The 144179-nt window shown below is 39.8% G+C and overlaps 4 protein-coding genes across 10 annotated transcripts; 1 reads left to right on the forward strand and 3 right to left on the reverse strand.

The window, feature by feature from the left end:
* Positions 1-3560: 3560 nt before the first annotated feature.
* LOC122557182 (amine oxidase [flavin-containing]-like) lies at positions 3561-83717 on the reverse strand. 2 transcript variants are annotated; one of them, XM_043704583.2, is made up of 15 exons: positions 79805-83717; positions 65646-65740; positions 64191-64328; positions 48618-48722; positions 47035-47126; positions 45153-45294; positions 38261-38410; positions 33911-34070; positions 28514-28610; positions 27829-27882; positions 18049-18106; positions 16555-16652; positions 11838-11949; positions 8967-9029; positions 3561-6878 (listed from the first exon to the last, which is right to left on the reverse strand). In XM_043704583.2, exons 1-15 carry the CDS (start codon positions 79851-79853, stop codon positions 6732-6734), a joined length of 1560 nt encoding a protein of 519 aa, XP_043560518.2. In that variant the 5' UTR covers positions 79854-83717; the 3' UTR covers positions 3561-6731. The 2 variants fall into 2 exon arrangements, with proteins under 2 accessions (XP_043560518.2, XP_087848222.1); XM_087992096.1 differs by lacking the exon at positions 48618-48722.
* A 629-nt stretch (positions 83718-84346) lies between these two features.
* On the reverse strand, positions 84347-100113 carry brcc3 (BRCA1/BRCA2-containing complex, subunit 3). The gene is made up of 8 exons (XM_087992097.1): positions 99865-100113; positions 96066-96186; positions 92692-92778; positions 91084-91172; positions 90171-90226; positions 89664-89795; positions 86830-86873; positions 84347-85484 (listed from the first exon to the last, which is right to left on the reverse strand). The coding sequence occupies exons 1-8, from the start codon at positions 99967-99969 to the stop codon at positions 85333-85335; spliced, it is 786 nt and encodes a 261-aa protein (XP_087848223.1). The 5' UTR covers positions 99970-100113; the 3' UTR covers positions 84347-85332.
* LOC122557181 (cx9C motif-containing protein 4) lies at positions 98898-103216 on the forward strand. Of its 4 annotated transcripts, none has more exons than XM_043704582.2 (3): positions 98898-98954; positions 101559-101626; positions 102850-103216. In XM_043704582.2, the coding sequence occupies exons 2-3, from the start codon at positions 101569-101571 to the stop codon at positions 102996-102998; spliced, it is 207 nt and encodes a 68-aa protein (XP_043560517.1). In that variant the 5' UTR covers positions 98898-98954; positions 101559-101568; the 3' UTR covers positions 102999-103216. The 4 variants fall into 4 exon arrangements, with proteins under 4 accessions (XP_043560517.1, XP_043560516.1, XP_043560515.1 ...); XM_043704581.2 differs by lacking the exon at positions 98898-98954 and adding an exon at positions 99871-99948; XM_043704580.2 differs by lacking the exon at positions 98898-98954 and adding an exon at positions 100199-100353.
* A 12798-nt stretch (positions 103217-116014) lies between these two features.
* On the reverse strand, positions 116015-132500 carry fundc2 (fun14 domain containing 2). 3 transcript variants are annotated; one of them, XM_043704578.2, is made up of 5 exons: positions 132425-132500; positions 123422-123578; positions 121048-121123; positions 117437-117565; positions 116015-117067 (listed from the first exon to the last, which is right to left on the reverse strand). In XM_043704578.2, exons 1-5 carry the CDS (start codon positions 132438-132440, stop codon positions 116990-116992), a joined length of 456 nt encoding a protein of 151 aa, XP_043560513.1. In that variant the 5' UTR covers positions 132441-132500; the 3' UTR covers positions 116015-116989. The 3 variants fall into 3 exon arrangements, with proteins under 3 accessions (XP_043560513.1, XP_087848225.1, XP_087848224.1); XM_087992099.1 differs by lacking the exon at positions 132425-132500 and adding an exon at positions 130112-130181; XM_087992098.1 differs by lacking the exon at positions 132425-132500 and adding an exon at positions 129611-129650.
* Between the last annotated feature and the right edge of the window lie 11679 nt (positions 132501-144179).

Here is a 144179-nt window from a genome sequence, read left to right on the forward strand (position 1 = left end):
CATTACCCAAGAGGGGGAAACCAGAAATGAGATAATTATGGTTTTGATGGCGAATAATTCCCACAAATCCTCCTACAGAAAAAAAAGCACTAAGAAATGCATGGAGGGACGTTCCCAGTAAGAAGCGGGCCCATCTTTGTGATTTCCTTGAACATATGGGTAAGAGATGTGGTTATTGTATCAGAATGGTTCCTTCCATCTCACAATTGGGAAGATGTGGGTACCATTCGGGGCCTCATAATGAAGGTGAGTGCTATTACCCATTCCACAAAGGGCCTGAATACCAGTGAGAACAGAGACACACTCCTCCTCGAGGCATACACATGAGATGCGAGGTCCTTAAGGGAAGCAGTGGCGACTGGTACATTTGATCATGGCACAGGGGATAGTCTTAGTCACATTTGCATAGGTGCATCCCCATCCCTTACCATTGTAGCAATACGGGTAGGCCAGCCCAGATTTATTGGAGAAGGCCTATAAGCAACTGACAGGTGGAGATAAGTAATAATCAAAAGAAATATTATGCCTAGTAAATGCTTTAGAAGTGTTCCATACTCCTTTGTTGGGATTCAAGAGGAGGAAAGGGGTCAAAGAGGCTTTTGCTGAAGTAAGGACGTAACAAGCCACTTCATCCCTACCAAATATTCTATTGTGACTTTGGAGAAACAAATTGCTAGTGAAAGATAACATTTCCTTATATTCTCTTTTGCACCATGACCTCTTTGAATGGGGGTAAGGCTTTCCAGGGTCGCCCATAGTACAACTGAAATCAAACTGGCACACAACACCTTGACAGGGTAAAGACCATTAGGGCTTGCTCAGTAAATGGATTATTTGATCTTGTTGATGTAGTTGACCACTGCGCCAGTCATCCTGGGTAACATTCCACACATCGACGGAGTCAGTCTCTTGTTGATGTAGTTGACCGCTGCGACAGCCATCTTGGGTAACGTTCCACGCATCGACAGAGTCAGTCTGTTGGTATACAAGGACATCTTCTTGCATAGATAGTACACAGTTCTCTGGTTGCTCAGGATCACACAGATAGACAGTCCCTTCTTGTGCACTAATGCTGACAATGGCAAGTTCATATAGCAGAGTGAGCTTGATCTCGATCCTCGTAATCATTTCTGAAGCAAAGGTTAGAATATCTTATTTGCGGCTGGTAATTCCCGGACTAGTTTGTACTGTTGGTCTGGATCATGTCAGTGACTCCAGGCGAAAAACATTACAAAAGCATAGGGTTAGACAAAGGTAATTGAGCTTCATGATTATTGTTCAATTGTATGTCACTTCCATCAGACAGATAGCAACATCTTTCAGTATTGTAACACAAGCCATTTGTATTCGGGTTACTCCCAGAATTTCACTGCATTTACGTTTGTATCACCCTTGAACATATTGAGCAAATTGGCCAGTTTGTTCTTGCGGTCAGGGGCATGCTTCATTAACATAACTCTATTTCCCGGGATGGGACCCAGTTTAGGATGGCACAGGCCACATATCTCCATGATATCGATCAGCTATGAAGACAGGATGCTTCATTTTCAAAAGAAGGAAAGGTCTGTAACAAGTGGGTGGTTCAAATTAAGGCTGGGGACAATCAGGAGATATTAGGGGCTCAGTGGGTATGAGGAACAAAATCCCAATCCTCAAAAAGGGTCGGTATGCCAGACATAGGCTCAGGATTCCTAGTAGAATCTAAAATCTTTATTTTATATTATTGTTGCTTTAACAGTTTATATTTTCCTCAACCTTAGTGATCTTACACTAAGGTCCCTTTTATTTTTCATTTACCCATTCACAGTCACTACCCAGCTTTTGGGAGGTGACTAGCTATATACCTATGCTATACATACAACTATCCTCCAATCACTTGCAGAATTTCTTCAACTGGCTAGAAAGGTAGCTTTCCATTCTTTAGTTAATAACGAATTAATGCAACCATGCTTCAAATTAATCCTATGGTGCCGTGACTCGTGGACTCGGCACGGACTGCTAGTGGACAGCAATGTAAGAGCCTTGAGTCTTTCACTGTTGAATGTTGAGGAATTAGCCAGCCAGCCATGAGCATTTTATATCCATTTGGTTTTCCTGCCATTCAAGTAGTTGCTGTTTACTGCCCTAGTCCAACCTGAAAAGGAGTGGTCTTGGCAAGGGGAGGGGGGTGAGAGATATATATAAACAAAGAGAGATTGTATACACAAAGAGAGATTATATCCACAAAAAAGAGAGATACATAAACAAAGAGATTATATATAAAAACAGAGTACAATTATATAGTGATTATATACACAAAGGGAGATTATATACACAAAACATGACAGAGATTATATAGCATATACACAAAAAAGAGAGAAATTATATACACAAAAGGAGAGAGATTATATACACAAAAAAGAGAGAAATTATATACACAAATAGAGATTATATACACAAAATAGAGAGAGAGAGAGATTATACACAAATAGAGAGAGAGAGATTATATACACAAATAGAGAAAGAGAGAGATTATACACGATAAAAGGGGGGAGAGTGACATCTGAGGACTGAGTTGAGAAATGCAGAGTTGAGAAACGGATCCGAAAACAAGGAGAGAGAGGGTCAGGAACCTCTCAGAGCTGAGAGGCCCCTCTTTTGGGGTCTAGATCTTCACCATCCAAGCAGAAGAATTCAGAATTTCAATGGAGCAAATCTCTAAATTCTACTCAACAGGATTGAAAACCGGAGGCCCAACGTCCAGGATGTGATCCTCTCTGTGCGCCAGGGATAGCATCCATGACACCTGAGGGCAGCTGATACTGGCAGCTGAGATGTCCTTACCAGCAATGCAAAATGTCCACTGGGGAGCTGATTTAAATCCCAGATATCCTTGGATGAAAATAACATGGGAAGTTGTGTATACAAACTGCTTTCTCTTCTGATTGAACGCTGAGTAGCTGGTATGCCTTTTTCACGTAATAAATATCATTTAATAGCTAGAGGGATAGCAGGGCAGGTCTGATTCCTAAAGGGCACATCCTATTTCATATAGGAATTCCAGGATATTTCCTGTCCCAAATAATTGTGTAAGCAGGAAGGTACATTCATCTGCAACAGCTTGAGCTTTGGGTTTCCGGCATCACTTCAGCACATCTGTGATGCAGAGAGCTATATGATAAAACATTTGTAAATGTGGTCATCCCGGGAGAGAGTGGGAATAGGTGACAAGGAGAAAGGAAAAAGGCAGGGGGTGCAAGAGTTCCTGAATGCATCTCCGTCTCCAACTGGTAATCGGTTCTGAATACTGATGAAAGTGATGGTTCATTTCGGGAGTATAGCTGTAACCAAGTTGGCATTAGATAATTATAAGAATCCACAAATTACAGCAGAATTAGGCCATTTGGCCCCTTGTGCCTGCTCCATCACTTAATAAAATCATGATTGTGTTCATGTTTGTCTTGAATTCCATATTGCCTTTGATAACCTTTGATTCCATTGTCTCACAAGAACACTATGAGTACAAGCTTGAGTTATAGTAAAGGTATGGTAAATGACTATAAGAAGATACCCAGTGGATTGCACAGATACATTTATTCTGAAGTCTCAACAGTAGTACAATACACACAGTATTTCACTGAACCCTTTTAAAATGTAAACAAGGACATGGCAGTGTTCAGCTAAGAAATGGATAGAGCTTTAGAAAAATGTAAGACAACAACATCTACTTAATTTCCAAAACAACAACCACCTACAGAAGGTTGAATGGGTAAACAAGGCCAGACACATTTACTATTAAAACAAGTACCAACTAATCCTGTTCTGAGAGTTGGTTGCAGGTTAAATCATCACTTTTATTTTCTTAAACTTGCCCCAAATTGCTATATGTGCTTGATTCAGCAGAGTGTTGGATTGACCACTATTGAAGACTCAGAGCACAGATCCAATCTCATTTTTACTACTTTTTATGGGATGGGTGTGTCACTGTCCTTAATGGTCCTTGAAATGAGTGGATTACTAAAGTGTCAACCACATACTATGGGTCTGGAGTCTTTTATTTGATGGAAATAACAAGATGGGGTTGATGAGAGTAGTGCAGTTGATGTTATTTACATGGATTTGAGTAAGGATTTGACAGGGTCCCACTTGGTCAGAAAAATAAAAGCCCACACAATACAGATTGTTTTGCAAATGGAAAGCAGTTTCCAATGATATTCCATGGGGCTCAGTTTTGGGACCCTTACACATTGTGGTACGTGTTCATGATTCAGATTTAAATGTGAGAGGGAGGCTTGATTGGGAAATTTTCAGACTATACAAAAATTAGCTGGATCATTGATAGGGAAGAGGTTGGCATTGACTGCAGAAGGTATAAACGGCTTGGCAATGGCATCAATAGCAAAATGAATTCAATCCAGATAAATGCGAGGTTATGCCCATGGGCAAGGAAAACAAGACAAGGCAATATACAATAGCTGGAAGAATACTGAGAGGTGCAGAATAAGTGAAAGATCTTGAAATAAACATAAAAACATAGATAATAGAAGCAGCAGTAGGCCATTCTGCCCTTTCAACTGGTACCAGCATTCAATACAATCATGGCTGATCATGAAATCTCAGTATCCCACTCCCACCTTCGCACCATACCCTGGATCCCTATAGCCACAAGGGCCATGTCCAGCTCCCTCTTGAATATATCTAATGAACTGGTCCCAACAGCATCCATAGGAGAGAATTCCACAGGTTCACAACTCTGAGTGAAGAAATTCTACCTCACCTCAGTCCTGAATGGCTTACCCACTTATTCTTATATTGTGACCCCCAGGTCTGGACTTCCCCAACATTAAGAACATTCTTCCCATATCTAGCCTGTCCAGTCCCATCAAGATTTTATACGTTTCTATGAGATCCCCCCTCAATCATCTAAATTCCAGTGAATGCATGTCACATGTACCTGAGATGGCAGGGCAGGTAGGTAAGATGATAAAGAAGACAGGGATATAATGCTGGAACTATATAAGACCCTGGTTAGGCCACTGCTGGAGTTTTTTATATAGTTTTGGACACCAGATTTCAGGAAGGGCATAATTGCTCTAGACAGAGTATGGAGGAGATTTACAAGAACGTTGCCAGGGCTCGAACATTACATGTATGAGGAAAATTGGATAAACCAGACTTAATTTAGTCAGATTAGAGGAGGCTATGTAACCAATGTGTGCAAAATGATGAAGGTCATGGACCAAATGAACAGGCAAAACCTGTTTCCCCAAGGAGAGTGGTTAGTTACCTGGGGCATTGATTTAAAATGATTTTTAAAACAATTAAAGGGGGCTTGAGGAAGAGATTTTTCATCCAGAGTATGGTAGATGTCTGGAGTTTTGGCAGAAATCTTTAACTCATTTAAAAGAAACTTGGATCTGTATGTGAAGTAACACAGTTGGTCAAGGTACAGAGTAGGTACAGCTATTAAACGTTGGATTAAAATAGTTGGTGAGTTTATTTAAACAGCACAGACAAGTGGGCTGAATGGCCTCTTTCTGTATTGGAAATTTTCTTTGGTTCTACGGTTCTAGTCATCCAGATGGGTTTTTACAAGTTTTCGTAACAGCTTTATAGATTACTGAGGTTTACTGTGCGCTCTCTATTGCAGATTTATTAACTGAACTGAAATTCCACCAGCTGCCACAAAGACATTCGAATCTGTATGTCCAGGCAATTTGCCTGGGGATCTGGATGGCTAGTTCATCTCTGCTAGTCAATCAGAGAAAATGCAGCCATTTCAAATCATAGCATTTTAATTACCTATTTTACAACTGGCTACTTTTTACTTGATTTTCAGAATATTTTTTCAGATTAGGTTGTTCCTGTTTTCTCCGATTCATTCCTGAAGACTCAGGGCTATAAATCTGAAGAAATCTGCATTCTACGTAAAGGAACTATGACAAGGACAAACCTGACTTTGCTCTCGTCTGATGCCCAAATTACTGTATATACTTTCCAATAGAGGTGAGGTTATGGATGGTGTGAATCCTTCTGAGGACCCTTTCCCTAAACCAAGGAAATGCAGACCTAAACTGCCCAATATAATAAATAACTCGATACTCCATACATTTAATTGAGCAGCTCAGATGGTGTCATTGACTAGGAAAGCAGCATGTCAGTGGTTTATAATCATGCATTGAATGTGAAATAGAGAACTTTATAATCTTCATAGATGATATCTTTTATATGGACAGTAGTTTGGAAAACAAAGAGTTGAGCCAGAAGCCACATTATTCAGCCCAATGACTCGAGAATTGAGTGAGTTATTATTATCGCTTTTTGTCAGTGATGGATGTTCACTGCATGGAGCTGAATTATAAAGAGTTCACTTTCAGAAAAGTAGCTCCTCAGTTCCGGAACCATACCGCTCGATGTATTTTCTTGTCTTCAAAATGATTAATCACATTAAAGATCACTGGGACGAAATTGAGAAGAAAACAAATCAAGGGATTTGGTAAACACTTTAAACTTCAATGTTCTTGCATGCGCAAGAACTTCATAAAATGCAATAAATCCCTCCTTAGTGAAAGATCTGATGTCTCTACAGTACTAGTTGTGATTTGTCCAGTATAGTCAGAAATAACCCAGCCCTCAGCTGCCCTGAATGGATCAAACTCTGACCTCAGTGCCAAAATGGCACCATTAATGAACTCAAAAAGTTACTGTTTGTGACAACAACTTTCTAACCACTGCCAAACAACTGTTCCTCTTCAAGCCCTAAGCAGACAGATTTTCCTGGACATGACTACTCCAGCAACTGCCAGACATGTGGAAATGCTAAGCGCCATCAAAAATCCTGGCACAGAAGGCAGATGTCGTTCCCAGAATGTTGTAATGATCGGTCGACTTGGGACCTCCTGAATAAAAATAAAGAATAAACTTTAGTTTGCCCTGTTGAGCGATACAATCTCCTCCTATGCCATTAAGTGCTTTTATTTTAAGCAATACATGTTTCTTCTTACAGCAACAGTTGTAACTGAGAGCTGGTATGACAAGAGTGGAGATAAAGTTTTTTTGATAAATACCAATGGCACCAAACACCTTGTAAAACACTCAATAAAACAGAATTTGAACTTAAATAGGGCTTTTACATTTACAGCATCTTGCAAGGCACACTATTGCCAAAAGATTAGTTTTTGATTAGATTCCCTACAGTATGGAAACAGGCCCTTCGGCCCAACCAGTCCACACTGACCCTTTGAAGAGTAACCCACCCAGTCCTCTACCCTATATTTACCCCTGACTAATGCACCTATCACTATGAGCAATTTAGCATGGCCAATTCACCTGTCCTGCACATCTTTGGATTGTGGGGGGAAACTGGAGCACCTGGAGGCAACCCATGCAGACACAGGGAAAATGTGCAAACTCCACACAGACAGTTGCCCAAGGCTGGAATTGAACCTGGGACCCTGGTGCTGTGAGGCAGCAGTGCTAACCACTGTGCCACCAGGCCACATGAACTGAATGCAACCATCTATTCTCAGTAAATTTGACAGCAAGGTCCCATAAGTGTAACCCTAGCGCCATCATGCACCAATACTTGCTTCTATCTCATTACTTTCCACTCCATGAACATGATCTTTTTGAATTTGATTTAAGTTTGTAAATTCCTTATTCACATTCCATTGTAATAAATGACAAATAATCTGTTGTTTGGAGCAATAGTTGTGTCGGAAATATTGATCAAGGAGTCTCTTTGTTTGTTGGATGATGCCTTGAGATTTTATCAAGCTGAGTCAGCAGAAGGGAATTAAGTTTAACCTCTCATCTAAAAGACTGATCTTTGTTAATGTAGAATTATCTTAGTGATCTGTCAAAGTTGCAGTGTAAATGGAAACTGAATTCCATAATTGGTCTTGAATCCACAATCTCCGAGAAGGGTAAGAAGGTGGTTAATTAAGTTAAATTGACACAGATTTGATTTTTATTTTAAAATAAAGGGGTAACGCATCCTCACAGTATTAAGTTACTAACTTGTGTATCTAAGTGATCAGCACTAAGCAGCAAATTCAGTGAGGCTTCAGTCCTGGACTGGAGTTGTATAAACTGGAGCCTGAGCCTACAATTTGGTCATTACATTATTGTCATGATTCATTGACTCACAATGAGGGACTTTTAGGAACACTCCACTCCAGGGGAAATAAACCTTGCTGAAGCCTCTGGACTGTTCCTCATTCAAGTTGCAGAGGGTGGGCTGTACTGATTCACTCTAATTCCACATTCAGACTTTCAATGTAATTTCCTTGAAGAAGCAAAAGGAGTCACCTATAGAAGCAATTGTTTATTAGAGCACCTTTCCAATGACATTGCAGGAAGAGTGAGGGTTAATTGAATAATGGTCAAAGTCAAACAGTGTAAATCTTACTTTAATAAGGCTGTGATAGGGCAAAAGTCTAATTAAATAGTGATGAGTGTTGACAAAGAACAGCAGGACCCAATAGTGTTCTAGTTGTCTGATGTGGCATGAACTCCAAACCAACACTAAATGATGAATGAATTGGGCACAGAATTCCCACACAATGATTTACGTCCCATCATTCATTTTACATAAAACTGTAATGGATTGGATCAAATCTCATTCTTCAAACGTCCTGATTTATGATATATGTACTGTTGTAATGGTCAAATAAATCTGGGTCCAGGACAGTATGGTAACTGCTAGCTTTTTAGATCGATACACCATCAATTTCAATTCACCCCTGTGGGAGTAATGATGCAGGCTGTGTTTTCAATAAAACAGGCTGATCTTTATACAAATTATCGACACTGCTGATCACAAAGTATATTAGCTGTTGTGAACATATCCTCCTGTGTCACTTTAGCTTTACGAATGCATTTCATAAGGTTTAACATTTACCACTAGAACAATCTTATAATTAATCATCAAGTTGACTTCGGAATGAGTAACTATAAGATCTTAATCCAGTTTGTTCACTATTTACCTGAACCTCAGGCTCATGGGTCCAGATTGCTGTCTCTGGAATAATTCCTATGGCACACATCACCTACACAAAGAATACACACAAAGTAAGGACAGTGTTGAGCAAATACGTACACAGCTAGATATGTCAGAAGGACCAAAATACAAATTTAGCTATTTCTTATTTCTACACAATTGATGAAAATTCAGCTCAATTTTATACATCACTCTTAATTTTCAATTTCATTGACTTCATTGCTCACATTGTAGCATTATCCAATGTCTAAATGCCCCAGCCTGTAAATAATTCCACATTCTGTGCATCTGTTAGTTTAGCAAAGGCAACAAATGCTGCCTTCTATCACAACACTTGGAAAGGAAGATTTTAAAGTTCCAATATACATTTTGTAACTTCAATGATACAGGGAGCCAAGAGTGTGGTGCTGGAAAAGCGCAGCAGGTCAGGCAGCATCCAAGGAGCAGGAGAATCGATGTTTTGGGCATAAGCCCTTCATCAAGAATGAGGCTTGTGGGTTGGGGCTGAGAGATAAATGGGAGAGGGGTGGGGTTGGGGGCAAGGTAGCTGTGAAAGCAATAGGTGGATGAAGGTGAGAGAGAAGATGATAGGTCAGAGGGGGGGAGTGATGGACAGGTCAGGAGGGCGGTACAGAGTTGAAGGCTTGGAACTGGAAGAATGTGGGTGGAGGGGAAATGAGGAAACTGTTAAAATCCACATCTATCCCATGTGATTGCAGAGGAATATGAGGTGTTCCTCCTCCAGGCATCGGGTGGTAACGGTTTGGTGGTGGAGGAAGCCCAGGACTTGCATGTCTTTGACGGAGTGGGAGGGGGAGTTGAAGTGTTCAGCCACTGGGTGGTGGGGTTGGTGGGTGCGGGTTTCCCAGAGATGTTCTCTGAAACAATCCATAAGAAGGCGTCCTGTCTCCCCGATGTAGAGGAGACCACACGGGCTGCAACGGATGCAGTTATTGACACTGGTAGGGGGACAGGTGAATTTCTGATGGATGTGGAAGGATCCCTCTGGGGCCTTGGACGGAGGTGAGGGGAGTGGTGTGGGCACAGGTTTTGCACTTCCTACGGTGGCAGGAAAGGATGCCAGGATTGGGGTATGGGCTGGTATGGCATGTAGATCTGATGAGGGAGTCGAGGAGGGAATGGTCTTCTTGGAATGTTGATTGTGGGGGAGGGAAGTATATCTCTTGTGGTGGGCTCCATTTAGAGGTGGCGGAAGTGGCAGACATTGGTGCGTTGTATGTGGAGTTTGGTGGGGTGGAAGGTGAGGACCAGCTGAGTTCTATCCTTGTTGCGTTTCGAGGGATTGGGTTCAAGGGCAGTGGTGCGTGAAGTGGAAGAGATGCGCAAGAGGGCATTGTCAAACACGTGGGAAGGAAAGTTGCAATCATGGAAGAAGGAAGCCATCTGGGTCTTTATGAGATGGAACTGGTCATCCTGGGAACCGATGCGGTGGAGGCGGAGGAATTAGGAATAAGTGATGGCGTTTTTACACAGGAGGTGGGATGGAAGGAAGTGTAGTCTAGGTAGTTGTGGAAGTCGGTGGGCTTGTAGTATATGTCTGTGGTATAAGTCTGGAGGACCAGTTCAGCCAGGTGGATGAGGGTGTCGGTGGAAGGGTCCTGGTTGGGACGGCGTAAGAGGAAGAAACGGAGGACTTGGATACCTTCGTCATGGCAGATGTGTACAGGGACTGGGTGTCCATGGTGAAGATGAGGTGTTGGGGCCGGGAAAACAAAAATCTTGGAGGAGGTGAAGGGCGTGGGTGGTGTCCTAAGCATTGGTGTGGAGTTCCTGGACTAAGGGAGACGGGATGGTACCGAGGTAGGAAGAGATGAGTTCAGTGGGACAGGCGCAGGCTGAGACAATGGGTCGGCTGGGGCAGTCAGGTTTGTGAATCTTAGGAAGGATGTAGAATCAGGCAGTGCGAGGTTCACAGAAAATGAGGTTGGAGACTGACTGGATTACCAACTTCAGTGGTACACCCCAGTATCAATTTTATTTTTTAAAAGAACATCAGTAATTATATATACTGGTCAACAAAAGAAAGTGGAAATATCCAGCAGATCAGCGTGAGAGACAGAATTGTTATTTCAGGTTTGCAAAATTTCACACAAAACTGTGGCATTAAATATTTTTTTTTGTTTCTACAATTGCTGCCTGACCAGCTGTGTGTTGTATATGGGTTTAAAAGGGTTAAAACTGAGGAGCAACCTAAGTACCACCACAAAGATAATGTCATATAGACTTGAGGGGAGAACAGCTTAGGAGTGAGTCTGAACATTGAGTTCACCTCAAAATCTCTATAACAATGTGTATCATATCAATACAACTTGTAACTAGTTGCCAATATTCAATAAACTATGTTTGTTAACATCAAGAGATTTCAGTGGTTAGACTACTAAGTAAATTTCCTCCACTGCACTAGGCTGAGTAGGCCTTGTAGTTTCCAACAGGAACCTTCATCATGAGCAGCATGTCAGACTGCTGGCACATTCATATAACATGGAGTATATCCATCACTCTCTCTTATATTTCAGATTTCCAGCATTTGCAATATTTTGTTTTTTATATTGATGATTATGTAGCAGTTCAAAACTAGTGCCCACAAGACAAACATTGTCTCCATACAAAACATTGTAGCAGCACTAATTAATCAGTCTGTCTTCACCAGCCCAATACACTGTGCTTGACTCCAACTTCTCTCACCGCACCCACTGCTTCCATTGAGGCAAGCAGAGTAACTAGGCTCTTCTGTTGGCACTCAGCACAAACAGAGAAATGTATGGAAGTTAAATGTAGTGAACCTCTGGATTGGGCTGGGGGGGGGGGTTAATTTAAAGTCACGATCCTGTGATACCTCTCTGGCAGCCCGTTCCCCAGCCTGTACTGCTCCGTCCATGTAACCGCTCCACTTGGTGGCTGTCTCAGTACCAGCAAAGTACACCCGCCCGAATGGTTCGCGCAGAACTCTGAACAAAAAAAATAAAATCAGCTTGTGTGAGTCAATCCCTTCAAACAGAATGACCTGAACCAAAATCAAATAAAAACAGAAAACACTATAAATACCCAGCAGACCAGGCTGGGTGTGAGGAAGAATGTTAATGATTTCGGAGGATGAACTTACTTCAAAACTGGAAGTCTTTAGAGATACAACATATTTCATGTCAGTTCAGAGGCAGGGAAAGAAAGAGCAAAGGAAAGGTCAAAAGTAAACATCTTTGACCGGGTGGAATGTAGGAGAGATTAAAAGGGAAAATTTATGATGGTATAAAGTTACAGGGAATAGCAATGGGAAACAAAACAAAACAAGTGTTAAGACTGGTGGTTGGAGTGACTGTGTGAGTTTTATTGCTGTATCAGTTTTGCAGGTGATTACGTATGTTTAGGCTTGACCATCTACTGTGAATTAAAATACGCTGCTGACCCAGTTAGCTGGCACCATTGATGGTGAACAGGAGAAAACAGAGGCAATACACAGGTCTCATCATTTCAATGTGAACAACCAGGAGTTCAGCAGCTAAACTCCTGATCAAGATGTTCAGGTCCTAAAGGACATAGCTGCTGGAATGGGTCTGTAGCAGGTGGTGAGGGAACCAACAAGAGGGAAAAACATACTTGACCTCATCCTTACCAAACTGATGGTTGCTGATGCATCTGTCCATGGTAGTATCAGTAAGAGAGACCACTGCACAGTCCTTGTGGAGACGAAGTCATACCTTCACATTGAGAATACATTGTTTTGTGTAGCGCTATCACTGTGCGAAATGGGACAGACTCTGAACAGATCTAGAAACTCAAGACTGGGCATCCATGAAGTGCTGTGGGCCATCAACAGAATTATACTCTAGCACAATCTGCAATTTTATTGTCTGGTATATCCTCCGCTCAACTACTTCTGTCAAACTAAGGGATCAACTCTGGTTCAATGGAGAGTGCAGCAGCTATGCCAGGGCCACCTAACTATGAAACAAAGAAATAAAAACAGAAGTTGCTGGAGAAACTCAGCAGGTCTGACAGCATCTGAAAGTTGAAAGCAGAGTTAATATTTTGAGTCCAGTATCTCGTCATCAGAACTGTTCTGATGAAGAGTCACTGGACTTGAAACATTAATCCATATCTAAAAATGAGATGTCATCCTGGTGAAGCTACCAAACAGGACTACTTGCACGACAAAAAGCATATGCAGCAAGTGAGAAACAGAGCTTAGTGTTCCCAAACCAACAAATCAGAACGATTTGTGCTGCCACTTCAATCATGAATGGTGATGGACAATTAAACAACTCACTGGAGGAAGAGGCTTCCCAAATATCCCCATCCTTAATAATGGAAGAGCCCAGCACATCATTGCAAAGGATAAGGCTGAAGCACTTGAACGATTTTCAGGCAGAGGTAGCGAGTGGATGATCCAGCTCAATCTCCTGCAGTGGTCCCAGCATCACAGATGCCAGTCTTGAGGCCAGTCTATTCACTCCACATGGCATCAAGAAACAGTTGAAAGTACTGGATAATACAAAGGCTATCGGGCCTGATAACATTCCGGCAATAGTATCTGATGAAGTGTCATACAGTCTCGAAACGTTAGCTTCCTCTCTCTTCATGGATGCCTACTGACCTGCTGTGATCTCCAGCACTTTTTGATGTCAGTACAGATTCCAGCATCCATAGTAATTTGCTCCTACAGCACTTAAAGCTTTTTCTCCAGAACTTGCTGCTCCCCTAGCCAAACTCTTCCAGTGCAGCTACAACACTGACATCTACCCAACAATACGGAAAATTGACAAGGTATGTCCTGTGCACAAAAAGTAGGACAAATCTAACCCAACAAATTACTGCCCCATCAGTCAATTCTCGATCATCAGTAAACTGATGGAGGGTGTCATCAACAGTGCTATCAAGCAGCTCCTGCTCAGCAGTAACCTGCTCAGTGACGCCCAGTTTGGGTTCCGCTGGGGCCACTCAGCTCCTGACGTTATTACTGTCTTGGTTCAAGCATGGACAAAAGAGCTGAAGACCACAGGGGAGCTGAGAATGACAGGCCTTGACATTAAGGTTACATTTGACTGAATGTGGCATCAAAGGAGCCTTTGCAGAACTGGAATCAATATATATCAGGAGGCTAGTTGGAGTTATTCCTGGCACATCGGGAGATATTTGTAGCTGGAGGTCTGTCATCTCAGCTCCAGGATATCTCAGCAGGAGTTTCTCAGGGTAGTGTCCTAGGCCCAAACATCTTCAGCTGCTTCTTCAATGACTTTCCCTCCATCATAAAGTCAGAAGTGGGGATGTTCAATGATGATTGTACATTGTTCAGCACCATTCGTGATTCCTCACATATTTAAGTGGTTCATGTTTAAATGCAACAAGATCTGGACAGTATTCAGACAGGAATTCACAAGTGGCAAGTAATATTCACCACATAAATGCCAGGAAATAACCAGTTCCAGTAAGAGACACTGTACACACTACCCCTTGACCTTCAATGGTGTTACCATCACTAAATATCAACATTATGGGGCTTAAAAATGACAACATTAAACCAGTCCATTAGGGATTAATCATTAAGCGTTAATTGGACATGACAATGAACAACTGAAGCAAAGTGGAAAAATCCATAAACACACAGGCTTGGTGTAAAAAACAGCCTGTTTTGGTTGGGAGGTAACTGCAGAAATTTGATTGTCTGTCGGAAGCATTTTGTAATGTAGCTAACGTGGAGCCATCTGGAGATGTGTTCAACTGATTTTCTGCACAATGGAATGTCTGGAAAAGTGTTGTGAGTACTAGGAAATGCTGATACAGCATATAACCAGAGTAGTAGCTGCGACCCTGTCCCACTCGCTGGACTTTCCCCATCGGACCGGGACCTTCCCCATTGCACCAGGTTTGTGAGGCCGGGGTCATGATCTTTCCTATTGGACTGGGGTTCAAGGACTGACACTGTGGGCTTTTTCCTATTGGACTGAGGTTTGTAAGACTAAGGCTGTCCATACTGAACCAGGTTCGTGACTCCGGGGCCTTGGATCTTCACCATCAGACTAGGGTTTGCGAACCTGTGCTGTGGAACCTGAGATTGAGATCCAAGTGCCAGCCATCACCCTGGAGCCCCTGATGGGCAGAAAACAGTAAGACACATTTGTTGAATATGTCTAAAGTAGTTTAAGCTAATAGATTCCCTCATTAGTTTGCATGTATCTAAATTATATTAAGCTAATAAATTTGCTCTCTTTATCAAGATGCATGTGTCTTCTTGTAATTTAATCAGACATAAACAATTTTATAGGTACTTTCAGACTAACAATACATTACCATTGACCAGAAACCAATATAAACCCAGTGGCTACAAAAGCAGGTGAGAGGCTAGGAATACTGCAGTGAGTAACCCACCTCCTGAGTCCCCAAAACCTTTCTACAATCTACAAGGCACAAGTTAAGAATGTGATGGAATACTCTACATGTGTCTGATGGGTGCAGCCCCAACAATTCTCAAGAAGCTTGACACCAGCCAGGACAAAGCAGCCCACTTGACTGGCACGACATCCACAAATATCCACTCCTTCCCACCAGCAACACTCAGCAGCATCTTCACGGTACACTGCAGAAATTCACCAAAATGCTCAGACAGCACATTTCAAATGTGCAACCACTTCCATTTAGAAGGACAAGGGCAACAGATACATGGGAAAATCACCATCTGCAAGTTTCCCTCTAAGCCAGTCACCATCCTGACTTGGAAATATACCGCTGTTCTTCACCGTCGCTGGGTCAAAATCATAAAGTTCCCTCCCTACGGGCATTGTGGATCTACCTAGAGCACATGTACTGCAGCAATTCAAGAAGGCTTCTCAAGGGCAACTAGAAACAGGAAATAAATGCTGACCAGCCCAGCAATGGTCCCATCCAACGGGTGACAAAAGACAAAATTCAGCAAGTAACATCATTTGCTATGTGTAATGATGTTCTTGTACTATCTACAGGTAACACGTATGAGGTACACAGATTCTGTTTACTTGAAGATCTCTAGTGAGTTTATTCAAAACTACACCAGCACAAACTTTACAGAGTCTTTTTCTTATATATCCAGAACTGTTGTTATACACAACTGAATGCTTTTCCCACCACCAAATCACCATGATGTTTTTTCCAACTACTAAATACCAACATGCAATTAATTAGATATTTACATGCAAACCCCCTTGTGAGCAATGTAAACCATCAAAAGCGAGGTGGGGGGAGAGGGGGTAAGGAAGTGGGAAGAGGCTAAATCAAAATGGCATTGGAGATGGGAAATAAAATACTGTATCCCACCTTTCTCTAAAGGCATCAGAGCATTGGTGAATACTGTAATACTGTATGCTCCCTCTCCAATGACACCCAGCCATGAACATGGATGTCATTCCTAGACATAGCCAGTATCTGGAGTGCTACAACGCAGAATGACAGTGGCCTATAGTCACATGATGACATCCAGGTACAGATTCACTGGCTTTTAGGGTTTCCTAAAGGGACATCACTCTTCAAACAAAAGTACAATATTATGTTGCAGGAATCTAGATTGATTATGCATAGGCACGTACTTGCCGAACTGAATGAACATCCCTGGTGGGAAGTATGCAGTGTAGCAGCCACCTGAGTACTGCTCCTCACACCAGTCTTTTTCTTCATAGTGAACAGCCTGGGAACAGGAAAGGTTGTGTTTCAATGATAATTAATAATGCAGTAAAATTTTATCACATGGTTTAATTGTTAAGCATTGCCAATTTTCTGAGGTTTCTGTACATAGAGGGATCAATGGACAGATCCCAAAATTGGGCATATGGTGTGGGAAGAAAAATTAACCTCTGCCTACTGCACAAGTTTCATGTTGGCGAATAATCAGGCTCAAATGTACAAAAACTAAGTCAGAGAGAAAGGACAGCAACTCCAGACGTTTGAGGTCATACATGCATTCTGCTGCAGCAGGTTCAAATGGAGGCTCACCTCACTGGGTTGGCAGAGACACTGAGGCAGATGGCATTACATGAAACCCCTGATACATTGGCAGTCCTGCCAGAAATCCTCATACCACTGTCCTTTAGCACAAACAGGTGGTCAATGCCACAAGGACATTTGAGGATGAGACTATGATGCATCATCTGATTTGACTTCTCAGTTTTCACTGCAGCACAATTAGAAGTCGCCAATATGAACAACAGAACAATACACTCAGAGCTCCTGAAGATCTCAGTTTTTATTGAGATTGAACTTGCTCATGAAATGGGTACATCTTTGGGTAGTTAAAATATATTGCTCATCCCTATTTACCCAGCAACTCTGCATTGTCATCACCACTGACAGACCAATTGATCTGTTCTGTCATGACACTTGTTGAGGGAGAGGAAAGTATTTCTTGCTCTTCTTCAAATAGTGACACGGATGTTTGTAAATTTCAGGATTGGCCAGAGAGAAGCTTACTAACCTAATATGCTGGGTCAACACTTACTGCGCTAGACTCAGTCAAGATGATTGGCTGCACAAATCAGTGTGTTTGGGAGAAAAGAAGGATTAAAGAGACCCTCTCACTTTCAGCATCTCAAAGCCTTTCCTTTCCTAACAGCATATTGCACATCACAAAGTGACATATTCCTTTCTCTCTTCCAGTTCGCAAGAGGCCAAATGACAGATGTACCCTGTAGGGTGACACTATGTCAAACAGAATATGCAATAGGCTCAGGTTTATCAGGCGCGAGCATAATCTAATTATCCACTATCACCAAAGTGGCCAGTATGTTTAAAAGCAATTTAAAAGGAATCAGGAGCAGGAGGCTGCTGCTCAGCTATGTGATACGCCTGAAAGGTGCTGCCAACTGCAATTCTCCACTTTTCCTCTACCATACTTCCTGGCACTTTCCTGACAACCAATAAATCCAATAGACATTTGTTCCAAGTATTCTGTGACAGGTTCTTAAAGCTTGCCCAAATTATTGAAAGTGTAGGCATTAGGTCAGATATATTTTATACTATTACTTCAATCCCACTACAATTGTAAGATTATTGATTTTTTAGGATGTCTTCTATCAAAAGGTACTTACATATAGAGCTTCTTCTGTTTCCAGGACTCGGGCATAAATCTGGCAGATTCGTTGCTTCCTGAAAAGACAAGATTTTATACAAGCTTCTTCAGAAATGTAGCCAATACGAACATAGCTAGCCTCTTGCACGGTAACACAATTAATGCTGCACATTATATTGGTGTCACATGCTGTACCACACAGAAGTAATATGCATTACCTGCAGGTTAAGTTCTATTCCTTTTACACAGACATTGAAAGGGATATAGAACTCTTTGCCACTTTGGTTAGCTGTACTAATTAAGGGAGAATTTAATGTATATATGAAGGAGAATGGAAGATGAATAGGAAAAGCAACAACACTGCACATAGATTCTACGTAATGCAATGTGGACCAATATCATTCACCAGAAAACTGTAAGGGCTAATTTGAATATTGAAAATATTAATTAATTTGCAAGTATAATTTTCAAAGATCTTACAGATTCTTTATGATTTATTTCTTCGAAAAGGTTCTCAGTGCATAAGATTCAGAATTTTCTTTCCTCTGTTGGTCATCACTGTGATGTTTGGAAAAGTATTTGTGTTTCAATGATCCTTCAGCTAGTGCTTCTGGAAGTATCTGCAGCTGAGAGGGACACCCAAGGCAGCAAGGTCAGGGGGTACTGCCAGACAAAGTGCAGTTCAAAAGTTTTGAATGGCTCAGGGTGAAGGATGAGCATGTGTTTCACCAGCTGAGAAGGTGGTCCCAGTTATTGAAATGTCACTGAAATCTGATCACCAACCTGAAAAGATCTTATGGACCATAACAGTGAACCACATTAAATGATGTTATGCACACACTTCCACTCAGTTCTGCCAAGTCTCATTGCAATGCCTCTGAACCTGGGAGTCTCTCGTCAAGAATCTGTACAATGGTGTCAGATTTATGATGGTCATGTGTTGGGACAGAGGTGCCTTCAGGTAGCAGTGGCTGTAACTGAGCAATCCTCTTCACGATACTCTCTGCTCACCCTAAATGGTTAAGGGACTAGGAAAGGTGTCCTAAAAATCAGCTGTCCCACTTTCTCTTGGTTGTTGAAGCACTACCTTCATAGTTGAAGAAAGAAAACTTCACTTCTACAATTTGGAACGTTAGAACATCCATTGGACAACCCCAAGGGGGACTGTCTGGAAAGAACAATCATTTCATGTGAACCATCAAGACTGCAAACTGACATTGCTACCTTCAGTGGGATGGTCTTCATGGGGAGGGGCAGCTGAAGGATCAAGCAGGGCATACACCTTCTAATGCAAAGGCAAGACTGACAGTGACCCTCCTGTTCACACGGTTGGTTTTTTTTCCAATTGGAATAACATCTTGAATATACTCCCCAATTACGAAACACTCATGACATTACATTTCAAGCTGAGCCACGGTCACATGAAGAATTAAAGGAAAAGTTCTATTTTGACTTTGCTTAACTGCCACCTCAAAAGAAGTAAAGAAATATCATCCTTCTTGGGTCATTAGTACTAGCATTAACCATGACTCTGATATACTTGAGAGAGATCATTGGGAAAAATGACTTAGGAAGGATGGATTGCACCTAAATTGGAAGGAGACTAATATACTGGCAGGTAGATTTGCTAGAGTTGCTTGGGAGGATTTAAATTAGTAAGGTGGGGGGGGGGGCAGGGAGATAGTGAGGAAAGAGATCAATCTGAGACTGGTACAGTTGAGAACAGAAGCAAGTCAAACGTCAGGGCAGACAGGGACAAAGCAGAGAACAAGGTAGGACTGATTAATTAAACTGCATTTATTTCAATGCAAGAGGCCTAACAGGGAAGGCAGATGAACTCAGGGCATGGTTAGCAACAAGGGACTGAAATATCATAGCAATTACAGAAACATGGCTCAGGGATGGACAGGACTGGCAGCTTAGTGTTCCAGGATACAATTGTTACAGGAAGGATAGAAAGGGAGGCAAGAGAGGAGGGGGAGTGGCGGTTTTGATCAGGGATAGCATTACAACTGTACTGAGGGAAGATATTCCTGGAAATACATCCTGGGAAGTTATTTGGGTGAAACTGAGAAATAAGAAAGGGATGATCACCTTATTGTGATTGTATTATAGACTCCCTAATAGTCAGAGAAAAATTGAGAAATCAATTTGTAAGATCTCAGTTATCTGTAAGAATAATAGGGTGGTTATGGTAGGGGATTTTACTTTCCAAACATATACTGGGATTGCCACAGTGTTAAGGGTTTAGATAGAGAGGAATTTCTTAAGTGTGTACAAGACTATTTTCTGATTCAGTATGTGGATGCACCTACTAGAGAAGGTGCCAAACTTGACCTACTCCTGGGAAATAAGGCAGGGCAGGTGACTGAGGTGTCAGTGGGAGAGCACTTTGGGGCCAGCGATCATAATTCTATTAGATTTAAAATAGTAATGGAAAAGAATAGACCAGATCTAAAAGATAAAGTTTGAAATTGGAGAAAGGCCAATTTTGATGGTATTAAGCAAGAACTTTCAAAAGCTGATTGGGGGCAGATGTTCACAGGTAAACGGATGGCTGAAAAATGGGAAGCCTTCAGAAATGAGATAACGAGAACCCAGAGAAAGTATATTCCTGTCAGGGTGAAAGGGAAGGCTGGTATGTATAGGGAATGCTGGATGACTAAAGAAATTGAGGGTTTGGTTAAGAAAACAAAGGAAGCATATTTCAGGTATAGACAGGACAGATTGAGTGAATCCTTAGAAGAGTATGAAGGCAGTAGCAGTATACTTAAGAGAGAAATCAAGGGGGCAAAAAGGGGACATGAGATAGCTTTGGCAAATAGAGTTAAAGAGAATCCAAAGGGCTTTTACAAATTCTTTAAGGTCAAAAGGGTAACTAGGGAGAGAATAGGGCCCCTCAAAGATCAGCAAGGCAGCCTTTGTGTGGAACCACAGGAGAGGGGGGAGATACTAAACAAGTATTTTGCATCAGTATTTACTGTGGAAAAGGACATGGAAGTTATAGAATGTAAGGAAATACATGGTGACATCTTGAAAAATGTCCATACTACAGAGGAGGAGGTGCTGGATGTCTTGAAAAGCATAAAAGTGGATAAATCCCCAGGACCTGGTCAGGTGTACCCTAGAACTCTGTGGGAAGCTGGACAAGTGATTACTGAGCCTCTTCCCGATATATTTGTATCATCAGTAGTCACAGGTGAGATGCCAAAAGACTGGAGGTTGGCTAATAGAGTTGAAGAAGGATTGTAAGGACAGGCCAGGGAACTATAGACCAATGAGCCTGATGTTGGTGCTGGGCATGTGATTGGAGAGAATCCTGAGGCACAGAATGTACATGCATTTGGAAAGGCAAGGACTGATTAGGGATAGTCAACATGGCTTTCTGTGTGGGAAATCATGTCTCACAAACTTGATTGAGTTTTTGGAAGTAACAAAGAGGAATAATGAGGGCAGAGTAGTAGATGTGATCTATATGGACTTCAGTAAGGCGTTCGACAAGTTTCCCTATGGGAGTCTGGTTAGCAAGATTAGATCTCATGGAATACAGGGAGAACTAGCCATTTGGATACAGAACTGGCTCAAAGGTAGAAGACAGAGGATGGTGGTGGAGGGTAGTTTTTCAGATGGGAAGCCTGTGACCAGTGGAGTGCCACAAGGATCAGTGCTGGATCCACTACTTTTCGTTAATGATTAAATGACTTGGATGTAAGCATGAGGTATAGTTAATAAATTTGCAGATGCTACCAAAATTGGAGGTGTAGTGGACAGCGAATAAGGTTACCTCAGATTACAACAGAATCTTGACCAGATGGGCCAATGGCTGAGAAGTGGCAGATGGAGTTTAGTTTAGATAAATGCAAGGTGCTGCATTTTGGGAAAGCAAATCTTAGCAGGACTTATACACTTAATGGTAAAGTCCTCTGTAGTGTTGCTGAACAAAGAGACCTTGGAGTGCAGGTTCATAGCTCCTTGAAAGTGGAGTCATAGGTAGATAGGATAGTGAAGGCAGCATTCGGTATGCTTTCCTTTATTGGTCAAAGTAATGAGTACAGGAGTTGGGAGGTCATGTTGCGGCTGTACAGGATATTGGTTAGGCCACTGTTGGAATATTGCGTACAATTCTGGTGTCCTTCCTATCTGAAAGATGTTGTGAAACTTGAAAGCATTCAGAAAAGATTTACAAGGATGTTGCCAGCGTTGGAGGATTTGAGCTATAGGGAGAGGTTGAATAGGCTGAGGCTGTTCTCCCTGGATTGTCGGAGGTTGAGGGGTGACCTTTTAAAAGTTTTAAAAAATCATGAGGGGCATGGATAGGATAAACAAAGTCTTTTCCCTGGGGTCAGGGAGTCCAGAACTAGAGGGCATAGGTTTAGGGTGAGAGGGGAAAGATATAAAAGAGACCTAAGGGGCAACGTTTTCTCGCAGAGGGTGGTACGTGTGTGGAATGAGCTGCCAGAGGAAGTGGTGGAGGCTGGTACAATTGCAACATTTAAAAGGCACCTGAATGGGTATAGGAAGGGTTTGGGGGGATATGCGCTGGGTGCTGGCAGGTGGAACTAGATTGGGTTGGGATATCTGGTTGGCATGGACGAGCTTGACCGAAGGGTCTGTTTCCGTGCTGTACATCTCTATGACTCTATGACTCTAAAAACCAATGCAAATTGTGTTCTCTTGCTGACAAAGTGAGGGCAACATGGTCTCATTATAACAAACACTGTCTTCCACCAGAAGGACAAATTCAAAACCACGTGAAGTGGCATGACAATGGATCAGAACCCCAAAGCAGCAGTAGCAGGAAAATCTTCAAACAGAGAGAGAGAGAGACATAACAGGAATATACAAAACAGGATTATAAAAACAACCACAGCCCTGTGTATCAGCCTGGATTGAGTGCTCATGTGCTGTGATGGTCACAGTCAAAGAACTAGGCACCAATTATCCCTGCATTGCAAGCAAAATCCTGTTAAGTAGGCACCTTTTGAAGCGTAAAATCATTTAGTGGGAAGAAGGGATCCACAAGGGAGGGATTCCTTTTTAAACTAGTTGCAACCAGCCAAGGATCTAATTGAATAAGTAATGGGAGTCATTTCTTCTGTCCTCACTGATAGCTTAACAATTTGGGGTATCCATTCAGAACCAGAATAACTTGGGGAACTTTGCCCTGAGCCTTCTCATGGTAGAAATCACCCTAGATCAAATTGCTGGCAACCCCTAAATTATGATCTTGACACATCATTGACTTGTTCAATCCGGAATGAACATCTATTTGTCACAAACACATCACAAGATGCAAGAAGTACAACAGGAAGTTTGATGTCTCAGTCCTACATCTGGATGAAAAATAACAAAGCCCGCAGGCCTGGTAGTATTTTATCTGAGATGGTCAAAGCTGGTGATCCTTACTCACAACAAGGCTCCATTGACCCATCCTGCAGATTTGAAAGAAAAAGGCACTTCCACTGATGTCAGGAACATGATAATTGTAACTATCACCAGAAAGGGAGATATAAAATATCGGGGGAAAAAATGGAGGTGTTCTGACCTGCATTCTTCTGAATTACCTACTTCCTATTGCTGAGAAAATCTTGCCAGAGACAGATTGTGGATCAAGACTTTCAAGAAGAACTTTTGACACGAATTTTCTTGCGAGACTGATCTGAGGAAAATATTGAAGAGAGCAGCAGGAACAATTCATTGCATTCATTGTTCTGACCAAAGACTTTAATTCAGTAAATCGTGAGGCTCTGTGAATTTTTCTCCAAGATTTGGAAATCCAAGAAGCTTCATTACAATCCTACAACTGCTTGCTGATGATAGGACTACAACCGTCTTCAGCATGAAATCTGAAACAAAGACCTTCAAAATCCAAACGGTATATAACAAGTCTGTATGATAGTCCCCCTATTATTCCGTGATTGTTAACCTCATTGAAGATAAAATGCTCTCTGTTTCCAGTATTAAGGACTGTTTAAATGGGAGTTGTTTAGATCAGTTGGCTGGCGGCCAGTTTGTGATACAGCATAAGTTAATAGGATGGGCTGAATTCTGGTGCTGGCTGAGGTTATCATGAAGGACTGTCCTTCTCAATCCATCCCCCACTGACCCCCTTTCTTGAGATATGGTGACTCTAAGGCTGAGCCACCACCTGGTCATCTCTCTCTGATACCCATGGTTCAGTAGGGCTATGATGATATTACCTTTACTGCTTAAATGGGAGAACGTGAGGACTGCAGATGCTGGAGATCAGAGTCAAAGAGTGTGGTGTTGGAAAAACACAGCCGGTCAGGCAGCATCCGAGGAGCAGGAGAGCTCTTCCTGATGAAGAGCTTATGCTCAAAACATTGACTCTCCCGCTCCTCTGATGCTGCCTAACCAGCTGTGCTTTTCCAGCACCACACTCTTCCACTCTGCTTAAATAGAAAACTCTCTTTTCACCTTAGTCCATCTCAAAACTATAGACGTTCATACCAAAGTACAAAAATTGACAAGATAATAAGATGCAGGAGCAGTAGTGGGCTATCCTGTCCATCGAATCAGCTCTGCCATTCAATGAAATCATGGCTAATCTGATAATCCCCACCTTAACTTTACTGCCGTATGTGTATAACCCTTGATTCCCTATTGATTAAAAATCTGTCGATCTCAGCCTTGGATATAATTAACAACCAAACCTCTAAAGAGCTCTGCTGTAAAGAATTTCACAGACTCACTACCCTTTAAATGAAAAAACAGTTCCACCTCAGTTTTGTGTTAAATGGGCGAACTTTGTTTTCTGAGATTATGCCCTCTGGCCATAGGCTGTCCCACAAAGAGAAAGAGCATTTCAGAGTCTACCCTGTCAAGGCCCTTAAGAATCTTGTATGATTCAATCTCTTTTTCTAAACTCTATTGTGAACAAACCCAACTCCTCACTCTCTCTTCATAAGAAAGACCCTCCATATGCAGAATCAAGCTAGCAAACCTTCCAATCCCAGTAGATCTTTCCTTAGATAAGGGGTCCAAAATTATCCACAGTATTCCTGCTGTCATCTAGTGCCATACACAGTTTTAACAAGATTTCCCTATTTTCATTCTCCATTCCCTTTGAAATAAAGGCCAACATTCTATCTACCTTCCCTATTACTTGCTGAACTCGATTGCTCAATGAAGTAAATAAATATCATCCAATAGCCATTAAGGAAACGTGGCTACAGGATGACAAAAATTGCATCCTTGTTATTCAGGGGGGATATGACTTCTAAGAAAAATATGAAACTAGGTAAAGATACAGCCATAGCACTGTTAATCAAGGATGGGGTTGATGCAATAATTAGAGATGACCTTGACTTGGAGATCAGAATGTAGAATCAGTTTGGCTGGAGTTGCAGAGTAACAGGAACAGCTGCAGAGTATCAGCTGTACAAGACACTGGTAAGGCTGCACCTGGAGTATTGCGTACAGTTCTGGTCACCGCATTTTACGCAGAATGTGGAAGCTTTGGAAAGGGCTCAGAAGAGATTTACTAGGATGTTGCCTGGTATGAAAGGGAGGTCTTACGAGGAAAGGCTGAGGAAACTGAGGCTGTTTTTGTTGGAGAGAAGAAGGTTGAGACGTGACTTAATTGAGACGTATAAAATAATCAGAGGGATAGATAGGGTGGACAGTGAGAGCCTTTTTCCTCAGATGATAAAGGCTAACACAAGGGGACATATTAACTCTGCGTGGAATTTACATGTTCTCCCAGTGTCTGTGTGGGTTTCCTCTGGGTGCTCCGGTTTCCTACTGTGATCCAAAGATATGCAGATTAGGTGAATTGGCCAAGTTAAATTGCCCATAGTGTTCAGGGATGTGTAGGTTAGGTGCGTTGGTCAGGGGGAAATGTAAGTAGTAGAGTAGGGGGAACGGGTCTGGGTGGTATACTCTAAGGAGGGTTGGGGTGGACCTGTTGGGCCAAGTGGCTTGTTTCCACACTGTAGGGATTCTAAAATTTTCATCTCACTTGATTCTTATTTCCATGAAGTTGGCTGAGTGGCCAAGAACAGACAGTACAGGTGAGCAGTTGTTGATCAGACCGGAAGAAAGTTTATTGTATGTTTCCAAGGCTTGTCTTAGGAATCTAGTTTGCCTTGATTTTTATTAATGACCTAAATGTAGGTGCACGGGGCACAAATTCAAAATTTTCAGATGACACAAAATGTTCAAACATCGTGAGCTCTGAGGGGATAGTGATAGTCTTCAAGATGATATGGTACAGATAGAATAGGAAGGCATGTGGCAAATGGAATTGAATGCAGAGAATTGTGATGTTACACTTTGGTGAGAAGAATGAGGGTAAATGATGTAAAATAAAGAGTGCAATTCTAAAGTGGGTACAGAGGGTCTTGGAGTCTAGGTGCACAAATCATTGTATGTGGCACACAGGTTGACTGAGAAAGCAGTTAATAAGATGTATCCTAAGATCTATTGATAGGGGTATGGAATACAAAAGCAAGGAAGTTATTGTAAACCGTTATAAAGCACTGGTTCAGCCTCAGTTGAGCTATTGTGTCCTATTTAAAGGACCACACTTTAAGAAGGCTGTGAAAGCATTTTGAGAGAACGCAGAAAAGACGTCTAAGACTGGTTCCAGTAAAGCAGGACTTCAGTTCACAGGTAGATGGAGGTGCTGAAGCTGTTTTCCCTCGAGAAGGTTGAGAGGAGATTTGACTAAGATATCCAAAATCATGACGGGTCTGAAGACAGTAATTTAAGAAAATTTAGAATACTGTGTACAGTTCTGGTCACCACATTACCAAAAAGATGTGGACGCTTTGGAGAGGGTGCAGAGAAGGTTTCCGAGGATGTTGCCTGGTATGGAAGGTGCTAGCTATGAAGAAAGGTTGAGTAGGTTAGGTTTATTTTCATTAGAAAAAAGGAGATTGAGGGGGAACCTGAATCCCTACAGTGGGGAAGCAGGCTATTCAACCCAACAAGTCCACACCGACCCTCTGAAGAGCATCTACCCAGACCCCCCCCTTACATATCCTTGTAACCCTGCATTTCCCATGGCTAAGCCATCTAGCCTGACATTATGGGCAATTTAACATGGTCAATCCACCTAACCTGCACATCTTTGGATTGTGGGAGGAAACCAGAACACCCAGAGGAAAGCCATACAAACACAAAGAGAGTGTGCAAACTTTACACTGACTGTCACTTGAGGATGGAATCAAAACCAGCCCCCTGGCGTTGTGAGGCAGCAGTGTTAACCACTGAACCACTGCGCTGCCCATTCAATTCACCACTTCTTCATTCACAGAAATAACTCGACCCAATGTGAAAATACAGGGCAACCCCGTATCCGCGGATCCGTTTTCCGTGGTTTCAGTTACCTGCGGTTTACCACGGCTTGACCATATTATAGAGAACTTTCCAGAAACAGGGACCAGGGGCTGCTGGGAAGGTAAATTTCCCATTTAAGTGAATGGGCTTGCTCCTATCCATGATTTTGGGCTTCCGCATTAGGTCTTAGAATGTATGCCCCGCGGGTACAAGGGGCACTACTATAATCAGTACAAGCTCGCAGCCATGTAGGGAAAGGATTTGAAGCAAAGATCATGCAGTAATCATGATGTTTACTGTTCTCATACCTGACTGTGAATGTGAGTTCTATTTAAATACAGAAACCTTGTTAAAGGTGTTAAGGGGTGCTGAGAGTATAGGTTTATAAGAGATTTCATAAAACATTGAGAACAAACCCTCACTTTGACATGTCAGGTAGTTTTAAAACTATCACAGGTAAGGTCAGCTACTATCAGCCAAACATCACAATACCGACCTCTCTGATTTGGTGAGATGAAGTAAAAGTCGCGCCTTCCTTGCCAATATGAACCTAGAAACAAATAACAGGACTCAGTCATACCTTGGATTATCTAATTACCAGTAACTAAATCATCAATAATCCATAGCACATGAACATTATTCTGTGTTTGTCACATTTCAAAATTTGGAAAAATGTTTTCATTGAAGTGTATACACATATGTATATTTCTTTTTAAAAAGGCAAAAAGGTGGCTGAAATGTTAATGAGGAAGGTTTCAAAGTTGCTTCACTAAAGAATGTAATTAATAAGCAAATCATTATCTTTCTCAGCTCTCGATGAACACCCCACACCATCATAGTAGGGAAGTGCATAATTCCATGAAGCTTACAAACTGAACAACACGTGCCCCTGGCCAGGAGTCCCAAATTTGGACTTTTTTCTATGTTTGCAAATGCAAAGAAATTATACAGAGTGAATAAGACTTATAAAAGGATGTTGCAGGTAAGCAATCAACAAATTCAGGAGGTTGGGATGCAGGTTGGTGGTTCAGTTGTTCTGTTTAAGAGAAGCAAAGTTGCCCACAAGTTTGTAGTGAGCCTAAGTTTCCTCCAGTTATTTTTCAAACATTTCCTGTGTTAATTTTGATCTTTTTAAAATAATACATTTGTGGTGTGCATTTCTTCAACTCTGTGAACTGTACCCCATAATTGCAGGGTGCGAACCATCAGGCTTGGTGTCATCCAGTGTCAGGGAGATAGGTGAGTCCTCATCTTCAATCATCATAGTACCACAATAACCTGCCAGCAGAAAGAGTTTATTACAGAGCGTCAGGAAATACTATGTGGACAGAAAACACTGTATACATGCAGCACACACTACGGGCTGAATCTTATATCTTTTTGATGAAATATCAGCTGCAGCAAGTTTCACTGAGGGTTTCGGTCGGATGGGACTAGAATCTGGTGAGAGGGCACTATGGGTATTGGATAGATAGTCAATGAGGTATGTTTGGTAAGATACAGGGAGAAAACTCCTTACCTTTTTTATTTCCCCATAACTAGGTCAGTGCTGCAGCCTGGGCTGCAGGATTCAGAAACATTCAGAATTCGGGATTCAGATGGTTTTCCCTAAGTGCAAGGTACCATAGACATAAACCTTTCCTGGTGATGAATTCCGCAGTGTTGTGACATGACCCTCTCAGTGCCATGCATGTACAGTCTATGGTACCTTGCACCTGATGGAATCCAGCCATATTCCTGAATCTTACTGCCCAGATTGTAGTGCTGACCTCTTCATGGGTAATGATGTTATACAGAGCTGTTTTGCCATATCTTACCAGACTCACCACATTAACGACCCATCGCAAACCTATGGTGCCCACTCACCTAATTCTAGTCTCCCCTATTACTCGCCATTCCAAAAAGAACTCACTACACCAGATATTTTGAAAGGCCAGTTTCGTTGGTACTCAGGCCACTTTTGGAATGCTGCTCTGTACCCACACAACTGTTGGCAATGACGCATTGCCCTTCACAAACAGTGCCATTGTACAGCAGCTACAAAGCCATACTGGCATGACTGATACTTCTTTGCAAATACAACCTCATTCTCTTACCTTGTTTGTGGAGGTGTGTCTAGCTACTTCCCTGAATCTTACTGCCCAGACTGCAACACTGACCCTGTCATGGCAGAACACAATGACCCAGTGTGACCTTGCACAAATAGCATCAGTCACTGTCCTGATGCACAGCTGAGAGATCCCAAACAGGTCACCCGTCATTCCCTGGAAGGAACCAATCACATAGAAATTCAAAGCAGCTGTCACCCTCCCAGCGACTGGGAGAGGATGGGCTCCCCCTCCTGTAGCCCTCAGGTCCCACTCCAGTATCCGACATTGTCCCATCACAGTGTGCTGGGACATGTGGAGCTGTGTTGACTGTACACCTCACTCACCTCCAGGAACTGGAGGCAGGGCCATAAAGCATTGGTCCCGCTGCAGCTCCGATACATCCTGAGGGGAGCTCTGGCTGCAACTTCTCAATGATTAGTTATTTCTTGTCCCTTACAGTGACCTGCTCTACTACAGGGCTTGCAGCTGGGCCTGGTCCTCCTGTATTTGCCTTCACCTTCTTAAGAAGATAGCCACAGTGTCCAACAAACTGCCAGCACCTGGACACAGAACTCTTGCTGGCAATGATCTACGTTGGAAAGTAAAGGAGCAAAATAGGTTCTCCTCCCTGAAAATATGCAGTGGTGGCATATTCAGCAGCTCAGGACTGTTAAAAATTCTTCAGACAGTGAGACCTACAGCATCTGATAATGACAGCCATTTCACTTTTGTTTATTCAACTGCAGCCTCAGAATGCTCACCAACTTGGTGAAGGTGCCACGCTGGCTGAGTGACTAACACATTACATCATAGAGGGAGTGTCTACTGTGCTCTGAACCTCTCCCCATCCCAGGCCGACAACAATCATTAAACTTATCATTGTATTTCTTACAGTCCATTATAATTCATCAAACATTTTATGAACTGGCACCAATGGGACCAGGAGTGTGCAGAGTGATCAAACATCATGGATAATCAAAAGCAACATCGCAGTAAACCCTGACAAAGTGAAGTTATGAGACATCAACTTCCCTCAAAACATCTATGTAAAAACATCAACACACTCCCCAAATTAATGTACAAACACATAGTAAGTAATAGAAACCTAATGTAGGGGGTAACGCATCACTTTTATATTTCATGTACAGCATAAATACTCAAACCTTGTGGTATTTGAGGTACAGTACTTACTCAAAAGACAATGACATGCTTGTCTGCATTTCCTACAGAATCCTTACAAGTTTCACACGTTATGGGTTGCTTTTGGCCAACTTTTGTCTCTTTTTACATCATTGCTGCTAACCTCTGCATTATTGAGATGCTGTTGTTAGATTTGCCAGCACTACTGGCATGGTGCAGATTGTTTTTAACCAGCATTTAAACCCTAAGCACATACCTTCTGTATGTATTGTCAATGAGTGATGAAACAATTACAAATGAAAGGTAGTTGGAATTTGCAAGCACATGCTTCATGTACTTGCCCCTTCAATGTCCTAGTTGTGTCGAGCAGCTGGGAATCCCACACTTTTTTTCCTCAAACTCCACCCAGGTATTTTCCGAGTTGCAGTTAGTGTCTAATAAACAGTAAGTGATTGTGGGGAATACAGCTCATGGTGGACATGGTCAGCACTGGGCCGGCCCAGATACGTCCCTGCAGACTTCACATCATGGTTTGTGTTACGCCACCCTGACAAGCCCATTTCCACCCATCCCCTTGCCCTGTGAAAGCCCACCATATTGAACTTTTCCCCACAACTTTCCCCCCCGCCCCCTGAGCACCCACATTATGCATTAATGATGCTCACTTTGCTTCTCTATGCTGTCCCTGCAGAGGCGACAGTGGGAGGGACTCCCATCTTCTGTAAGTTATCATGCCCTCCAATGCTGTTCTGAGTGCCCTCATGTAGCTGAGCTTCCTTCCATCATCACTGTTGTCCCCACCTCAATACACACCTCTACTCTTCCCTTCAATACCAGTCTTGACGGCTTCATTCTTTCAGCAACCTCACTCTAACACTAACTTCAGCTGCTGCCACTACCTTGCACCCTCCACACCAATCAGCTCTCGAAAACAGTACTTGGCCCAGACCTCTGACTGACTTTGATGAACTGTCCCTGGACATGACTGACCGGATTCATGACTGTTGGCCTTGCAGTTCCCTGACATGTCTATAAATGACTTCTATGACTGCCTGTGATGGCCGTATAGCATTGACCATTGCACACTCCCCGAACTGCAGTCGGACACTTTACCTGGCCATGAGTGGCCTGAGAGGATGAGTTTTCGTGGTCCGTGAATTGTGTGCAGACTGTGTTCATAACTATCAATACTAGGATCCCCAGTAAATGTTCCTCAGGTGACAGTATTGCGATCTTGCTTTTCCTAATGGATATCAATGATCTAGATCTTGATGGGGACAATTAGAAAGTTTACTGATGATAAGAAACTTGGAAACATTATAAACTGTGAGGAGAAAAATGTAGCACTGCAAAATTATATAGACAAGTTGGAGGAATGGGCAGATAGGTGGCAAATGAAATTCAATGCAGAGAAATGTGAGTGATGCATTTTGGTAGGAAGAGCATTGACAAACAATTCAAAATAGGGGTAAATTCTTAAGTGGTGCAGGAGCAGAAGGAATGGATGTATCTGCACATAGATCAGTGAAGGTGGCAGAACAGGTTGAGAAAGCAGTTACTAAAGCATACAGAATCCCAGACTTTATTAATGGAGCATAAATGTGAGGAGATGATGTTAGATTTACAGAAAGCAGCTATTAGACTTCAGCTGGAGAATTGTGTACAGTCATGGGCACTAATCTATAGGTGGCTTATGAACACGTTGGAGAGATTGCAGAAAATAGTTCTGTGAAAGATTCCAGGGATGACAAACTTCAATCCTACGAGGATGGATTGGAGAGGTCAGGATTGATCCCCCCGGAGAGCAGCATAGCGGTTAGCAGTTAGCCATACGCCTTCCAATTGTCTTCACATCTATTTCAACAGCTGGTAAAGGCAAGGGAGGCCCAACAAACATTCTAGATTACATAATTGCATTGGTAGTAGAGAACAAAATGTCTACAGACACCTAAAGTGACATGGGAGCTGCAGAGAGTTAGTGAAGGAGCCAGTTTTAATTGAAGTCCAAGAGGAGGTTCAATAGAGGTTTCCAAAATTATGAATTAGCTGCATAGACTAGATTGGGAGAAGCTATTCCTGCTCATAAAATGAATGTGAATGAAAAGGCACAGATTTAAGTGATTTACAAAAGTGAGACAAGAATAAATCTTTTCACACAATGTGTGGTTTGGCTCTGGAATGCACTGCCTGGAAGTGTGGTGAAGGCAGGTTTGACTGAGACATTCAAGAAGACATTAGATTATTATTTGATCCAAAACAATGTGAAAGGGTTGGAGGAAAAGGCAGAGGATGGCACAAAGTCATGATGCTCGTTTGGAGAGCCGATGTTGGCAGTTCGGGCTGGACAGCCTCCTTCTGCACCTTAACTGTTCTGCGGTTTTACCCTGCAGCCAGTGGATGGCGATAGTCACTCATTCCATACCAAGTGGCATCAGACTGCTGGCAGGAGAAGATGAAAGCCCCAGAATTTTTATTTATTAATCTGCAAGGAATGAGATGAAAATGGAATTTAATATTGTCTATGTCTATGTTTTTAAACATTTTCTTTCCAAAATGCCATTTTTGGCCCAAGAGCCCAGCTCAGTAGTAATTTCTTTTGCACATACTCAATAGCAATGCTGTGGATTGCTCAAAATAATTGCAATGTCAAGTGCCTGAAAAGCCACTCATTGAATATTATCCTGCCCATTTGTTTTGTTAAAAAATTTCTTCTTCAAAATAGTTGAAATGAATGGTTTGCTGGGGCTCTTGTCATCTGAGGTCATGTCAGTTATGTATAATGGGGTCTTCCGTTTCATAAAAAGGGCCAATGAGTAACATTTCTGTTGCTGGCTGTTCTCCTATTGTCTCCCTGCAGTGCTTTATACATCAGGTATTAAAAAGATGACGTAATTTTATGAAAAACATAAAGAATATTCAAGCAAATATTTAGCACTACTGATTAGCCAATGATTATTTTTGACAACTGTTTTTGTCTTAAGCAATGACTAAGTTTTGTCTGAAATGGATTTTATATTAAACCAGAAGTCTTTCTGCTGCTGCAGTGAGTGTAAAAGATTCTACTTTAGTATTCAAGGAAGAGTACACTTTTCCCAAGTATACTGATCAATATCCCTCTCTCAACCTCCAGCACTAAAATAAGTTTGCTTAATTATTTGATTGCTATTTTTAATACTTGTGATTATACTTCAAAGATAATCCACTATCTAGTAATCTATTGCCTATATATCTTGGGCCACTCGCAGATGTGAAGACACAAAGTAAATGCAAGTTCTTATTTAATCTCAGCACACGTTTTGGGTCTGGATTCTGCCTCTGACCACTGGGGTCCCATGAACAGATACTGACCTTTCTCCCTCCAGAAAGCCCGGCTGTAGTAAACCATACACTTAATGATGGATCCCATTGGCACACGCTGGATTAACTGGTTTCGCAATGGAGGCAGTGGAGGATTGTAGTGAATTTGCTGAATGAGGGTTGGTGGGATAGCACTAATGACATAATCAGCCTAGAAATAACACAAGAGAAATTAATCAGAACAGGTTAACAACCAACAGAGAAAGACTGGAGAATGCTCGAGAATAATTGACAAATTATTGCAGAAAGGGAAAGAAAAATTTTCCAATGATGAATAAGAAAGAAGTGTTGCAAGGTTGAGGAGATTGTGAGACTAAGCAATAGATAGAGGAAGTTTATTGACTAGTTTGATCTCATGGAAGCTCAAGGAATGACAGGTCGGGCAAGAAAATGTTAAACTCGACAAATGTGGAGATGATAAAACATGGAAAAGGTTTTCAGTAATGGAATGGTTTAGATAGGGTCGGAGTGGGCAATGTTGTGTGGGCAGATTGAAACAGTATTTGTGATGGAAAATATGGGATGTGAAACTCACCAAGTTATTGAGACCACAGAAATCTGGTTCAATTTGAGAATGATCAGGAAAGGGCTGAGAGCAGAACTTGTGATAATTGCTGAAGGCTATAACTTTGGTCTTGTAAGTATTGTAGTTATTATACAATTGCAGAACAGCAGTTGCTTCCAGTTACAGAACTTTCAAGTCTTAGACCCTTTCCATGGTTCAGTTGCTTTCAAGTCGTTCCTTAACTTCATTGACTTTGTTGAAGAAAAGCTCTCATGGTCAGGAATTTTAAAACATTGAAAACATTACTTTCACTTCTTCATCTTTATCTTTAATAATGCTGATTATTTTGCACAGCATTTTTAAAATTAAGGCAGCTGAGAGGCCTTGTAGCTGGTAAATTATCCTGCCACCTGAAGAATCTGAGGTGGCAATTAATTGTTGGGACATTTCGATGTGTAATAGCTGAAGGATAATCACATTTTATTAATAACTGAGTCTAAACACAAAGCTCAAAACTATTCTTCATTTGCCACCAAAGCCATCAAACCAAGAAAGGTCACAAAGGAGCTCATAATTAAAGTGATATTTCTCTGAACTGGGAGTAAGTCTGATAGTTGACTATAAAGTCAATGAAGGGTACAATGCTGACACTAGCTCACAAAAGTTGAGAAAAAGCTTCACTTAAGTTGCTGGATATATCCTCACCACAACTCATGGTCATGGTAATTTGCTGCCTTTATGGTCTTTCCTGGTTGGGAACAATATGATCTACTTCACCTAGTGTAGTAGAGGAAACCCATCTGCTCGTCCAATGAGAAGTGATCCTGAACAAAATGTAGTTTATTGTATAATAGCAACATTAATTTGTTGGACATTGTTACTAAGAGCATAGGGAAGACATTGATGTTAGATTTTCATCCTTCAAGTTCCTAAGTTGATTGTCCCTATCCACCGAATGCATCTGATATCATCTTAGTGGATGATGCATAGCACATCCTCAGTATTAAACCTTTTGGCCCTTTAATTTCCTATTCAAAATCTCCCCGCTCCCCTCCCCTGCCCCCGCAAGCATTTTTCCCATTATTTGCATTATACATCCATGGATATTTATCACTATGCCTTTCACCCCCCCCCCCCCCCCTCCACTGTCCCCACAGTTCACAAATTCAGACAGTCTGGGGTTACAGTATTTTTCCAGATTGTGTTCTCTTTGGACATGGAAATTAGGTATGTCTCTGAGTTGAAGACTGATGATTTTGATTCTGTTCTTGATAGTGTGAGATCTTTTAAATTGGGAAATCTTTAATTGCTTGGATTTCCTTCAAGGTGGATGTATTTTCTCTAGAAATGGACAATTGCTCCATTGCAGAATCTGGAGGAGAACTACTCTGTTGATCTGGCGCTTTTTGTTTTGCAGCATCCTGCAATTCTGAACCAGGTGATTGCTCCTTGATTGTGTGCTGAATTTGTGGACATTGGTCATCCCACCTCAGTGGTGGCTTTCACCAAGTTGAATGCATCACATCTTCAATCGTTGTGGGCAGATTTTTATTCTCAATCTGCTGGAAAATCTGTGTTGACAATGATTTTCCAGCATGTATTCTCTACATTGTTCACTATCTCTATCTGAGCTTGTTTATGTGGGCTCACCCAATAAGGATTCTGCTTTCTTCCACTGACTCTCCCACATTGACATCATGACTAACTAATGTGATATGTCCAGGTATATCTCTACAGATAACTTTCTGCTTCCTAAACAGACCCATACCATCCTCTCATTGTCCTTCCTCTAAATATGAAAACTCATTGTCTAACTGTCCCAGTTTTCCATATTGGGTAATCAAATTGGAGGAGGTTTGCTATGAAAACTGTTTATCTTTCCTTTCATATTGCTCTTACTATCACTGTCAGCTTCCACTACTCTTATCACTTGACACACTGGCTCCACTGCATCCTCTTTCCTGCAACTTTTCACACAGAGGGTAATGCATGTATGGAATGAGCTGCCAGAGGAGGTGGTGGAGGCTGGTACAATTATTACATTTAAAAGGCATCTGTATGGGTACCTGAATAGGAAAGATTTAGCGGGATATGGGCCAAATGCAGGCAAATGGAACTAGATTAATTTATGATGTCTGGTCAGCAGGGACGAGTTGAAGCAAATGGCCTGTTTCCATGCTGTATGAGTCTATGACTCTATGATTCAATGATAATGGTACAACATTTTATGAGACATAACTGTTCATTTTCCACAGTCAGGAGCATCTAACAGATAAGTCACCTTATTAACCTTCCAAACTGCTTTGTATGACCACTGAATTTTATTTTCAGAATTTCACCTTGCAAAGGCAACTATACCAACTGTTCATCTTCCGCTTTAAATGATCGAGTTGCTGAATATTTATTGGCCCATTTCTCATTAGTGCTCAATAAATCTTTGAAAGCTCTTACGCTACCTGACAAGCTCCTAAAGGCTTTCTAGAAACATGGACCATGTAATTGAATGTTGAGGATTCATCTCTTTGTCTAATATCCATTCTCTGAGCAATTTTAATGGACCCCTAATCTCACAGCCATAAATTAATTTAAATGAAGTTTACTTTTCCACTGCTATCTTAGCTGTAATGGTCCTCAAAGAATTAGCTTCTGGAAATCAGGTTGCTATATCCGTAATGGTAAGGATATAATGGTGTGCAGTAATGGTCCTACACAATCAAATGACACATAAGTAAATGGTTCTTTAAAATTGTGTATGAGCATAAAAGCATAAAAACTACATGTTGAGGTTTCCTACCACCTGACCTGTAGAACGCATTTTACTGAACTGCCCTATGTGTTTATGAACTTTGGTCATGTATGTTACTGGAGACAGGATATACAATCCATTCATCCTGTTTACCAACACTTTGGCTTTCATTGAACTGCCTGGAAGGAAAACTAAATCCTTCCCCATCAAAAGAGTTTAAGTAGTCCCCATATTTCTTTGTAAATTTTTGGGCTTGACTGCATCATTTCAAGAAAAAAGGATTATCTTCCCTTTAGGCAAAAATCTTTTGTATCTCTCACCTATCCTATGCATCTGACTTATACTCAGCAGTGTTTTCCTCTGGTCACTTTTTTTGTATTTATAGCTACAATTCGATCAATAGCATTTTTATTTTGAGTTCCCTTTTTGGACTCATTCTTGGCAACTTGAATAATCCCCAGGTTTCCCTTGCAACCTCCAGCATTCGGAACAAATTTGTCTCACTTTGTAATAAGGACAACACTTCAGCCTTTGATTTTCACCTCCACCCTCAGTACTTCCCTTTCTGATGTGAGGAAGAGATCTTGGGGCAATCCCAGTGATCCATTCTTTACCTTGGCTATGTGCCTTCCTTTCACCCATGATGATATGGTGAGCATGTTTCTTAAAGATAAACTGCATACTAGCTGTGAGACATAACACAACAGGAACAAGACCCGACAAAGTACTGCCATCAATAACCAATTAACATTATTTGTCAGTATGATTTGAGGGAAACGTTTGGTCAAGAAACTGGTAAAGCTTCCTGTTCTTTTCTGGGTTCTGCCAAGGGATTGGCACATCTTCCTTAACTACTAGAAGCAGTAATAGCTTAAGGGCTCAGTTGAAAAATGGGATGTCACTATTTAAGTGAATATTCTATATTAAAAGAATACTGATGGACAAATTCTGACTTTGATAAAACAATTAAAGCAAGCAATTTGAGTGTAGCATTAGTATTATTTGCAACATGAACAAAGAATGTTGGGCTTGATGGCCACAAGTGACATTATAGAGTATAGCACTGACATGTAGTCATATATTCACACACCTCATATTCCTCTCCATGTAATGTCACCACACGGATAGTTCCCTTAGTTTGTTCCACTCTCACTACTGGCCTGTTCAGCTTCACACGATCCTTCATTCGCTCAGCTAAGCGCTCACTGATTTGTCCCGAACCACCAATAAATTTCCTTTCCTGAAGAAATGAAAGATTGAGCTCAAGATGCTTCACCTTCAAAGTAAATTCAAAGTTAAAGAAGTAGCACAAAATATAAACAAAACAGCTTAAGACATTGTAAGACCCAACAGGTTTGTGGAGACGCTGACTTATCTACTTTAAACTACTGCACATTGACAAGATCTACAGCTCTTCTTTAAGTGACAATTTGAAAACAGTTCCTGACCTTCTTGACAAAAGGATCAAGAATTTAATTTTAGATGGTTCTTTTTTTTTATAGATATTTTTATTAGAAATTTAACATTTTTACAAGTTTACAAAAATAAACAAAACTCTCAGATATAAACATTGATATACAATTAGCTCAAATATACAATAGCCAAAATTTAACAAAAAAAAAACAAAACAAAAAAAAACTGATGAAAAGAAAACAAAAACAAACAAAACTCAACTATCTACTAATCTAACCTACAACTAACCAGAGTGAATATTTAAGTCTCTTACATGCTCGGGATGTGTTAGCATCAGATATAATAAAACCCGTATTCATGCGGGATTCCTCCCCCGAGGGGCCCCGGACCAGCCAGGTTTGTAATCTCAATTAAATAAAAGCCCTTGTTAGGATAGCCGAAATATCTGTATTTATGTAATTCAAAAAGGGCTGCCATATTTTATAAAATAATTTGGTCTTTCGGTGCACCATATTTGTAAGGAAGTCAAGGGGAATACATTCCATAATTAGTCTGTGCCAATTTGAAAGTCCAGGGGGGCCCTCAGCCGCCCAGTTCACCAAAATATTTTTCCTTGCACAGAAAGAAAGAATAGAAAATAGTCTCTTCCCGTACGTGTCCAGGGAGGGAAAGTTCGAAAAGCCCAAGAGGAGAGATACAGGGTCCACTTTAATTTCCGTTCCTAAAATTTCTGTCAGGGTACTTGCTACTTTAGTCCAATATCTACGGATCTTATGACAGGTCCATAAGCAATGTACAAGAGTGCCCACCTCTATTTTACATTTAGGACACATTGGAGATGCTCCTGCCTTAAATTTTGCCAATCGAACCGGTGCTATATGGGCCCTATGAAGTATCTTCAGCTAGATAGCCTGGGTTCTGTTACAAATAGTAATTCTTCTAGCATTTTCCCAAATATCATTCCACGTTTCTGTGGAGATTTCTAGTCCCAGATCCTGATCCCATGTTTTAAGCAGATTATCCATATCTCCCGATACTTCATCATGTAGTAAATGATAAATAGTACTGACGGAAGATATCCCCACTGGTCGTAGGACACTACATTCTCTATCGGATTTATAAAGACTATTTAATAACGTAGTCTTCTTCTGTATATAATCTCGAATTTGGAAGTATCGAAAGAGGTCTCCATTGGGTAATCCGAATTTCTGACACAGCTGTTCGAAAGACATCAGGACCCCATCTTTAAATAGATCCCCTAGACATGAGATACCCCTGGATCTCCAGAGTTTAAAAGTGGCATCTGTTAACCCTAGTTGGAATCCCCATGCTCCCACTATCGGTGCATAGGGGGATGTTTTATGTGAATTGCCCTCATTTTGCCGCATTATATTCCAAGCCTTGATTGTATTTAGCATTATAGGGTTTTTATAGTGATCTGTAATGATTTTCCTCTTGTCTGAGAATAAAAGGTTAATAAGTGGGTATTTTACTTGAGAAGCCTCGATGTCCAACCAGATTGATTGTGGATCAGACAAGACCCAATCAGCTATGTAACTTAATAGGGAACTTAACTGATATTTCCTAAAGTCTGGGAAGTCCAATCCACCCCTTGCCTGTGGAAGCTGTAGCTTCTTCAGCTTAATGAGGGGCCGCCTATGATTCCAGATAAAGGAACCCAGCCAGCCATATAATTTACATAAAGCCGTCCTCGGCAGCATCACCGGAAGCATTCTCATAGGATATAGAAGACGGGGCAGGACATTCATTTTGATTAGTGCTATTCTACCCAACCAAGAAATTGGTAGGTCTCCCCATCGCTGGAGGTCCTGCCTTATTCTTTCCAATAAATACACAAAATTAGCCTTATACAACTGACCAAATACTGGAGTAATAAAAATGCCTAAATATAAGAAGCCCTCCAGGGACCAGCGAAAGGGAAAAAGGGAACCGTCCGCTAAGCGGGGTATCATAGCAAGGCCACCCATTGGCATAGCCTCCGATTTTGAAAAATTAATTTTATAGCCTGAGAATGCACTAAATGTATTAATAACTTGGATTAAGCGAGGTATGGACATCAAGGGGTTACTGAGGAATAGAAGAACATCATCTGCATAAAGGGTAATTTTATGTTTACCTGTACCAATCCTTGGGGCCACTATATTAGGATCAGCTCGTATAGCTTCTGCTAGTGGTTCAATTATTAGCGTAAATAACAATGGCGAGAGGGGACATCCCTGACGGCAGCCCCTACCCACACTGAAGCTATCCGAACCTAATCCATTGGTAACCACAACTGCTTTGGGATCACTATACAATGTTGAGACCCATTTGGTAAACACCTATCCAACGCCAAACCTCTCCAATGTGTAAAGCAAATATGACCATTCGACCCTATCAAATGCCTTTTCCGCGTCTAATGAAACCACTACTCCTGGTATCTTTCCCTGATGACAAGCTTGAATCATATTCAGAGCCCTTCTAACATTATTGGATGATCTACGGCCCTTAATAAACCCCGTCTGATCCTCCTTTATAATATGTGGCAGTATCCTTTCTAGTCTCAGTGCTAACGTTTTAGAGAGGATTTTAAAATCTACATTTAGCAAGGATATTGGTCTGTATGATGTACAATCTTCTGGGTCCTTTCCTTTTTTAAGGATAAGAGAGATATTTGCCTCTTTCAGCGAAGGCGGGAGACAGCCCTGACTATATGCATAGTTATACATGTCCATAAGTGGACCAGCCAGTATTTCTGTAAATTCTTTGTAGAATTCAGCTTGAAAACCATCTGGGCCTGGCGCCTTACCATTTTGAAGTTGCCTAATTGCATCAAGTATTTCTTGGAGTGTAAGAGGAGCATTTAGGACCGATTCTTGTTCCAGAGTTAGGCCTGGAAAAGCCAAATTTTTTAAAAATGACTGCATCCTCTTCGTCCTATCTTCACAATCCTGTGATTTATATAACTCAGAATAAAATTCTCTAAAGATCGCATTAATCTTTTTGTGATCATGAGTCAAAATACCGTACTTTCCTTGATAAACGTAATAGTCTGAGGGGCCTTTTTTTTCTTTGCAAGAAATGTTAAGTATCTACCCGGTTTGTCGCCATATTCATATAACCTTTGCTTTGCAAATAATATTTCCCTCTTAGCCGTTTGAGTAAGCGTAGTGTTTAGAGCTGTCTTAAGAGCTGTAATCCTTTGCAATTTAATAATAGAAGGTCTATCAGTGTATGCTGTTTCAGCCGCTTTTAAGTGGGCTTCAAGCAGACGCTGTTGTTCTCCCTTTAATTTCTTCTGGGTCGCTGAGTAGGAGATGATCAAGCCTCGCGTGTAAGCTTTGATGGTCGCCCACATCATTGACGGGTTGCTAGCTGTACCTGAATTAATTTCTAAAAAAGTTTTTAATTCTTGAGAGAAGTACTTTACAAATTTACTATCTTTCATTAGGAAGAGGTCCATACGCCAATGCCGAGGGGATGTCCCATTGTTCCTCGCCTTAGTTTCCATATATACAGCAGCGTGGTCAGAAATTGCTATACTACCTATTTTACAGGATGATATGGAATTTAAAAAAATCGAGGGGGCAAAAAACATATCAATTCTGGTATGACATTTATGTGGATTAGAGTAGAAAGAAAAATCTCTACCCTGTGGATGAAGACATCTCCATACATCTACTAATCCTAATTCTTTGTTCAGATCCATCAATTGTCTAGATCTGGGAGATACTCCTGCAGTACTCTAGGGAATCCTATCTATTTCCGGATCCATAATACAATTAAAGTCTCCCCCTATAATTATATGACGGGCATCAAAAGCCATCAATTTTGAAAAGGCTTCCATTATAAGTTTAAAGGGGTGTGCCAGGGGGCAGTACAAATTTAAAATCCCATATTCCTCTCCATTTATGAGGGCTTTAATCAAGATATATCGTCCAGATTCGTCTTTTATCTGCTTTAGGATTTTGAAAGGGAAATTCTTCCGAACAAGAATAACAACTCCCCTGCTTTTTGAGCTAAAAGAAGAAAAAAAGGCCTGATCAAATCGCCCTGTTGTAATTTCAAGTGTTCTTTATCTGACAGGTGTGTCTCCTGTAGGAGAGCTATATCAACTCTTTCTTTCTTAAGATTTGATAATATTTTCTTCCTTTTGACTGGCGAATTACTCCCCTTGACATTCCAGGTGCACCACTTAACCGACTGATCAACCATAATCCTCTGGGCCAATCCGAGACCCCTCGGGAGGGGGAACCCTATCCAGAACATCCCGAGCGTAGAACATGTAAAATTTACAAAAATAAAACCTCTTTAATACACCCACAACAATACAGTAAAAAACTATTTCTAAATAAAAAATATATAAAACGTATCTAAGTGGAGACTTTCTCCCTTGTTCCCAGGGGGTGTCACTTCCTCTCCAAAAGTCCATCATATCCTCTCCCAACCCAATGCCCCACCCTTGACCTAGGCACTCCTCAATAAAATGAGGAGAATTCAAATATAATACAAAGCTAGAGTTAACAGTGAGCACCCTACCCCCACCCATACCAACACCTGGGTATATTTGGTAATGTTAATACCATATATAAACATATAACTATAAAATTACCACCTCAACGAATAATAATTAAATATAATAATACAAAATAACAAGGGGAAAACAACCCCGCTCCTAGAGACAGAGGTAAAATTGAATAAATTGAACCTCCCCCCACCAACATTAACCAAACCCCCCAGCTTTTTTATATATATACACACACACATATACATACATCCCTCATATATACATAAAATAATAACAGAAAACAACCCCAAGGGGGGGGAGAAAATCAAATCCCTCTCCCCACCCCCCATGATAATATTAAACAGTAAGGTAAGCGAAAAAAAAAGGGGGGATATAAACCAAAGCGGGGGGGGGAAAGGCAGACCAACATCCATTATGTCTTACAGTTTATCTAAGAGAGTCCAAGAATTCCTTAGCCTTTTCTGGTGATCCAAAGTTATATACGGATCCTTCATGGTTAAAGCGTAACGTCGCTGGGTAGCGTAAGGAGTACTGAATATTTAAGTCCCTTAAACGCTTCTTCGCCTCGTCGAATGCCTTCCTCTTTCAAACCAGAACCGGGGAAAAATCCTGAAATAGCATGATCTTGCATCCTTTGTAGATCATAGCTTGGGGGTCTTTTCCGAGATTTCTAGAGGCTTCTAGGAGTATCTGCCTCTCCTTGTAGCTCTGCAGCCGGAACAGGACCGGGCGTGGGCGCTGGTTCAAGCCGGGCCTGCGTATTGCGACCCGGTAGGCCCATTCTACCCTTACCTGGCCTGATCCAGCTTGCAGATTTAAAAGCTGTGGCAGCCACTGCTCCAGGAATGCTGTAAGCTGGCCTTCCTCTTCCCGTTCGGGAAGGCCCAGCAAACGAATATTTTTTCGACGACCTCGATTATCGAGGTCGTCAATATGATTTTCCAAAGTCCGGACTCACTGCTCGAGAGTCCGGACCTGATCCACGGCCGATTGAGCAGTAGTCTTGGAGGTCGCGGCCTTTAACTCCGCCCCTCCGACTCGGCGTTCAATTTCTTGGATTTCTCGGTCGTGCTTCTGCAGCGCGGCCGAGAGCGAGTCCCAACGATTTATGGATTCTGCAATAAAGGCATCGATCTTCGAGTCAAGCTTGGAAATCATTTCTGCAAGGCTTGTTACTGTTGGTAAGTCCCCCGGGGCGGCTGTGGACGCCTCTGCTGCAGCTGGAGAGGGTGGGGGAGGGGTTCCTGCTTGCTGAGAGCTGCGGGCTCCCTTCCCTTTAGTCATTTTAACTTAGGATTAAATTGTTTAAATGTAATATTACACAACTAATTAAATTACACAACTATTATAAATGATTTGGTGAGCGTGGTAGGGGGTGGGTGACCTACTGTACCCAAGTCTTGGGAGGAGCACTATAGACTCAGTCTTGCTGGGTTTCCGCCATCTTGGATCCCCTAGATGGTTCTTTTTATGTTATTTTGTTTTTACTCTCTAACTTCATGAAGAATCAATACTCTAGAAACTATTGTTGGAGGTACTGGTAATCAAACCCTTATTCTGTTTGTACAACATTCCTCTGACCGCTATTTAAGGGAGATGTGAATTAATTTATCTTAAACCACAGAGGTTTGTTTTAATTATTTCTATGAAGGTATCATCAATAGCAATTACAAAACTAATGTTTCACATTGATTTGAATTGATAATGTAGGGTGATTTCACATACCAGAAGGCTAGTGTCAGTGTAAAGTGAATATACTTTGCAATGATGCTGAAAGAGCACCTTAAATCAGGTATGAAAACTTAACTGCTAAAACAAAATGCAGTTGTCAAGTGAATCCATTTTTATTCAACAATGGAAGAAACTTATAATTTTAAGCTAAGCGCTTATTACAATTCAGTTTTAAAAATGGTGATCAAACACCTTAATTACCACCGCAGTATAAAATTATTGAATGCATCTGACCATTTATTTTTTCGACACTTTTAATTGTTTTAAATGACAGTCTAAACATTAAAGGCTAAATATCAGGCTCTCTAACCTGGCCTCCATTTGTGGTAGAAAATATCCGCCTTGTCCCTCCGCACTGTCTCACATACCACAGAAACCAAAGAGCAGAGACTTCATGAGGGTCTGAAGTTACATTCACATTGACAAAGAGTGTTGCAAATTCTCTCGCCACCCTGCAGTTAAACATGTAGAATAAGACTCCTGTTTATACAATAAACCTTCACTGCACTTTACTATTAGCTTGATGCCATATTAGCTTGATGGGGAAGGACTGGTAGAAATAAAAAAAGGGAATTAAGAAAAAGACATTCCCTCTCTTATTTCCTTGCTACAGTTTCACCCGTTATTACAACTCCAAACCGAGAGTCCTGACATTTTATATATTTTTTTAATTCACTCATGGGATGGATGTGGGCAATGCCGAACCATCATTTATTGCCCATCCCCAATTGCCTTCGAGAAGTTGGTGGTGAGCTGGCCTCTTGAACTGCTGCAGTCCACGTGCTGTAGGTAGATCTACATCTCAAGTTTCAATTCTAATTCAGCTTATGTTTTAAAGGAATGTGGACTGGTGTCTTTTGCCCTTCTTGAGACTGGGTTGGGATACCTAATCTGGCAATAATTTTTAAAAATAGTTTTGAAGAAGTAACACAAGATTGGTTCCTGGGTGAAAAGGCAAGCTGATGAGGTGATGACCCCTAGACAGGAACAGCTCCACCTTGAGGAACAAGTAAAGGAAGGACTCTGAGACAAACAGTTAGACTGAACTCGATGCATTACAGATGGTTTAAATTGGTTCTTGCCTTACAATAAATTAACTAACTGTTTGGTGAGTCTCTAGAATGTGGTACTTTTTCTCTATTATTAAGGTTTAATGTAGAATCAAATTTGTCATAACATTAATACATTATATGAAAAACGACATTAATTCAGTCAAATATATAATTAAATAATTATTTAGTTCATTTAGAAAGACAAAACAGATGGTATGTCAAGAGTGCAGCAAGTAGGAACCTCTCGGTGATGGTAATCCAGGACAAACATGCCTGCAGTTAATTTTTTGAATGAGCAGTAGCTTTGGTTTAAGAGTTTATGAGCTGGATGCTGAACTGCAGACACAGTGACAGGTCAGGTAGGTAGAAAGCTATCTGGATTCTTTGTAGGAATCTCCTGATTTGGTCAGTGGTCAGGTACAGGAGGATGTGGCAATGAGTACTGCAGTTAAGTGAACCAAGAGGGTAGGAGTGCAGGAGTATCAGCCTCTGTAATTGTCCAATAGGTTTGAGAAAGTCTTAGTCAGTTTGGATAACAGTACGGTGACAGGATAGATGTACAAATTAACTGTGGCATCGTGCCATACAAGTTGGGAAAGCAACAATGAATTTATCACTAGGGGAATACACAAACAACCAAGACTCAATGTTGCATAGATTAAAAACATAACAAAACTAAAGGCTCTGTGTCTGAATGCAGATAGAATTCCTAACAAAGTAAACAAATTGATGATGTACAATTGAGGCAAATAAATATAAATTGATAAAGATTGAGTCCTGAATATGGAAGGTATATGACATTTAAGATGAAAGGGATACAATGTCAATGAGAAGAGGTAGTATTGTTAATTATGATTAGCATTTAAATAATAGTTAGAGATTACCTTAGTTCAGTTGAACAGGTTGTAGGTTTGGATTGGCTAGAGATGAGGAATAGTAGGGGAACAAAGCTACAATTGGGAGTCATCTACAAGCTCTTTAACAGTACCCACAGCGCAGGAGAGTGTATACATCAACAAATATTGGGTGATTGTGATAAAGGGACAATAATAAGAATGGATGACTTTAATCTACATATAAACTGGAAAAATCAAGATATTGTCACATCTGTTAGCAGCTTAGGAATCAAGAGTTACTTACCTTGTCCAGCAAAGTTTATCAATTAACTCTTTCATGGTCATGTTATCCAACTCCATTGCACGTTCAGCACTCCATGGTGCATCTGCAGAAATCTAACAGTATTAAATTAATGATCATTCTAAAAGCAGACCTTATGGGGCTTAGTTCGGACACTTTCTTTTCACTTCTGAGATTTGCTTAACAACCCAACCCAGCAGAGAGATGAACAAAGACCTCTACCTCTGCCAACTGGCCTCAAAACTATAGGTTTGTGTGAAATCAAAAGTTAGAAATTAACCTTTTGTAAGGCCAGAGATTTCTGGCAGGGTTGAGATTCGGTTGGCATTGGCTTAAACTCTGCACAGTTTCAGATGATTGATGAAGTCCCTGTCTTCTCAGTAGCAGCCACAAGCAACTGACAGAGCTAGGACAAAATTGTATAACCTTTAAATACCCTGAGAATGCATGCAAGTGTTTATAAAAACATAATCTGGAAGCACCATTTTGTCACAACAATTGTAATTGATTGGAAAGATATTGTTCAAACCTGGTTATGGCCATATCTTGGGACCCACAGCAGGTTTGGGGAATTTTATTCACTCTATACTCAGCAAATTTCCATTACTCTTGGGAGTTATTTAATTTCAATGCAGTCACTCAGTGAGGATCTGATGATTGCAGAAGAGGTTTCCAAATGGAAATCACAATTTAAGTGGAACTAAATGTTGAAGAGGAAGATTAGTAGAGATTGTGATACAAAATAGATGAAGCAGATAGCACTAGGAAAAAGCCTGATCATCCTAGGATCAATATATCAATTCATGCTTTTTAAAGTCTTTGAAATGTGGCACAAGAGGTTGGATTTCAATCACAGTATAGCCACCTCTCACTGCAGCACAGAACAGGGTTACCGCTATCAGCCTTTTTGCCATATGCTCATTCCAGAAAACCTTAGCAGAATTTCTGATCTAACTTCTATCAATTCAGCAAATTTGCTATGCATTCCTCCATAACACAAGGCGACAATATCTCCATTGCCCAGAATCCACACAGTCTGATAAAGTACTGTTCAAACATGGCTCTGGACCATCAAATGTTTCTAAATTGCCAGATTCCCCGAGGTTTTCAGAGTTGGTGGTTACATCATTATGTCATTGTGTCCGCCTGATGTAAACCCCAGATTTGTATCAACCAGAAAGATTTCAAGCAGCTCCCAGGAGGGTCTTAGTGAATCCAGCAGGTTGATGACCCGCACAGCTTATAGAATGCATTTTCACATCTCACTGAATGCATATCTACAAAAGAGCAAGAATCACAACACCGCAGGCAGTAAAAAAGACATTGAATCTTTCCAACACAGAATAATTTGGGTGTTAGTTAATTCAGTTGGTTGAATGACTGGTTTGTGACATAGCATTATACCAACAGTGTAGTTTCAATTCCTACATCAGATAAGGTCATCACAAAAGTCCCTCCTTCTCAACTTCTCCCCTCCCCAAGGAGGGGTGACTCTCAGGTTAAACCATCGCAATTGTCTCTCCCTAATGAGATGGAACTATGGTGCCTTAACTTCACTTACTTTGGGAAAGAAGCAAATTTGTTACCTTCTTTCCCATTTCATCCAATGTCCTCCAGAGGTTGTTGTAATCCAAGTAAGCAATAGGGTTCCACACAGGAGGAAATGGCCCTTTAAATGAGTAAGATTTCCCCTGCAAAAGATGTCAGTAAATGCAATAAAAACTTAATTCAATGTGCTAGATCAGTATAAGTACTCAGAGACATCTTGAGTGTGCATGTATCTAATATTCAGACATCCATAGTACTGTACTGGATGTGTGCATGTTAGTGAAATACAGTACTGTGCTCAGTTACATCCCATTATACTAAAGTTATATGCTACTGTGTTGGAAAGGTAGTTGTTACTCAAAGAAACATTAAAATATCCAACCCTCATATATAGCAGCACTATGTGTCTTCATTAAGTAAGTGTTAATGAGCTGGCTATGTACAGTTACACATGGACATGCAGTACTATGCAGAATATATTCATTAATCAGAGATTTTCAACACAGCATTGAATATATAATTGTTACTCAAGTTGCATAATATTGCATCAGACAGGCATCTTTTACATAGGGAGGCAGAATACAACATTGAATAAGTACCTGTTACTTGGAAAATCTCACTACTGAACTGAATACCCATCACTCAGTAACACAGAATCTTTTAGCAACCTGTTCATATTAGCTTTAAACTGTTTCTGATTCATCTACCCACATGCTCTCAAAGTGGAACTTGAGCTCTTCTAAAGGCATAAATTTATAGCCTAACTAGTTAAACTACATCAATTAATACATAATATAATAATCAAACAAAGACTTTGATTTTTATTAAGGCTAGTCTAAGTTATGACAGAGCATGTTGTGTGCCTGGACAGCAGAATGTGGGAGATAGCTTCACATTGAATCTCTCCAGTTCAGAGTCATGAGCTGGAAAGCAAGATAGAAAGACACCAACACATAAGGGAGGGAGAGAAATTTCTGAAGAGCTTTTTTCCAGTCATACAACAGATGAAAACACAGGTTCAGGAAAGGGTCAGTGTTGCTGATAGAGAGTTACAGGGATCAGAGATTTAGGAAATATTGAGTAGGAGGTTCTTCTACTAGATACACTAGATACAATGTAGTCACTATCTGTGAGAGCAAGGAGAAGGGCTACAGGGAGCAAGCTACAATGCAGACCAATGCACCGTGGCTGAGAAGACTGTCCAAGGCAGGGAATAGAATATAAATTTAGTAGCAACAGGGGGATGATAGCAGAAGAAAGACAGTAGTCTCAGCAGCCACGAATGAGAATCTCAAAGGGCATGCTGCCTACTTACTGTTGTCCTGAAATATGTTACAGCAATTGGAGAGGATCTTGGAAAGGGAAGAGTTGGGACTAATGTTATGGGCAGGAACAGGCAGGAGGTCCTTCTGAAAGAGAATTTAGATTTTATTTTAAAAGACAGAACCTCGAGAGTTTATTCCCTGGATTCTTCCACAAGTCACATGGAATTTGACATCGGAGCAGACAGATGAGGAGAATTAATAAACGTCCAAAGGACTGGGGTGGGAAAACATTTACAAAAACCATTGAAATCAGCTCTGGGACAAAAATAATTTGTATTAGTGGGATGGAACCTGTACACTTGTAAAAAGGAAAGTGATAAATGCTTTAAGCTAGCAAGACAGGATGAGGAGGAATCTACTGGAAAAGTAAGTGCTTAAATGAAAACACGAAAGATGAACATAGGAAAGAGTTTCACCTTAAATAAGGGAAACGGTAATAGCACAGAAATAAATAGTTATAGAACATCATTTTAGAAATATGGTTAGACAAAACATAATAGAAATCTTATTGTAATAAATTAAATCATGTGTACAACAGTATACAGTGTTCATAACGAAACAGGGAGCTGGAGGCAATCACATTGACAGGAAGGAGATATTGATCACTGAGACACGACTGCAGAAACATTACAGTTGGGAATTAAACATTGTGTGTCATAAAATATTTTTAAAAGGTAGGAAGGTAAAAATTGGAGATGGAGTATCCATACTTAAGCATATCATAACAGCAGTCAAAAAAAGGGAGATAACTTTCAGCAAGTCAAAAATAAAACCCGTAAGCATGCAAGTAAATTGTAATAAAAGGTTAATACTTTTATAGGTGTGGTCGACAGACAACCTGTGAGACATTGAGGAGGAAGTATGCAGGAAATTTAAGGAATTTAATAAAACAAGAAAAATAATTATGGAGGATTTCAATCACTCTGATATTAATTAGTTAGCATTTAAAAAGAGGTAGGTAAAGGCGATGGGGGAATAGATGTCCACAAGTGTGTCTCAGACTCTTTTTAACCCAAAATGTAAACAACCCCGCAAGAAAATATTCCTTATTGGATCTAGTCATGAGGAATGAATCATAGTATTCAAAGTGATGTAAAAGTATGGGAGCATGTACACAGTTGTGATTATGGTTTAATTACTTGATGATCATGGTGATTTTAAAGATGAGCAAGATCAGTGCAAATGAGAACCAAAGTAAACTGGAATCCTTCAGCCCCCTGTTATGACATAGAGACAGATAGCTGAACTAAATCAACCTCTTTACCTCTGCATTTGCAATACAGTTAAATTAAAACCTTCAAGATCCTGAAAAATTCTCAATAGTTCCTAACTTGTAAATAAACAATCCCAGGCTCTGCAAATAATCAATTTCAGACACCAATTTGTATTTTAAACAAAGGACTTAACAATTTAATACAGCAAATTTAACAGAGCAAAAATTAAATTACTAAGTAATCTATTTGGTCTCTGTTATAAACCCAAAAAACGTATGTTTTCAGCACCATTCACACAAAAGACAGATAAACAAACAAACACAGTTAAGGGAATAATAAACTAAAATAACAAAAGTGGACAGATTGCTTAAATCATTTTCATGATTTGTTGTTCTATAAGCATAGATGAGGATTTCTTGGTTGATTTTCTGAAGATGACTATTGGGGTCACTTTTACAGTTCACTTAGATAAAGGTAGTAATATTTATAACTCTATTTTCCAATCTCTGAAATTCCATGAGCTGATAAGTGAGGCTAGGAAAGGAGCTTTCAAATCTTCATGCTGTAGCATCAACAGCCAGATTCTTTCTCACTGCAACACAGTCCAAAATCCAATTCAAGCTCTGACCCCTCCCTGACAGACTGATCATCTCCTTCACAAGATCCCAAGTTACCCTTCAACAACTGGCATCTGCTTGAGCATAAGTTATTTTCCAGATTTGCCAGGACCAATTCCTAGCTTCTGACCTCTTTAATAGCCAACTTTTGCTGTCTGTTTAAACTTAATGCTCTTCTCCAGTGACAAAGCATCTGCAGAGCCATTTGATCAGGTACCGACCTGCAATTAACTTCCAAGTCTGGCCTCACGAATAAGCAAAAACTTGTTTGATCACAAGCTATTTCCTTCAGTACAAAAGTCATATTTTGCTCAAACTAAAATCGATAAAAGAATATAATAAAAATAATGGAAAGTCAGTAAGGGCTCTAACACTTCTGAAAATTTTGAACCTCATCAAAGTAATTGAAGGAGGACTCTGGCCTATTTCCCAGGAGGACCCAGGTGAGGTGGGAATGGTGGCTGGAGACTGTATCTGGAATCAGATTGAATGGTCCCCAACAATGAGGTAAATGTTAGAATGTTGTTTAAAGGTGAAGGTAAACTGGGAAAGGGAAAGTTTCAGGCTTCCTTAATGATGACAACTTAAATACTATCATTGAGTGTTTAATCAATCTATTTCGACACCAATTCCAATTCTCTGTTCCTTCCCTGGGTAACAGCAAATTCCCAATACGTTAATCAGAGTGGGTACCTGGCAGCTGCAACTCACCAAATACTTGTCCTGGCCATCATGAAACTATTTCTTCACAATAATGTCACCACATCTTCTATGGTGACCATCCTCCTTGATCTTTCATCACATTGCGTTAGTGTACAGGTCATTTACAGGCTATTAGTCTCTATGTCCTGCACTACTTTTCTATATGGAGGAAGAGGCAGGCTATCTGTCACAGTGGTGAGCACTGAATAGTCAAAAAGGTGGACATGTTGCTGTGTGGGACTGTGCTGTGTCAAGTTCACAGCTATGGCATTTGCCAGTAGATTAAATGGTAAACATACGCATGTACTTCAACCAAATGGCCATGTGTGAAGTGGAAAGGGGAGAAAACTTCAGTGGGGATAAGAGGTGGACTCCAGTCAGTTAGAGTTGTCACTACAGTCAGTCAAGAACTTGGTCCAACTAAAGTCTGGGGATCTGTGTCCTTGCAGTCCAAGGATTGGGCCTTGGTTAGTCCTGCAGATCACCTGGAGAAGTGGCGTGTTGTCTCCAGTTACCATGTCGGAAGTGTAGCTGGCAGGAAGGGAGGATATGGTGGGTAGGAGCTGTTGAGTGGACATGATGTGGAAGAGTTGTAGTTAATGAGACTTGTTGAGAGAAGGGTGCAGTGGCAGAATTAGAGTGAGGTGGCATTTACCAGGACTGAGCATCGAGTTTCTTCATTCACTATGAGTGTCCACTTCATCCAGACTGCGAATTGTGTCCAAACTGATTCAGGAGATGTGGCAGTCTGCAGGAAAATGAAATGCCCTCCTCTGCACCAGCCTGACAGTGAGGCCTCCAGGCCTCTTTCTTTGAAGCAGGGGATGAGCTTTCCTTTCTTCTGAGTCATGTCTCAATGATAGCACAAGCCCCACAGTGTGAGGGGCCGTTCCTAATTTGCAACATGGGAAGAGGCATGTAGCAGAGCTGTAAATACAGCACCTGAGATATGGACACTGCAAAGTTGGGAGGGGGTAGTAGGGGTTCCTGGCAGGGGCCAGCAATCCTGCCTCTCAGTTGCATGATTTCCCAGAAAAGAAGACCAAAAGTTCAATATCCTAATGGATGAGGTGAAGATCGCCTAAGAAATGTCACTCTCAGCCTTGACGGACCAGGTAGTACCCATGTCACTCCGCAAATCACTTTAATTAAAAATGGGAAATTCTGCCTGTGAGCATTTCTTTTCTGTTATGTTAATTTGTAAATTCTAAGAAGTTAAGAAAATGCAAGGAGAGCATTTATTGTTTGTGAAATTAATCCTTGATACCATTGGAACATGGGTCAAACAAATGTATGTAGCAACTGGTACTTGCTCAAACAGGAACAACAGCCTGTTCCAAAGGCAACAGGATACAGACGCTAATCTATCAGAAATTTCAACAATGTTATCATCAGAAATGTCACCATATGTGACATGGCATCAGCATCTTATCAGTGGATCCAGTAAGCAGGAAGTTGCAGGCTCCTTGCCAATGCTGTCTTGCCTGGAAACAGGACTCCATAAGTACATAGCAGGGAAACCGTAACTCATATGGGAGAACAATCCCTGCGTTTACTGCTATAATATAACTCCAAATCCTAATTTAGCCACTGTCTCTGGTTTACTCCCTGATTCATCATCAGAAAGGGGCTATCATGTCACTTAGACTAGTTTCATTTCTCTGTTCGAGGTTTTTTATTCATGTTCAGACACAGGAAACATATAAAAATATTTTCATTGATGCCACATTATCAGGGGTCATCAAACAGCTGCACACTAACAGGGCCACACTATTACAGATGTAGTAAATCATATAGAACTCTTCAGTCAGCAATACAATGGAGTCTCAATACCATTTGGTTCAATTACTCAATCACACAGTGACGGGTTCTCACTATTGTTGGACTTATCAGTCAGCCACACAGCGATACACTTTTTGTAGAGTTCAGGTGGTCACTCATAGGTTATTGTAGATTTCAGTTAGTTTAAAAACAGTGCTATAAGATAGGAAACAGGCAAGAAGTAACCAACCATTTTTTCTCTGGTTTTAAAAACTGAATGCAAAAAACATATGTGAAAACAGCCAATTACAATTACATTACTGTTGAAACTTGTGATACATATTTACTCCAGTCAGGGAGAGAGTAAGTGCATGAAGGTTGAACAGAATTGTAAATATTGAAGGTCTGAGTTTTAGGGTTCGTTGGATATAATACCGTTTAAAACTTCAAATTTTTACATTAATTAATGTTTTAAGCTTCATTTCATACATATAATTCATATGTATTAATTCATATCTAATATATCTTACATAGCAAAAGCATCATTTACGTTTTGGCAGATGTTAAAGGTCATGGTTAGTCCTCTGTAACAGGTACCAGTGTCCTCCACTCTCTGCTACTGATGGGCAGATTTTAAGTCCCTGCATGTTATAGGTCTGTATTCACCAAACAAAGATCACAATCTTGGTCAGTAACATTGAAGTAACATGTAGAGGAGACAGAAGGTCATTCTAGTATCTTTGTTACTGAATTCATTTCGATGTGGGATCTGTGTAACAGGTAAGCAGAACAGCTGTAATCATTGTTATCAGCTGTTTCAATTCGGATGGGAAGAGTACACAAATAATGAAGTCCCAATTCTCCATGAGGCACACCATTGGTATTAATGCCTTGTACCTAATCACCAAAATGGTCGATTTTTTTTCTCTCTTTGGTATTATTATCCAAAATACAAAAGACTTACACCATGCTTTTTTAATGAACTCAACATAATCAACTCAGAATAAATACTATCACTGTGATGGGAGGAATGAACTGATAGTCAAGTCCCACTACTCCACCGGTTGGACCATTAGCTTACTGATTCAATTTCAAAAATATCCAATAACTTCCCTTTTGTACTACCATCCAGAATAAAAGAAATGCCCACCACTCTTCTTTAAAGATCATGAAACAATCCACTTACTATGAACAATACTTATTCCCTACTTACAAACCCTACTTAACACCAAAGCTGTGATCCAACATTAAAATATATCCCCTTAATCCCAAATACAAATATACTCACACAGCACAAAAGGTGAGTTTCTGCAGAAATTATGTATTTTTCTTTAAAAGGGCAAAATAGCAAAAGGGTCAAGTGTCAGGAGACTAAAATTGAAATGTGATGACCTCTTATGTCTGTTAGATTTCCCATTGATGAAACCAAGATGTATAAATAGAGAGGCAAGACATGCCACCAGCACTTCACCAGAAGTCACTGATGATGTCACCTAGTATGGTGATGAAACATCTGAAAACACACCTTCCAGCACAGCGAGCTAACTTACATGCTTATCATCAACCTGAGCTACAAATCTTCTCAAAAATCACTAACATATTAAAGCATTGGATTCATTTTTAAGAAATGTTATGGGAAGAAACCCTCTTCATTCTACAAAATACTGTACATATCAAAACTTTCCAGTTTCTTTTTAGTTTGTCTCTAAATATCGAAATGTATTCCCAACGTACAATGAAGCTCATCCCTAAATACAAGTGGCAAAACTGATTAATGTTGAAGCTATAACCCCAAATTAGAACTAGATCCCCTTTTAATTCCATAAAACAAAATACAAAAAATAACAAAGACTTTGTACAGATGATATTTTTAAAATGACAAAAGAAAAATACCCTTATTGACCAATGGTCTGAGAAGCAAAAGATAGAATTTGATGAATTCTCATAGTCCACTTCATTTCTTGCTGATAAAATGACTTAGTGACAGAGAATCTTCTAAACAGTGCTTTGGTTTAGATTGCATTGAAATTGGGTCCAAGTGTCTGGATAATGGCCACAGATCAGCTTCTCAGGGTGTACAAGATAGTCAAGATACTGAGATGCAAAAGCTTTATCAATTTTTAAGTTCTTCAGTTGAGAGGGAGGGGATGCAGTTTGAGGGGACTGGGGGGAGGAGAGTGAGACTTGCACTCTTACTACTGCTTTTAAGGCTATTTTCCTACTAATTCTCCAGGTTTGTGGAACAGAAATTATATCCAGAAAGAGTTGCTCTGCAACCATTAGCACAGTGGACCCATAGTGTCTTCCAAAGACAGGTTTTCCATCAAATAAGGGAAACAAACTCCACTTCTTATCACCCTCAAAGCTTTTGGTTGTGTTCAAAAGTTGTTCAACTTTCTGTCAGCAGCAGGTAGATCATAGCCCACATTAAACTATTGAACGCATTACTAAGATAGAACTTGGATCCCTTCAAACTATTGGCAAAAACACTTTTAAATTCAAGTAGTGTCCAAACAGTTCAATATCTTTCAGTTTTTCACATGATCCATAAACACAAATATGTATCCCTAACACAAATACTGATATATGGATCAATCCCTTATAATACTGTACAAAACATTGACAATAGATACATGTACAACAGGATTGTGGTATGTAATACCATTCACAAAACAAACTACATGACTATAAAACCGATTCATTCTTCATGAATGGTCTCAAATACTTTAGAGTTCAATCAATTCTCCCACAACTGATTGCATAATTATGAAAAGTTGGTCAGTCTTTAATCAATGGAGCCACATTTTAAAATCCAATACTCTATACTTTTAAAATAGAATATATGAACTAATAAATTATGAGCAAGAGTAGCCATCAGCCCCTCAAGCCTGCTGTGCCACCCAATAAGAACATTGTTGATTGTAAAGACGGTATCCTTTAATTTTTTTCTGTAGTTTTGACTGGGGACTGAAAAGACAAAGGAACTGCTTTCAAAACTAATAATTCTGAAAGGGGAATAAGCTACCAATGGTTTTATTAAGTGCTGCTTATACTGTTGCTTGTTCAAGCATTGGGGGCAGTTAACTGCAGATGGACAGATACCATAAGACCATAATCCCCAACACTGGTGCCTTGCAAGACTGTGGGGTACTCAGACCCTTACTATACTCCTTGTACACTCATGATTGTTTGGTCAAATTCAGCTCTAACTCCATTTTTAAATTTGATGATGACACCACAGTAGTGGCTTGAGTCTCAGACAATGACAAGACACAGTACGGGAAAGAGGTAGAGAGCTTAGTGGTGTGGCATAAAGACAATAATCTCTCCCTCAATGTCAGCAAAACAAAGGACTTCAGGAAGCGGAGTAGAGGCCACGTCTCTGTCTGTATCAATGGTGCTGAGGTGGTCAAGAGCTTCAAGTTCCTAGGAGTAAATATCGCCAATGATCTATCCCGGTCCATCCACGTCGAAGCTACAATCAAGAAAGCACACGAATACCTCTATTTTCTCAGAAGGCCAAAGAAATTCAACATGTCCACATGGACTCTTACCAACTTTTATTGATGCGCCACAGAAAGCATCCTATCCAGATGTATCACAGCTTGGTATGGCGACTGCCCAGGACCGCAAGACATTACAGAGAGTTGTGAATGCAGCCCAGTCCATCTCAAAAACCAGCTTTCCTTCCATTGGCTCCATCTACACTTCTCATTGCTTTGAGGAAGCAGCCAACACAATCAAAGACCTCTCCCACCCCAGTTACACTCTCTTCCACCCTCTTCCATTGGACAGAAGATGCAAAAGTTTGAAAACATGTAACAACAGATTTAAGAACAGCTTCTTACCTGCTGTAATCAGATTTATGAATGGACCTCTCAAAATTTAGAGTTGATGTTTCTCTGCACCTTCTTGTTTGCTGTAACACTATATTCTACATTTTGTTCTATTACCCTGATATACTTACGTAAGGTATGATTTGTCTGGATAGCACACAAAACAATACTTCTCAAAGTATTTCAGTACATGTGACAGTAATAAATCAAATCAAATGAGACCATAGGAGCAATGTAGATTAGGCAATTCAGCCCATCAAGACTGCTACACCATTCAATCACGGTTGATATGTTTCACAATGCCATTCTCCTGTCTTTCTGCCTATAAAGCTTGATCCCTGCTCTAATTAAGGCCTATCTATCTCTGACTTAAAGAGAGATTTGTCTCCACAGCATTCTGCAGCAGAGAGTCCTTCTCTCTGACTGAGGAAATTCCTCCTCATCTCAGTTCCAAAGGGTCATGCCTTTACTTTGAAGCTGTTCCCTTGAGTCCTAAGTGTCTTCTACTAGGGGAAGCATTTTCTCCACATCCACTGTATTCAAGCCTCTCAGTATTCTGTAAGTTTTAACGAGATCCCCCCTCATTATTCTAAATTCCGAGTAAAGACCCTCAGCCACTCCTCATATGACAAATCCTTCATCCCTGGGATCATTCTTGTAAAGCTCTTCTCAACCCCCTCCAAGGCCAGCACATCGTTTCTGAGACATAGGGCCTAATATTTCAAATGTGTTGTGATGGAAGCCTTATACAGCCCTAACAGTACATCCCTCCTCTGGTATTCTAGCCCTCTTGAAATGAATGCTAAAATTGTATTTGTTGCCCTAACGGCCAACTGAACCTGTATGTTAACCTGCATATTTGTTGAAAAGTGTGGTGCTGGAAAAGCGCAGCAGGCCAGGCAGCATTCGAGGAGCAGGAGATGACAAAGACATTCTGCCTGCCATAAACAATGTGATTGGCTCCCAGGCAGCAGAATGGTTGTGGGTGTGAACAAGATAGCCAAAAGCCTTTGCAGGCTGGGTAGGAAGGTAGTGTATTTCTCTCTGCAGCTAAAGTACTTAAAACCCGAAGAAAACTAGTTTATTTGCCCTCACCAATTCCTGGACAACAGTGTTTCAAAGATTCAAACCCTCTGAGAGAAAATGTTTCACCTCATCTCTACCATAAAAGAAGTCCCCTTATTTTAAAATTGTGTCCCTTAGATCCAGTCTATTCCACAAGGAGTAACATTCTTGAAGCATCCACTCTATCCATTTCTCAATAAGATCACCTCTTATTCTTCTAAACTCTGAAGGATACAAACCCAACTTTACTAAGTTGTCCAATAACATAGTCCCCAGGTCTCAGTCAAATAAACATTATCTGAACTGTTCACAATGCATTTACAGTAAATCCTTCCTTAAATAAGGAGATCAAAACCATGTACAGAACTCCAGATGTGATTTCACTAATGATATGTAACACAATATTTCTATTTTCAGACTCCACTCCCGTGCAATAAACAACAATATTCCATTTCTCTTTCCAATCACTTTCTGTACCTGCATACTAACTTTGAGACTCACCTGCCAGAATCCCACTGTACAACAGAATTCTGCAATACAACACAGTACAACAGATGTCCATTACAGGCCAGGTACAAAGCGTCAGTTTCCGTAACGTCACATAATAACATGCAATGCACATAAGAAATGAGTAATGGAGTGGATATCTGCAGAAGTTAATGACTGCTCATTCATTCCATGCATATTTTCCTACGACTTCAATACATTGTCAAATTACTTGTGCAAAGTTAGTTGGTGTTAAATGGTCATCTCGTGTACCCTGATATAAACTCCAACATATAACAGGTGTATGTTTGGGCTGGTTTTACGCAAGAAGATAATCCTCTAAGTACAATGACAAATTGCCTCTCAGTCTTGCAATGAGTAACTTTTTAAGAATTATTGCTGGATATCAGCACATCTAAACTGATGTATTAAAGATGACAGCCTAGCTGCAGGGCTTTTACTTTTATAGTGCATCCATGACAACAAAACAAGAAACAAGACCTGAAAGGGCAACTTCTCTTTGGAAAGCAGTGGGAGAAATACATTGGCATTTACCTCAAAAAAGAAAGAAAACACAAGGTTCTTTTTTTCTAAAATGAAAATGCAAAAATAAAAGTAGTCATAGGCAGAATACAACAAAATTTCCCTTTTGAGATTATAATGATCTGAACAGATGTTGATACTGGACAAGTCAGACCCCAAACTGAAATCTGTCTTGTTTTATCCTAACATTTTTTAAAACCATGAAAGTAATTGAATGCAATCACAAAAGGCTGCCAGTGTACCTTTAGAATGAGAATAAACATTTATTAAACAAGAAAAACCATTAACTATATCACCCAAGATGAAATTAAATGTTGGAAATATTTCATGACAGACATCTGAAAAACATACAACTTCACACTTTCTTTTATCCCACTAATATCCTTACAAAGGCTTAACCATCAGGACAGTGCCGCTACTTTCTTCACTAGAGCTCCTGGCACATTCTCAGCTGGGATAGCTGCAACCAGTTTCCTTAAGGTGAATTTATGCAGTCGCTGGAAGATGCTTCCTTTCCTTCCTTTGAAAAGATTGCCCTTCCCAAAATACCTAAAATAAACTCCAGACAAAAGATTTTAAATCAGAACAAATACATGAGTTTTCGAAACTCAGCTTCCAGCTGCAATGCAGCCACATTGATTGAAGAGTCTTCCTGGATCAACATCTTTGTATATCTGCAACTATGTCACTAGGCAATGGGACAGCATTTTTCTTTCATTTCTCTCTTTTGTTTAGTCATGCAGTGAACCAATGCTCCCTGAATTTGCACAGTTGGTGCTCATGTAGCAGCTGAGAAACCCCATGCACCTTTGATCACCTTCCACCATATGACTTCTGCTCTGTTCACATGGACCAAGAATTCAGAAGTCCATGGAAGAACAACTAAACGTAGAGGGAATATTGCACAAAACAGTTGACTTCAAGAGCTGAAGTGAATAGTGAGTCGGATAAATTTGTAAAACCTCATTAAAATACATTTAATCAAAACAGACCTGCAGGCACTTTATCAACACAGCTTAGGCTCACAAATCTAAAATGAAAATGAACCATGTCTTCCCTTTCTTAAGACACAAAATTTAAATTCAACTTAAGATCATACATTGCTAGTAACCAGTTTTATTTATTCTGAAACATTTTAGTATTTAAAATAAGATTTGTACATTTTCTCAAGTCTAGCACTGAAGAGGGCAGGGTATGAAATCATCAGGACTGGGATCCTAGCTTGAATTATATATTGTGTTAACTTTGACTCAGAATTAATGTCACAACATCAAAATGTGGTTAGGCAATAAAATATCGTTTTGTAAACCTAAAGATTTGTTGTCTAATACATTTTAGAAACTTATAGTTACACACTTAAAAACAAGTCTGAAATAAGCAGTTAACATGTCAAGGAGGGATGGGAATGTTCTCAGAAACAGGAAGAATGCTCCCTTTTTTACTGCTTCTTAATGCTTTCCATTTTAATTTATTTAGTAGGTTTAGTCACGATCCATGTTCTATTGGACAAAGGTATTTTAAGATGTCAATATTTAATGGCTATTTATACTATTTCTCTGGGATTTCTGTCCATCTCATCTGGTAGAACATTGAAAGATCCTGTAAGGAAATTTACCCCAAAGAATTTAACTTAGTGAAAGGTACTAAAGACAGTCAACATTTATGTTCTAGGAGTGTAACACTTCTTACTAGATTACTGAAGACAACTCAGACTATTACCAATACTCTCAGGGTAAGATTACGTTGAAAGGCTTAAACCTGAGCAACATGACAAATTATTCTTCTGAAGCAGCTGTAGGTGCATTTATATGATACTGCAAGGACTTCATGACAATGTCCACAATATGCTACGTCGTAAGTCTACAATCGACTTTAGGTAATGTATCTTCTTGACAAACTCTTCATTGCTTGTTTATGTCTAACCTATGTGTCTCCTGTGGGTCCTCTCATGACTGAAACATTTGATATATTTTGCAGTTCATGCTGTCTTTGTTGCTGCTTTGTTGCAGTTATGCCACCTCTGTCCTTTTTCTAGACATGTTTGTGCTGACATCAATCATCATCAGGAGAAAGGGAGGACTGCAGATGCTGGAGATCAGAGTTGAGAGTGTGGTGTTGGAAAAGTACAGCAGGTCAGGCAGCATCCGAGGAGAAGGAGAATCGACGTTTTGGGCAGGAGCCCTTCATCAGGAATAAGACTGGGAGCCGAGGTGATAGAGAGATAAATGGGAGGGGGGGGGGTGGAGCCAGGGGGAAGGTAGCTGAGAGTGTGATAGGTAGAAGGAGGTAGAAGGAGGTGGGGGTAATGGTGATAGGTTGGAGAGGAGGGTGGAGCGGATAGGTGGGAAGGAAGATGGACAGGCCATGAGGGAGGTGCTGAGTTGGAAGGTTGGATCTGGGATAATGTGGAGGAAGGGGAAATGAGGAAACTAGTAAAGTCCACATTGATGACATGTGGTTGGAGGGTCCCAAGGCGGAAGATGAGGCATTCTTCCTTCAGTCATCAGATGGTTAGGGTTCGGCAATGGAGGAGGCCCAGGACCTGCATGTCCTTGGTGGGGTGGGAGAGAAGTTGAAGTGTTCGGCCGCAGGGCAGTGAGGTTGGTTGGTGCGGGTGTTCCGGAGATGTTCTCTGAAGCGCTCTGCAAGTAGGAATCCTGTCTCCCCAGTGTAGAGGAGCAATGGATACAGTATATAACATATGTGAAAGTGCAGGTAAAACTCTAATGGATGTGCACTGAAGCACTCTCCAAGTAGGCGTCCTCTCTGAAGCACTTCCACATCCATGAGAGTTTTACCTGCACATCCACATATGTTATTTACTGTATCCGCTTCTCCCGATGCGGTCTCCTCTACACTGGGGAGACAGGACGCCTACTTCCAGGACACCCGCACCAACCAACCCCAATGTCTTGTGGCCGAACACTTCAACCCTCCTTCCCACTCTGCCGAGGACATGCAGGTTCTGAGCCTCCTCCATAGCCACACCCAAACTATTCAATGCCGGGAGAAAGAACACCTCATCTTCCACCTTGGGACCCTCCAACTACATGTTGTTAATACGGACTTCACCAGTTTCCTCATTTCCCCTCCCTCCATCTTATTCCAATTCCAACCTTCCAACTCGGCACCACCCACATGACCTGCCCAGCTTCCTTCCCACCTATTCACTCCGTCCTCCTATCCGACATATCACCATTTCCCTTACCTCCAACCATCTATCACACTTTCAGCTACCTTACTCCAGCACCATCCCCCTCCCAATTATCTCTCTACCCCCTCGGCTCACAAGCCTCATTCCTGATGAAGGGGTCTTGGCCAACACGTCGATTCTCCTGCTCCTCGGATGCTGCTTGACCTGTTGTGCTTTTCCAGCACCACACTCTCGACATAGATCATAATCAAAATGCTGAGTCAAATTTCAGTGCCATCCTCCACGTGGGCCAATCAACTGCTGTGTTTTCCCAAGAGGGGTGATCTACAGTGTAAACATTTGTGGCGCTCTTTTGTTCACATCTTCTTATTATGATCACTTTGATATTGTTTGTCCTGTCTGGAGTGATTCATGCAGGAGACTATATTTAACTTTTGTGATGATGCCTGGAATAGCAGGGCTTGATCTCCGATGTGCTACTGCAGTGGGGAGATACAGTCACTCTCTCACTCACTTACTCATTGATTCACTCAATCTCTCTATGACTCTCTGACTCACTAGTGGAGTTAAATATAGTCTTTCATACAGGACACACAGACACATAGAGAGAGAAATTCATTGTTTTATGATTTTATCCTGCCATCAAATTCTCACATAGATTTCAAGAGTTTTTGGTGGAAGTGCTCCAGAACTTGGATGTGGAACTTGGATGTGCTATCACCTGTATCTTTGATTATTGCCCCTGTCTTTTGGTGGAGGAACACAATGTGAAAAGATGGTAAATGTCGCCAAGTTGCCGCATTTAATACTACACCTAATGTTATTAATTTGCTACACTTAACATTTGTATGTAATACTATCAGTAGCAGAAAGGTTCAAAACAACTAATATGAAGTAGAACATTTTACCTTCACAAAGTGAATCAGTTGTTCCTTCTCATTAACTTTATATGTATTTATACCCAGCTCTTTTGCTAAACGCAAAATCCGATTTTGCGTAGGCCCAACATATGCTCCTCCTAAGTCAACATACTGGAACTCCGGCCCCTATAAGAAATAATTAAATTAATTGCATTATTTTCTGTGGCATTTTTTTCTTAATTTCTTGTCTACTCTCCTGTTGGTCTGGGTTCTGGCGTCCTTCTGCTATATGGAATTGCACTTCATGGAGTGCAAATCTTGGCAATATTTGTTGACAAGCTTTACTACAGAGTGGATATCGCAGGCAAGACAATTTCTGTCATTGCACAATATTTGCACTTATGTGCTCGAGCAAGAATTTATTGAGAGCAATTGGGAGCAGAAAACCCCTCCAGTTCAACAACATAGAGACCAGGTTTGAAAGCTGTATCAAGCGGTGCAACAATAATAAAATACATTCTTCTCCAGGTTACAGTCCAGCAAGAAAATTTCAAAGTACTTTATATTGAGGAGACAAATAAAAGAAGGCCTTAAAGAAAGGGAGAAAAGGAGAACAATGAGAATTTGTTGTAAAGGCATGTTTGTAAATTTGTTAAGCAGTGAGATAGATGACTGTAAAAAAAGAGAGGTAAGGGAGCCCAGAAATCTTATGGTAGTCTAGCATATTCAGAATAAAATGGTTGGGGTGCCCTAATACCATGGAGATGGAATTTCAAGCAATTGAATGAATAATTCCTTTTTCAAAAAAGGAAAGACATTAGGGCCACCAACTCTGGCCTTTTGAGAACACAGTCTTCAATTTAGATGAGTGGGGCAGCCAGAATTTCTTTCCCAACTTACTGAATTATCCCTGTCTGAAGGACATGTTTATAACAGGTGAGTTTTGCTGCAGTATGGTTATGAAGCTTTACTCACAATGCTTTCACATATACAATTAGGATTGCAAAAATATTGGTGACAATGAAACCTCTGCACACTCCATGTAAGGTTCTGTTGTACATAGCACAACAACATTTCAAGAGTGGTTAATCACATCATCTGTCCCATTGCGTCACTAGGAGAAGTAAATATGATGTTTAACTTTCAAATACAGCTTTCAAGAAAATGCTTAATTACAGTCTGTATGACACTGGGCAAATAGGTTGAACTATCAGTCAAACAGGTAATGGCTGTATTCATAGGTGTTTGACTACTCACTCGCCTCTAATTCACATCAACTTTCTGCAAAAAAGTTCAGAATTTGCAATACTCATTTTGTGGCAATTATTGTGAATGCTCCCATGAATCACAGTGCCAAAAGAACAACTTTTACTTTTTACCAGCATACCAGAGAACAGGCCCTGAATTCTTTGGATTCCTTTTGATAACCCAAAATGCAAACTTATATTTTCAAAACCTCTGCAATCCCAAAGTGCAAATGGTAGAGTTGTTTTCATGACCTACTTGAACAGTGTATGTTCTTCCTCCAACACGATCTCTAGCCTCCAAAACCACCACATTGAGGCCCTTCTCTATGAGGAGTTTGGCAGCTGAAAGACCTGGTGAGTAAAGACAACAGTATAAGATGGGAACAGGATGGCCTACACGCCAAGGAAAATCCTGGAATTGACCAGAAAATAAATTGATCATATACAAACAATCATGAATTAAAAGTCATCCCTTATTAATTCAACAGATTTATCAGCTGTTAGAGTCATAGAGTCCCAGAAGAGCTCTTCAGCCCATTAATCCTATACCAACCTATCCACCTTAATCCCACTTTACTGCACTTGGTCCATTGTCTTCAATATTATGATATTTCAAGTGCAAATCCACATACTTTTTACAGGTTGGGAGGTTTCCTGCCTGTACTGCCCTCCCAAGCAGTGCATTCCAGATTCTGGATGAAATGTTTTTCCTTATATTGCTTCTAAACCTCCTGCCCTTCATTTGAAATTAACTCCATCATTATTGACCCTTCAACTACGGGGAGCAGCTGCTTTCTATTCACCATTTCCCTCCTAAGCTTATACACCTCAATCTGGAACCTCCCTCCGCCTTCCCTGCTCTAAAGAAAACTCAACCCAAGCTTATCCAGCCTCTCTTCATAGCTAAACTGTGCTAATCCAGGTAATAACCTGGTGAATCCCCACTGCAATTCCACCATTGCAATCACATCCTTCCTAAAGGGTTATCTTGCATCATGCTTGCCTTCATCGGTCGTGGCAAGGAGTATAAAAACTAGAAAGTCATGTTGCAATTAGATAAGGCCACATTTGGAGTACTGTGTACAACTCTGGTCGCCAAACTGTAGGAAGGATGTCGAAGCTTTGGAGAGGTTTCAGAAGAGGTTTACAAGATGTTGCCTACATTGGAGTGCATTAACTATAATTGAACATAGAGATTGGACAAACTCGGATTGATTTTGCTAGAGTATCAGATGCTGAGGGGTGACCTGACAAAAGTATGAGAGGCATAGATAGGGTGGACGCACAGAACTTTTTTTCCCCAAGGTGGAAATGTCAAATATTGAGGAATATAGGTTTAAAATAAAGCGGGATAGTTTTAAAGGCGATGAGCGAGGTAAGTTTATTACAGAGGGTAGTAGGTATCTGAAACATGCTGCTCGGGGAGGTGGTAGAAGCAGATACAATAACAAAGTTCAAGAGCCATTTAGACAGAAACATGAAGGTTGAGAATAGAGGAAAACAGACCAGAGGTAGGCAGTTGGGATTAATCTGGAATGGCATCATGGTCGACACAGTTATAGTGGGCCAGAGAACCTGTTCCTGTGCTGTACTGTTCTCTGTTTAAACTGCATTGCATTCATACTGACACAACATAATAAAATGCTGCTGATGGGCACACTTAGGAATTGGCTCAAAAACACAAGAACTCTGTACAATGGCCAAAATGGCCCATCACGCTCCTCTGCATTCAGTATGATCAGAGCTGACCTTGAGCTTCAACTTCATTTTCCTGGCAACTAACTAGGCAGAATCTAATAGAGGCCTGAACAAAATGGGTTATGACATGCAATCTGGTAGAATCACACAAGAACTCCAGTAAGGCCTTTTTCCATTGGCAACAAATCATTGCACCTTTTAATGATGTTTCAAGTTTCAAGACAAGATTCTCGGCAGACAGCGGTGAGTTGCTTATTAAGTGGGGTTAGTGCTTGTTAATGACTTTATTAAATACAAAACTCACCTCATTAATATTTCTATCCCACCGTCCACCTCAAAGAAATTGGATGTTGAAAGATTTTGACATGGCAGACAAAGCAGGTACCTAGTGACTTCAATTTGCCTCTAGCTGCAAAGGAGCTCCATGTTGGTCACCACGTGACAACATTTCAGGGCATAATTGATAGGCACCAGCTGCACACATCTTACCTCTGACATTAATTAACCCCTCAGAATCTTCATGGCACCTCTCTGATTCACCTGCCGGACATTTAGGAAGCTGAGAGGTGTACTTCAGGTTAAACTGCTGATGATAATCGAAAGATTGTAACAGGGACACTCTGCAGGCCTGCAGTGCCCAGCTGACACATTCGACCAGGTTCCATCTTAGGGTTGATCACTTGCTCACTTATCACCTTATTATGTTCTCACAACATCCCTATCTAGCCTTGCCTTGCCTTGCATTGCAAGCTTTTCTTGCTGATCAGAAGTCTTCAGTCAGGGGGTAGGCATATTGCTGAATGCTGTTACCTCCCACATACCTGCTTGGTGCTCATCTGGCAATGTCCCTGATTGCTGACACTATAGTCAGCCACAGAGCTATCTCTGTGCAGTACTCACCAGCTTGTGCTCCCAACCATTCAGTGATTTTTTTTATTGAGAAATATTTTTATTCTTTACAAAATTATAAAATTACATGAAGTATAACAATCTGAGTGTATAACAACAACTACAATAAACTAACTACCACTCTACAAAACAAATAATAACAAAAAAAGGCAACTCATACTACAATTCAATAAATAATTGGACATAAGTTAAATTACAGCCCTCAGCACAACCCAACCAAAGCTCTCCATCACAGGAAGCATCAGTTAGCATACCCATATTTCTTCCTCTCAGGGCACCTGGCTCATCAGACCCAGGCCTCGTGACTGAACAAAAACCCTAGTTAGTATGGCCAATAAATCTGCTTCTAGGTGGTTCAGAAAGGGCCGCCACATCTTGTAGAAAAATTCTGTTTTCTGGTGCACCATACTTTTAAGGAAGTCCAGGGGGATGTGTTCCGTAACTAATCTACACCATCCCAGTAGGGCCAGAGGGCTTTCCAAGGCTCAACTCACCAAAATGTTTTTCCTCACACAATATGTATGAATATTAAACAGCTTTTTCCCATGCTCATCTAAGGAAGGCAAATTTGGCAGGGCCAGGAGAAGAGACACCAGATCTACCTTGACCTCAGTCCCCAGGACAGCCCCCCATGACACTCACTATAGCACTCCAATACTTGCAAAGCTTGTGGCATGACCACAAACAATGGGTAAGAGTGATAATACCTACTTTGCATTTGGGACACAATGGAGACACTCCTTTTTTGAATTTTGCAAGCTGCTCTGATGCCAGATGAACATTCTGTTGCAGATCACAATCTTTCTCACGTTCTCCCAAATGTCCTCCCATATCTCTGACAAAATCTCCACTCCCAACCCCCATGCAGCCACTCAATATCTTTTGAGGTGCCACCTCCAAGTAAATGGTAAAGGGTGCTAAATGGGAGAGTACCTGTAGTCTGAAGCACTTTCCTCTCTACATCAGATCTATAAAGATCAAGCAGAAATGTAGTCTTTTTCAGGATGAAGTCCCGGACCTGAAAGTAACGAAAGACGTCCCTGCTGGGCAATTCATACTTGCAACTCAACCGATCGAAGGACATCATGACCTCCCCCTCAAATAAATCTCCCACACAAGAGACTCCTTTAGATGTCCATAACTAAAAACCAGAGTTCTTCAATGCTGTCCGAAATTCTGGCATTCCTACTGTAGGACTGAGAAAGAAGGTTTTAGATAAACTGCCCTTGCTTTGTCGCATCACTCTCAGCGCTTTAACTGTATTGATGACAGTTAGGTTCCAACAATACTCTGTGTCTGTCCTCATCTTATCCATGAATAGCAGATTAATGAGGGGGCACTTCACCTGGGAGGCCTCAATATCCAGCCATATTGACCTCGGATCCTCACAAGTCCAATCATTCACAAAGGATAGTAGGGAGTTTATTTGATACCTCTTAATATCTGGAAAGTCACACCCCCAACTCCCCACCCCACCAAACCCCCAACCCCGCCACCACAACCGCCATCACACTTCCCTGGGGAAGCTACAACTTGGTAAGCTTAATGAGAGGCTGACTGTGATACCAAATTAAAAAACTGAGGCAACTGTTGCGTCTCCATAATGTTTGCCTTGGCATCATCAGAGGGAGCATTCGCGTGGGATATAATAAGTGAGGAGGAACATTCATTTTAATAAGAGCTTTTCAGCCTAACCAAGATATTGGAAGAACCTCCCAATGCTGAAGATCCTGCTTTACCTTACCGAGCAAGTGCACAAAGTTAGCCTTATATAACCGGTCAATGGCTAGAGTAATGAAAATGCCTAGGTACAGAACACCTCCCTGTGTCCACCTGAAAGGGAATCGGATTTTACCTTCAAGAATGGGCATTCCCCCAAGACCCCTCACGAGCATGGCCTCCGACTTCATAAAATTAACCTTATATCCCGAGAGCCAAATAAATTGATACATTGTACTAAATGAAGCACAGACACTGCCGGGTTTGATAGGAAAAGGAGAACATCACCTGTGTAGAGTGTGATTTCATGTGCCCCTGATCCCACTTTGGGAACAACTATGTTGGGGTCCCTCCGAATAACCTCCGCCAAAGCCTCAATCACCAGCGTGAACTATAGCCATTAGTAAGAACTGCTGCCATAGGATCACTATATAGCACTTCCACCCATCCGGTAAAGTCCCCACCGAGACCAAACTACTCCAAAACATAAAAAAGATATGGCCATTCCACACAGTCAAGCACCTTCTCCGTGTCAAAGGAGACCACCAAGCCCGGAATTGACTTCTGCTGGACCATGTTCAATAATCTTCTAATGTTATTAGCTGACCTACAGCCTTTAATAAAACCTGTCTGGTCTTCCTTTACTATAAATGGCAACACCTTCTCTAGACTGAATGCGAATGTCTTAGATAAAATTTTAGAATCCAAGTTTATTAGCGAAATGGGCCTATATGAAACACAGCCGGGTGCCTTACCACTTACATACTGCCTCTCTGGCACTGTCAAGGGAGCATTCAAAAGGGACACCTGCTCCGGAGTCACACCTGGAAGGTCCAGGTTCTTAAAGGAGGACACCCTCTTTGCCAACCTGTCCTCCCAGCCCTCTGACCGATACAGCTTGGTGTAAAATTTCCTAAAAGCCATATTCATCTTTTTGGAGTCGCAAGTAAGAGTCTCAGTGCCCTCTCTGATAGATGTGATGGACTGGGGAGTGTTCTTCTTCCTAGGCAAATAAGCCACGTATTTACCTGGCCTACCTCCATACACAAACAACCTTTGTTTTGCGAAAGAGATCTCTCTCTTTGCTGTTTGAGTGAGCGCAAATTCAGAGCAGCCCTATAAACTGTGATTCACTATAACTTAATCATGGATGGCCTATCAAAGTACACGGTCTTGGTTGCTTTCAGACGGGCTTTGAGCAGATGTTGCTGCTCTCCCTTCTGTAGTTTCTGATTAGCTGAATAAGAGATGATTATACCCCTTGCGCAGGTCTTGGCAGTCTCCTAAAGCACAGGTGGGTTGCTGGCTGTGCATGAGTTGATATCCAAAAACGTTTTAAAATCTCACAAGAAGCACTCCATAAATTTACTATATTTAAGGAGGAAAGGATCCATGTGCCAATGCCGTGAACCTACCTCATTACTCCTGGCCTTAATCTCCAAATACACTGCTGCATGATCAGAAATGGCTATGTTCCCAATTTTACAGGACAGCACCGAATCCAAAAAAGCTGATGGAGCAAGAAACAAATCAATCCTTGTGTAACACTTGTGTGGATTGGAGAAAAAGGTGAAATCCATACCCGCCGGGTGAAGACATCTCCATTCATCTACAAATCCCAACTCCACACATAAGTCCACCAATTGTTTAGATTGAGAGAAGGTGCACTGGGAACCCCTGAGCATCCTATCCACTGTGGGATCCATGAGGCAATTAAAGTCTTCCCCTGTAGCACATACCATGGGCAATCAATCTAGAGAGTGCATCCTCAGAAATTTAAGGGGGTGTGCCGGGGACCAATAAACATTCAGAATTCCATATTCCTCCATGTATTAAAGCTTTGAGAATCACAAACCACACATATTCATCTTTAATTTGATCTAACAACTGAATAAGTATAGCCACTCCCCTGCTTTTGGTATTAAAAGATGAAAAAAAACCCTGTCAAACCCTACCTGCTGCAACGTTAGATGTCCCTTGTCATCAAGGTGGGTTTCTTGTAACAGAGCGACATCTACCCTCTCCTTCCTAAGACTTGAAAGTACTTTATTTCTCTTAATCGGTGAGTGATTCCCCTTGATATTCCAGGTGCACCATTTAAACAAAAAATTAACCATAGTCATCTAAAACAGCCCGTGAACCCCCACGAGAAAGAACCCTACTCACAATGAGCCAACTGGAAACAGTTAAAGACTCATAGAGCCTGAAGAACATATCTATAAAAACTACCAAAACGAAACTTTTAAAAACTACAACTAAGTAAACCAATACAAAAAACACATAATAGGAGACTTCTCCCTTGACCATAGGAGGCACTCACACTACCCACACACATTTCCATGGCTCCTTCTGTTGAATCCGTGCCACAAACTCAGTCAAAACAAAAGTAAAAAAATACATAAATCTTATAAGCACAAGAATTAAAAGTCGACGTTTCACCCATCCCACCCATAAATCGACCTCCATTTATTGCTGGAAAAAACAAACCGAAAGTTCCCACAATCTTCCCAGACCCTAGGAAAGTGAAAAGGGAAGAGAAAAGAAAAAAAGGTAAAGGGATAAAACAAAACGAAAGAAACAACAACAAAGGAGAAACATTATTGTCCATATTGCTTGATACAGTCAGTCTATTTTAAAGTGTCCAAAAAGTCCTTTGCCTTTTAAAGTCACAAAGTCATAGAGATATACAGCGTGGAAACTTCGGTCCAACTCGTCCAAGCCAACCAGATATCCCAACCCAATCTAGTCCCACCTACCAGCACCCGGCTCATATCCCTCCAAACCCTTGCTATTCATATACCCATCCAGTTGCAATTGGACTAGCCTCCATCATTTCCTCTGGCAGCTCATTCCATACACATACTACCCACTACTTGAAATTATTGTCTCTTAGGTGTCCTTTATATCTTACCCCTCTCACCCTAAACCTATGCCCTCTAGTTCTGGACTTCCCCCACCTCAGGGAAGAGACTTTATTTATCCTATCTATGCCCCTCATGATTTTGTAAACCTCTATGAGGTCACCCCTCAGCCTCCGACGCTCCAGGGAAAACAGCCCCAGCCAATTCAACCTCTCCCTATAGCTCAAATCCCCCAACCTTGGCAACATCGTTGTAAATCTTTTCTGAACCCTTTCAAGTTTCACAACATTAATCAAACAGAAGTACAGACCCTCCATAGCTGAAACGGAGCACTGCCGAGTACCTTACAGAGTACTGGATATCCAGATCCCTCAGCGTCTTCTTTACCTCATCAAAGGTCTTTCTCTTCTGGAGCACGACCACAGAAAAGTCCTGAAATACATAATCTTCGATCCCTTGTAAATCAGGGCCTGTGGATCCTTCCCCAGCGCTCTGGCAGCTTCCAACACTTTTTGTTTGTCTCTATAAGACTGGAATTGCACTAGGACTGGGCGGGGGTGCCGGTCCAACCAAGGCCTGCACACCACGACCCGGTGAATCCGATCGATCAGCACCCAGCCCCCCTTGGCTTCCAATCCCAGAAACCAAATCAGCCATTGCCTAAGAAAGCTGGCTGGCCAATTCCCTTCTTCTCACTCCAACAGCCCAATAACACAAATGTTATTTCTTCGACCTTGAAAATCAAGGTCATTGACCTGCTCCAATAAGGCCTGTACCTGCTTTTCCAGAGCCTGGATCCATCCCGCCGAGGATTCAGCTGCGGTCTCTGATGCCACGGTCCACCGCTCAACCTCCTCCACACGCTGCTCGAGACGTTGCATCTCCTGAGGATGCCTTTGCAGCATGGCCGCGATCGGTTCCAGCCTGGTTCCGGTCTCCTCCATCACTGACCCGATCTTTTCTCGGATTTTAATGAACTCCAAAGCCAGGCTTTGCCGAGCAGGTAAGTCCAACAGGGCTTCCACAGTGGTCATCGTTGCGGCCACAGGTGCGCCCGTTGATGCAGGGGAGTTTGTTGTGATCCACCGGCCTTTTGCCTTTAGTCATCCTTCCAGTTCACTAAAAAGGATATATAGTGATTCTAATCACTTAAAATCACCGATTTTTCCCAGAATAGATAAAACGTGGAGGTTTAAAGCACCACCTTTCCTGGGTTATAGTGCAGAGCTCAGTAAGGCAGACCTGTTAGATCACCACCATCTTGAAACCCCCACTCCCAACCTATTTAAAGCTGACCTTCTCATTGTGGAGTCAGTATCAGAGCTGGAGGGAGTGCAAAAAGCAAGCTTGTAAATACTTCTTCTGAGGCCTCCGATCTCTTATTCTCAGAGATTGAGGAGGTCTCTTCTGATGGTAAAAGTCATTTCTCCGCAGGTCTATGGCCATCCCACTGGCACCTGTAAGACACCGGAGAGGAATGGCATTGATGGTGAGTTACTGTGAGAATTTCAGTAGAGTAAAGAATGGTGTTTACTGATTGGTGGGACATGGGTATCTCAGAATTCCCTTAGGAACAGTCCCAGTCTTTGCTCCACAAGGAGGAGCCAATGTAGAGCACCTATCCACTCACCCTGGCTCTGGCACAGCTGTTAGTGCTGGTGCAGGTTGTCAAAAGATGGTGAGGAGAATAGACAGTGGGAATGGATCATTGTCTTCCTGTCTCTAGGATGAGTACAGCCAATCTCTGGACTATCCCTTTCACCAGGTTATCCATATCCCAGTCAGAGGCTCATGGCACCATTTTCTCCTTGTCCTGCAACTTCAGAGGATAGTCCATGACCAAATAGAGCAGTTTTAGAATGCTGTGCTCGATTAGGCACAGATTGGACTTTTCAATATGGTTGTTAGGGATACTAATCCTTTGGGGATATCCAGTGAACAGTGAGGTTTTCCAGGAACACTGGGTGATAGAATCGGGCTAAAATTAGGTGAGGGAGTGCTGTAGGGTGAGATAGGTAGTTAAAGAGGCAGGTTTGGTAGGAATGTTGAGAATACTCATTAGGCTTACAGTGAAACCCTCCATGAAACTGAATGTAACTGACACAGTCAAATAAAATTAAGATTGAGCTACCATTTCCCTTGATTCTCTGAGAGGCCAAACCTCCATCTACTCCAAACTTAAATGTGTACAATGATGAGTCATCTCCAACCATCAGAAACCCAAAGATTCACAACCTTTTTCGTGAACCTGATGTTAGGCTTACTGGCTGTTCCTGTTTTCTCACTGTTATTTTTCCTGAAAAACAGTGTTACTTTTGCCAACTTCCAGTCTAATGGGAGTGGTCCCAAATCTAAGGTATTTTGGAAAATTATAGCTCACACACCCATTATCTCTGTAGTTACCTCTTGTAACCCTAGGAAATAAGATATCAGGTCTTACAGATTTGTCAGATTTTTTTTGTCCTTATACTTTTAATACTTTTTCAAATATTTCTTCAATATTAATGTTAATTTCCTTAATGTCTTCACTCACTTTAGCCCTAGGTTAACATCTATTTCTGGCATGAAACGTATGTCTTCTACTGAGAGGGCAGACATGAAATATTTGTTCAAAATTATTTTCTGTGATCCCCTGATCATTTCTCTTGTTGCTCCTTCTAATGAACTTGACTTGAGCTAGTCTCTTCCTTTTCATATTATATGTATATACACAAAATCTCTTTCAATCTGTTTTCCTATTTCTGCCTATTTTATTCTCTATTGTATTTTTTTCTTCCTCTTATCAATTCATTTTGGGAATCATTTCCTAGTTTCTACAACAATCTAAATCCTGACACTTGGTTTTTGCATTTTTTTCATATTGTAAGCGTTTTAATTTAATTTAGTACTGTGCTTAACTTCCTAAATGCATTTCTGATGGATCTTGTTGAGTTTTTGCACTTCAGTGAAATGTACTCATATTTTGAATTGTTTATTTAAATGTTTTCCATTGTTCATTTGCAGCCATATTTTTTATTTGCCAATCTACCCAATTAACCTTCACTAATTGTCCCCTCATCACCATAAATTTAGCTTTGTTTAAGATTTTTGTTTGTGGTTGGAATATGTTACATTGAAATTGATCACTAAATCCAATAATTTATGATCACTATTTCCCAGGGGAATGTATCCTATTTCATTACTCTAACCTTGATCTAAGATAGCTATGTCCCCGGTTATATATATTGCTCCAAGAAACAAAAACATTCTAATCACCTCACCTTCTAGACTACTCTTATGAATTTTATTATTACAGTTTATGTGAAGATTAAAGGCCTCACTCTTGTTATTCCTAATTTCCTCACATGATTATTCTATTTCAAGAACACCTAAAGGCAGATATTTTCTCACTAACATCCTCACTAGTCCTTTACTATCAGGACTATGCCTGTATCTGTTTTTCTGAAATGCTGCGCACTCTGGAAAATTTATTTCACTAATTTAGTGACCTTGTAACTATGTCTTTGTAATGACAATTTGATCAAAACGCTTACCTTAATTTGAGCCACTAGTACACTTACTGCAGGTTTTTTGCACATTTCGAAGAAGAACATTTAACTTCATTTTTAAGTCTCTATTCCCTGATTTTTGATACAGTTTTAGTTAAATTTCTCTGTCCTTTCCTGATTCATTCTGATCAGTCATTTGTGATTCTTTACAGTGTGCATAGGACCAGATAGGAAAGTATTTTTGTGTGAAAAATAACCGAGTATCTAGTCAATGGACTAGCTAGGTCTTCAGTTTGACTTGGTAAAGTTAGGACATTCTGATCAAAATACAACCGTTTAATTGTATGAGTAATTACTTGGTAGTATAGAACTTAAACATTGTTTTAAGAAATTTGGGGACATGTCCCATCACTCCATGTCTTCACCCACTGGCCCTGCTAAAGCTCTTCCTTTTTAAAAGCTCAATTTTAAAATCCAAACATCAGCAAATTCAATTCCAAAAATTACAAAATAAATCTGTCTGCAATGTAAGAACTTTTCATTTCCACTACCAGTAAACCTTTGAGTTTAATGATCTTTCACTGATATAAATCAATTCAAAGCCATCCATCTGCATTCAGAACAGCACTTGCCTCCCACTCATTTCTGATCTGCACTGACAGTACAATAAAGGTTTCTGAGATGATTTCGTCAAGCTATTGAGGTGTAAATCAATACACGTCAAAGGACGGCAGCAGGACAGGAAATTACATGCCTCGACGAGAAGCCTGTAAACAATTAAATAGGAATGATTTCAGAACAGCAGCTGCTGTGGCTGAGTCTACATATTATACAACTTACTTAATTTGATTCGTTTTAAGGATGCAATATCCTGTTTCAGTAGCTCAGCTAAAACTGTTAAAAAGTTAAATTTCCACAAGTTATTTAAGCTTTCTCTAAAGCTAGTGCTGTTATTTGGTAAAATGCAAATGAAGAAATTAACAAACTGTAAAATATCATCAAATATCCTTTATGCATTATTTCAACACTTGCAAATAATTTGATTTGCCTTCTTTGAAAGGACAGCTGCAGTTTCAATGGGGAGAGATGACATGGCAGGAATGTTACAGGGAATGCTACTTCCAGATTTGGTGTACATTTTTATGTCAGTCACATTGGATTCCAAAGCTCAAAGGCTTACATATTTGATGTCATTGATTGGAAATGTGCTGTAAAATAATTTCCTGCTCCTCAGAATTGGTGCTTCCATATAAATCCTTTAAAAGTTTCGGACAGAAGCTTTACAAAATGCTGATGTACATTCCCCCAGGTCAATAAGCTGCCTCAACAAACATATGCTACACCAAAAGTTATTTGAGCGAATATAACTGAGGCCAGTCCATAATAATAATGTTGATGTTTTTCGCAGATTAACTTGGCATTCATACTAAAGCAAAAAAATTACCTCAAATGTTCTCAATCTCCTCCATGTATGTGATAAATTATGCTAATCTGCTGTGCTACAAAGAAGCAGGATATGATTTTGCATCTGTATTTTTTCACATACAAGTTCTCAGTGTTGAATTAATCACTGGTGCAAGAACCTGAGTACTTATTCAAATGGATTAAGGAAAGCTGGCAGGCAATTAACTGAGGCTCTCTCATAGAGTCAGAGAGATGTACAACATGGAAACAGACCCTTCGGTCCAACCCATCCATACCGACCAGATATCCCAACCCAATCTAGTCCCACCTGCAATGTTGCAATTGTACTAGCTTCCACCACTTCCTCTGGCAGCTCATTCCATATCTTCTTCATCCATGAACTACATTTTTGGGACAGTGCCTGTAAAGATCTCTGAGATTTTCTCACAGGTCTGTGGGATTGTTTAAAACAAAATATCTAGGAGGAAAACAGGGTTTCATATTTGAGGTATATCGTACCTCATCAGAAAGCCAAACATCCTTTTAGGTCAAGAAATTTCTTGGTCTCAGTTTCAATTAAGATCCTCCAGATATATCTCAAGCTGGTTTAGAAACAATCTGGGCTAGACTCTAATACCTGAAAATCATAATATTGTATCTTCCTGTTTACCATGTCAAGATAATATGGCATTCTATATTGTCAACACAGGAGCAAAAGATAGGAAATTAGTGAGATATTTTGACAAATTCTTTAAACTGTTCCATATCCAATTAAGCCATGAATTGCAAATCCATTCATCCATAATGATTCAATAGAAATGTTTACATTTTCTACAAGCTGTTTAAATCTTCATGAAGCAGACTAGAGTCTGGTTCCTCGTCACTGCCAGTCCTCCTGAAGTTCACTTCATTTCCACAATATTTTCTTGACATTTTTCTTTCATACAAGAGACTATAATCTGGAGCCAAATTCTAATCTAAAAAGAACAATCTTTTATTTATAAGCAGCCTTTTAATGTAATAAAATACACAATGACACTTCCCATAAGCTTTGAACTTCAAAATATTATATTGAACCACATAGGAAGATGATAGATATCAGATGAACAAAAGCCTGGTTGAAGCAGGAAGATTTAAATAGTGTCTTAAAGGAAAGGGAGATAGCCAATTGAAGACTCAGCCACCAATAATGAGACGTTCATATCACGGATGCACAAGAGGTCAGAATTAGAATAGCTATTGGAACAGATATCTTGAATAGCTATGCTGCTGAAATTAGGGCAAGGATTCATGGAAGAATTTGAAAGCAAAGATGAATATTTTAAAATCAAGACATGACTTGATCAGGATCCAGTAGAGGCCAGTGAGCTGTCACAAGGATTTGCTACAAGATGGAAATAGCAGAGTCTGGATGACTATAATATTAGAATATTGAACACCAGCCAGCAGTGCACTGAAATTATCAAGCAAGATATAACAGAGGTATAGTTGAGGTTTTCAGCATTAGATGAGATGAGATGAGACAGGGGTGAAGTTTGGTGACATGGGGACGAAATACGCTTCCTTAATGATAGCATGGCAGTTTGGTTGGAAACTTATCTCAGGGTCAAATATGGTACCAAGGTAGCAAAGATATTTGTTTGATCTTAGACTGTTGTCAGCAAGAGGGTGGAGTTTGGAATGGGGACCAAGAACAGTGATTTGCAACACTCAATCTAATAAAGTAACTGTACGCTTGAACAGTGAGAAAAGATTGCCTTGCTGGGAATGGAGTACAGAAGGGATTAGTCTGAAGATCCATAGGTTTTGTGAAAATACACATCATAATTGGGAAGACAACAAATAAAACATCTGTATAGAATGTGTGCTCGCTGTAACATGTTCTGATAGCACATCAATTGTTCGTAGTTCTGCTTCCAATAGAACACTGCAGATAATTGTCTTCTTGTAATGCATAGATCAATACAATGGTATGTGCAGCTCCCACATATATGAAGTCTGTATTCTAAATGAGAACTAAAGTGCTTAAAAATCAAAGCATTTTCCTTTTGAATGTTATTCAAATAATTTGGAAGAATTTTTTTTTCAGAAATGATGATTAAATTCTACAGTATCATATATTTTCACACATTTTCATATGTGTTAAACTCCATTATCTACAAATGTAGGATGAACGGAATCCACTTTATTGCTTCCTAAATTATTATCCTAGGGCACAATGCATTCATTCAGAAAGCATTAGCTGCTTTTCCTTTGAACGACTCCAGCACTAAATACATTGTGCTGACAACTTGAGGGAAAGACACAACTGAAAGGTAGAATCAGAAAACACTCACCCGACAAGCCCCCTCCAATGATGATCACATCTTGTTTTCCACTGGACATTTTTACCGTCAGTTTTCACCTGCCTTTTGTGCAGATGCTCCTGAATATGGCTATTCGATTATTTCTTTTACCTTTATACAATCTGTTGTGTTTGGTTCTAGGCTGTAACTAAATCAAGTTGTACAGTCTAGGCTGCATCTCTTCATCTGTTAAACTGCCCGACACAGGCGTACCTCTTTTATCTGTGTACGTGTGATGTCTCCTGCTTGCTCAAGAGGAGGGACCATTGACAAGGTTGTTATGGATTATATATTTATTATTTCATGTGAAGAATCAAAGATGAGAATCAAATGTAAGTGTTTATGAGCATGAATTGTAAAAGTAAGGCTAAAATGGTACAAAAAAACATGAAATTACCTTTCTTGTAGCTGTTAATGAAACAACTTTCTAAAATACTTGAGAGTTCATTGTTGTGCAAATTAATGTAAGCAGAGCTATCTAATTGCTCTGTATAGAAATATAGACCTAACAGATTTACATGTTAATAGCAAGAATCAGCATATATCTCAAAAGTTACATTGTTGAGAGCTTATAATAGCTGTATGCTGATGACACTGTTTCAACCACATATAACTGTACCATTTTAACTTGCCAGGATTATTCTATTTTGCTAGATACAAGGAATTAGCAATTATAAAATATTTTATTCTTTTGGTCAGAGGGAATTATTTGCATACCCCACAATAGCAAGATGCCATGGTAACCTCTACCAATGCTTATTCCGATTTAAGACAGCTGATGATACATAATAAGTAGAAGCTCAAAGATGAGCAAAACATAGATCAAAAGATGGTGTAATGAAAAACATTCACGGACATTGAAATTTTAAACATTAATACCTTGCATTTTTTATTGCTGCATTCAACTGGTAATTAAAAATATTCAAAGTTTTTAACTTTCTTCCATCTCTTAAAGAAAGATAATGAATGAATTTGCAGAAAGGATTTTATTATGGCGTGTTATTTTAATACTTTAAAAGCAACTTTTTAAATATAAAAATTGTGCTTTGGAAAATATAACAGCCAATTTGTACATAGCAAGGTCCTACTAATAGCAAATGAAGAAGCTCAGTAAATTATAATCTGGGCCTAATCTTGACTTTGTTTTTGTGAATGGCTTTTGGTGATTTAAGATCAAATCCAGTAGGATTCTCCAGTAACAAACTGAGCTGGATTTTGCAGTCAACAGTGAAGCAGTGGTAATCCTGAAGAAGGATCACTGAACCCAAAACATTAATTCTGCTTTCTATCCACAGATGCTGCCAGATGTGCTAAGATTTTCCAGCAATTTGTGTTTTTATTTTTGAGGTCCTCCTAGTTCTTTGTTCCTTTTTGTTTTTTAGTTAGGCTTTCTGACCTTGAAAAAAATTATCCGTGCAGATCCAGCAACTTACATGGCACAGTCATTCTCTTGCCCAAGGTTAGCTTGAATCTTGCATCATATCAAAGGAATCTCCAAACATCCTAGCACCAGTGATGTCAGAAAACAGGACAAATAGCCAAGTATTCCCACAATCTGCAAACCAGGAAATTAAAAATAACTAAATATCTTTGCTTTTAATTTTTACATACATTAAAATAGAAAAATCGTGATAGATTGGACATGGAGACGAGATTAAAATAAAGTCAAAAACAAGCCTTTAAAACATGTTTAAAAGATAGAATTTCTTATTAAAATTGGGGTATTCAGGAGTCTAAGAAAATGTACAGCAGAATTTCAAGATAGTTCAGTGATATCTAACTGCCTTTAGTAGCCCACTCTCAGGGTTAGCATAGAACCACTCACAATGAATTGAATCTCCAGACTTACAGGTTTGCTATATATCTGCAATCTTGGGACGTTGATATCAATTTCAGAGGAGTAATGACAGCAAACGCTAACAGTTCCACAGCTGTTATTGTTGAAAAACTCAGATGAAATCCAGCCATATTCAGTCAAGCTCCAAGGTTGCTGTCTTTTAGAGCCAGTCTGCACCCTCACCTTAACATTAGAGACCTCGTGGCACTATGTTTAAAAAAGAAGTCAAGGAAGCGCTTCTGGTACCATGCACAGTTATCTCTGAATCAACATTATTTAGAATAGGTTGCCTGGTTATTTATTTAATTGCTTGCTATGTTTACCTATACTGCACAGTAAACTGTGACACATCGAACTCTTACATTGACAGCAAAACCCTTTGATTAGATAAGATTACTTTTTTTTATTAGATTACTTAGTGTGGAAACAGGCCCTTCGGCCCAACAAGTCCATACTGCCCCTCCGAAGCACATCCCACCCATACCCTTCGGCCCAACAAGTCCACACTGCCCCTCCGAAGCACATCCCACCCATACCCCTACATTTACCCCTTACCTAACACTACAGGCAATTTAGCATGGCCAATTCACCTGACCTGCACATCTTTGGATTGTGGGAGGAAACCGAAGTACCCGGAGGAAACCCACGCCGACACGGGTAGAACGTGCAAACTCTACACAGTCGCCTGAGGCGGGAATTGAACCCGGGTCTTTGGAGCTGTGAGGCAGCAGTGCTAACCACTGTGCCACCGTGTCGCCCACACGGGACATCCTGAGGTTGTGAAAGAAATATAAATGATACTTCTTTTGAAATTTAGATATCTATCTATTCCTCTGCTTGCACAGAATCATGAGCATAATCCTATGATGTTATTCAAAGAATAATAGTGAGTTTAGCATTCTAATATACAATACCTCCCCTAATTAATACAATGCAAAGCATTTATCTGATCATATATTAATTTGTTCTGTATGATTCTACTTGCGCAATTTAGCTCACATTCTTCTGCTTAATATTGATTACATTGCAAAAGTAATTGGCTTGTTGTGAAAACCTTTGGGAGTTGATCATTTGTTCTTGTTTTGTCTTGTATACCGCAGTTGAAACAATGATGTATACATGAACATACATAGGTCATGGTTTTTCTGATCAATTACTTGATAGTAAAATATAAAAGATTCATGTGTTGCTTCATTTCAATGTTTCCATGGTTAAAAAAAAAATCAGTTACCCTCACTGGTCTTGGAGGAATACTTTGCACAAACCTCTTTCTATTGCTACACCTGGCACATGACAGGGATAAAATGAGAACAGATGGGGATTGTAACAGTTAACAGCACATCTTCTGAATAATCCTCCAAATATAACCAATTTCCAATTATAACAACGGTGTTACATATATCTGCATTTCAAAATATGATAGCACTAAGTACATTCAGAGGAGAGATCGTTTTAAAGTGCATTTATAGAGACAATTATATAGCAATATAAACATTTTGGTAGTATTATTCAGAACAGTTTCAGAATAACACTAGTATAACTGCAGTCTGCTAAGAAATTAGAGCCAGAGAAGCCATGTGAAATCAAATTTCCAGCTTCTCAAGATGGACAAGGTGGGGAAGTGTGGGAATGCCTCAAATATATCCTCCAAAGAATATTGTTCTGCACAAAATGATAATTACACAGAATATGTAATCGTTTGTAAATTTTGTAATTTTCATCATTATCATGTTAGAAATCCTATAACAAAGTCCTCATTTTTTTTAAGATACAAGAGAATAGTAAAAAATCAGTGCTTTTTTTTGTTTCCACTATGATGAAGTTGAAGGCATGTACTGTACCTTTAAGAGAGAATGAAAGCTGAAAAGCTTGCAATCACTTGTCATGTAACTGACTGCAAGCACAAAGTGTACTGGACAATTTGAAGATGTAACATTTGAGCTGTAACGCTGGTAGAGTTGCTTTCACAACAATTCAAATTTAGCCAATCAGTTTAAATTATGTATATGAAGAAAGAGTGACATAAATTTTGTGAGAAGTGTGCACATAATCTTTTTTATATGAGAGAGATCACAATGATTCTGTTATAGACATTATTGGCAATTAACAACAAATTAAATTTTGATGTTTATAAAACCTCCATTAGAATTTTTAGAATTCAACAAACGTGTACAACTGGAAAATACTTATAACTGAAAATGTTTTCATAACTAATTTCAGATCAGTAGAAATCAGATTTTATTCTTAATTCTGTATAATGACACTTTGAATGTAAACATCCAACTCAAACCTTATCTATGCTGATGACTACGAAGCTCCTTTGGTTTATCTGCAGAGGTCAATAAACTATACCAGAAATCACAAATGGGCATTTAGAATACCATTAGTATACAGGTAAAAAAATGTTACTATCCTTGGAAACTACAATTTGACAAGTGAAACACCAGTCATTGTGGAACATGAATCAATTAATTTTATAAAGAATGCATTCAAACCCTATTGAGAACCTCACTGCATTGCAGATTGTATGTGGCAGTACCAGCCTAACAGTTCACCAAGTGTATATGAATAAGGAATGTATTCCTATGCAACCCAGATACCAATGCACAAACCTGAATGAAAATAGTTATGCCAGACAAAAAAAATCAAAGACACAATCAAGACTGTTTAAGTACTGGAAGCGATAACAAAGCAGATTGTAAAGTGATCTGTCACATTTATTCAGCCAATCTAGGTATCTTTGCAGGTTAATGGCTTCCCTTCTCATCTGTAACAACAATGGCTTGCATAAAATTTGTTGATCCTCTTTCCACAGCTCCTATCATTCCTCTTTGTTTAGAGATGCTGGAATAAAACTGATCCTTCTCTTACTGAGGATTCAGTTATGTTGTTTGCCTAATTTAATGATACATACAATCAAAGATGTCATTGGAATAGTCCAAACTTTTGAATTAGTCAATGAAATGCAGATTGGTGATACAATAATGTCAAACCATCATAAATATACTGAAGTAAAGAAGAAAATTGTTAACAGAACTTTTCTACTCACTATTTTACTTTCACAGGGAACATAGTAAGAAATCAACAGTCTAACCTCTTTAGATTTAGCTGAGATTTTGTGGCATTGAAAAGTATTTTCCAGTATTCACTTAAATTTTCCAACAGCTGGTGAATATAAAGTAATCAGAATATCTACTGGCTAAAGGCTACCCAAAATGCAGGCCACAAATAAAATTGTTGACAAATTTGTCAAATAATCAACAACTTCCCTGGTTTCAAGAAATATCAGTTGAAGTAACTTCTATTATCACACTGTGTAACTGAAATAATGATCAGTTAAAACATCAACAGAAAATGTATCTATCCAACAACTTCATGTAAATGGAGCCACAAATTTCAGGACACCTGAAATATGGAAGTTTGGATCCAAAAAGGACTAGAATAATTCCCCTTTGACACAAAAGCTGATCAAAGCTATAATGTGTCCATTTCCATTTGTCTGGGCATAAGACTGGATAGATAAGCAAGTAAGATGAATAGCAACAAAAGGGGGTCTTAAACATGACCCAAAAGCTTGTTACAGATCTTTGTTGCAATCCAATAGCTTCCTTGTCCATCAGTAACAGAAGAACAACTGGAATGCAATTTCCTGTCCCTCTTCCCACAGGTCCCATGATTCCTTTCACTTTAAGGCCGCTAGTTCTTGGAGGAGTTGTTCCTTCTCCCGCTGAAGTTCCAGGATGTGCTGTTTGTTCTGATCAAGACGATCCTCCAGCCACTGTAGCAGAGGACCACTAATGGATGACATCTGGCTACACAGATTCTTTGTGAAAACTAGAGAAATGAAAATGAATAGGCAGATATTGGTCAGACAGGGCATTTTAAAATTTTTAAAAACACATTGGATATATTCTACATAAATGAATATTGCTGCGTCCAAAACATAAATATCAAATCGTAGAAACATGTGACTAATTCAGAGCAAATAGATGCAAATGAAAGTCTTAACTAAAATTTCCACAACCCAAATGTAGCCTGTCCTTATAAAAAGATGCAGAAATTACTCAATTTGCTTACATCTAGGGAGATGTTGAGCCAGTTTGCTCACATTTCTTATCATTTATTTTTAATTTGAACAAATAAGTATTAAATGGGAATATTGGATAGGATATAAATTGTCTGCTTTTGCATAAGATACCTCTTCCCCTTCCCGTTGTCCTCTTTTAATTCACTTATTGCAATTTATTTAATAATAGACCTGCAAAAAAATTTGTTGGAAAGCAGACAGTAACAAAGTTAGTCAGATTTTGGAATTCCTGAACAGGTTTGTCAACTCTTCTTTCTGTTTTGAGCTAACAGAAAGCTAACTTCTGTAATACTGCCCTTTAAAACCAAATAAATTTATTGAATCAATTTGTTCGTGAGGAAAAAAAAATCATGTTTCACAATACACAGATTATGCACATTATGGTACACAACTTCAGAACCTTCTCACATTCCACATCCATCACAAAATGCACCTATTTCAATCCAGGTAACATTTCCTCCTCTGTTCATATCTCTGCTCAAATTGCCACTGAAACTCCTAACCACGTGTTTGTTACTTTTAGGTGTACCTTTTCTAATGCTGCGCAAAATGGAATTCAACAAGAGTGGTATACTAGAAAAAAATTAGAATTTCTTTACCTGTGCTGACCTCACTATTGACATGTGCGTTTCAGGGGTGATGAGGAGCTGAGTCAGAAGGACAACATCCTGAAAAATTTTGAACTCCTGAAATTTCCTTCCCACTAATTATTCTTCTCTTCCACCTAGAAATTTAATTCCTGTATTCCACACAGAAAGCTGGCATTTTCCATCTCTCCCAATACAAAGCACAAAGGTCACCAATAGCAAGTGTTAAATGTCACATCTCTCTGTGCTGTCTCCTGTAATTCTGTTTTTTAAATCAGTGAAACATGTTTTTTTTTTGCAAAAACCTTTTATAAACACAGAGGAATGAGAAAAACAGTTCGTGGGTGAAATGGCTATCTTTGATTTCCACAGAGTTCCCTATAGCTTGCTTTTAACTGTTTCACCAGCACTCATTAGGATCAAAAACGTAAACATTCAACTATACTCTTCTGGTATAGTGTGTATATTATTTTCTCTAAAAAGGAGACATTGAGCTATAATCTACCTGATCCATTGTGAATCTTGGTTATAGGGTCCAGATGTGTAAGGCTGAAACAAAAGATAAAATATCACAGATTTTGTTTATTTCAAACTTCTGTTGAATACAAACAAACATTGTTAACAAGATGTGAAGTAGATTAACAAATTTTATCCATACCAAAAAACAGGGAAGATCACAGATGAATCTACTAAAACACTAGACTATGGTTATTCTGTTTCCAATAATAGGATTTTGGGTCAAAATCCTGGAACTCCCTCCCTACAGCAATTTGTTGGTACCTACACCAAATAGACTACAGAGGGCTCAATAAAGCAGCTGCCAAGGGGCAACTAATATCATTTTAAATTTGTTTGTGGGATGTGGGTATTGCTAGCTAGGGCAGTAGTTATAGGCCATCACTAATAGCCTAGAGGGCAGTTAAGAGTCAACCAATTGTTTTGGGTCGGAAGTCACATTTAGGCCAGACCAGGCACCAACGGCAGATTTGTTTCCATAAAGGACATTAACGAGCCAGATGTGTTTTACAACAATCAACAGTGATTAAACCAACTCTATTATTCAGACATTTATTGAATTCAAATTCTACAGCTGTCTTGGTGTGATTCGAACAAATGTCCCCAGGAAATTAGCCTGGACTTCGAGGGTACTAGCCCAGTGACATTACCATAACACCACTGCCTCCCATAAAAGGCCGAGCAATAAAGGCTGGCCAGGCAGTGAGACCCACACCCCATGAATGAATAAAAACACTGCAAAGTAAATTTAAATTGGGAATTTGAATAAGGAACAATAAATTAATTGAATTTTCTGCTCTCATGTGGAGGAATGACTCATAATTGTATGCATATGATAAATAAAACTGATGCTTGTGCCTGTTACAGCACTGTTACTGTATTCAAATCAGAGATACGTAGGTTCTTTATTAGTAAGGGGATTGAAGGTTACAGGGAGAAACAGGAGAATGAGGGTCAGAAACATATCAGCCATGATTAAATGGCAGAGCAGTCTTGAGAGTTGAATGACCCAATTCTGCTCCTTTATCTCAAGGTCAAATGCCACTGTATGAGATCAAGAACACCATCCAAATAATGGCTTCAACTAAAATATTCTGAGAAAAGCATAGAAATTTCATTATGAAAAATCCTTTGTTGATGTGGACAACAATGCGTTAGTTACAGCCTTGTAGTATTTCTTTGAAGTATAGTGGTTTTGATTATATCATTTAAAACAAAAATGCTGCAAATAAAAAAGAAGCACAACATTGGTCATCATGAAGAAAGAAAAGATTGGATATAAAACTGGACTGTTGGCTGCTCTTTCACCTCTCTGAGGGATTCAAAGTGTAACCAGACAGGTTCTTCAAAAGTCTTAAATAAATTGGGTTTGACAAATTCAAGTTCATATGTGAGCATGAAGCTTGAGAAAAAATATTTTACTTAGGTTCAGTCAAACAAATACAAAATCTGATGCAGATTTAGATTCAATTTCAGTTTAAGGTAGATTATATAGATGAGTAGTGTGCGAAAATGTCATAGATCATTCTCTTTTAAGTCTTGGTTTGGCACACTGTTGGGAAAAAGTATCTGTATCTGACTCATTGTGCAAGTTTTTAATTTCTTGATAGTGATGTCGGGTGCCAAAGGGAGTATTATTATTCTGGCATTATATTGTCTGCCTGTCAAATACAGTACTGTAAAAAGGAAAACAAAGAATTTTAAGTACAAATGTTTAGATTTTTTTAAAAAATCAAATCAGCAGAACCAATTGATTAACAAAACCATTATACAAATCAATTTTACATGGGGTGGAAATAAACTGATATCCTTCAGTCTACATTGTAATATAGATTCTTTTACAGCTACGACCTCAATATTTTCTCTCTACAATGATCATGTGTTCAAAGGATAAAATGGTAGCAACAAAATTACATGACTTCATTGACAACAGCACATGGATTTTACACCATATCCTTTAATGTTTCTGGCTAACAAAAATTGATCATACGCAGATTTACAATTAATACTCAATCGACCTGTGAGGATTGGCTGGCATAGTTAGCTAAATGTCAATGGTGCAGATTCATTTCCTCTAAGAGCTGTGGAAATTCATGACCCTGCCTCTTCACTTTACCCCATGCTTGATGCAGAGATGTATCTTCAAGCTATTTGATCAATTGTGTCTCTCTACCATAAAGAGATGGCTATGGTCCCCTGTGGACTACGGACAATTATTTTGATCTACCATTAATAGTAGTTGTATAATAGCATTTAGCAAATTTCTGTCACCCTTTGCATGATTTCAGACCTGAAAGATTTGATTCTAATTTTTGATTAATGCCCAGCTCAACATTCTCCAACAACCAGAATTTGTTTCTCTCAACTTACTCAATCTGGCCCTCTTACTATCTTGTAAAGTTCCATCAAATCAACATTTAACCTTCTAAATTCTGGAAACACAACCAGATTGTATAACATACCCTCATGATTTAACTTCTGCAGTCCAGATGTCATTCCAATAAGTTTATGTTGCAGTCCCTCCAAGGCTATTATATATGCTTCCTAATGTGTTATGCCCAGAAATGTTCATAGTACTCCAAGTTCGATCCAACCAGAGCTTATAAAAGACTAAGCATGTTTTTTATCCATTTGTTCCTTCATCCTCTTGATATAAAGACCTACATTTCAATAGCCTTTTTGATTATTTTCTGTATAAGTTCATGACATTCTGATTTTGTGTACAGTTTGAAACCAAAGTTTCTTTGGACCTCCACTATTTCTACCAATTCACTGATTAATTAATGCCTCAAACACAAAAATGCATATCATTTCTTACTTTACCTGTGAATTCTTCTATATGCATCCTGCTCCTCTTGACAAAGGATTTTTGGAAGTTCCACAGCAGACTCCAGACACACTTTACCAATAGTTTCATGGGGCACTACATGGATAGGGATTTCTATTCGTTCATACCTGGAACCAAGTTACCAAAAGGTTAATGACATTCAGATGACCTCCTAACCTATTATCTTAGTTTATGGTGTTTGTATGATCCCAGATTAAATTATAGGCCTATCCACTATCGATTAATTTTGAGCATAAATCTCTATCTTGAAGTTTTCTCCAATTGATTAACTCATACAAAGTTCAAACCATGGCAGAGAATGATAGCCATCAGATCCCAGCCTATCATCAAAGTAATCAAACATGTGAAAGGATATATGCATGGATGGGGAAACTTTGTAAGCTTTCCATTCGCTATTTCCCCATAATAACAAAATTCATCACTTCATATTAAAAAACTCTTTATATTGTTTTCACCAGAATAAAAGGCTGCATTATACTTACTCAGAACCTTTCTGTGCCTGAATTGACTGGAAACAGGTATAGAGAACTCGGCCAGTCTGAAGAAAACATGTAAAAAGGTAAAATGTATTTGCTTAATGGTGTCACCTAATTTTCTATAGATCTCTTAATATAACCTGCAAGCCCTTGAAACTGGGCTTTTATGGTAGGAGCTACTACGAAGTCTGGGTGGAATTTAATAATTAACTATTCAAATACTATTTCTTAAAATTCTAATAGCTCTGCCAAGGAGCATGAGACCTCAATTAGCCTTGCTCTGGAACTCTCCATAATATGAGTTAGTAAATCTCCCTCTCATTTTTTGGTTACGTAATTAAATTTAAGCCAGACTGAAGGGATAATTGTGATGTTTCCCTCTGACAGCTGTAAAATTGCAGGAACAAAATTAGCTTGGAGCGGTTTCAACCAATGCTCACAGCACAAAATTATTGATAAGTCATATCAAATTGGTATATACACACATCAAGGCAAAAAGGCAGCATTGTCTGGGAATTGAAAACATTTCACTGGTGCAACAGATAGTAGTCTCTCTAGTTTGGATTTTAAAAAATTCATTCAAAGTATGTGGATAACCATGGCAAGGTCTGTATTTTGGCCATTACTATCTACCTAGACAATATGCTGGTGATCTGCCTTTTTAAAACAACCACAGTCAGGACTGTTAGGTAGATGTTTTTAGTAATAGTGAAGGAATGGTAATATACTTCCATTTCAGGATGTCATTGACTCAGATTTATTAATTTGGCCTGTCCCACAAAAGTTGCATATAATTGTTAACTACTAATGGGGAAAATCAGCCCCAGAGATTTTCTCTCACTCCACTATGAGGAAGCATTAAACCACCATGAAATGCCATCAAAAGAATGAACACACAATAAAATATAGAGGGACAGACCTTTGTGTTTTTGTCCTCAATGAAACAGGAGAAGATCAACCCTACAAAGCCTTGGTCCATCATCTGATACATGGCCTGAGTACGGACATCTGACAGAAAAAAAAGCAGGTTTAGAATGGTATTGATCAAGCTTTGCTTCTTTGTCAAACTACTCCATGTTAACTGCACTAGCAAGGAAACTAAAATGGACTCTAAATTATTTCAATGAAGAGAGCTTAACATTGATGATCTGAATTGGCACATTTGGACATAACTCAAATTTTAATGGCAAGGTGCATTCTTATTTTGTCCAAAAACCTAAGATCCCATCAGCCAACATAACAGGGAGATGTATCTCCTATAGAAAATCATTGGAAAAGCCTAAGTATAAAATGTCTATCGTACACACAGTGAACAGCAAACAATCTTGTTCCTTTTTAAACAGAATTAAACTAAACAACAGGTCACAGGTAAGTATGTTGCATGAAAATGCTCTCTTATGGCTTAGGGGTAGATGTAAATCATCCAAAATAGTAAATACAAATGTGAAAGGCCTCTCAGTTTACAGAGCTCATAGTTCCCCTATTAAAATATCCAAATGTCTCTTTAATAATTTGACTCTTTTCTTCAGAGAGAATCTCTACAGTACATAAATAGGCTATTTGGCCCAACAAATTCACACCGACCCTCCGAAGAGCAACCCGCCCAACTTATTCCCTTACCACTCTAAATTTACCCCTAACTAATGCACCAAACCCACACATCCCTGAACACAATGGGCAATTTAGCATGGCTAACTAACCTAACCTGTACATCTTTGGATTGTGGGAGGAAACTGAAGCACCCAAGGGACACCAATGCAGACACAGGGAGAATGTGCCAACTCCACACAGACAGTGTAGAAAATGGACTCCAAAAGAATTTGAAATCACAAAACCAGGGAGGAAGGGGAATGTTAACAGCCCCAATCAGGGAACTCATTTTTTATGAGGTCCACCTGGCTGACGTTGATATAGTCATGACAGCACCTGCCATGATCAACCAGTGAAAATACAACTGAGGTCAGACATGAAACCTTCGACAGTCAAATGGTGGGCGACATGGTGGCACAGTGGTTAGCACTGCTGCCTTACAGCGCCAGAGACCTGAGTTCAATTCCCACCTCAGGCAACTGTCTGTGTGGAGTTTGCACATTCTGCCCGTGTCTGCGTGGGTTTCCTCCAGGTGCTCCGGTTTCCTACCACAGTCCAAAAATGTGCAGGTCAGGTGAATTGGCCATGCTAAATTGCCCGTAGTTTTAGGTGAAGGGGTAAATGTAGGGGAATGAGTCTGGGTGGGTTGCTCTTCAGAGGGTCAATCTGGACTTGTTGGGCCGAAAGGCCTGTTTCCACACTGTAAGTAATCTAATCAGAAAAAAAAGGTCTGAAAACACATGGGATAGTGTTAATAAAGTTAGCATTTTAAGCAAGCCTTTCATTATACACTGCTGATTTTTTATCTTGTTTACTATCAGGAGCAAACAGGATAAAAGTCACTGCTCACAAGGGATTTGTACTCTTTAAACTGCTCACATATGTTACATTAACTCCACTATTACTTGATACCCACCCAGTTCAGTCACACACTTACCTACATGTGAAGGCCATACAGTGATATGAGGGTGAGAATGATACCATCCTACCACTCTCATTGGGCGACCCGTCATTTCAGCTAACCTGTGCAAGTCGTCAAAGATTGTATGTAATTGAAATCTCTAGTACATAACCTTCAAGCGATGCATTTTCCCCAGAACACTGCAAACCCACAAAGCCAATGAATTGCAATCCTCACCAGAAACCTCTGACATCAAACCAACTTCTCCTAATCTAAATAATACAGAAAAATAACATTGTGAAAGTATATTATGATTGTTTCAAAAAAAAATTCTTATCTTGCCCACGTACTTTTCAGTTGAATGGGCAAAGAAATGTTTAAATTTACCTGTATCATATTTTGATACAGCAGCACAGAGGGACATTTTACTTTTTGCCTCCTAGAAAATTTTATTTTACATCTAACTTAAAAACGCATGTACAGACTGAACATTTTTATATGCTTATCTAGAACCATGAATTTGGGGGTCACAGAGTTAGACGGAGATTGAGTGGGATGTCAATTTGGAAGTAGATCACCTTCTTTGGTTTCCTTTTTATGAAGCAAATTCTCTAAAGACAATGTTTTTTATTTTCTAAAACAAAAACTAGTTCATGGGATGTGGGCATTGCTGGCTGGGCAAGTATTACTTGCCTATCCCTAATTGCTCTTGTACTGAGTGGCCAGCTAGGCCATTCAAGTGGACAGTTAAGAGCCAAGAACATTGCCAAGATGTGGAGTCATGTATAGGCCAGACCAGGTGAAGATGACAGTTGCCCCTCCCGAAAGGGCATTACTGAACGAAATGGGTATTTCTGATGCTTACATAATTGCTAGCTTTTTAATTCCAGATTCATACTGAATTCAAATCTTACCATTGTTGCAGTGGGACTCAAACCGATGTAATTTTTATTTTATTCATTTACAAGATGGTCATATCTGGCAAGGGCAGCATTTATTGATCATGCCTAATTGCTCAGAGGGCAGTTAAGAATCAATCACGTTGCTGTGGATCTGGAGGCAAGACCATGGAAGGATGGCAGATTTCCATCCCTAAAGGACATTAGTGTACCAGATGGGTTTTTCTTGACAATCAACATGGTCATCATGAGACTCTTGTTTCCAGATTTTTTTTTATTGAATTCAAAATCCACCCCATGGTCAGATTCAAACTTGGGTCCCCAAAACATTACCTCAGTCCATGGATTAACAATCTAGCAATGGAACCACTAGGCCATCACCTCCCCATAATCAGTATGTTAGGGTGTGGGCTATAGATTACTAGGAGAAAGTGAGGACTGCAGATGCTGAAGATCAGAGTCAAAAAGTGTGGCGCTGGAAAGCACAGCAGGTCAGGCAGAATCAGAGGAACAGGAGAGTCGACATTTCAGGCATAAGCTCTTCATCAGGATCGTGGGGGTGGCTGAGAGATAAATGGGGCTGGGGAGGATGGTAGCTGGGAAGGTGATAGGTAGATGCAGGTGGGGGGTGACAGTGCTAGGTCAGAGGGGAGGGTGGACGGAATAGGTGAGAAGGAAGATGGATAGGTAGGACAGTTCAAGAGGGCAGTGCCAAGTTGGTGGCTTGGATCTGGGATGAGGTGGGGGAACAGGAAATAAGGAAACTGGTGAAGTTGACTTTGATGCCGTGTGGTTGGAAGGTCTTGGCAGAAGATGAGGCGTTCTTCATCTAGTTGTCAGTGGCTTGGATTTGGCGGAGGAGGCCCAGATCTTGCATGTCCTTGGTGGAGTGGGAGGGGAAGTTGAAGTGGTCAGCCACAGGGCATTGGTGCTGTTTGGTGCATGTCCCAGAGACGTTCCCTGAAATGTAGAAGAGACATCAAGAGCAACGGACACAGTAGATGAGGTGTTTGGATATGCAAGAAAATCTCTGCTAGATCTGAAAAAATCTTGGATGGAGGTGAGGGGGAGGTATGGGTGCAGGTTTTACACCTCTTGTAGTGGCAAGGGAAGATGCCAGGATCAGAAGGTGTGTTGATGGAGGGCATGGACCTAATGAGGAAGTCACGGAGGGAATGGTCTCTGCAGAACGCAGACAGGGATGGGAAGGGAAATATATCTCTGGTGGGGGGGGGTCTGATTGTAGGTGGCAGAAATGGTGGAGGGTAATGAGCTGTATACAGATTTTAGTGGAGTGGAAGGTGAGGATCAGGAGGCTTCTATTCTTGTTGTGGTTGGAGGGCTGGGGTTCAAGGGCGGAAGTGCAGGAAGTGGAGATGTGCTGAAAGGCATCCTTGATCATGTAGGAGGGGAATCTGCAGTCCTTGAAATAGGAGGCCATCTGGGATGTCCTGGAGTGGAATTGTTCCTCCTTGGAGCAGATACGGCAGAGGCAGAGGAATTAGGAGTAAAGGATAGGGTTCTTTTCTGGGTAGTCCAGGTAGTTGTGGGAATTGGTGGGTTTGAAGTAGGTATCCGGAGATGGAAACGGAGAGGTCCAGATGGGAAGAGAGGTGTCCGAGATGATCCAAGTGAACTTAAGGTCAGGGTGGAAGGTGTTCGTGATGTTGATGAACAACATCACTGTCAGTTCAGCAGTATGATTATACATCAGAGTGTCAGTTAGCTCAGTTGGCAGGATGGCTAAATTACGATGCAGAGTGACGCCACAGTGGCTTCAATACCCGTATCAGCTGAGGTTGCCATGGGTGAAGGTCCTGCCTGAGTTATGGTGACCTTCTGGTTAAACTCACCACCAGCTTTCTGTCTCTAAAGTGTAGACTATTGCAATTTTATTAACAACATATTTTCAGCGACTACAATCATTATTGCACTATTTCTCCAGCACTGGGATATTTAAATGACAAGCTTCCTTGTCCAGTCTTTTGATTCTGATAGTCTGAAATTCAGCAGAATAGATGCAGAAAAAAAAAGTTTAACAACAGGAGTCAACACCAAAATCAAGTCACTGCATTATCACAACAATAATGGAGTTGAGTAATAAAATAATGAAAATGCACTATATGAAATGAAAATGAGGGACAATGTACTTGTGGATCTGTGAACCTACATGAAAGGGCAAATTTAGATCATTAGAAGCTTTGACATTTTGGCATTGAATTTGTGCAGAAACTATGGATTTTTTTGGGTGGAAGTTGTCTGCTTTGTACATGAGCAGGTACAATGACACACGCTATTAAATGGAATTGTATCACAAACTGATGAGGGAGGGAGCTTTACTCTCCACTTAATATCCACTTTACTTTCCCATACATGGATTGCCTCATCTTGATAAAATATGGAAACAATTATCTGCTAATTGTAACTAATACAGCAGTTGTTTGCTAATAACAACATGATTGTATATGAATTCCATAAACTATCTCAATAATAATCTCAACTGAAAGGATATCTCAGCTTCAGTAGATGCTGCAGAAAGTTGCTCTGGAGAAATTTCCACTCGATCCTTCCGCTTATCTGAACGGCGAAGAATGATGACAGAATGAATGTGAACAATCCTGCTTGTGTCAACCTAAGAAAAATATGAGAGGTTAATTGACTTTATTTCCTTCCTACAATGTCAAAATGAACTGATGGCATACTGAATTAGGACATTAACCTTTATCCCTGGAGCCTGACAACATGGTGGCTCAATGGTTGGCACTCTGCCTCACAGTGTGAGGGACATGGGTTCAATTCCACACTAGGGAGATGCCTGTGTGGAGTTAACACTTTCTCCCTGTCTGCATGGGTTTCCTCCAAGTGCTCTGGTTTCCTCCCTCAGTCCAAGAATGTGTAGGTTAGGTGGATTAGCCATGGGGAATGCAAGATGATGGAGGGGGTTGGGGTGGGATGCTCTTCGGAGAGTCATTGTGGACTCAGTGGGCCAAATGACCTGCTTCCACACTGTAAGGATTCTATACTCTCACATCCAGCTGGAGGGAACAGATGAACATCTCTCTTTGCTGACTCTAGTGGGTCTTTGTTTGATGAAAACTGCACAAACTCACTTTAAAGAGCATAACTGTTTGGTAGTACAAAATTTGTGTATTGTTGAAAAATGTTATTGAAGCTTTTCATCTTGTACCCAGCAGGAAAATATTTAAATGGAATTTGAGGAAATGGCTGATTAGCTGGCAAGAGGATTCTGGTAACTTCTCTTCCAATCAGAGAAGTCATCTTGGGAGTTAACTGCAGGAACTACACTAGAGCTTATGAGGACATACAAGGAAATTGCATTAAGCTAGGGCATAAAGGGATATCACTTGAGAGTCCTGAGCAGGCCATAAATGTGTGGCTGCAGTGAACTGTAAGGATCAAATCAACAAAATTGGTGACTGCCATTTCTCATCTTTAAAAGACACAGTTTTCTATATTTTCTTGTGAAATATCTGAATGCTGTCAAAACATGAAGCTATCAACACAAGTTCAAAATTGCAAACTGCCAAGGAAAAGCTGAGTCATTCCAGGTGATTCAAGAAGCAAAGAAGAGAACAGTGTGGTGGCTATTAGGTGACTGAGTTTGTTCTCCCTTCTCTCAATTATGAACAATGATGGCTAACAGCTAGTTTCTGGGTTGAGTTACTCATTTGTTTATTTCTCAGGGCAATGCGTTGATTAATCCAAGTTAACCTTCCGGGTCTAAACATTTAAACAAAACTTGGCAATTATGTTCAATCATTAATAGGTGTCCTCTCCAAGGCAGTGTCTCTACCAGAGGCAATTTGTCAACCAAATAGTACTCTCCATTTATACGATACAAATGTTGATTTCCCTTTACTTTGGTCCTTCTTGTAAAATGCCCTGATGAGTACAAGATGAAATGCTTCAACACAACATCCTTGCTCAGCAATACTCAAAAGGAGACCAATATGGAAATAAAAAAATTAGAGTGGGGCAACACAGTACGAGGTATATAGAGGTCAATTAATTGCAGGAAGGAGAGACCTCTGTATCACATGCATTTTATAAATGTTCTGTCACAAAATGCTGACACTGAATAGCAAAATGGAAAGTGTTCAGTTTCCCTGCTGATAACACAATTCACCTCACTAAAAAAAATTTAACAGAAACATTATCAGATGGAGGGCATTTTGGTGTGTCTCCAGAAACCATTGTGCTTTAACCAACTTAATTATTTTTCTTTTTAAAAACAGATGAGCGACTGTCTTGGAGCCTAAATATGAATAGAATTACTAATGCAACCTAAAAAATAAAAACACTCATTAATTTTCTTCTTCTTCCAAACAACCTCCAACCAACCCTAATCCTAAACTGTTTTTTTGTCACTAACACCAGAACTCATTTACTGTTGTACTGCAACAAATAACTGAGAATCCATTTCTCATCTTTAAAAAACACAGTTTTCACAGTCAGCTCTATATTTTCTTGTGAAATATCTGAATGCTGTCAAAACATGAAGCTATCAACACAAGTACAAAATTGCAAACTGCCAAGGAAAAGCTGAGTCATTCCAGGTGATTCAAGAAGCAAAGAAGAGAACAGTGTGGTGGCTATTAGGTGACTGAGCTTGTTCTCCCTTCTCTCAATTATGAACAATAATGGCTAACAGCTAGTTTCTGGGTTGAGTTACTCATTTGTTGAGTTCAGTCAGTAGTGGGGAAAAAACCCACCCTGACATGTTGTTGAAATAATGGTAGCTCAAATCCATTTGCTGGAAGTAATGTTATACAAAATATTTGCTGGAACTATAATACTGAAGATCTACACTATTTGCTTCAATATGCCTTGTGGTATATGAAGAAATTTCTTCTGAATTATTCAGTGGTTACTTTGGATTACACGTTTGGAGTTGGCAGCCTATTTTATTTCATTTGTACATTATTTCTGACAGTCATTAATGATGTGATGTTGTCAATTAACTCACAGTGTGAAAGGGTCAGGAACAACATGGATGCAGAATGACTGGAAACAAACAGTAGTGGTTCATGGATGATTTTCAAACTGGAGAAAGGTTTATAGGCAGAGTTTCATAGAACCCCAACAGCATGGAATCAGGCCAGTCAGCCTAACAAGTCCTCACCAACTCTCCAAGAGCATCCCAACTGACTCATCCTCCTACCCTATCCCTGTAACCTTGCATTTCCCATGGCTCACCTACACAGACGTGGACATAATGGGCAATTGAGCATGGCCAACCCACCTAACCTACACACCTTTGGACTGTGGGAGGAACCTGGAGTTCTCCAGGAGTTGTTGTTAAGTGACTTAAAATTTTGTTGATGATACAAAACTTGAACATTTGTGAGGAGATTATAGAACTTCAACAGGACAAAACAGGTAGGTTGATGGTATAGGCAAACAATGACATTTAATGCAGAGAACTCTGATGTCATTCATTGTGGTAGGAAGAAGTCAAAGAGACAACATAAAATGATGGATACAATTCTGAAATTATTGCTGGACCATGAAAAGAAGGTGGGATTTGGGGCTCATAAAATTGTTCCACTGGAGACCCAGCACTGTAGCAATGGATTAAATAGTCCTTCTGCACTGTAGCAACTCTGTGAATTATTTTAGAACACGATGCAAGCAAAACCCAAGTGGTGCAGAGCTGGGGGATGCATAGATCCAATGATACTTTGTCTTCCGAAGCAACCTGCACTTGGCACATTCAGATAACCCATACACTGTATACCAATATTTCCTGAAAGTAACATTAATAAAATCCTATCTTCATGCTCGGGCACCCTATTGGAACTGAAGCAATAATTCCACAGGGATTGGATTTATATCGAATTTTGAGATTTGCTCTATTGAGAGAACAATCGGCTCAGTGAATAATCTTCGTGCACATTAACTGAACAGGACTAATTTGATGAGTTCAGTCAACGCCCCAGCACAGAAAGGGGTAAGGCGAAGGGACCTTTGCTGCGCTCCAGCAGCCTGTAAAGAGCATCACCTTGCAGAAGTGATGAGTTAGTTCCAGTAGACCAGCAGACAGTACCAGCTGGGCCTGTGCTAGTGATAGGATTGAACAACCTCTGGATGATAGCCCCAGACCCGAATCCTGAGGCAATGCACCAATTCCCACTCAGAGGGGAGAAACAGATGCTGAGGCTTCCTCATCAAGGGATGCTGAGACCTGGTTGCCGGGGGTAACAATGCCCAGCCCGTTGCTAAGGGGGGAGTCGGGTTGTCAGGGTGACAGTCTCCCGCCCGGTTGCTAAGGGAAGGTTCGAGTGGGTACCTCTCCGATACACAGTCCCATCACTTCCTCCTTCTCGGTGGACAAGGCGTGATTTAAACACACGAGGAACGCATCCGAGTCCAGGTGAACCCCGCACACTGCCATGTTCGCTCAACACTTGGGAGTCAAACCTAAACTCGCTTTAAACCGAACCGGATCCTCTCCCCTTCCCGACAAACATGGGAGGCCGACCGACTGACAACCGGCGCCGGGCGGCAAGCGCGCGCGTCGCAACTCGGTTCCGGGAACATTCCCCCGAGTTAATATTGTGCCAGCGGCGGGGGGTGGGAAGAGGAAAAAAATTACGAGTGATAAACGCAACTTTAAAATTTCGGCAGAGGGAGTTCGCATTGTGCACATCAATTGTAACATCGCGAGACTGAAAAGATGTTGATATTTAATTTTCATATGTTCATTGGGCGCTGAACACGAGCAATTTATGAGGTGACACTAACTCTCCAGAGCAGTTAAAGGTCTGAGGCCAGACAGGTCAGTTTGATGAGAAAGTACATCCACATGGTTATTGTTATTAGAGTTAGCCTTACAGCACTTTGATCAGATTCCTGAAAAGGACGGATTAAGTTTGTACCTTGAGTTTTCAGGAAGCTGCGTCTAAATAAGTCCCCCCTCCTCCCCTTAACGAATGAAACAGAAACAAAATACTAATCTTGATAATTGCTGATCTGCAGCCTGTAGGATACAGCAAAGTGGGTATCTTTAAACCAAATATTTTAGGAGTAGAATTTCATAGATGGAAGGGATTGAAAAAACATTGAGAATTCAGGCCTATCACAGATATCCAGCTTGTTCTTGGAAACTACATTCAAGGCAGAGTTGAAACCTTTTGGTACATTCAAAACTAACGTTTGAAGAATTGATGTCTGAATCGGCACATGACACGTAGAAGTATTTTAAGAAATAAATTTGGGATACATTTGCATGTTTAGAATATCTTCAAATTTTTTTAGACAAGCTCTCAAGAAAAAGTTAAAAATCACACATCACAAGTAACTTATAGTCCACAACCACCTGATGAAGCAGCAGCGCTCTGAAACCTAGTGCTTCCAATTTAACCTGTTGAACTATAACCTGGTGTTGTGTGTCTTTTAACTTTGTACACCCCAGTCCAACACTGGCATCTCTATATCTCAAAAAAGTTTTCCCAGCTTGCTGACGATGAAAATGTAAGGTTATAATTACACTGCTCAGCATGTTTGTTCCCTCTTTGTAATTACTAGTTAAAATATTTAAATTAACTGCAGATAATTTTTTAAAAATGCCCCACTGCTTTGACTCCAGAGTTCCACTCCCATGTAGCGTCAAAGTGCCTACTCTTCCCATGTATATTTCAGAATCAATTCATGTTTCACTTCTGAGATGATGTAAAGGCTTCCACATGACTGAAACAGACACTGAGAAGTTGCAGTGTAAACGCACTTAGTTCCTTTTTAAGTAGAAAATGGAAATTACTAAAACAACTGTTACATGGAACTCTGTTGTTTATAGTGTAAACAAGTAATCTGGCTTCAGTGCTGACAACCTTGTGACATTGAACAGTTAGAATGGAAATAAACTAATTTCTTCTCATCTCTTATATAGTTATTGTACCTCATGTCTTACATTTTACATTTAGCCATTGAACATACTGTGTAAAAGTGCAAACAAAAATGCCAATCTACCAATTTATTTTTCAGGTGCTTTGCTATGTCTACTAAAGATCCCTGTCAGAAACAAGCCTGTGAAATACAGAAGTGCTTACAAGGTGAAATTTAAGTTTTCATTTTCTCCTTCAGTGTGCTTAGTTTGAAGTGTCTGATACTCATCATTCGCCCTTTATCATTTATCCCAAATTAGTTAAATTTTATTGAGACACTAAAGTCATGCAAATTTATTTGTAATATTATTGAACAGCTTCACATGGTGTTTGACATTTTGTCATTACAATACATACATACATACATAGAAACAAGAAAGAGTTATTTGGCCATTTGAACCTGCTCTGCCATTTATTATGTTCATGGTTGATCCTTTATCTCATTGCCTTATTCCCACTTTCTCTTCATACCCCTCGACACCTTCAATATCTAAAAATACAAATGCAAGTTTAGCTTGTCCAACCCTTCCTCATAAGTTAACCCACCAATTCTAGATATTAGGAGAAATTGAGGACTGCAGATGCTGGAGATCAGTGTCGAGAGTGTGGTGCTGGAAAAGCACATCCGGTCAGGCAACATCCGAGGAGCAGGAGAATCGACATTTCGGGCAAGAGCCCTTTATCAGGAATCATGATCCTGACGAAGGGCTCTTGCCCGAAACATCAGATCTCCTGCTTCTTGGATGCTGTCTGACCTGCTGTGCTTTTCCAGCACCACACTCTCAATTCCAGATACTTGTCTAGCACTCTGAACTATATCTTTTTTGCAATTACTTTCATTAAAAAAAAAGCTGACTGTCAGCTTCCAAAAAAGTTAACAGCATAACATACTTTTATACTTAACAATATAATTTTCTGTTTTTGAAAAAAAGAAATTGCTGATGTGAATATTTGGATTTGCTGATGTGAATAGCTAAATATCATGTTGTCTAGGATTTTATCTTAATATTCCTTCATATTTTGGCCAATTCTTTCCTCTCTCTCTCTTTCTGTCTTCTCCCCTATCCCTCCAAATCATGGCAGCATCCTGCCACATAGTATCGAGACTCGCCACTTACACTTCTAAAACCTGAAGTCAGTAATTTCATCACCTGAAGTCAGTAATTTCATAAGAATGGACTAAGAGAACACTTTTTACCTCCATCACATAGTTCAATTCATTAATAGTACTTGAAAAATTAAATCCTAGAGGAAAGTGGTTATTCCTTTCCATTCTGTGCTGCCAAAAAGGACCAGCTTGGATCAATGGCAGATGTTCCTGTATGAAAGCTGAACTGGAATGACACCTATGGTCTTTGAATGATTCCTCATTTCTCATGTGTCCTTTACAGCTAATCATTATCAAGAAAGCAGATGCCAGCATGTAATTGAAGAAATGCACAAGTGCTGTAAGATATATGCAAAGACGTCTGTTTGCTGTTCAGGGTTTTTGAAAGAAGAGGAAAAGAAAAGCTTACAGATATCCACTAATTGTCAGTGAATATAAATCCTTTAGTCATATATCACTTCTAAAGATTGCCAAAGTATTGCACCAGACTTTAATTATGAGTTACATCACGACTAACCATGAGGATTTGGAATGATGATATAATGAGCACAGCAATGTCTTTAAATCTCCTCCCAGTCAAATGTTAAATCTGAAGTGTACCGAATGGCACAAAAATTGAATTAAATAATGTATTCTAAATTTATACTTGACGATTGTCTGGATACCAACTATATTTTTGGTAAACTGCCAGTTATTTAATCCTAGAATGTGAATATCGTTTTGAAATAGAATGGAAGTAGACTGTGTGTGTGGTATTTCAACTATTTAATTAGTTCTTTATAAAGGTAGTCAGGGATGCAATAAGTGCAGTAATCGCAATCATTACAAACCTTCATAATGTACAAGAATGTCAGAATTCTATTGACTGATTTTTTTTGTTAATTATCTATTTATAGATTGATGCTATGTAATTCTGAATTCTATTTAATCATGGTCACATTCTGCCAGAACGTTGTCACTCATTGTCTAGTTCACTTTCACTGTATTAAGATCTAATAAATAGAAAAATATTACTTCAATCATTAAATGTTAGCAAAAATGGAAGTTTGAAGGGCTTTTGCCCGAAACGTCGATTTTGAAGCTCCTTGGATGCTGCCTGAACTGCTGTGCTCTTCCAGCACCACTATTCCAAAAAAATGGAAGTGGGACTATCTATTAATTTTGGTCAAACACAGTTTGAGCTTTTAAGGGTGTAAGAGCAAAAAAACTGGAAACATATGTACACAAAATGTTGAACACAGCAGAACCAGGTGAAAAAGTAGTTTATAAGACATACAGGATCCTGGGCTTCATAACTGGAGACACAGAGTACAAAAGCAAGTAAGTTATGGATGGGGCAGTTAGGATTGAGAAATTTCTTCACCCAGAGAATTGTGGGCCTGTGGAATTCTCTGCTACAAAAAGTGGTTGAGGCTAAAACATTGAATGTTTTCAAGGTGTTAGATAAAGCTCCTAGGCATCAAAGGGTGATTGTGTTGAATGGTGGAGCAGTTTCACGGGGCCAAATAGCTTACTCCTGCTTCTATTTTCTTTATAATGGGGGATCCTTTGTAAACTATTAGTTTGGCCTCAACTGGAGAACTGTGACAAATTTTAAACACATTTCAGGAAATATTTGAAGGCATTCAAATCTGTTCACAAAAGATTCTCAAGGATGATTCCACTAATGACAGACTTCATTTGCAAGAATAGATTGGCAAAATTGGGATTGTTCCTATCATAAGTTACTTTCATATTCTTCAACAAACTGACACTGAGAAGTTGCAGTATAAATGCACTTAGTTTCTTTTTAGATCGAAAATGGAAATTACTAAAACAAGTTTCTTTTTAAATAGAAAATGGAAGTTACTAAAACAACTGTTACATGGAACTCCGTTGTTTATAGTGTAAACAAGAAATTTGGCTTCAATGCTGACAACCTTGTGACATTAAACAGTGAGAACGGAAATAAACTAATTTCTTCTCACCTCTTAGATAGTTATTGTACCCCTATTGCAATTTATTGCAATCATGCAATTTGCTGAGATGGAAAAAACATTTCTGTGCTATTTATGAATTGAAATGCAAATTGAGAGCGCAAACATAAACATACAAAATAGGAGCAGAAGTAGCCCATTTGACCCCTCAAGCCTGCTCTGCCAAACAATAAGATCATGACTGAGCTGGTTGTGCTTCAAATTCCATATTCCTATTTGTCCCTGGTAACCTTTGATCCCCCGCCTAACAAGAATCTATCCACTAGGTCTTAAGACCAACCTCTGTGGGATCTGGATTTGTTTTACTCACAACAATTATAACATCTCTGAATAGCTGTATAACTTCACTGCAGCAGAAATGTAACAATTGTTCTTTCCTGCCTGGCAGAAAATAAAACAGGAAAGGTCGCCCAACCGTGGCTCACAAGGTAAATTAGAGGTAGTATTATATCCAAGGAGAGGACAAAAAAATTGGCCAAAAAAAAAAGCAACAGACTTGAGGAGTAGGATCAGTTTAGATTTCAGCAAAGGAGGACAAAGTGATTAAGAGAGAAGAAATAGAGTACGAGAGTAAGTGGGTAATATCCATACTGATTTTAAGAGCTTATATAGATAAGGTTAGAAGTCACACAACACCAGGTTATAGTCCAAGAAGTATAATGTGGATAAATGTGAGGTTATCCCTTTTGTTGGCAATTACACATTATTATTTGAGTGGTGATATATTGGGAAAGTGGGAGATGCAACAATACCTAGATGTCCTTGGACACCAGTCACTGAAAGTGAGCATGCAGGTGCAGCAGACATGAAGGTTGCAAATGGTATGTTGGTTTTCATTGAGAGGTTTTAAATACAGGAGAAGGGATGTCTCACTACAGTTATACAGGGCCTCAGTGAGCTCATACCTGTAGTATTGTGAGCAGTTTAGGTAGGCTTATCTGAGAAGGAAGTTCTGGCTATGGACTGAGGACAACAAAGGTTTACCAGACTTCGATTTAAGGGATGGCTGGATTGATGTATGAAGAGAGACTGGATTGGTTAGGATTATATTCACTGGAAGTTTAGAAGAATGAGAGGAAACTCATAGAAACCCATAAAATTCTAACAGGACTGGGCAGGGTAAACACAGCAATAATGTTCACAATGACCAGGGAGTCAAGAACCAGGAGTCACAAATTAAGGAAATGGATTAGTCTATTTAGGGCTTGGATAAGTAGAAATATTTTCACCCAGTGAGTAGTGATCTGTGGGAGCTTCTGCCACAGAAGACAAAACATTGATTGCTTTCAAGGAGATATAGTTCTTAGCCCGAAAGGGATCAAAAGGTATAGGTTGAGAAATTAGCAACAGGTACTGAGTTAGATGATCAAACATGATTCAATTTAATGGCAGAGCAGGCTCAGAAGTCCAAATGGCCTACGCTTATTTGCTACATTTCTAAATCATCTTTCCCATAACAGACCTCAAGCTAACTGGCCTATAATTTCCTTTTCCATTCTGAAAGGGACAGGTTATATTTGCTACTTTTCAGTTTGATCCCTTGTGGGATCTAGGAATTTTGGAAAATTAATGCCAATGCATCTACTACCTCATTAACAACCTCTTAGGATCGTGTGGTGAAGTCCATCCAGAGATAGAAACTAAGGGGACTTGACAAGATCAATGCTGAGAGGTTGTTTCCCTTGGTCGAAGAGTCGAGGACCAAAGAACATAATCTGAATAAGAAGTCACCCATTCAAGGTAGAGATGAGGAAAAATTTCTTCTCTCAAAAGGGGAGTGAATCTGTGGAATTCTTTGCTGCAGAGAGCTGTCGAGGCCGGATTATAAAGTATATTCAAGGTTGAGATAGATTCCTAATCATTAAGGAAATCAAGGATTATGGGAGAAAAGGCAGGGAAGTGGAGTTGATGATTATCAGATAGAGTCATAGAGATGTATAGCATGGAAACAGACCCTTCAGTCCAACCCGTCCATGCTGACCAGATATCCCAACCCAATCTAGTCCCACCTGTCAGTACCCAGCTCATATCCCTCCAAACCCTTCCTATTCATATACCCATCCAGATGCCTTTTAAATGTTGCAATTGTACCAGCCTCCACCCCTTCCTCTGGCACCCTCTGTGTGAAAACGTTGCCCCTTAGGTCTCTTTTACATTTTTCCCCTCTCACCCTTAACCTATGCCCTCTAGTTCTGCACTCCCTGACCCCAGGGAAAAGATCTTGTCTATTTACCCTATCCATGCCCCTCATGATTTTATAAACCGCTATAAGCTCAGCCCTCGGCATCTGACGTTCCAGGGAAAACAGCCCCAGCCTATTCAACCTCTCCCTATAACTCAAATCCTCCAATCCAGGCAATTTCCTTGTAAATCTTTTCTGAATCCTTTCAAATTTCACAACATCCTTCCAATAGGAAGGAGACCAGAATTGCACACAATATTACAAAAGTGGCCTGACCAACATCCTGTATAGCCGCAACATGACCACCCAACTCCTATACTCAGTGATCTGACCAATAAAGGAAAGCATACCAAACATCATCTTAATTATCTATTTATCTGTAACTCTACTTACAAGGAGCTATGAACCTGCCCTCCAAGGTCTCTTTGTTCGGCAACAGTCCCTAGGACATTACCATTTAGTGTATAAATCCTGCTAAGATTTGCTTTCCCACAATGCAACACCTCGCATTTATCTAAACTCCATCTGCCACTCCTCAGCCCATTGGCCCATCTCATGAAGATCCCGTTGTAATCTGAGGTAACCTTCTTCGGTGTCACTACACTTCCAATGTTGGTGTCATCTGCAAACTTACTAACTTTACCTCCTATGTTCACATCCAAATCATTTACATAAATGAAGAAAAGTAGTGGACCCCGCACCTATCTTTGGGGTACTCCACTGGTCACAAGCCTCCAGTCTGAAAAACAACCTTCTACCAATACCCTGTCTTCTACCATTGAGCCAGTTCTGTATCCAAATGGCTAGTTCTCCCTGTATTCCATGAGATCTAACCTTGCTAACCAGTGTCCCATGGAGAACCTTGTCAAATGCCTTACTAAAGTCCATATAGATAAAGTCCAGTGCTCTGCCTTCATCAATCCTTTTTGTTACTTCTTCAAAAAACTCAATCAAGTTTATTAGACACACGAATATCTCAGCAAAGTGCCCAGCAATCACTTCCCTAGTTTCCCACAGAGTTCTAGGGTACACTTGGTCAGATCCTGGGGATTTATCCATCTTTATGCATTTCAAGACATCCAGCACTTCCTCCTCTGTAATACAGCCATTTTTCAAGATGTCACCATCTATTTCCCTACATTCTATATCTTCCATGTCCTTCTCCACAGTAAACATTGATGCAAAATACTTGTTTAGTATCTCCCCCATCTCCTGCAGCTCCACATAAAGGCCACCTTGCTGATCTTTGAGAGGCCCTATTCCCTCCCTAGTTACCCTTTTGTCCTTAATGTATTTGTAAAAACTCTTTGGATTCTTCTTAACCTTATTTGCCAAAGCTATCTCATGTCCCCTTTTGCCCTGATTTCATTCTTAAGTATACTCCTACTATCTTTATACTCTTCTAAGGATTCAGTTGATCCCTCCTGTCTACTGTATATGCTTCCTTCTTTTTCTTAACCAAACCTTCAATTTCTCTAGTCATCCAGCATTCTCCACACCTACCAGCCTTTCCTTTCACCCGAACAGGAATATACTGTCTCTGGACTCTCGTTATCTCATTTCTGAAGGCTTCCTATTTTCCAGCCGACCCTTTACCTGAGAATATCTGCCTCCAATCAGCTTTTGAAAGTTCTTGCTTAATACCATCAAAACTGGCCTTTCTCCAATTTAGAACTTCAACTTTTAGATCTGGTCTATCCTTTTCCATCATTATTTTAAAACTAATAGAATTATGGTCACTGGCCCCAAAGTGCTCCCCCACTGGTACCTCAGTCACCTGCCCTGCCTTATTTCCGAAGAGTAGGTCAAGTTTTGCACCTTCTATAGTGGGTTCATCAACATACTGAATTAGAATTTTTTTTTTCCCCCCACACTTAACAAATTCCTCTCCATCCAAACACTATGGCAGTCCCAGTCATTGTTTGGAAACTTAAAATACCCTACCATAACCACCCTATTATCCTTACAGATAAGTGAGATCTCCTTACAAATTTGTTTCTCAATTTCCTGCTATTAAGAGGGTCCATAACACAATCCCAATAAGGTGAATATCCCTTTCTTATTTTTCAGTTCCACCCAAATAACTTCCCTGGACATATTTCCAGGAATATCCTAAGTACAGCCATAAAGCTATCCTTTATCAAAAATGCCACTCCCCCGTTCTCTCGTCTTCCTTTCTATCCTTCCTGTAGCATTTGTATCATGGAACATTAAGCTATCTCGTTGAATGACGGAGTGCAATCAATAAACCAAATGATTTACTTCTACTCCTACATCATAATGGTCTTACATTCACAGCTCTAGTTTGCTTAGTACCACTTCCCTAGTGATTATAAATTCCTCTAAGTTCCTCTCACTTCCACCCCCGATTTACAGCTATTACTGAAATGATTTTTATATTCTCCACCATGAAAACAGAATACCTTTTCTTCGAGAATTGCTGAAACAATGTTTTGTCAAAACTTTTCATCTTGTATTTATCAGGACATTTCATGGGAGACATTGGTCAAGTGGTGTAATCCAGAAACCAGGTAATGTTCTGGAGACCTGGGTTTGAATCCCACCAAGGCAGATGGTGAAGTTTGAATTCAGTAAGAATTTGGAATTAAAAGTCTAATGATGACCATATTGATTGTTTAGAAAAACCTATCTGGTTCACTAACGTTCTTCAGGGAAAGAAACTGCCATCCTGACCTGGTCTGGCTGACCTGTGACTTCAGACCTACAGCAATGTGGTTGATTCTTAACAGCTCACTGGGCAATCAGGGATGGGCAATACATGCAGCCCTAGTCAGTGATACCCACATCTTGTGAATGAATAACAAAACCATACTGCATGAGAGGAGAGTGCTGATTATTTTGCAGATAGACTGTGACTGGTAGAGGCATTGCCATGAGGTAGAACTTACATGTTGAATTCTTATGAATTGTCCTGATAAGTTCAATGCAAAAAAAATTAACAAAATGTGTCACTTCGTCAGAAGGCTCCGGTTTTGTACTACCAAATGACTATTTATATTGTGCTTCTATTTTCCAGTATTCTCCAACACCATCCTATCCAGTGTTCCCAACGGCCATTGCTTCATTATAAGTATTTGTTTACCGATGACTTCCTGCCAATTTGAGAATCTACTCATCATCCAAACTGGTCATAGAGACGTATAGCATAGAAACAGACCCTTCAGTCCAACCCGTCCATCCTGACCAGATATCCCAACCCAATCTAGTCCCACCTGCCAGCACCCGGGCCATATCCCTCCAAACCTTTCCTATTCATATACCCATCCAAATGCCTTTTAAATGCTGCAATTGTACCAGTCTCCACCACATTCTCTGGCAGGTCATTCCATACACATACCACCCTCTGCGTGAAAACGTTGCCCCAAAGGTCTCTTTTATATCTTTCCCCTCTCACCCTAAACCTATGCTCTCTAGTTCTGGACTCCCCGACCCCAGGGAAAAAAACTTTGTCTATTTATCCTATCCATGCCCCTCATAATTTTGTAAGCCTCTATAAGGTCACCACTCAGCCCCTGATGGTTCAGGGAAAACAGCCCTAACCTGTTCAGCCTCTCCCTGTAGTTCAGATCCTCCAAGCCTGGCAACATCCTTGTAAATCTTTTCTGAACCCTTTCAAATTTCACAACATCTTGCCGATAGGTAGGAGTCCAGAATTGCACGCAATATTCCAACAGTGGCCTAACCAATGTCCTGTACAGCCGCAACATGACCTCCCAACTCCTGTACTCAATACTCTGACCAATAAAGGAAAGCATACCAAACGCCTTCTTCACTATCCTATCTACCTGCGACTCCACTTTCAAGGAGCTATGAACCTGCACTCCAAGGTCTCTTTGTTCAGCAACACTCCCTAGGACCTTACCGTTAAATGTATAAGTCCTGCTAAGATTTGCTTTCCCAAAATGCATTTATCTGAATTAAACTCCATCTGCCACTTCTCAGCCCTTTGGCCCATCTGGTCCAGATCCTGTTGTAATCTGAGGTAACCCTCTTCGCTGTCCACTACACCTCCAATTTTGGTGTCATCTGCAAACTTAAACCTCTTATGCTCGCATCCAAATCATTTATGTAAATGACAAAAAGTAGAGGGTCCAGCACCGATCCTTGTGGCACTCCACTGGTCACAGGCCTCCAGTCTGAAAAACAACCCTCCACCACTACGCTCTGTCTTCTACCTTTGAGCCAGTTCTATATCCAAATGGCGAGTTCTCCCTGTATTCCATGAGATGTAACCTTGCTAATCAGTCTCCCATGGGGAACTTGTCAAATGTCTTACTGAAGTCCATATAGATCACATCTACTGCTCTGCCCTCATCAATCTTCTTTGTTACTTCTTCAAAAAACTCAGTCAAGTTTGTGAGACATGATTTCCCACGCACAAAGCCATGTTGACTATCCCGAATCAGTACTTGCCTTTCCAAATACTTGTACATCCTGTCCCTCAGGTTTCCCTCCAACAACTTGCCCACCACCGAGGTCAGGCTCACCGGTCTATAGTTCCCTGGCTTGTCTTTACCACCCTTCTTAAACAGTGGCACCACATTTGCCAACCTCTAGTCTTCTGGCACCACATTTGCCAACCTCTAGTCTTCTGGCACCACACCTGTGACTATCGATGATAGAAATCACTTCTCTAGCTTCCCACAGAGTTCTCGGGTACACATGATCAGATTCTGGGGATTTATCCACCTTTACATGTTTCAAGACATCCAGCACTTCCTCCTATGTAATCTGGACATTTTGCAAGATGTCACCATCTATTTCCCTACAGTCTATATCTTCTATATCCTTTTCCACAGTAAATACTGATGCAAAATATTCATTTAGTATCTCCCCAATTTTCTGTGGCTCCACACAAAGGCCGCCTTGCTGATCTTTGAGGGGCCGTATTCTCTCCCTAGTTACCCTTTTGTCCTTAATACATTTGTAAAAACCCTTTAGATTCTCCTTAATTCTATTTGCCAAAGCTATCTCATGTGCCCGTTTTGCCCTCCTGATTTCCCTCTTAAGTATACTCCTACTTCCTTTATATTCTTCTAAGGATTCACTCAATCTATCCTGTCTGTCTATACCTGACATATGCTTCCTTCTTTTTCTTAACCAAACCCTCAATTTCTTTAGTCATCCAGCATTCCCTTTCCCTACTAGCCTTCCCTTTCACCCTGACAGGAATATACTTTCTCTGGATTCTTGTTAACTCATTTCGGAAGGCTTCCCATTTTTCAGCCGTCCCTTTACCTGTGAACATCTGCCTCCAATCAGCTTTCGAAAGTTCTTGCTTAATACCGTCAAAATTGGCCTTTCTCCAATTCACAACTTCAACTTTTAGATCTGGTCTATCCGTTTCCATCACTATTTTAAATCTAATGGAATTATGGTCGCTGGCCCCAAAGTGCTCCCCCACTGACACCTCAGTCACCTGCCCTGCCTTACTTCCCAAGAGTAGGTCAAGTTTTGCACCTTCTCTAGTAGGTACATCCACATACTGAAGCAGAAAATTGTCTTGTACACACTTCAGAAATTCCTCTCCATCTAAACCTTTAACACTATGGCAATCCCAGTCGATGTTTGGAAAGTTAAAATCCCCTACCATAACTACCCTATTATTCTTACAGATAGCTGAGCTCTCCTTACAAGTTTGTTTCTCAATTTCCCTCTGACTATTGGGAGGTCTATAATACAATCCCAATAAGGTGATCATCCCTTTCTTATTTCTCAGTTCCACCCAAATAACTTGCTCAACCAAATTTCCCAACCGTCAGTAATTTGCCCTCAATTCCATTGACTTCTACCTTAATAACCATTCTTTCGTGGGAGTTTATCAAATGCATTCTGGAAGCCTCATATAAAATACATCCATTGACATTCCCCAGTCCACTACCTTGGTCACCCCTTCAAAAAAAGTCAGTGAGGTTTGTCAGGCCTGACCGATCATTAACCCATGTTGTCTCACCTTGATTAACTGAAAAATTTTCAACATATTCAGTTACACCATCCTTGATTATAGACTCCAACAATTTCCCAACCACAAAAGTTAGGCTAACTGCTTAGTAATTTCCTGGTTTTCCTCTTTCATTCTTTTTAAAAAGCAGCAACATGCAATTTTCCAATCCAATCAGGTAAAAACACCCCTACAAATCTTCCAGTCAGGACTGCTTATATATTCCTGAGCACATTATTCTTCCATCAAGTATTTACCCATTTAGTGGAATGGCTAAAGAAATTACTGGTATTTAGAGAGCAGTACCAAAGACAGTACAGATATGATCAGCTAAATGGCTACCTTCTGTGGTGTACCATTCTATAATTCTCCACCCCTCCCTACTGGAAGGAGATATTAGTGTGTTTTTACTGTAATTGCTCTCGACTTTATTTTACTACCATTCAAGAATTAGCTCCACTTGCAGGCGCTCCTTATAGCTCACAGGGATCATCAATAAAAAAGAGACGAAATAAGCACTTCTGCCAATTTGTGTCAAATCCCTCAGAATATCCTGACATACCATAGTCCCAAAACCTCTCATAGAACTGCTACAATAACTTAGCTTGGTTATTATCTACATTAGCTGAGAGGTGGCACCTCAATAGATGCAGAGCCCCCATTGGTAAAATTGATACAGACTAGCAATGTTGTGTGTTTACAACATTGAACCTAGGATCTTGCCATGCTGAAATCACACCATGAATGAGGCTTAATGCAAAAGGAAATGAAATATGCAAAATTTGGTAAAACCTTTTTATGCAGTGTTTCCTCCATACCAAGTTATCGGAATAGTGCATTATTTTCAATAAACCATACATTCACCTAAAGTACAAATCATAAAGTGAACATAATGTAAATAGGAGGCACAAATTGGCAAAATATTCATTAAAGCCAATAACTGTACTAAACAAATGAAGTAACTGCATATTTAAATATAAATCTACATATACACATGAGAATTTAATTCAGATGATCAATTTTCTCAAATGCATATCAGATTGCAGGCCTGTGTCTTGGTACACTTATAAATGCATTTAAATACAATACACAATTGCAATATATGATGAATGTCAGCTGCTTTCTTCAAATCAAAGACACAACAAAATTAATTTTTCCAGCCAAAAAACTGCCTTTAAAAATACTGCGTTTTGGCCAAAACAAGCAAATACCTGTTAAAAATAAAAAACAATTATATTTCCACCGAATGAAAATACAAATTGCAATTCCACCAGTTTCCCTTCCCTCCCTCCCCCAAAAACAAATCACATCCCATTATATTTTCTGTGAATAGAGCAGGAACTTAACTGTGATGGCAGGGTAGGAGAGGAAACAATATTACACAGATTTTCCACACTAATTTGAAAGACATTGCAATTTTTAGCATTGGTGATTGAAGTCTGGGACACATTTGTCCTTAGGCAAAAGTGAGGACTGCAGATGCTGGAGATTAGAATCAAGAGCGTGGTGCTGGAAAAGCACAGCAAGTCAGGCAGCATCCGAGAAGCAGGAAAATCGACGTTTCGGGCAAAAGCCCTTCACTACACTCTTGACTCAAATCTGACCTTACCCTTCTCAGAGTTTTAACCTGAAGAACCAGGAGCATAGGCACATCAATTTTAAAAGAAACAGATTTCCCATTTCAGATCATGTATCATGGTGACTAAATTGTGAGCATCTTAAAAAGTATTTTTGGTAAATGAGAAGATTTACCAAAAATGTCCTCAACTCACAAACTACAACAATACTAAGCAACTTTTGTTTGGTAGACAAGAGGGAGTTGCAGATATGGTTGTTCTGTGGCCTTACAGATTTAATTAAAGAAAAGATAACAGTGACACAGTGGTTAGCACTGCTGCCTCACAGTGCCAGGGTCCCAGGTTCAATTCCCGCGACTGTCTGTGTGGAATTTGCACATTCTCTCTGCGCAGGTGCTCTCTGGTTTCTTCCCACAATCCAAAGATGTGCAGGTCAAGTGAATTGGCCATGCTAAATTGCCCATGTAGTGTCAGGGGTAAATGTAGGCAAATGGGTGGGTTACTCTTTGCAGGGTCAGTGTGGACTTGTTGGTGCTAAAATGGCCTTTTTGCATACTGTAGGGAATCTAATCATTAATTTCCTCATATTGAAGACATAATTCCCAGACAAATACAAATAAGTAATCATGCATCCCAGGTCAGAACTTACATTTCAGTACAAGGTCTGAAAAGGATTGTGGAGAAAGTGAGGTCTGCAGATGCTGGAGATCAGAGCTGAAAATGTGTTGCTGGAGAAGCGCAGCAGGTCAGGCAGCATCCAGGGAACAGGAGAATCGACGTCTCGGGCATACTGAAGAAGGGCTTATGCCCGAAACGTCGATTCTCCTGTTCCCTGGATGCTGCCTGACCTGCTGCGCTTCTCCAGCAACACATTTTCAGCTCTGAAAAGGATTGTGGTAAGTGTGGAGGACAAGGGGTCAAAAATACTCTTCTCAAAAATACTCTTCCCACTATGATGAAAATGACTAAATTTTTGTCAATTAACAAACATGTAATACTAGAGACTTAGAGATATTCAGTAAAATAGATCTGAAAAATTTAGGTCAATTGAAAGTTAGGTTTGGAGTCCATTCTGAATAACAAAAAAGGTAAAAACTCCCATCTGCATTAAGTAGATAGTTTTTTTTTTATAAAAAAAACTGAGCAAATTCACTACTTCATCCAAAAACTAATGTGTAAATATGTAGTAGCACTACTAGCTTATAAACATTCGCTAAAAATGACGTTTCTGTCCTACTTTCTATTTTTACAGGTAATGAATGGAAATTTCAATTTAGCCTGCCCAGTGACTAGATAGCTCTCTTTTCAAATATAGTATTTAAAATAAACTTGTATTTATATAGCACCTTTGATGTTGTCACATTTTGCAAAGGTCATATCTGAAGTATTTTTGAAAGGTAACCCTGTCAAACATAATAGACAAGTTTACACACATTAAAGTCTCAGTGACCAGACATCTGCTACCATAATTCCAGTCGAGGGTCAAGTATGGGCTAGTACCAAACTCTCCTTTATGATTTGAAAACGATTACAGGATCTTTTGCACCTACCGAAGGAGGAATACAAGGTCCCAATTTTACACCTCATCAGAAAATCACCCCCTAGAGCAATGCAGCACTTTCTCAATACTGCATTAGTATCAACCTGGATTTTATGCTGAATTCAATGGAGTGGGATCTGAATTTATAATCTTCCAACTTAATCAGCAATACGCCATGCATAGCTACAAAGTAAACATACAGAATCGCAAAGACAGAATACTTTTCTTTTTACTGGGACACCAGGGCTCTTGAGGTTCCAACATGATGAATCTTTTATTGCCTACAGCTGAAGCCAAACAAGTTCAAACTCTTGGGTGTACTACAGTAATTAACATGAAGTACTGGAAAGATACAATTCAGGCTTTGCTCATAAGCAACATGATCAGAGAATACTTATGGCAAAGTAATTAATAAGTTAGAAGACATCTGGGAGTAGCTTTTAAAGCTCAAATATAATAAAGATAAAAGGATGAAGCAAAACAAGAAAGAGTGCATATAAAAAGTCACCTGATCTCTTAAGATATTGTTTTAACTTTGAAAAACACATCCAGTTTTTGTAATGCCATGTCACAATGAATTGGTCGCTATACCTGTGTCATTCAGGCAACTACAGTATGTGATGCAACACAAACAAATCGCACAAGCTCCAGTCCATTTAAAGTGTCATTAAGGGGAGTGTCCAGCCTTCATAAAATCTTAATATTTAGAAATACATGTTGTAAGTAATGTGTAGCAGATAGCCCCAAAAACATGCAAACACAGAAACAATATCAATTCAGAAGTTCAATATGGTGGTAAAATGTACAAGATGTCAAGTATGAGGAGTCACAAGAAGATGAGCATCTGTGATTGTACAATGAAGTTAAAATATGAGGCCCACATCTCAATCAGTGCAGCCAACCACATTAAAACATTGTATCACCATTTTGAGTATCATCATAAACCAGGACAAGAGTCAATTTTGATAATATTCTTAACATGTGACTCAGATGATTGAGGTCACAGAGTCAACTCAGTGATGCAAATCCCTTCCAGTAAAGTATATTGAAGATACTAGCTCAGTATTGTCTGTGGGGCACGCAAACCCAACACAGAAGCATGTACAATCTATCAATGGTTTCAAGGGCGGGGAGAAGTATTAACGGATTGTAATTCATTAATTGTAGTAACATCTTCAACTAATCCTCATGAAGCAAGTCCAAGTAGGAATCCACCAACAAAACCTCCAGTAAGGACAATGTTCTTCTTCACAAACACAGTCACCTGCATGGGGAAGAAGGAAAGGATAGAATAATTAACATTTTCCATTTCACAGCAGTTGTGAAGGAACAAAGGATAATCTACCTAATGGAATTGTTTGTCATGTTTAAATTGTTACTAAACCAGAATTCACTATCAGCTTTATGGTTTGTATTAGCTTTTAGACATTCTGTCTAACGGTAAAAAAAGCTACATTCCAGTTTTTTGAACGTTCAGTTTTCTTTTGTCAGCAATCATGTCTAAATTAAGAAATAAATCCCTCAAATTTCGTGGAACAGAAAAACCATGCTAAGATAATATTTTTTCACTACTGTGACTTTTATTTGGCGAATAAAACTGTACTGTAATAACACAAGTTCACCATTTTCCTACCTCATCAATTGCACCATGCACCTCTGGAGCAACCTTATTCTTGCCAATTTTCAACTGTTTCTTTGCCTTATTTACATCCCTTTCCACTCGCTTCCAGTCAATAGTGATGTATCCCGTATGATTGGCAATCTGAAAGAAAAATTAGAACATCACTTCATCCACCTTTGAGAGTCACTACAATCATTACTTTTCACAGGATTCTGTATTAAGATTTTCAGTATCTTTTCCTAATGAATATGCACTGTTTGGTTGTAAATCATGTGAAATGCGACTGTATGCTTGTTTCTTTACCATAATTATTGTCAAAATAGTGTTTCTTTTCCTTCCAATAATGAATGGAAACAAGCTGTTTTTAGGAAATTGAATATCACTATTCCCACAGTAGTAGCAAAAATACAGCTGTTTTCATTTGCATTCTAGAAATTGGATTAACTTTTCTGTTCTTTCTTTTCCCTCAGGAAGAAACAGCACAGACAGTGTGCACAGTATACATATTTATGAATACAGACATGCAAAAATCACAGAACAATGCCAATTTAATGCAACCTGGACCAGATCAACACTAATTCAGCAGCCACAAATGAACTTCGGAAGATGATGGTGAAGGTGCCTTGAAGGAGACAGTTCAAGTATTTGGTTCAGTGATGAAGGAACATTTGTGATACATTTTGTCTCTTTTGGGGAAAAAAAAAACTTGTAGGTGGTGGTGTTCCCATACTCTTCCTGTCAAAGTGGTAGAAGTTATGGGGCTGCAAGGTGCAATTCAAGAAACCTTGGCAAGTTACTGCAGTGCATCTTGTTGATAATAGATACTGCAGCCACTGTGCAACAGTGAGGAGAGAGTAAATGAATAGGATGTCAGTCAGGAGAGCTGCTTTGTCCTTGATGGTGTCAAGCTTCCAGAGTATGGTTAGAGCTGTACTAAGCTGAGAATGTTCCATATACATGGTGGAATAATGGAGAGTCAGGAGGTGATCTAACTGACTTTTGTACCCCAGTTTCTCTTCAATGGTACAACTATCCTGCAAATCCCCCTTCACAGGAGGCTCCCAAGCACTGAGGATGTCACCTAGACAGGGGACGAAACGTCTGCAACACAAATTCCCAGCTCGAAGACAGAACCACAACAACGAGCACGCAAGCTACAAATCTTCTCCCAAACTTTGAAATCCCCCTTCTCCAATTTGAGATTCAGTGACGGTAATATCACTTAATACTGTTGGCGATGGTCACTGCTTGATAATTGTGTGGTAGAAATGATATTTGTCAATAATCAATCCAAGCCTGACAGAATATAGATATGAATTATTTCAAAATTGGAAAGGTTGAAAATAGAACTAAACACTGTACAATCATCAGTGAACATTTCCTCTTGTAACGGAGGGGAGGTCATTGATGAAGCAGCTGAGGATTGGCTGGGCCTATGGTCTGATAAACTTCTGCAGCAAGGTCCTAGGGCTGCAATAATTGGGGTCCAACAACCTTCCTTTGTGCTTGGGCATGACACCATCTAGGTAGTGGGAATATTCCCCAATTCCCAGCAATTTACCAGAATTGTGTAATACCACATTCAAGTCAAATGCTATTTGATGTCAAAGGCAGTCAGGGAGTCAGATGTTTTTGGTCCACATCTCCCTTAATCATTTGTGCTTTAATGAGAATAATCCCGGTTTTTCCAAACCTGTCAACAGCTTTGGTCCACATTTCGACCAAAGCTGTTGACAGGTTTGGAAAAACCGGGATTATTCTCATTAAAGCACAAATGATTAAGGGAGATCTTTAAGAGGGATTTTCAAAATTATGAAGTGTTTTAATAAATAGGGAACATCTATTCAAAGGCAGAATAGTCAGCAACCAGAAGACAAAGATTCAGGGTAAATGTAAAAAGAACCAAATGCAAGGTTAATACTTTTTTTGAAACAGTGAGTTGTCCTGATCACTCCCTGAAGGGGGCTTAACAAAGGAAATTAGGTAAATATTTTGAAGGGGAAAATTTGAAGAACAGCAAAATAGGACACATGGAATTAAAACCCATTGGTTAATTCTTTTGAACAGTTAATATAGGGTCTGTGGTCTTCTGTGTGTATGAGACTGTTTTTTAGTTTGTTGGCCTGTTCATTTTCAGGTCCCTTATACCATTTTTCTTCCTTCCTTCCTCACAAATACTATAGTATGAAAAAAAAAGGTGCTTCATGTGGTTTTTTGAAAAAAAAAGTACTGGGATAGCTGCTGGCAATGAAGAGCAATGAAATCAAAAAAGATCAAACACTAGAAATGAAACAAAATATAGACACATGGAATAGTAATTATAAATTAAAGGAGTTAGGAAAGGATTGTTGGGTGATAGTTTTAAACTCACCAATATTTATAAATGTCCTGTTGTATAGAGATTCAATACAACCCCCTTTATATACTCTGACAGTAGGGACATAAATGAAATGCAAAAATGCTTGAAACTAATGGAATCAATAACTTGGATCATACTTTAGTAATTAATCAGCCGAACTTAGTTATTCTACTCAGGCTGCGCACTAGATTTAGCACTTTTCAAAGACAGCAATGAAACAAATGGCACACTTATCATCATCCACCATCAGCCAGGGATAAGCAAATGTATGTGTGATGCCGTAATTGGTGTATTACATTTACAGAATATCAACTCAAATTCATATTAGACACACCCCAAAAAATTACTGTTTTTGTTTGCAGGATTAAACCCCAAAATATGCATGGGTTTGGTGCAGAGATCATGATAGGTTATCATTGGTTTAAGCTGAAAATGTGTTGCTGGAAAAGCGCAGCAGGTCAGGCAGCATTCATCCTCCATCGCCAGACCATCGCAACACGACGGTTGGAGGAAGAACGCCTCATCTTCCGCCTAGGAACCCTCCAACCACGAGGGATGAACTCAGATTTCTCCAGTTTCCTCATTTCCCCTCCCCCCACCTTGTCTCAGTCAAATCCCTCGAACTCAGCACCACTTTCCTAACCTGCAATCTTCTTCCTGACCTCTCCGCCCCCACCCCACTCCGGCCTATCACCCTCACCTTGACCTCCTTCCACCTATCACATTTCCAACGCCCCTCCCCCAAGTCCCTCCTCCCTACCTTTTATCTTAGCCTGCTGGACACACTTTCCTCATTCCTGAAGAAGGGCTCATGCCCGAAACGTCGATTCTCCTGCTCGTTGGATGCTGCCTGACCTGCTGCGCTTTTCCAGCAACACATTTTCAGCTCTGATCTCCAGCATCTGCAGTCCTCACTTTCTCCTCTTTTATCATTGATTTAAGGAGAAAGTGAGGTCTGCAGATGCTGGAGGAGATCAGAGATGGAAATGTGTTGCTGGAAAAGCGCAGCAGGTCAGGCAGCATTTGGGAACAGGAGAATCGACGTTTCGGGCATTAGCCTTCCTGAAGAAGGGCTAATGCCCGAAACGTCGATTCTCCTGTTCCCTAGATGCTGCCTGACCTGCTGCGCTTTTCCAGCAACACATTTCTATCATTGGTTTAAGTATTGTCTCAGCCTTTCAGTCCCTGCCTACAGTTAAAAGCTCTTCCCTCACTCTACCATTCTGAAAAAGACTTTTAATTTCCCAAATCAATTGACTCTCACCTGGAGCAGGAAGAAACCTCCACCAACTGCTGTTGCAGCTAATTTTCCAACTTTCTGAAACAAGAACCCTGCACACCTACAAAGAAAATGGCAGAAATTTAACGTTTAAAATTATGAGCAGATCGAGAAAACAGATTCATTCATCTCTCTTCAAAAGATTTGCCTTCTTGAAATTCAGTTGGCAATGGGACATGTATTCACGCACAAGTTATTTTGTAAAAACTTGAATATTTATAAGTTACAGAATGAACAACTAAGAAGTTCATCGATGAAATACAGGTCCGTGTATTGCGGAATACAGAATTAAAAGCAAACGTGGGAAATTGGTTGAACGGCAGGTGACAGAAAGTAGAGATAATGGGCTGGTGCTCAAATTGGCAGGAAGTGACCAGTGGTGTCCCACAAAGATCTGTGTCAGGGCCTCAATTATTTACATTATTTATTAACCACTTGGATAATGGCACAGAAAGTCATATATCCAAGTTTGCTGATGACACAAAAGTTAGGCAGAATTGTAAACAGTGTAGATGATAGCATAAAATTACAAGGGATATTGGTAAACTGTGTGAATATGCAAAACTGTTGCTCATGGAGTTCAATATAAGTATGAGGTTACCCATTTTTGACCAAAAAAAGATGTTTCTAGATGGTGAGAAGTTATCTGTGGAGAGAGAAACAAAATTAATGTTTCAGGTCTGACGTCCAAAGAGACTTTGATTCAGGTTCATACATCTTTAAAATGTCAAATGCAGAAAATAATCAAGAAAACCCTAATAGAATGCTGGTCTTTATATCTAGAGGACTGGAGTACAACAATGCAAAAGTTATGCTGCAGTTATAAAAAACTTTGGTTACATCTCACTTGGAGTGCTGAGAGCAGCTCTGGGCACCACACTTTAGAAAAGATACACTGGTCTTTAAGGGAGTACAACATAGGTTTATAATAATACTCGATTTCAGAGGTTCGGTTATGAGAAGAAATCATACAAAGTAGGCATATTTTCTGTAGAATTTAGAAAATTGAGGCATGAACTGACAGAAGGAAAAAGCAGGGTAGATAATGATAAACTATTTCCATTGGTTGGGGATTCTAGAACTAGGGGACATAGTCTGAGAATTATGACCAGACCATTCAGGAAAGATGTTAGGAAGTACTTCTACATGCAGCAGATATTTGGAATACTCTTCCACTGACAACAGTAGATGCAGGATCAGTTGTTAAAGTTTCAATCTGATATAGATAAATTTCAGTTAAGCAAAAGGTACTAAGGATATGGAATTAGAGAATGATCTCACTGAATGGTGAAACAGGCTGAAGGGGCTGAATAGCCTAATCCTGCTCCTATGAATGCAGCTTATACTAACAGTATGAAAGAAACAAACAAACAAACACAGAAAATGCTGGGGAAATTCATCAAGTTGAGTCAGATATGTATCTTCAGGATAGTCACATCAGACCTGAAACATTAATTTTGTTTATCGCTGCAAGATGTTACCAGACCTGAGTTTCCCCAACATGCAAGTATTTTGCTTTTATATATTTTCAGAGAGTTACTTAACAGTTATAAGGACCAAGAGAGAAATGAATCAAGTAGAAACAACCTAGGCCTTAACGACCACATGAATCCACATCTACTATCCAAAGGTTTATAATAATTCAAAGGCTTATTCAGAGATCTTAAGGATGGCTGGTACAGAAGATCATTCAGGTTAGAACTCTCACATTATTGGGAACTTGAGGAATCTTCACGCTTACACTAAACAAGTAACTGAAATCCCTCCTCTTTATCTGAAGATATTTTCTATTCAATCTGTACAGTCGAGTTATGACACACCTCTAGAGTAAGTGAGCCTTGAACTGGAGTCTCTGGGCTCAAAATATTGTTCTAAATACTTAGGCTAATTAAATCAAGCAATTTAAAAGCAGTCAGGGACTCTCTGGGAATGTGTGGTCTCAGTTTTACCAAAATATCTCTTTCCTTTTTATTCATGTAGCCAATAGTGATTTGAAATACTTTGATCTTGGTTTCAACTGGTGTAGTTCACTATGAATGTTAAATTCTGGAGTAGTTTCCTGAACCTTGTGTGGACTTAAAAAATACACTACTACATTACACTAGGAATCCATTCATTGGGATATTGTAGTGGAAAACATTTTCCAATTCAGTTCAACAGATTGGGACAGTGCATGCAAATTCAATGTTTCTTAAAAATCAAGTAACCTTGGCAACAATGATACATTTATAATTAGCTAATATGAATCAAACAACAGAGGACAGTTTTCTAAACATGATCTCCAATGTCACAAATTCTGTCCATTTTTGTCAAAAGAAAGAAAAGCTCTGCTGAAGGTGAATCAAAAGTTAAAGCTCACCACCCACTGGCTCCTCCAATCATCAGCTGTGTTGCTACTGTGTATTTCTCAGCAATTGGTCCAGAATTTCTTCCAAAGAATCGGTTCCACCATCTTTGTCGTTTGGCATATTCAGCTAAATCCAAAACCTCAAACTGGCTATTATCATTGGTTTTCTCTGGGAAGAAACAACAAGATCTCAATCATTTTGATAAAGATTCAAAATACTTCCAGGAAACTCTTTTCTTGGCTTGTAAACTTACAAAATGCCTGTAAGAACATTAGACCTAATGAATCTGACATCTTAGAACAGAACAAACAACACAGGACCTGTACGTACTCTTGCTTTCTTCTCATCTAATAATAGCTTTCAATTTCACTCCATCACAAAACATTTCACAAAGACATTTACATTCAAATCTAAAGGCACATTTGCTCCTGTATCCAAAAAGCATTTGGAACCTTTGAAAGTGAAACATCCAAATGCATAAATTTGAGAAGATACAATATTGAACTTTTTTTTTTTAAAAATTGCAGCAATGCTAAAATAATTTATAATCGACGAACTTAATAATTGATTGGAGAAATATTTTCATAGCAGAATATGGATGAGTCATGGTTCAGTGCTCACAGACACCAGACAGAACCCAACTGTGGCATTTATGGGGACAGTAAACTAGACTCCTTTTAAAAAACCTATAAGGTATGATAACCGGCAAACAATAAAACTCAAATCTTAGTGAGTACTCCAGCTCCAAACAATTTCTCCATTCTGGACTATAAATATTTTAAAACTGTATCATACACCACAATGATCAGAAGAGAGACACTGGTTAAAAGCAAATTACTGCGGATGCTGGAATCTGAAACCAAAAGAGAAAATGCTGGAAAATCTCAGCAGGTCTGGCAGCATCTGTAAGGAGAGAAAAGAGCTGACGTTTCGAGTCAAAGTTTTGACAAAGTGTCAGTTGGACTCTAAACGTCAGATTTTTTTTCTCTCCTTAAAAATGCTGCCAGACCTGCTGAGATTTTCCAGCATTTTCTCTTTTGGAGAGACACTGGTAATTGAATCCAAGGCGGCACAGTAATTGGATGTAAGCAGAGATAATGTGAACCAGCCTAGCAGGTACACTTCAAAAGAATTTATTTTCAGATTCTATTTTTAACTCTGATCTTTTCAAAGTTGTCATAACAAAACACAAAATTATATCAATGCAGAAACAAGAGCCACAAAGGACAGTCCCTCGGTAGACGTTTTAGAGTACAGTTCAGAAATGCTGAATGGTTTCCAGCTGGGATATATATTACCTATTTTACATTATTCTTGCAGTTTGAGCACACCGACACCGCTGGGATGTCTTGACATGTTATTATTTTATTCTGCCACTGAACAGTAGGAAAACAAAAATGAACCAAAGTTGCAAACACAAGAGAAGCAGAATATTGTTATTCAGCAAAATGACTAAATAAGCAGAACAAAATAATGAGACAATTATATTTATTGATAATTTGCTAAGATTTACATTTTACAGAAGTGGATATTACTCAAACTGAGTGTGTCTAAGGTTCACAGACTCAATAGTCTGCATGCAGTCCTTTCCAATTTTAAAGTTCACAAACAAAATTGCTCTTAAGCCATTTCAGCCTCATGAAGGAGATATCATAAACTTGTCTCCAAGAGCTGATGATTCTGCTGGTTAATTTCAAACCCCCACATCAGCTGTCACTTTTCAGCATGCTCAAACCATGAATGGAATGCTTGCAAGATTTCAATCCAGCAGCTGTAAAGTGACAGACATTGGCAACTGCCTTTTGTGTATATACGCAAGAGGTAGTTCTGTATGCCATCAAACATTGGAGATGGGTGAAGGGCGATATGTAGTTGTAATATGCAGTATCTCCCCAAGTGCCCATTTTTAAAGCTGAACAGGAAAACAAGCGTTTTTAATCAAGACAGCATGGTGATGCAAACCAGATCGAATCCTTTTTACACTTTATAGTACAGCTTATGCAAAATTCATCAAGGTCAGTAACCCTGGAAGCCTTTTCCCCTTAGACCAAACAATAACAGAACTGTGGTCAGCCAAAATGGATGCTGAGCCAAATTTCAGACAAATTATGAAGGTGATCAAAACTTTGATGAAAAAAAAGTCAAGCATTTAGGGAGAAATTGCGTACTGCACAGACTGCATAACTGGTACCACAGGTCGACAAGAGCTCAGAATTGGAGGAACACAGTTCAGGGAGGATGTGGAGTGATAAGAGTGTTGTACAACTGACAGAGACTACAGTGAAAGGGCAGAGGGGTGAGGCTATGTCAGGATTTAAATAAAAAGGAAGAGAATTTTAAATAAGAGGCATTGGAGAAATAGGAGCCAATGTCAAAAAACAAAATCAGCAAAGGTGTGACCTGGTATGTGGTATGATATTGGCAACAGAGTTTTGGAATATACTGGAGTTTACAGAGTAGAAAGGATAACAGAGTAGCAGCACTGTCAAGTTTGATAGTATTAGAAGCTCACCTCATTGTCTTCGAGATTCACTCTCTTTCAACTCACGATCATGGTCAAGGAGGATGACAGAATCATTGGTAAAGATATGGAGTTTTACTAAAGGATTAGAATGTAGATATAGCTAAAACACCCATATATAATCTATATTGTTATGAAAGCTTGTTCCAATTAGTGCACTGTTTGACTTGAAAAGTCAGGGCTTCGCAACTGTTCTGAGTAAACCAATGAAGAACCAATCAACCTCCTGTAAAGTTAATTAAGGATAAAGATAAAGTCACCTTAGTCTTAGCAGACCATCGCGCCACTATAATTAACTTGAAGGTCACCATGCCTCAGACGAGGAAGAGAGGTTGAGAAGCACAGTCCTTTATGGTAACCCCAGCCACTGCATGAAGTGAACCCACTCTGTTGGCATCACACTGCATCATAAACCAGCTGTTCTGCCAAGTCAGCTAATGAGCACCCAATCAAGAATATTGGCAGAACGCAAGGGAGTAAAGATCCTTGACACAAGAAAATGAAAAGCAAGCTGGATATACACAACAGATAATACACTTCTGGGAAGAATCAAAAGTCACGCAGTCAATGCATTGGGTCTAAAAATGGCTACACTCTGCTTGTATTATCTCTAACTGCAATTAATCGGTTATTACAGAGCAGGGCTATGTATTGTCATAAACTGGCTGAATATAACCAACATTATGCCTGTAGGAGTGGTTAAGCGGCATAGAGACTGCACAGGTTGCACATAGTAAAATTACAATGTAGGCTTTTCCAACCATTAGTTTTTCTTAATTCAATAGCGATACATTTTCTGATCAAAGAACAATTCTTCTATGAACTGAATGGTAAACATCATTTAAGGGATCAAAACAGAAGGAGGCAGATCAGGAGAGGGAAAGATGGAAGCAAAGAGACCGACAATCTCAGGACATTCCAAAGTACTTCATAATGCAGTTACTGTTGTAATATAAGAAATGCAGAAACATATATAGCAAGCAATCTTCCATAATAACACAATGAGGAAATGACCTGTTAAGCTATTTTCATGAAATTGGTTGATTGGCCAGAACAGTGGGATGACTGTCCCGCACTTATTCAAAATAATGCTTTGGGACCTTGGACATCCACCTGAGAGCACTGACTAGGCCTGGCTTTAAATGTGTCATCCAAACGATAGACTTAACGATTAAACACTGTTGTCCAATGGAGTTCAGGTGCCATTATTGTATACCAAGATCTCTGATTAATAACTTACACCATCAACACTAGTAGAACATATAATGATAACCATCTCATATTTAAATATTAACAATATAGATACTATATCAGGTGGTAGTGTTGTAGTATCACAGAGCCCTAAATTAATGTTCTGGGCATTAGGGTTCAATACCCACCATGATAGGTGGTGAAATTAGAATTCAATTAAAAAATCCAAACTTAAAACACAGCCTAACAAACAGCATGCAACCACTGTTGATTGTCAACATAAAAACATAGCTGATTCATAGCTTGTCCACTAATGACCAATACATTTACGATGAAGTCAATAAATAATATCAGTCTTTAGGAAAGGAAATCTGTTCTCCTTACATGGGCTAGCCTACAAGGAGAGAGAGGTTTGAGGTTACTGACGAGAATCAGATATGAAGTAGAGTTGTTTGGGATCAAGAGTGTGCCACTCTAAAGGGTGACAGAAGTGGATTTAATGGCAACAAATGAGGAAAAATAAATACTGGACAATGAGAAAAGAATAAGGGAATGGGACTAATTTTGGCACAGGCGCTATAGGTCAAATGACCTCCTTTTCTGCAATATCAAAGCACTGTGGATGATAGAATGATAAGGTAATCAAACCTCAATTACCTTTACAAATTATGCTGGTTGTCATTTATCAACCCATATGTTTCTAAGGGACAATTCAGATTGTCCCAGATGATTGGCCTGAAAAACTTCTCCATCACTGATGCTAGACTCAGCTTATTCAAAAAGGGAGGGGAATAAGTTTTTGATGAAGTTTTTTGAGGATGTAACCAACAGGTTTGATAAGGGCAGAGCAGTAGATGTTGTTTATGTGGACTTTAGTAAAGCCTTTGACAAGTTTTCACATGGTAGGCTAATGAATAAAGTTAGATATCATATGATTCAGGGAGAGCTTACCAACTGGATACAAAATTGGCTTTACCACCATCCTCTGTCTCCTATCGTAAAGGGTTGTTTTTGGACTGAAGGTCTGTGACCAGCGAAGTTCCACAGGGATTGATGCTGGGTCCACTTTTGTTTGTAACTGATATAAACTATTTGGATGATGATTTAGGAGGCATGGTTACTAAGTTTGTGGATGACATCAAAATGGTAGCATAGACTATATGAAGGAGGTTATGAGTACAAAGGGATCTTGATTGAGTGGGTCAACGTGGTGAGAATTGGCAGATAGATTTTAATTTGAATAAGGTGGTGCATTTTAGTAAAACAAACAAGGGCAGAACTTATACAGTTAACAGTAGGGGCCTGAGTGGTGTACATTCCTAGGAGTTCGGGTACATAATTCTTTGAAAGTTGTGTCATAGGTGGACAGGGTAATTATGAAGCATTTAGCACACTTGCCTTCATTGCTCAAACCATTCAGTCTTGGAGTTGGAACATCATGTTGAGATTTTACAGGGCGTTGGTGAGGCCACATTTGGAGTACTGTGTACAGTTCTGGTCATGCTGCTTTGGAAGGATATTGTTAAATTGCAAACAGTTCAGAAAAGATTTACGAGGACGTTGCCAGGACTGGAGGGTTAGGCTGGTATTTTTTCACTGGAGCTTAGGATGTTGAGGAGGTGACCTTATAAAGGATTATAAAATCTTGGGGGCATATGCAAGGTGAGAGAAAGATTTAAAAGGGACCCGAGGGGCAATATTTTCAGAGGGGGGTTTGTGTGTGGAATAAACCACCACAGGAAGTAGTAGATGCAGGTAATTACAACATTTAAAAAATATTTCGACAGGCACATGAATAGGAAAGGTTTTGAGGGATACGGGCCAAATACAGGCAAGTAGGACGAGTTTAGTTTGGGAAACTTTGTTGGCATGGATGAGTTGGACCGAAGAGTCTGATAGTAAGAAGACAGACTTTATGTGACTTTGGACTCTCAACAACGTAGTTGACTTTTAACTGACCTCGGAAATGGCCTCACAAGCTATTCCATTTTATCAAACAGGTGCAAACTCTCAAAGGAATGAAAACAGATGGACGACCTGGCATCAACCTAGGCAGAAAGAATGACAACATCAACATTGCAAAGTCCTCCTAACTAAAACCTGGGTGCTTGTGCCAAAACGGTGAGAGCTGTCTCACAGGTTAGTCAAGCAACAGAAAGGCATCATCAGACTCACGGAATCATACCTTACCGACAAGTCCATGACACCATCACTATCCTTGGGCACATCCTGTCCCACTACCAAGACAGATACACCAGAGGTGACAACAGAATGGTTTTGGTCAGAAAAAGCTGCCCTAGGAGTCCTCAACATTGACTCCAGATCCCATGAAGTCTCTAGACATCAAGTTAAATAGGGGCAAGGAAATTTCATGTTGGTTACAACTTACCACTCTTCCTCATCTGATAAAGCAGTACTCTCCACATTGAACATCACTTGAAGGAAGTAAAGGTAAAAGTAAAGTCGCCAGTGTTACCAGACCACGTACTTGAATGGGGACCGTAAACATCCATCACCAAAGGTGGCTCAGTGGCACCAGCTGAGTGAATGGGACAAGTCCTAAAGAGCATAACTGCCAGATCGGTTCAGTGGCAAATTACAGGTGGAAGGTGGGACCTCGTCTTCATCAATCTGCACCTGTCCTTGACAGTATCAGGAAGAGTAACCATCATATAGTCTTGGCCTCATATTGACAATATTCTCTATGATATTGTATGGGACTACAACCCATGTAAAATGGAATAAATTTTAAACAGATCCAGTAACTCAAAACTGAGCATCCACGAGCTGTTGTGGGCCACCAACAGAACTGTATTTAACCACAATTTGTAACCTTATTGTCTGGCATATCCTCCACTTTACTCTTTTAAACTTAAAGTAAAGCTACTTCTCCACTTTTTAAACAGAAGGTAATGGTAACAAAAATGGTAAAGATAGGCCCTGATGGGACACTGTTACAAAAATGCACATAATCCCACTCTACCATTACCATAAAGCTGGATGGTCAAAGCAGAGCTCAGCAAGTTACGGCTGTCACTGTCCATCAGTGGTGAAACGAGTGAATGTTGAAGATGATCGATGGGATGCGAATAGAATCATCTACTTTGTCTTGGGCAGTGTCAAGCTTCTCAAGTGTGACCAGAGCTGCACATATCCAGGCACGCAGACAGTATTCCATCATACTCTTGACATTTGCCTTGTAGAAGGTGATCAGGCAGCAGGCAGTCAAGAGGCAAGTTACTCACGATAGAGTTCCTAGCTTCTGACTTGTTCTTGTAGCCACGGTATTTATATGACTATCTAATTCAGTTTCAGTAGTAACTCACAGGATATTAATGTGGGGTATCCAGCAATAGTAATGCCATTAGACGTCAAGCTGCTATGTTTAGATACTGTCTTTTTAGAGATGGTCATTGACTGACCCATTTCTGGTGTGAATGTTGCTTGGCACTTATCAGCCCAAAACAGCATATCATTCAAGTCATTCTGAACTGCTCCAGTATCTGAAGAGTCACAAGGGGCATTGAGCACCACATGAAATTATCAGTGAACATCCTCACTTCTGATCTTAAAATGAGGAAAGGTCATGAATGAAGCAGCTGAAGGTGTTTGAGCCAAAGCTGCTATCCTGAGAAACTTCTGCTTATATCCTTGAGCTGAGACAGGTGACCTCCAATAATCACAACCATCCTCTGATTTCTAATAATGTACACTATTACTGTACTGTGCAAGTCACTGTAACATACATAGATATTACTGAACCATCTTTATACATTAATGCACATCACTGACACTTTTGCAGCATAGAGAATTAATGTACACTGACATTACTGTATAGTCTTCATATATTAATGCACACCACTGACCAGTATATCAGATATTATAATCACAGAAATTTACAGTAGAGGAGGCTACTCAACTCATTGTGTCTGTAGCAGTTCCCAAAAGAGCTACCCAGCTTGTCCCATTCTTCAGCCCTGTTTCTATGGCTCTCTACATTCAACACTTTCAAAAGTGAAACATCCAACGGATTACACGTCCACCATTCTTGCAGGCAGCACAGTCTAAATCCGAACAACTCTGTGTAAAGAAGTTTCTCCTCATCTTATTTCTAGTTCTCTTGCTGTCAATCCTGAAATTACTATCCCTAAGTATTCTCCTGCTCCTTGGATGCTGCCTGACCTGCTGTGTTTTTCCAGAACCACACTCTCGACCCTAATCTCCAGCATCTGCAGTCCTCACTTTCACCTAAACCTAATTATTGACATACCAACTCGTGGAAACAGAATAATTTCTTCATCCTGTCAAAATTGTTAATTATTTGGAACACCTTAATAAGGTCACATCATAATTTTCTCTAAAATCCTTCATTCCTGGTATCATTCCAGTAAATTTCCTTTGCTCACCAGGGCTTTATCATCCTTCCTTAAGTAAGGTGCCCAAACTGATCACAATATTCCAAATGTGGTCTGACCAATGATTTATACAAGTGTAGCATAATTTCCTTGCTCTTATATTCTACATCTCTACTTATAAATCTAAGGATCCTGTAAGCTTTCTTAGCAATTGTTTCAACTTGCCTGGTCACCAAAAATTATGCACATGAACTCTGAGGTCCCTCTGCTCCTGTAATCCCCTCAAAATTGTACATTGAGCCTGTATTGTTTCCCCATGTTTCTTCCACCTCACATTTCTCTGCACTGTAATTCCTCTGCATTGTAATTCCTCTGCAAAGTGTCTGCTGTATAGTCTTTACTTATTATTAAAGAACCTTACTGATACTGTTGCAGTATATCATGCAAAATAGTGAAATTTTGATACAACCTTTATAAATTAACAAAGGAGATCACTGACCTGATTACAGTATATCATGCACTATAATAGAATTACTGTAGTTTTATTAATAAAGGATAATGGCATAATTATAGCAAACACTAATGTACATTATTACTAAAGGCTAGAGTAATGTTAATGTACATCATTGACATATTTATAGCAGCAGGCCCTAATTTAGACTTTATTGCATAGCTTTTTAATATTAATGTAAATCATTGATACTTGTATATCAAACACTGATGTACACTGACATTATTACAAGATATCAAACATTATAATGGATATTGACATGACTGTACAATTTTCATCTATTAATAAACGACATCACTCAGCGATTAACACTGTTGTGGGCCCTCCCGCACCATGTTAACCTTGACTTCACTCCTACCCTCCCGCCACCGCTACCTAACTCGTCTCCCCCAAACTGCCCACATAACAAACATTAATTCCCAGCACACTTACTCACCTTTCGCCTCCTCCATTCTGCTCTGCCCTCTCACCCGGAAATAATCCCTTCAAGCCAGCGGAAGTGATGTAACTGAGTGCACGTGCCTGGCGTGCTGTCAATCATTCAAGTGCCGAGTCCAGTCTGCAACTTGCGAGCAGGTTTACAGATGGCATTGTTTGTATATTCTTATTTTTGGTGTATTTTGATTAAAGAATAATATAATTTGTAAGTCTGCTTTGTTAATGAATTCTGTACTGGAAGAAATACAATTTTATTGATGCAAATTAAGATCTGATGGTAGTTCTACATCGTTCGTGATATACATTAATATAGTGGGATTTATCAGGTAATGATGTGCGAGTAAACACATAACTAAAATTTTGGCAGCACTAAAGCTGAAAGGCCATTTTCCGTGCCATATGTTCTAAGAAATTAATTTATTGTCCAGAAAAGAAGCAAGTCCACAGTAACTGTTCTAACATAAAGGATGTGTCCAATGTATCCACTCTCCCTTTCACTGTAAATTGTTAATTTTAATTGTTATTTTTTGCTATATAGCTGATCTCATTTTGGAAATAGATGGCACACAACCAATCTGATGATGTCTCTGTTTGCCAATCTAACCATATATCTTATCAAAAATGATCAGTTTCTTTGTGGTGCAGTGGTAGTGTCCCACCCCCTGAACTGAGAGGACCAGGCTCGAGTCCCCCAACTGCTGTGGAGGTGTGCAATAACGTCTTTGAACAGGTTGATTAGAACAAAAAGGTCATCATCTGCATTTAGCAACTAACACCTAATGTGTTCAAGACCCCCTCAAGCACAAAAAAAGAATCATAATGGACCTTTCTGTAGTGTTCCAACATTATAAACATTATAATGGAGAGGAAGCATTTAATGTTAATGTTCAAAATGGCTCAGTAGAACCAATATTAACTAAATCAGCTCAGTCCTGCAGTAGGTGGTGGTGGGGCCAATAAAAGCGAAAAAAGCCAATTGACCATCTTCAGTAAATATTGAGTTGTATATTTTCAACTGGTCTTTAAGACAAAATATTCTTCATATGGAGGACAAATGCCATAAAATTATATAGCATAACCACCATGCTAAATCAGAACAGATCTAACAGCACAAAATCAGCATTAGGACCAATAGAAGCAGCAGATTTATATTTAACAATTTTTCGTACATGCTATATCCCTAATTTTTGCCATAAGCATTAAGCCAGGAAACAAACCTTTGATGAAGAAAGTCTGCTGGACAGCATACCATACATTTCAAAAAACGGAGGTGCCAGCCTGCTGAAGTTAGAACCTTACAACACAGCAGAAGCAATATGCTAAAAAGAGAACTAAGTGATTCCGTATCCAACTGTTCAGATCCAAGTCCTACAGTATTGCCACTTGCAGTCATCAATGATGGTGAACTATTAGGAAGTGTCCACAACTGCTACAACCTTTATGATCGCACAGTCCAGCATTCAATGAAAAAGACAAGGTTGAAATGTTTGCAACCATCTTCAACGAGACATTTAAAGTAAATGGCCCAGAAAAGCCATCTCCTCAGGTACCCAGCATCACAGATACTAGAATTCAGATGAGTATATCCTTTCCATGTGATATCAAGAAATGGCTACATAAAACAAAGGTTGTGAGTACTGACAACATACAGACTTGTGCTCCAGATTCAATTGTGCTTCTAGCCAAGTTGCTCTAGTATAATTGCAAGCGTGGAATATACCAAACAAAGTCAAAAACTGCCCAGGAATGTTCTGCCTACACAAAAATGTAGCATGTCTAGTCTGACCAATTAACACCTCATCAATCTACGTTCAGTCATGATCAAAGTGATGGGATGTGTTATCAATGAAAGTGCCAAGATGTACTTACTCATCAAAAACTACTTAACAGATGCTGGACCATTCAGCTCGAGAGAGCTTTACAGCTCTGGTTCACAAATAGCTGAAAGAACCGAATTCCAGAAGTGACACTGAAGTATAAAAAACCCCAAAAACTGCAGATGTTGGAAATCGGGAACAAAATGAGAAATTGCTAGAACAATTCAGCAGGCCAGCATCTGTGTAGAGAAAGCAGAGTTCTCATTTCAGGTTCAGTGACCTTTCTTCAGAACACTGTAATATTGAAGTGATTGTCTTCAAAAAGATTGACCAAATTTAGTGTCAATGAGTGTTGGTTAAATTGGGATGGAAATAGAATGATGATGATGCAGCATTTTCCACTACCCTTTTTCATTTTGGGGATGTGGGTATTAGTGGCAAGGTACATCGTGTATAGTCAAACAAAAGCAAAATACTGTGAATGCTTAAACAAAGGTTATGCCCTCAGTTCTGAAGAACAGTCATTCCAGGCTTATAATGTTAACTCTACTTCTCTCTTCACAATTGCTGCCAGGTCTGTTGATTTTATCTGGTATTTTCTGTGTTTGTTTTATCTTTTCTAACCCATTGCTAATTATTCTTGAGAAGATGGTGGCCTTTATGAAATGCTTCAGTCTATGTGATGCTGGGTCAAAGTCCTGTAACTCCCTCCCTAACACTTCAATTGTCCTAGTTCTTAGATAAGAAATCTTGACAACATGTCATTTGCTCTCTAGCTGGTAAATACTTTTTCCTGAATCGACATGCTAATCAAAACAGATTATCTGGCTATACTCAAATTATGGCCTTCATATGTGAACATCAATTTCAGTACTCCTTATATCACAACCAATACACAGCAGCCAGGAAAATTCTATGTAGCCTTGTTGTTGTTAATTACAGCATGTGCAGCATTTTGACACAAACAAGGAAATATACACTCAACAACAGTACTCCGGTGAAGGTACTAAACTGGAGAAGGCGAACACAACAATATTAGGCAGTAACTGGCGAATTTTGTTTGGAGGCAACTGTTTGAGAGTAAATCCACATCAGACGTGGGAGTTTTTCAAATGGCATTTGATAAGAGTTCAGAAGCGGCACATTCCATCGAGAATGAAGAATAGATTTGGAAAGTTACATGAATTTTGGATGACCAGGCATGTCACAACCCTCCTTTCCAAAAATAATCCTTCTGCCACTACCTTCTGTCTCCTATGACTAAGCTAGTTCTGTATCCATCTTGCCAGCTCTCCCTGATTCCATGTGACTTCACCTTTCATACCAGTCTGCCATGACGGGCCTTGTCAAAAGCTTTAAAATCAATCATTTTCCCCCATCAATCATCTTCATCAACTCCTCAAAAAACTCAATCAACTTAGTGAGGCACAACCTCCCCCTCACAAAACCGCCCTGTCTATAGCTAATAAGTCAATTTGCTTCTAAATGCATACAGATCATGTCCCTGTGAAACTTTTCCGATATTGACCTTGGTCAAAAAGAAAAAGGAAGCATACGTAAGATCTAGGATGATGCCCTTGAAATATATAAGGAAAGTAGGAAAGGACTTAAACAAGGAATTAGAAGGGCTAAAAGAAGTCATGAACACTCATTAGCAAACAGAATTAAGGAGAATCCCAAAACTTTATATTCATATATAAAAAGCAAGAGGGCAGAGAGTGAAAGGGTTGGCCCACTTAAGGACAAAGAATGGAATCTATATGTAGAGACAGAAGAGGTAGGTAAGGTCCTAAACAAATACTTTGTGTCAGTGTTCACCAATGAGAAGGAATTGGTGGAGGATGTTCTCAGGGAATAGAGTATCAAATTTCTAAGCCAAGCTGCTATTAAAAAAGGGAGAGATGTGTGTCCTAAAAATTATTAAGGTAAATAAGTCCCTGGGGCCTGATGGAATCTATTCCAGAATATTGAGGGAGGCAAGAGAGCAAATCATTGGAGCATAGATAGACATCTTTGTATCCTATTTGGCCACAGGTGAGGTCCAGAGAACTGGAGAATAGCCAATGTTGTCACATTGTTTAAGAAGGGTAGCAGGGATAATCCAGGAAATTACAGGCCTGTAAGCTTCACATTGGAGGTAGGGAAATTTTTGGAAAAGATTGTCGGGGACAAGATCTATCTACGTGTAGAAGCAAATGGACTTATTAGCTATAGACAGTTGTGAGGGGGAGGTCGTGCCTCACTAACTTGATTTGAGTTTTTTGAGGAGGTGACGAAGATGTTTGATGGGGAAAAGATGGTTGATGTTAAAGCTTTTGACAAGGCCCGTCATGGCAGACCGGTACAAAAGTTGAAGTCACATGGTATCAAGGAGAGCTGGCAAGATGGATACAGAACTGGCTTAGTCATAGGAGACAGAGGGTAGCAGCGGAAGGATTATTTTTTGGAAAGGAGGGTTGTGGTGAACCACAGGGATCAGTGCTGGGCCCTCTGCTGTTTGTGATCTGCATAAATTATTTGGAGGAAAATATGACTTGTCTAATTATTAAGTTTGTAGATGATACAAGGACAAGTGCCTGGAATGGGCTGCTAGAGGAGGTGGTGGAAGCAGACACAATAGTAGCATTCAAGAAGTATCTGGATGAAAACATGATTAGAAGGGGAATCGAGGGATCCTGTAATTGAAGACAGTTTTAGTATGGAAGGGCAAAATGGGTCTTCACAAGCTTGGACGGTCGAAGGGCCTGTACCTGTGCCGTATTGTTCTTTGTGGTGCTGGAAAATAGCAGCAGGGCAGGCAGCATCCGAGGAGCAGAAGAATCAACGTTGCGGGCTTATGCCCGAAACTTTGATTCTCCTGCTCCTCGGATGCTGCCTGGCCTGCTGCGCTTTTCCAGCACCACACTTTTCAACTCTGGTCTCCAGCATCTCCAGCAGTCCTCACTTTCTCCTGTATTGTTCTTTGTTCTATTCACTCCCTTCACCCATGATAGACAGAAGCAGCAGTGTGTATCATCTTCAAAATGGAGTTCAAAAATTCTCATAGCTTCCATGCTCATGAGCACTACTATTTGTAAGGGAAAAGGCATCAGACACTTGGAACAACCACCACCAGCAAGATCACCTCTAAACCAATCACCATCCTGAGTTGGAAATATATTGATGTTCCTTCACTATTGCTGCACCAACATCCTAGAACTCCCTTCCTAACAACATCATGGGTGGACTACATTGCAGTGGTTCAAGAAAGCAGCTCACTATCATCTTCTGCTTCTGGTTATTAGATTAAGCTCTGGAGGTGGCTTGTTTCTGTCATCTCTTTACCTCTGGATTGGAACTCTCAGGAGGACCATTGAACATTGCAGGAATGTGCACCCAGAAATAAATATATTTTATAAATCTTTACATATTTTCTAACAATGTTATAATTTTGCAGGTAATAAACACAAGTAAAAAACTTCAGAAGTCTTCTGATCCAGAATGAGGCCATTAATTCCATTGTGCCTGCACCAGCAAAACTGGGAGAGCTATAGGGAAACAGAGGTAAAAACAAGGGCTGCAGATGCTGGAAACCAGAGTCTATATTATAGTGGTGCTGGAAAAGCACAGCAGGTCAGGCAGCATCCGAGGAGCAGGAAGCTCCTCGGATGCTGCCTGACCTGCAGTGCTTTTCCCGCACCACTATAATCTAGACTATAGGGAAACAGAGACTAATAGACAGATACAGAGACAAGAAATTTACACTGCACTGAAAGTGAAAAATTTTCAAAATTTATTCCAAATGAGATAAACATCACTAAGCATATACAGTTTGTGAGAATATTTATTAAGGAATATAGTTTTAAAATGCTTCTGAATATATTTCCTTACAAACTTTGCCTCCACCTCGCCACTGAAATGTTTTCCTACCATGTTACACATGGACATTCTGATTTTATTAGCAAAAAATGATGGTTTGTATATATACTGTGGTGGCCCAGAATCTAACTTTGTTATTAGGTAAATCTTACATCACATGAGTTTTACCTTATACTGTTTGTATATACAGGTGTGTCTATCTAATAATCTTCGAGGAGAAAGTGAGGACTGCAGATGCTGGAGATCAGAGCTGAAAATGTGTTGCTGGAAAAGCGCAGCAGGTCAGGCAGCATCCAAGGAACAGGAGAATCAACGTTTCGGGCATAAGCCCTTCTTCAGGAATGAGGAAAGTGTGTCCAGCAGGCTAAGATAAAAGGTAGGGGTGTGTTGCTGGAAAAGCGCAGCAGGTCAGGCAGCATCCAAGGAACAGGTCAGCTCTGTCTATCTAATAATATCAAGTATCATAAGCCCAAGAATGTAGGCCACCCAACAACACGGAGAGTCATTCCATCAGAACTCAGGAGTAAGCACTGGGGAGGAATCAGATAAGTCTATCCAGGGAATACTCCCGAGGTCTAATGGCCATTACTGGGTTTGCAAGGCAAAGATGTTTATGCCCACAGTAACATTTATTATGTGACGTGGGGCATTAATACCTATGTGCAGCACTGCGATAATGTATTAAGGGCAGCAATTAGAGAGCTCTGTATGATATTGCAGTGACATAGTTAATATGTAGGTGTCAGAGAGCCTAGTGCTGAAATACAGCAACACAATAATGTTGTAGAGTAAAGAAAGTTTGATGGAAGAATACAGTGAGAATTATGTGGGTTTTGATTTTTGTTTAGAATTAAATTGATACATGACTTTTGTTAATAGAAAGCTTGTCATCGGATGTGATGTGAAAGGGTTTAGAGACCTAAGTGCAAGGTTGTGTGGCATTAGAAACACCATCGGTGTTACTGAAGTGTCAGTGCTGAATTGTATTGTATCAATAACACATTGCATTAGTGAGGTCAGTACAGCACTGCCGGAACTGAATCAATCATCTGCATTCCAACCTTACTGGTGTAATTCCAATATCAAACTATTTGCAGTCCTGTTTTTTGTGACTTTATTATGAATAATACTTGGTATTGACTTTTTTTTGAGAGGTCCTCAGCTGATAGAAGACAAACTGAATATGTTTTATGAACTATATCTGAACATTCTGTGAAATTATTGGCTGTCATGATGTCTCAGCATGAAGTAAATAACACTGAATGATCCAAATATATTCATTTGTCTTCACACTTCTGGAATATTTCTACTTCTGTCTTCATATGCTGCATCTCCTCCTTTCAATTTATTCTTACTTTTCCATTACATTAAAGTTCTACATATCTATGGCTTATTGTCTGCATTGATTAATTTGATTCATTAATGCCGTAACATTATCGTTTGTATACGATAACAAAAGCCTGCAATAATAGTGTGCATGGGATAATCAGAACCAACTGGTGTTTGGGCAGTATTGTTATACTATGAATGCCAGAATTGCAGTTAAATGCTCTCAAAGTAGTAAAGGCAGTTACAAAACTTAGAACAGGATGACATTGCCGTTTGCCCAAAATCGTACAGTTGTGAAGTTTCTCTTATTCCTAATGAGCAACATTTGTAGTTTGATAATGTCATCAGAGACCCAGTAACCAGATGTAGCTGTAGAGATTATGAAACAGATCCTACACTAGCTACTGAGCAACTGATTGACATCTTTTATCCAACAGTTAGGAAGGGTCCTGTTGTGGTTTCTGCAGAGCCAGGTTGGAGTTCCATTTTATCCTGTAATAGAATAAAACATACACAAGCTGCAATTACTATATTGTAAGAAACCAAAGCCCAGGAGCCAAATGAGGACATGTCAGACAAAATCTGACAGAAGTTGGAAGATGACGATCAAAGTAAGCCCTCAAACTGTCCATGGGAGTAACTGTACATACAACATTAACTAGCCATTCAGGATGTGAAAGTTGAGTCCCTCTCCGGAGCTACTGGACAACAATAGAAAACCGCCTGAGAAATTGACTTGATGAAGCAGCAGCGCTATGAAAGCTAGTGCTTCCAAATAAACCTGGTGGACTATAACCTGGTTTTGTGTGATTTTTAACTTTGTACACCCCAGTCCAACACCGGTCTTCCACTTTATGAGAAATTGAATATCTTGTTAGCTCCAAAATTCAAATGCAACAGTTCCTTTTCTCAGTTTATAGTTTTACTCATCATTTGCCCGATTTTCTGTTTTAACGAAACCCAGTAAATTCCAATGGGAAATAACAAACATTAATTCCTTCATTTATGCTTTGATTTATTTGCAGGAACCAATTTTATCACAGTAAATGCTGCAAAGGAAACTTTTGGGCGTAACTGCAATATTGGTAATGAGCTACTGCAAATCAAAAGCATATGACTTGCAAAGAAGGTGTCGTTTAAAGTGCCTAAAAAAATGAAAACAGGATGCACGTATTGGCTGGACTGACAGGTCCCTCACATGGATAATTTAGCCATGCTCAAAGGAAGGTGATCAAAGTAATTGCGGGAGTGATTTTAACTCTACCAACCTAGATTGTTAAACCATCAAGATGACTTAACTAATGACTTTTCTTTTTACCAGTTTCCTAAGCGGGCCAAAGGGGCTTACAGAGACTGTCAGTGAATGTGTAGACCAGGGTCTGATGATGTCATTGAGCTCCAAAGACAATTTAAACACCAGCCTTAGTCACGAAACTGTTGTGAGTGTGTCGTCGGACTGGAAAAGGTCAAAAAGGTCAAAAAGCTTTATATTTCTCACGCAGCTAGGAATAACATTTAGGCATTCCCTTTTATCTGCTACTTCCACCATCCCTCATCTTGCCCACCTGAAATCTCCACCTGACATATCTTACTCTTCTGGGAATACCACAACAAGATGAAAAATTTGATCAGAACCATGTGGGGGGTTTTCATTGCCCTCAATCTGCAATTAATGATTTGGATCCATTTTGGGAAACTGCTCTTCTGTGTAAATGTCTTCCAATAGAGTATGTCAGTCTGTTGTAGAGGCACAGATGAAAAATGTTGCCCTAAGCTTGTTGTGTTGAGTTTCAGGCTGCTGTTACCACGGACAGGTTAACATTGTAATAAAGTAATATTTTCGTATTGAAAAGAAACTCAGAAAAATAGAACCAGCACAAATATTTCTGTAAGATATAATTTAACACCTCTTTCTTTTAGAATACAGTGCGTTCCAACATAAGACTAATGGAATTATTTCACTTAAAGGGAGGATTGTTGAAAGCAGTTGCTAGACAAAATATTTCACCAGGGTTTGGAATCTCACATATCACTTCCACCATTCCATCAATAAATCTTATTATGTAGTAAAACAATAATTGTATGCACCATTAAAAAGCCTTATATAATATTTAAATAATATGGAACCCCCATTGGTGTGCATCTCAGGAAACGTTTTAGCATTTTATTATCCTTTATTGGCCCAGTTTTGCTGATTAACTCCCATAGTCACAAAACATTATCATGATTAATGCACTGGAATTTCTCAATCAATGATGCAATTTCTATATTTTCTTAACTATAAAATTGCTATGTGCTTAACAAACAGAAGGAAATTGCATTTGCTTTGAAGAGACAGTGGATTGCACTCTAGTTACTTTGGTACATGACTGCACAGCATCTCATTAACCAGGCATGAAGCAAGCCTGCTGAATGCTTTGTTTATGTCAGCAGGTGTTGAGATGCTGTTTGTGGTTTATGTGGCCGTCTGAGGCAGATGTGTGATATAGTTTTTCATTGAAAATGCTTCCCTTCTGTTTCCTCAACTTACTGCACAAACAAAAAACAGCTGCCCATGTTTACTCTTCTGATTTAATTCTGTACCAATATTGTTAACTGTTTTATATGTATGCTAAATTGGTGCATTTTAATAAGTAATGAATCATTCATTGATATGGTAAAGCTAAGCTCACAAACGTATGGAAAATTTATAGGAAAGGTAATTGTATTGATTGAAAAGTGCATTAGCAAAGGAGTGATATTTTCTGCAAAGTATTATATTGAAGAACTGAGTAGACTGAAAGGTGTGTCAGCCGAGGTGTGGACTGAGCAGTACAATGCACAGAGAGGTTGCGTAGACTGAACAACATTCTACGCAGAACAAACACTATATCTGAGGCAGTTGAGCTAAAAATTCTATTCATGCATCACTAATAGAAAGAAAGTCTATTACCAATCATCAAATTGCTATAGTGAGATAAAACTGATCAATCCATCTTGAACAAGTTCAATTTGAACATCACTTTTTTACCAAAACTTGGATGCATCCTTTTTACTTATAGTTTTTTTTTAAACAATGTTCGGTATTTGAAAGAAAATTAACCATAAAACATACCTGTTTCAGGACTGGTTGTCTTCACCTCAAGATGATATCTTCACTCTTGACACCAGTGAGGAGCTCCTGCGTTCACATTCAGTGAAGCATTTGGTAGAGTTTTCACAGATTTTAGGCAATCTTTAAAGCCAGCACGTAAAGAGTATTCAATTGGTGCAAGCAAGCCTTATTTAGAACAGAGCAGGATGCAGCAGAGATGCTGTCATGTGCCTTTCTGTGCAACATGCTTTCAGCAGCCGTCAGCCAGTCTGCTATTCTACTGTACATCATTCTCTATGAGCAGCTTTCATCCATGCCTTTAATACGTCAGTTGTAGCTGGGTGAAATCCCCTGGTTCTGCCCCTGAGACGTTCAAAGGCTGCTGAGATGCTTTTAGTCAGTGCTGGGGCTGCCCCAGTCACTCTGGGACACTACGTGCTTACAGTCCCACACTGCTCATATCATGATTGTCTTTGTCTGACATGAAACTGGAGGCTGGTGAATTGAAAGTCATCTCATCTGGAGCATTTCCCGACACTTTCCCCTGTGTTGGCCAAGTCAGCATTCAACCTATTAGAAAGTAGAAAGGCAACCACATTAATCCTGGTTGTATTTTACTATAGTTGGGGAATTTTCTTTTAAGTGAATTGGAATTTTTAATGACCTGATTGATTGAAACAAAATAAATTTCCCAGGTAGTATTTAAAAGAAAACCAATAATTTAGATTTTAAAATAAATCTCAAGATCAATTGGCAAAGTATTTCAGGAATCAATCAGCGAAACATTCTCAAATTCTTTTTGTTAAGACTGAAACTATTTTTCATAACAATTCCCTGCCTTTTCATCTTAGTGAGCATTGCACAGATGAGTTTATTTCATGAAGATTCAAACCTTAAAATGTGCTGTCTTAAAAAATGTCAAAAGTAGTAACCTGCATTTATATAGCACCTTATCCAAGCTATGTTATGTGGAAGGTATAGTAGCAAAGTTCAATAAGTTGACTTGAAACATATAAAGCAATTTGTGGTTTTGGCATTACCCTTAATATGAACCACAGAACAGGAAGGTAAGAACTGAGTGTTGTTAAAACCAGTCCTTGGTCCAGGTTCCATAATTTGTGAGGGTTCTAGATGTGATAGCCCAAATTACTAAGTTCCTGGGTGAAAAACGATGAACTGGCTCCCATTCTTTATCCAGCTGACTCCTAAGTTGGTTGCAACAAGGTTAATTTAGAAACGATTCCTTCTCCTTCTTCTTGACCAAATAATTTAGTTTTAAAGGGAGCCAATTTAACCAGGCTTTTGGTTTTAAATTAAACTGTTCATACATGTTATAACACATGTCTGGGGCAGATGACACCTGAACCTGGATCATCTGGCCTAGACACTACCCTTGCACCACAACGGCCCTTAACCAAGCGCTCTTGTGTTAACAATAGCATGAGTCTATTAGTTGCTTACCATGAGAAGAAATAATCACACAACACATATACATACAGATTAGGAAAATAGCTCACAAAAAGGTTTAAAAGTTTAATAAAAAGATTTTAAAATGTTGTGGTCATTACAGTGCATGTTACCAGACAGTGTTAATTTGGTAGTTGAACAGTCAATTTCAAGATTCTTAGATTTGCAGGTTCATTGAAATTCTTCTGTCCTGATTCCTTTTGACAGTG

Source organism: Chiloscyllium plagiosum, unplaced genomic scaffold (assembly GCF_037043375.1).
Source record: "Chiloscyllium plagiosum isolate Xiang-an unplaced genomic scaffold, Cpla_swu_hap1 HiC_scaffold_11, whole genome shotgun sequence".
In the NCBI taxonomy this organism is placed as follows: Eukaryota; Metazoa; Chordata; class Chondrichthyes; order Orectolobiformes; family Hemiscylliidae; genus Chiloscyllium; species Chiloscyllium plagiosum.

Bases quoted from the DNA above. Each gene is read 5' to 3' on its own strand.
- LOC122557182 (XM_043704583.2), bottom strand. From the start codon at position 79,853: ATGTCCAGTGGAAAACAAGATGTGATCATCATTGGAGGGGGCTTGTCG. The intron at 27,883-28,513 runs GTACAGTTCACA...ATTTGTTTCTAG, and splicing joins TCGCACCCTGCAATTATGGG to GTTCATATTGGCAAGGAAGG. The intron at 18,107-27,828 runs GTCGGTATTGTG...TTGTCTTTTCAG, and splicing joins CATCTCACCAAATCAGAGAG to GAAGCAACGAATCTGCCAGA.
- LOC122557181 (XM_087992100.1), top strand. The intron at 101,627-102,849 runs GTGAAATTTAAG...TGTCCTTTACAG, and splicing joins AATACAGAAGTGCTTACAAG to CTAATCATTATCAAGAAAGC.
- fundc2 (XM_087992099.1), bottom strand. From the start codon at position 130,166: ATGGACAGTGACAGCCGTAACTTGCTGAGCTCTGCTTTGACCATCCAG. The intron at 123,579-130,111 runs GTAATGGTAGAG...GTTTCTTCCCAG, and splicing joins TTTGACCATCCAGCTTTATG to AGAAAACCAATGATAATAGC. The intron at 121,124-123,421 runs GTGAGCTTTAAC...TTTTCTTTGTAG, and splicing joins ATTGGAGGAGCCAGTGGGTG to GTGTGCAGGGTTCTTGTTTC.
- brcc3 (XM_087992097.1), bottom strand. From the start codon at position 99,969: ATGGCAGTGTGCGGGGTTCACCTGGACTCGGATGCGTTCCTCGTGTGT. The intron at 89,796-90,170 runs GTAAGTATAATG...ACTTGGTTCCAG, and splicing joins CAGGCACAGAAAGGTTCTGA to GTATGAACGAATAGAAATCC. The intron at 86,874-89,663 runs GTAAAGTAAGAA...CTTTTGTTTCAG, and splicing joins GCATATAGAAGAATTCACAG to CCTTACACATCTGGACCCTA.